At 45.6% G+C, this 144,179-nt stretch overlaps 1 protein-coding gene across 1 annotated transcript; it reads right to left on the reverse strand.

Moving 5' to 3' along the window:
* Positions 1 to 27,638: 27,638 nt before the first annotated feature.
* Positions 27,639 to 89,403, reverse strand: PTCH1 (patched 1). The gene is made up of 24 exons (XM_080819324.1): positions 89,191 to 89,403; positions 87,336 to 87,528; positions 68,516 to 68,705; positions 65,351 to 65,420; positions 65,166 to 65,257; positions 63,585 to 63,783; positions 63,165 to 63,286; positions 62,211 to 62,358; positions 61,249 to 61,380; positions 60,689 to 60,844; positions 59,943 to 60,041; positions 59,288 to 59,413; positions 53,024 to 53,142; positions 51,968 to 52,370; positions 51,248 to 51,557; positions 46,470 to 46,612; positions 44,242 to 44,425; positions 42,534 to 42,814; positions 40,655 to 40,792; positions 37,675 to 37,817; positions 33,998 to 34,097; positions 33,229 to 33,483; positions 31,082 to 31,637; positions 27,639 to 30,551 (listed from the first exon to the last, which is right to left on the reverse strand). The coding sequence occupies exons 1-23, from the start codon at positions 89,386 to 89,388 to the stop codon at positions 31,083 to 31,085; spliced, it is 4,356 nt and encodes a 1,451-aa protein (XP_080675450.1). The 5' UTR covers positions 89,389 to 89,403; the 3' UTR covers positions 27,639 to 30,551; position 31,082.
* Between the last annotated feature and the right edge of the window lie 54,776 nt (positions 89,404 to 144,179).

The raw sequence follows: 144,179 nt of genomic DNA on the forward strand, positions 1-144,179 counted from the left end.
ATGTTAAATCTAAAAGGTACAGAAAAATGCCATGCTGCGGGAGGAAGCCCACTGTCACGGGAGAAGACAAGCCAGATCCATTTTGCCTGTATTGGATAAGATCATGTTTCTAGAAGCTGAGTGACAAAAACGGAGTGTTCCACGTGATGTTTGAATGGGCCAGATTTGGGAGCTCCATGTCAATTGTGTGCAGGAAGAAAGGCCCAAACTGCTAACCAGGGTTGCCCAGAGAACTGGTGGGCTATGAGTAGATGGGGTGGGGGGGGGAGAAGGGGGGAGGGGCAGGGGAGGAGCAGATAATTCTCCGCTTGGAGGGGAAAATTCTCCACCAGCTCATTCCCAGCTGAAAGCAGAAAGGGGACACACCCGGACACCCCCTCTAGTTCCCAAGGGAACCAGAGGCAGCCTGAGCTCTCCCCTCAGTGCCTCTTGGGTCATTGAATGCAGTGGCGTCTTCCCTGGGGCTGGAGTGAGAGCCCAGGCAGCAGCCCGCATGGGCTGCCGCCCCTTGAAAGGTTTGTCTGGTTGACTCCATCCTTCACTGCAGGCCCCAGGTGTCGTCATCCTCTCTGAGCCAGGCCAAGCCCATTTTCCCTGACCCTGCATAGGGTATTCAGAGCAAAGTGGATGACTGGGAATGGGAGAGAATGTTCCTTGAGCCCCTCCCTGCCACATGCCAGGCCTGTGCTAAATCCTTTCTGGCAATTCTCTCATTTATCCTAATTTTGCACAGTAGGACACGAAGGCTCAGGGACAGTAAGTAATGTGCAGAAGTCAGGTGTCACAAGAGGATGGTAGCCTGGCTCTGTCTGAGTCACAGCTTCGGGAACCCAGAAAACGGCTTGGGCCCAGAAAAGCACCAGCCCTGGGCCTTTAGGAAGTAAGTCAAAGCTTCAGGTATCATGCTTTCATTTCCACGCTGAGAGGGATGATGTTCTTGGGCCTAAAACCCTTACGTGCCAGGAGAATCTTATCTTCAGCATGAAGGGAGGGCCCAGAGGCTGAATTTCAACTTTGTTCCAGGTTGGCATCCCAGCAAGCTGGCTTTGAGGGATTTCCAAGTCGGAGTTCTGTTGGGGAGTGCGCTCAGGATCTAAGTCCACGGAGGGGATCCTCTAGGCAGGACTGGGCAGAGGGAGAAGCTGAGCCGCCAGGCAGTCTCAGCAAAGGCCTCAGCCTACCCCCAGCAGCTCTGGAGCTGAAGGGGCTCTCAGAGGGCTGAGCTTTCGTACCCCTGGCCCACCACTCATCAGATGAAAGCTGTTCCTGGGAAGGCGTGTGAACTGGGGAAAAGTGTCTCTTCTGAGCCAAAGGCAAATCACAGGAAAGGATTCCCTTAGAGCTGTTGGCAGCCAAGCCTCAGTAGAGCTGAGGGAACCAGGGGCTCCCCTGAGGGGTAATGACTGTGGGTAACGCACCCACCGCACAGCTGTATAAAAACTGAAATCAACAGGCCCCAGACAGGATGTGTGGACCGAGACCAACAAACAGGGTAGTTAAAGCATCTGGTCTTCACATATTAACATTTCTGAAATCAGGGTGCATTCATGCCAAAGCAGGCTTGCCAATCCTTCTCCCAACCATGCCTGCCCCAAAGCTGTTATTAAGTTGGTAGTGGGAGTTAGAATAGGTGATCTTAGAATCGAGGAAATACTGTATTTGATTTACTGGCTGCTGGGGGGTAAAGGGATCTTCCAGTCTGTAAACTGCCTAAGCAGAGGGAATCCTTGCATCGCTTGCAGCCCGGTGGTAAGGGCTGCTCTTGCTCTTTGCCACGGAGCTGCTTTCCCCCTTTTTTTGTTCGTTTATGTTTTTAGCTTGAACCTCTGAAACAAGTAAACAAATAAATGAATACAGATAAATTGCAGTGTCTGTTGTGTGTGCCTGCAGGGCCTCTTGAACTAATAGACTACCTTAGTAAATGGCTTCGGATGTTTTTTTTCAAATTACTCTAAAAACCTCCCTAGGAGGTTGAGAACTCTGTTATTGGAAAAGGCCAATGTTAAAATACAATTTAAAGTCCACAGCAATTTTTAGGTAATTATTATTTTATTGTTACAGTACATTTATAATATTTATAAATAGAAGTAGTATTCAAGAGATTGTGCCAAAGCACAGGGTTCTCTGCTTTCTTCATGCTCCATTCCTGTCCTATGAGCAACTACTTTCAACTTTTTCAGTCTTTTTCATCCTGGCACTTACATGCCCATAATTCTAAGTATTGTGTGTACCCTGACCTCTTTTCATTCACCCATTTTATCTACTCACTTGATATTACTGTAGAGGATCCATCCCCTCAGCCTTCCCTCCTCTGTCCCCCAATATAATTACGTCACAAATTTTAGAATTGGTTAATATTTAGTATTTACATTTTTTTTAAAGATTTGATTTATTTATTTGACAGAGAGAGATTACAAGTAGGCAGAGAGGCAGGCAGAGAGAGAGGGGAAAGCAGGCTCCCTACTGAGAAGAGATCCTGACGCTTAACCGACGGAGCCACCTAGTATCTACATTATTATGGTTATATAAATATTGTTCTCAGCTGAGTATTATAGAGTACTCTGATCACAGTACCTTCCTTACTTTTCTTTTTTCAGTTAATGATTGCCTTTCTTTTTCTTTTCCTTAGTTTTCTTTCCCATACCTTTTAATAACCTGTCAGTACAACTTTCTACCCACAGTCCTCAGGCTTCCTTGTGAAGCCTTCTTCTGTTATTTAGTTAGAGACTTACTTAGAGACTTCCTCCTGCAGACCTCCATTCTCCCTCCTTCTGGGCCTATGACACATGACACAGCTCTTATCCTGACACGTCTTTTCTGTCATCCTTGGACTTGCCATGCCTTTCTCTGGGATTGTATTATCTAGTTCCTAGATCTTATATCTTCTCAAGGGAGGAATGGAAAAGGGGTGGGACAAAGAACAGATATATACACACACAAGCACGCATGTGTTTGTATACATGCATGTACATATATCATCTGTTAAGTTTATTGTGGTACCATTTGTATTCAGTAAAAAGCACAGATCTTAACTGTATAGCTCAGTGAATGAATGAATATCCCTGAGTAACGTATAAAAAATTTCTATCCCCCAGAAAGTCCCTTGTGCTTCGTCCTAGATAATTCCACCCCATACTCTGAAAGCAACCACTGATCTGATTTCAATCACAATAAATTAGACTTATTTTGCTAATTTGAGAACTTCATATAAAAATAGTTCTGGAAATCTGGCTTCTTTCACTCTGCGTAATATTTTTGAGATTCATCCCTGTTGTTATGTGGTTTGTTCATTTTGATTGCCAGAACAACTATACAGATGACCTTGAACAACATGGAATTTAGTGACACTGCTCCCCATCCCCACCCTGTGCAATCAGAAATCCACATATAATTTTGACTCCCCCACAACGTAACCACTAATAGCCTGCTGTTGATCAGAAGTCTTACTGATAACGTACACAGTCAATGAACACATCCTGGGAGGATAAGCCTCCCCGACAGTGGAGGGGGCATGAAAATTTTTAAAAATTGAGCAGAAGGAACCGAGATTTCTCATGTACTCCTTGCCTTCACACATGCAAAGGTCCCCATAAACAACTTCCCCCACCAGAGTGGGGGGGAATTTTGTTACAATTGATGAACTTGCATAGATACATATTTTGGGTTTGAATTTGCTTCCCTACACACCATGTTTCTTCCAGCAATTGCATTAATGGACTTAGTGAATACCTTACGCATCTTTGTGTTTTTGACAAAGGAGCTCACTCCAGGAAGAAGTAAGGCAATGGAAAAATGAAAATAAGTTTCACTTCCCACATATGCATTTGACTTTGCAACAAAGAAGCCAATTAAAGGTTAGGTGTGTTACCAACAACACCTTGTGAAGTTGGCATGTTGTCTTATGGGATATATTATATACTTGGAATCAATTACCAATAGTGTGTTTTCTCCCATTGCCAGAATTAATGAGTTGAAGAGGGCATGACACCTCTCTTTATTGGATTTACCATCTACTTAAAAATTTTTCCTTATTACCACTTGCAAAGTTTGTTTATTGGCTCTGTTATTTTAGGGTCTATTGATTTAGGATCTTAGTATCCAAGAAAGGAATGTTCCTAATGGGCACACAATCAGTGAATTAGAAGCTGTGCCTTTCCTCTTGATTATTTGAGGCTCCTCATACCACTAAGTAATCAAGAAAAAGTTGGACTAAGCATTGGCTAGGTTGATTTATTCTGCTTCTCCAGGAGCATAGGGCTTATGTCATATAACAGGACTAGGGAAGAGTATGAGTGAAACTCAGAGGACCCAGGTAATGGTTTGACCATGCTCAATGGTAAAAAATTAGTGGAAGACCACAGCAACCCTGTGCAGTGAGACAAAGGGCTCAAATTTCTGTTAATAAAGATTTGGGCCAGTCCATTGGATAAATAACCCTGAAAATAAGCCCCCAATTAAAAGGGAACATAGAATGAGTAGTGGAATATTTAAATTAAAAATTGACACAACTGAAATGAGAAATATATACACCATAATCATGGAAGAAATTTAAAAACATGTCTCTCGGTAGCCGAAAAAAAAAAATCATGATACAGAAGATTTGAGCAAAGGGGCACCTGGCTGGCTCAGTCAGTAGAGCATGCAACTCTTTTTTTTTTTTTTTTAAAGATTTTATTTATTTATTTGACAGACAGAGATCACAAGCAGGCAGAGAGGCCGGGAGAGAAGCAGGCTCCCTGCTGAGCAGAGAGCCTGATGCAGGGCTAGAGCCTGATGCGGGGCTCGATCCTGATGCAGGGCTCGATCCTGATGCAGGGCTCCATCGCAGGATCCTGGGATCATGACCTGAGCCAAAGGCAGAGGCTTTAACCCACTGAGCCACCCAGGCACCCCAAGCATGCAACTCTTGATTTCAGGATTGTAAGTTTGAATCCCACATTCGGTGTAGAGACTGCTTAAAAATAAAATCTTAAAAAAAAAAGAAGATTTAAGCATGACTGACAAATTCAACCTAAATTATACATAGAACATGTCTCCAGAAACTACAGAGTACGCAGTCTTTTCAAGCAAACTGGGGACATATAAAAATTGACAATCTAATAGGCAAAAGTAAGTCTCAGTAAATTTTACAGAGGAATGTTCTCTGACTGCCATGAAAGTATGTTAGAAACTGCTCGCTAAATCTAAATGCCTAATTAAAAGAAAACATTTTTCTTTGGTTGGAAATGAGCACAAAGACACCTAAATATATTGAGTCAAATAAGAGATTATAATGGAAATGAGAAAATATTTAGGCTGAACAAAAATAATACATATTAAAACATATGGAACATAAAACATATAAAAATAGAAAAAAGTCTAAAACCAAACAATTAAAGTATATAGCTCATGAATTCAAAAAAGAACAGCAGAATAAACATGAAGAGGATTGCAAGAAGAAAGCCGTAAACATAGGAGCAGAAGGTACTGAAATACAAAACAAACATATAAAATGAGGACCAATAAGGTCAAAGTTGGTTTTTTAAAAAGATTAATAATTGAGAAATTCCTGGGATGACTGATCAAGAAAAAAAGATAGAAGACACAAATAAATCCAAATCAGGAATTTTATGAAGAGACATCTATATAGATGTTGTAGACATTAAAAAGACTATAAGAGAATATTATGAAAAACTTCATGTTAATACATTTGAAAATTACAAGGTGGAAACACTTCTAGGAAAAAATATAACATGAAGTTTGATTTTAAAAACAGAAAAAATAGATTGTTCTAGAATAGTGCTGTTCAAGAGAAATATAATTTGAGCCAAAACTGTGAGCCATGTGTTTAATTTGAAATATTCTAGTAGGCACATTTAAAAAAGTAAAAAGAAACAAGCATGAGTAATTTTAATAATGTATTTTATTTAACCTTATATTCAAAATATTGTCATTTCAACATGTAATCAATATAACAATTATTAACAAATATTTTCATTCTTCTTTGGTACTAAGTCTTTTGTACTTAAGTTGTGCTTTAAGACTTAAAGCCCATCTCAATTTGAACTAGCCACATTTCGAGGACTAATGTGGCTAGTGGCTACTATATTGAACAATGCAGATTTAGACCAAGGTTAGAGAAACTGCTAGACCAGATATCAAGATTTTATTTATTTATTAAGTAGGCTCCAGACCCAGCATGGAGCTCAACTTGGGGCTTGAACTCATGACTCTGAGATCAAGGCCTGAGCTGAGATAAGAGCTAGACACTTAACTGACTGAACCACCTAGGCACCCCTTAATTTTATTTATTTGCTTTTTGTAATGTAGTAATTAAGACAGTGTAAATTTTGTGCAGATCTAGACAAATACACCAAGGGCTGTTTTATTAATATCAGGAAATGCATATTAACACCAGATTTCCAGAAATGGAAATTTCTGATAATACCAAATGTTGGTAAGAATATGGAGCAATGTTTTATTTATTTGCCTGGGATGCACTTATTTATATGATCAATTTACTTTTAAAAATATTTATTATTATGGAAGCAACAGTGAAGAAAATTAGAAAATGGAAACAAGCAAACCAAACCAAAACTAATCCAAATCCTGTTTCTAGTACCTAGAGATCACCAGTACGACACTTGTGTGTGTCTGTGTGTGTGTGAATTTTGGAGGGAAGGTGAGAAAGTCTTGCTTTTCAGAAGCCTCAGAGATGCCATGGTTTGCTGAAAATATTTAAACAGTCAAGAAGGCTGGAAAGGTCTGAACTTAAATCTTTACATTTGTCAAGAAGGGTTATCTGAAATGGAATATGTAAACAATGGGAATCTAGAGGCTAAAAGATCAGAATTTTTAATACTGCATTATAATGCTTATTGATTTTCATAAAGACAATAATTTTTTTTGGTAGTTCATGGGCAACTTTTTGTATATAATTGTTCTATTTTCAAAAATAACATTTAGAAAATATTAAAAACATGCAGAATATAAAAATCTCTCCAACTCCCATAAATGTATCATTTTGGTATGTTTCCTGGTATGTTTAAAATAAATTTGATTATGTGGTTTTGAAAAAAGTAATATACATGCACTGAAAAAAAAGTATAGAAACTATACAGAAGTATTAAAAAAAATCATCCATAATCTCAAAGCCAGTGGATCCCTTCCAGCTTTAATCATCTTGCTTCTTTATAAACTTTTTAATACAAGCCAAGCAAAGCAGCTTTGAGGCTGCACATTTAAGATGAGGGGTAGTGAAGCATTTCTCCACTTCAATGAAACTAGGAAATCGAATGGGGTCTCCCTCACCCAGTCGGGCGAAGGAAGCTGGAGCCACATAATAAGGTTCTGCCGCGGCATGTATAATTAAGGGGGTATGTTGGTAAATGTATCATGAGCAAAAAAAAAAAAGTCACAAGATCTAAGGAGCCGAGCGTGATGGATTGCTTCCGAGCAGGTTGTTTACCAGAGTGGCCTGTATCTTCTGCAAGACAAGCTCTGCAAAGAAAATCACATTGTTGAGGATCCAAAGGGTGTATTTAGATGGACACAGACATTTAAAAACCTCTTGGATGGACGTCTGAGTGGTGCTGCCCTCTTTCAGTTTCAGAATTTCCACCTGGGAACTTACTTTGCCAACCAAACTACCCTAGGTCCGGTTAGCTTGCAGTCTATTTTTTTTCCCTATGGTCACCCTGGCCTAACATCTTTAAACCATTGCCATTTTTCTCCATGTGTATTTACCTTTTCCCACCAAAACAACATATTACAGTCTACAAAAGTTCTTTAAGATAAAATTCAAATTCTGTCAGTTTCTGTGCTTGGTGGTAAGATGTTCCATTTTAAGTCAGTTAGAAAAGTGAATTTTTCTCCAGGTCTATAAAACTGTGGTTATGCCTGTATCAGAACAAAGGAAGGAAAGTGAACTTGGATCATTAACCATCGTAGTGACATATCTCAAAACGGCAAGTTGATTCAGTATCTGAATAAAAATATAAAGATACAGAAAGAATACATAGGAGCAGACAATAAACTGGATTTTCAAATTTTTATTCAATTCCTTGAGTATTATATAGACATGATAAGTGTCCAGAATTAAAATCAAAATTGGAGGCAGCAAGGCAGCAAGGAACTGAGCATCCAGCTCTCCCAGGTCAGGGTCTATGTCAGAGGCATGTCATCTTCCTACCATCCTGAGATCAGTTCCTGGAGCTTGTGCTCAAAATATGTTTGTTGATGGACTGACTGAATGAATGAGTGAATTAGAGTGTGAGCGTGTGGAGTTGTAGCCTCTCCTGTAGATTGTGTGTTGTAGCCCATGTGTTTGCCGAGTCATTGAGATTATGACTGTGTGGGCGCTCAAAAATACAACCAAAAAACCTTTTAAAATATAAAATCAGCAGATCAACAACTTTACTCATGGATCCGTGCTAGAGACTATAAACACGAAGATGGGTAAATCTTCACGTGGGGAACATGCTGGATTGAGATTCAATGACAAATGAATATTAAATGCATTTGTGAATACTGAGAGCCATAGGAAGAGCGAACAGCTTTTAACTGAAGATCTGCTGATTCCCAACCCCAAAATTAAAAATAGCTTTAAATGCTTCTTCTTACGAAAACAGAGAAGAGACTCTTAACTATAGGAAACAAACTGAGGATTGCTGCAGGGGAGGAGGGCTGGGGATGGGGCAACTGGCTGATGGGCATTAAGGAGAGCACTTGAGTTAATGAGCACTGGGTGTTGTATGCAACTGATGAATCATTAAATTCTACCTCTGAAACTAATAATAGAGTATATGTATATACTTCATTAGATTTAACTTAATATAGATTGAATTTAAATAAAATTAGATTGAATTTAAATAAAAAATAAATAATAAATTCAACACATGCACACAAAATTCTTATTACTGTTTTTTAAAGATTTATTTATTTATTTATTTATTTGACAGAGAGACAGAGAGTGCACATGAGTGGGGGGAGGGGCAGAGAGGGAGAGGGAGGGAGAGAAGCAGACTCTATGATGAGTATGGAGCCCCGTGCAGGAGCCCTGAGATCGTGACCTGAGCCAAAACCGAGAGTTGGGTACTTAACCGACAGAGCCACCCAGGAGCCCCTAAATTCTTCTAATTTTGTTGTAATTCACTCCTTCTCCCTGTATCACTGCCAACAAAGGCCAAGTATATCTGCCTAATTGGTTAGTATATGTTGGGGTCAGACTAACATCATGAGTAGCTGGATGAGACTTGACCTGAAGTTTTGATTGGATCAATTTTTAAGCCCCACTGACCCAGAAATGTAGGGATGATGTCTACCACTCACACATTAAACATTCTGCCTGAGTATTAAAATCATGCTTTACTGGGATACCAGGGTGGCTCAGCTGGTTAAGTGCCTAACTCTTGGTTTCAGCTCAGATCACGATCTCAGGGTCGTAAGACTGAGCCTCATGTCAGGCTCTGCACTTAGCAGGGAGTCTGCTTCTCTTCTTTGCCTTCTCCCTGTGCTTTTCTCCCACTCGTGTGCACATACTCTCCCTCTAAAATCAATCAATCAATCAATCAATCAATCAATCAATTTTAAAAATAAATCATCCTTTGCTTACTGGAGCACATAGATTTAGTCTAACAGGCTAAGCTCACCTGAAGTGAGGTAAAGTGAAAAGCTCACATCCTATATCAACAGAACATTAAAAGAGTCAATGAATTTGGTAATGTTAAGTCAAGCCAGAAGTGTGTTCATGTCTGGGAGGTAATGATGGCTGCCTGAATCCAAATCTCTCTCTTTCTATCCTTATACATCTATTTCCTAAAACATAAAACACCAAAGAGTGCAAATAAAACCATGCATGACCCACACCCTCAGCATTACTAGTACACAGAGAATTCCATGACCTTCAAATTACCTGTAAACAAGGAAATAAATGCCAAGTTCCACTGCAGCAGATGTTGAAAGCAGAGAGAGGGAGACTTATGTGACCCATAAAAAATAAGAGAGGGAAGAGAAAGATGCAGATGAAGCATGGGCAGAATCACTCCAGAAGAGTCCAACCAACAGGAGGTGTCAAGATAATAAACACATGTCTGGGACTTTGTAATTCAAAGCACCAGCGACAGGAAAGGAGGCTTAAGATAATCAGCACCAGAAGAGGCATCCTTGAAGAAGCATTGCTGCTTCCATGGAAAAATCAAATAGAGAAGGGGTTGTTGCCCCTGAAGATGTTGCCAAGAAGGACAAGAAGGAAATAAGAGGGGGAAGTTAAAGATCATGCAAAAATAAAAGAGAAACAAGGTGTTCAGGAGACATAATGGCCCACAAAGACCAACAGTATCTCTTCCCAACTCTGTGTTCAGTGACATCCCATCGGTAGCTTGAAATCCACCATGGAGGGAGGATATGTACCACAGCTACGATTCAGCCTACTTTTCCCTTGGAGATCTGGTTGCTAAGGATTTATCAGCACACCATTGGACCAACCAGTTCTCTCCCCCTGCTAACACAACTGTCAACATCATCTATCAAAGAAACTGTACTTTAGTAAGCTGGCGGAAGAAGGTACTCTTTAGCTAGGAACACTATCCACAAGATAGCTAGAAACTGAAAGATCAAGATGACTTCTTATAAGACCTCTGTAAAAAGAAAGCGAACATGTTAATGGTCACATTTGCACTGATAAAAATTCTCCTCCCAAAACCCATTAACAAAGCAGAAGAAAACTTAACAGAACTCTCTAAACTGAATTAAGTATCCTAAAGCAAATATATGGAAATAGATTTTTTTATTTCATAAATTTTAAAAAACCCCAAAGAATAGCAATGGTTGTAAAACAAGAAGAAATGCAACATGAAATTGATTGAGAGATATTAAAAGAAAAAGACATAATTATCTGATAAATTAAGAACAAATTAAAAGTCCCAAAGGAGAATAAATTTCAATAGAACTGTAATAAGGGGTATCAAAAAAGAGTAGACAAGCAATCAAGAGAATTAAAATGAGATACAGAAGTTAAAAAGATCTAAGAGAAAGTGGTTAAAATGGAAGGCAGATGACAAAGGTCCAACACATGAATAATGTAGTCTCTGAAGAAGCAAACAAAACATTGGAATGGAACTAGTGTTTAAATTTTTCATCCAAAAATTTCATCCTGGAAATTAAAGGACATTTCAGTCTACATATAGAACTACAGGGTAACTTTGAAAATTGACATGAGACAATTATCCCCAAGACATATCTTAGTAAAACCATTAGACTTTAAGACCACAAAACAAACAAACAAACAAAAATAAAAACAAAAACAAAAGACATCCTCAGAGCCTCCTGGCAAAAAGGTCCACTAACTTCCAGGTCAGAAATCAGGCTGGGCATCAGCTTCTCATGAACCACATAGGAAGTAAAGCAACAGTGAAGTAGCATTTTCATGATCTTCAGGAAAGAAAGTGCTAGTCAAGGATTTTATACCCACCTCAGCTATCCAAACCATGAAATACTGTGCCCTTCCTGAAGAGTACAGGAGAGAATGAACTTCATCCAACTAAGTAATAACAGAGGAAATTTTAGCAAAATAACCAATGGTGAACACGTAATATAGTCAATTGCTGAGCTAAGAGTAAAGCAAGGAAGCAAACATGGGTGGAAAACACATAAATATTGTATGTTCTCATAATGTAGAAAGGAAAGATCCAAAAATGTGAGGAGACAGGATAAAGGCAGGGAGAGCAGAATATAATCATTGCCTATTGTAGTAAGTGAGTGTCAGAAGATACCACAGATGGGTCAGATAATAAGAAGATAAATACAAAAAGAAGGACTTATGGAAACTATACAATATATAAAAACAAAGATAATAACTAGAACCTAAAATTTTTAAATACCAAATAAAACCATTTAAAATTAATATACATGATAGATTTAGTAGAGAAAGAAGGGTATCGAATACAGTATAATATTCACTGTAATTATAACATACAAACTATGACAGAGTTGAGACCAAACATTGGTCATCTTGTTAAATGTGAATAGGTTTCACTTGCCTCTATGTGAAAAGATCTTCAAATTGGCTGATGTAAAAAACCCAACTCTATGCTATGATCAAAAAGACATACCTAAAACAGTGAATCAAGCAGACTAAAAATAAAGAGATGGGCAAAGATTTACCAGGCTAAGGACACAATAAGAATTCAAGGATCATATATAAAAAATACAAATATAAATATCATATAGTATAAATATATATAGATATAAATATCATATATATGAAATATAAATATAAATATAAATATAATTTTGATATAAAACAAAGTAGAATTAAAACCAAAAAGCATTAAACAAGATAAAGAAAGAAAGACACAGTAAAGTTAAAACCCTAACTCACGAAGAATTGGAACCTGTTGGGGCACCTGGGTGGCTCAGTGGCTTAAAGCCTCTGCCTTCGGCTCAGGTCATGATTCCAGGGTCTTGGGATCGAGCCCCGCATCGGGCTCTCTGCACAGCAGGGAGCCTGCTTCCTCCTCTCTCTGTGCCTGACTCTCTGCCTACTTGTGATCAGTCTGTCAAATAAATAAATAAAATCTAAAAAAAAAAAAGAATTGGAACCTGTACTGGAGGGGAAAATGCTATAAAGAAAATTATCTGGATAAAACTGTCAAGTTTGGCATATGGACTGTAGTTTAGATTAATAGTGTCATATCAAAGTCAAACTTGTTAAATAAGAGAATAACCTTGCTCTTAGGGAATTCACAGAATTATTAAGTAGTAAAGGTACATGATGTATGCAACTCATGCCTAGTAAAAAAAAGTAGTGAACATGGGTAAAGGAAAATGAGAGCTCTTTTTATTATTTTTGAAACTTTTTGTTAAAATTGAAATCATTTTTTTAAAAAGGTAATTTGTGGGGACACCTGGGTGGCTCAGTCGGTTAAGCGGCTTTGGTTGGAAATGATGATAAAGACACGTAAATATATTGAGTCAAATAAGAAATTATAATGGAGGGGCGCCTGGGCGGCTCAGTCAGTGAATCAGACTCAGATTCACCTGAGTCTGCCTTTGGCTCAGGTCATGATCTCAGAGTCCTGGGATTGAGCCCGGCATCGAGGCTCCCTGCAGGGAGCCTGCTTCTCCCTCTGCCTGCTCTGCCTGCCATTCCCTGTGCTTGTGCTTGCTCTATGTCTCTTTCTTACTCACTCACTCTGTCAAATGAATAAATAAAATCTTTAAAACATAAAAAATAAAAATTAAAATTTTTTAAAAAGGTAATTTTTGCATTTTGCATTGGTTATTATGCATTGGGTAAAACTCATCCGAAGATCCATTTGAGATTTACGCATTCCTCTGTATGTAAATTTTACCTAAAAAATTCCACAAACCATAAAAAAATGTTAAATTCCAATTAATAGGTGCACACTGAGGTGCTCCAGGGGGAAATACACCGTCAGTGACTTCCAAATCCTTGCAGAATAAGATGGCCTGTTGGACACGTGAGGGGGATGGATGGACGGTTTCACATGTGATAAAAGCGAATAGAGTAAAGTGTTCACCATGGAATGTAGGTCGTGAGTATTCGGTTCTTTCAACTGTTTCCGTGTGTTTGAAAGCGTTCATAACAAAATGGAAGGGAGAAAAGATAAGTCAGTAGTGTGATGTTGTAGACTTTATCAATAACTAGAGGGCTGACTAGATTTTCCACTTTCCGGCACTTTCTTTGTTTACTTGGCTTCTGTCAGCCTTTGCCATCCCGGTCTGGTCAAACAAAGTCTTGGAAACCTCAGGACCGCCACCACCGGCTGTGTCTCACCTGGGTCTGCTGTACTGCGGATGGGCAAGTTGGTTCACCTACAGAACTGGGCCCCACAGATCTAGCTGATTTTCCTTTTTCTCTAGCTTGAGATAAATCAGGCCAAGGCTCTTCATACTCTGAATTTTGTTTCCTTTAAAACACACACGCACACACCCCCACCTGTCTTCGCCTGGGTGAGGCCAAGCTAGTTCTTGCTGCATGGAAGTCTGGTTCTGGTTTATTTTTTAGGGTTAAGAAAAAAGGCCATTAAAATTCTCTCTGATGGTTGCGTCGGCCCCTGTGGGGGGAGGGGAGAGACGGGAGCCAAGGGAAGAAATGTCCTGGTAAGCACAAGCCCCCTTAAAAATTTTCCCTTTCTTTCTTTTTGTTTTTCCTTTTTTCCCTCTTGAAGCGGCTCTCCCTGGAGTCAAAGCATTTTACAAAAACAAACCACTCCAAAGCTTTCAAGTCCAGGGAAAGCTCAAGCAAAGTTAATTAACATGAAGGTTCTCACAAAAGTTAATTAACATGAAGGGACTCACAAAAGCTGTCTGTTGGCATCTGCTCGCCTCCCATGTGCAGCGGTCCTTTGTCTGATGGCAGGCCCCAGCCCGGCCCTGCCCCACAGCATCTCCCAGGGGCCAGGCTGCCTTCGCTTCTCCCAGAACACATCCGAAGCCTTCACGACGTTCTAGGAGGCTCTTTGCTTCCGGGAGGCTCCGTGGCTGCTTGCACGCCGTCCCTGAAGAAAGCTAGTTTTCAAAATGCGAGTTTCAAAAGGGAAAGGAGGAAAGCAGGGTTGGGCTGAAATCTCTCGTCATCAGAGGACAGCTGTTTCTCACAGAGTAATGAACACAATAAAATATAGAATCACCAGAGACAACGCTCTACTCAAACAACATAGTATAATGAACAATGAAAAATGCAGCACATTAAGTGAGAGCGTAATTAGGAAATAATATTACATTGATATCAATAAGTAATATTGAAAACTATTTGTAAGAACCACATCACGAAAACGTACACCCCCTCTGACTTTACCTCTGCTCTATGAAAGCTACTTTCCTCCTGAAAGAGGAATTTAAGGTAGCTAATTTTTTCGTAATCTGCAGTTTAATTGATCAAGAGATCACGAAGTTTTTTCAGTGTCAGTAAACATGTAGTTTCTGCAGTCCCACGAGTACTTTTCTGATCTTGCAGAAAATCAAATTGTCACGAATAAATATGCACAAAGGTCTTGCCACATCACGTATCAGGCCTCCACACAGCCAAATATATGTGTGCGGGATTTACTGAACAAACCACGTGAAACAAGCTTATTTCTCTTGAACAAAGAAAGGCTTACTGTGGGGATTCCCCCCCAGAAAGCAGTTGTACAGTTGTGCCAGAAAAATCCATCAGTTTGGATTTATGGAGTTATGTGTCATTGACTAGAACTTTGATATTGGCGATGTTGGCTCGGAATGCTGATTTGGTTCTCTCTAGAGACTTTAAAATGTCTATTTCAGAGTTCCTAATGGTTACAAATCTTTCTTCATTCATGAACTGCCCACGGGGAACCGTCACAGTTCTTTGCTTATCCAGAAGCTGGTCTCGGTGTGTTCACTGGGATTTATTTAGGACTTTTGGGGTGCAGGACTGATGTGACCAGGACGCAAATAGAAGATTCAAGGAAGACTTGATTTTCATGGCAGATATTTCCTTTTGAGGTTGCCAGTTTTGTTTTTTCAGTTTTCGTTTTGTTTTGATTTTTGTTTGATTTTGCAAATGCTTCTTATAATTCCAAGTATCACTAAGACCGCAGGGTTTAACTGCCGGGTGACTGCTTGGCTAGCTTGCATAAATAGAAGATTCTGAAGTGACTGGCTCCGGAAGAGGAGACAGTGCCACACACTGAAGCCTTCCCAGTGCTTGAGGCCATGGGAACAGGTAGAAACACAGTGGCTTGCTTTTATTAGCTCCCGTATATAGGGGAGCTCCGGTTTTAGGTGCAAATTTAGGTAGTAGAGACCAGAAATGTTTCTAGACAAGTCCCAGACAGAAAAAAGTCCCAAATCTGAAAAAAAGAAAGAAAGAACATTCTGGACCACAGGAAGTGTACTGTGCGGTTTGAGAGCCTGTCGTGGATTTGAATACTGGCTTTGCTCCCTCACGGCTGGAGGACGTTGTATATTACTGTGGTGGATTGATGCTCTTCTTACCTCTCAGAGGTGAGGAACTAAATGCATTTCCCGACTCCCTTGCAGCCAGGAGTTAGGATCTGACAAATCACCTCCCGGCCACCCAGTGTAGTCAGAGAAGGTGGAAAGGAGAGAGGAGTCTGGGGACATATTGTGTTGCTTCTGGTGTTTCTCTTAGTTATGGTGGCTTGGTTCAGGAACTGTCAAGAAACTTTCCAGTGTCACTGTTGGCTTCTTGATCTTAAAAGAGGCAGAAACCCTCCTGGTAGTCTGCTTCTGTGGCTTTGGCATTACTCCTCAAAACCCAGCCCCCACTTTTTTTCTCCAGCCTTCTCGGTAATTCTGTTATTGTATTCAATTGTTTGGTACCTTGTGGTCACTCTCTTTTTGCTTAAGCCAGCAAGAATGGATTCTGTTCTTCATTGCGGAGTCAACAGAGTTGATTATGTTCTTTATGGTAGCTTCTGAAGATCTCCTTGGCTGTGCTCAACGATAGTGCCCAGCGTTCTCCTTCATTAGTTTCTGGTTAGGGTTATTTTCCTTTGAGAACTGGGGGGTTGGAAGGGAAGCAGTGGCCATTTTATAAGAAGGTGCGTGCACCTAACCCAGTATTTCATCAAACCCTAACACGAACATGCTATGAAGGAATATTACAGCTGTGATTAAAATACCTGGTCAATCACATTTAAATTGACCAAAACGGAGATGATCATGGGTGGGCCTGACCCATCAGTTGGAAGATCTCCAACAGAGGTTTCAAGCTTTCCTTGAGTTAAAAGATTCTCTTCCTTTAGGTCATGGCTCTGGAGTTCCAGCCTGATCATCATCTTCCCTTCCTGTCTGCCCTAAGGAGGGCCTTGGACTTGCTTAATCAGCCCCCACAACTGCATAAGCCAGTTTGTTGTCATAAATCTGTCTATCTATCATCTATCTGGCATTTCTTTTATTGACTCTGCTTCCCTTGTTGGGCCCTAGCTGATGGACTCTCTGAGCCTCGGTGGGATTAGTTGCGTGGTGGGACTTGATGTCTCATTCCAGGCTTGCTCGAAGGGTTACATAAGGAAGTGAATGTGAAGTCAGTACCTGCAGAGATGTCAACTCAGAGACAGATGTCAAATATCTCTGCTCCCATCTAGCCCTGGACATTTATGCACGGGTGCCAATAGCTCTGGCGGATAGGTAATCTCAAAAACTGGTCCTGTCTCCCACAAAAATATCAAAATGACCCTGCCAGTTCATAGTGATGCTTCCTGCTCCTGAATTTCTAGGTTCTGCTTAGGTGTTCCTGAAGCTTACCCCCATTTGCCATTTAGCATCCTTTAACCATCTGACACAGAGCACTATGCATCATTTACTGCCTCCCAGCTCCCACCAAGTTACCCCAGATTAGGCATATGCTGGTTAGATTGACTCCAACTCAGATTCTATCCTAAGCTACATAATATTCTTTGCAAGTAAAATACCTACATGATTAGGATCAAAGGACCCATTTTTGTCTTCCTTTTCTCAGCTCACCCCCAAGAGCAGGTGATGATGGGAAAGGACGGGGGTACAGATAAAGCCATGGCTACTCTGAGACCAAATGTGGTATCTCTTTAGTATGGAAGACTTGGCAGCTCAGGGTTTAGGTTATTCCTTAGGATGGTCATTTGTTTGTTTTTGTTATTATTTGTATTTGCAGGTGGGAAACGCTCCCAATATTCCTGGATGTCTCTCTCCTTGAATAATTAAACATAGATTTCCCACACGGACTCAGCAATACCCAAGAGAAATGAAAAAAGTATGTCCATACAATAATTGGTACATGAATGTTGATAGCAGCGCTATTCATTATTACCAGAAGGCGGAAATGACCCAAATGTCCATCAATGGGCCAATGATGAACAAGATGTGCTGTAGCCATCAGTGGAATATTATTTGACCCTAAATGGAGTGAAGTGCTGATTCATGCTACAGCCTGGGTGAACCTGGAAAACATTACACTAAGTGAGAGAAGCCAGTCACAAAAGACCATGTACTATGTAAGTTCATTCGTATGAAGTGTCCAAAACAGAGCAGAAAATAGGTTAGTGGTCGCTTGGGGCTGAGGTAGGTGGGGAGGATAGGGAATTAACTGTGAAAAAGGAGATGAAAATGTGCTAAAATTGACTGTGGTGATGGTTGCACAAGTCTGTGACTGTACTAAAAACTACTGAATTGTACACTTTGAATAGGTGAATTGTATGGTATGTGAATTATATCCCAATATCACTTTTAAACGAAAACAGAGAGTAGGGATAAAATTAAGTGAGCATACTCTTATTTTTGATGACTTTTATGTTTAAGCCAGCAAATACACATGCTTCAGGTACACCTTGTCCCATCCCCAGGTTCTTGATTCTTCTCCTAATTTAAATGCCTATCAACTGATTAGCCCCCACCCAACTCATTTGCCATCACCTTAAGTTCCCTAGCCAATGAATGTTCACAGCCATATTTGTTATCTTTTCTACTATCTTGGAATTTGCAGTACTGCCCAATTCTGCTGCCTCTTTAACTGCTCCTTGTTTCTCCCTTCATGGGTTCCTTTTCTTCTTTTTGTCCCCTAAGTTCCATCCTCCCTCCTTTCCACCTCCACTCTCTCCTGGCAGGTGCTCCTCAACTATGCTTTTTATTCTGACGCTTCCCAGATGGATGTCGGTCTGGACCTCTGGGAGCATCTCCTCACGTGTTAAAGCACCATCGGTCCAGAATTGCCTCCGCCCTGTCCCAGACTGCACCTGTTCCTCTGCCCTCCCTCATTTCAACTGCAGGCATCCCTGTCCTCACAGCCGCACACTCAACCAGGAAACCTGGCTGTGGTGAAGGCTGGGCTGCTCCCGCCAAAAGGGGACTCAGCGTTCTTCCCAGCTGTGGGGGTGTTGGTGGCTGAGAGCTCAGCTCAGTCTCTCTTTGGGAGTTACACTTGGTGGAGGAAACATGTCTGGCCTGATATCCTGCCCCTTTCCTGGTGGCAGCATGAATCCTCTGACTGGTCAATGTAAGAGTGTAGAACTCTATAGCCTCCTTGCTCTAATTTGATCCAACTTGGAAAGGCTAACTCAGCCCCCACAGGACCAGCAACATGGCAGTTCAACTTTTCCCTCTGCCCAGCACTGCTTCTTCTACTGTCCTATAGGTGTTAACCCTGGCAGTGCTCCACAGTGAACGTTCTACACATCTTCTTCTCAGAGTCTGCTTCTCATGGAATCTAACCTGCAACACCATCAATCACCTTTGATTTCCTCAATCTCTTCTCCTCTCAGTGAAAATCCAAAGCCTGTTCATGTCCCGTGAATCTGTGGCTCCTTTATCAAGCCCAATGCCACGCTAAATTTAGGTCAATCAGGACAAAACAAAAACCCGCCTCCAATTGGCCAGAAAACAAGAATTTCAGAACTGAAAATTTTGAGAATGGGTTGGCTTTAGGTACAGCTTGATCCAGGGTTCAAATGATGTAAGCAGTTTATACTTCATCTTCTTCTTTCCTTGGCCCCGCCTTTTGCGCTATTGGCTCCTTTCTCATAAAAGCTCTCTACTCCTCCAGTCACACGGAGGCTGCACATTTCTCATTGGAAAGCAAATCCTACCAAAGCACATCTACTCTTAGATGTTTCACATGGAGCTTCAGAACATCAAAGAGATTCTGATTGGTTCATGTTCCCAACCTTGAACTAATAACTGTGGCCAGGAAATGATGCTCTTATTGGACAGTCTGAGTCACATGACCAACCTTGAAGCCTGGACCACTCTACCTAAAGCAGATATACTGAGAGTTGAGAAAAGGGTATCTTCCTCCAGAAGAAACTTTGGCTGGGAACCCAGGCCGTGAATGGATGTTGGGAAACACAAGCAATAGGTTGCTGCTGTAATTGCATTTGACAGCCACTGCAACAGCCTATGTTCTTCCTGCTTCAAGGTTCTATTTCTGTACCTCTCATCCATCCTTCAGAGCTCTAAAACACAGGCACAACCAGGTATCTGTTTAACAGTCTTCAAGAGGGCAAATGGATAAGGCCATTGTCAGTAGGCTAGCTTTCAAGGTCACCTTTATCCCTACATGGGCCCTTTCTAAAGTTCTGGAAGCTTAACAATCACCTGCAGAGGAGGTGCCTGGGTGGCTCAGTCAGTTAAGTGTCTGTGTTTCTACCTTCACTGAGGTCATGATCTCAGAGTGGTGGGATGCAGCCCTGCATGGGGCTTCCTGCTCAGTGGGGATTCTGTGTCTCCCTCTCTGTCTGCCCCTCTTTCCACTCGTGCTTTCTCTCTCTCAAATAAATAAGTAAAATCTTAAAAAAAAAAAAAATCACCTGGAGATCAGCATTTCGCTGGCTCAGTCGGAAGAGTATGACCACTGATCCTGAGTTTGAGCCCCATGTTGGTGTAGAGATTGTTTAAATAAATAAAACAAAAAAGAAAAAGAAAAAAAAAAAGGTAAAGAATCACCCGGAGAACTTATTAAAACAGATTCCTGGGCCTCAAACCCAGAGATTATGATTTGGTAGGGCTGGAGGTGGGGGAGCCTGTGAGTTTACATTTCTAGCAATTTCCTGGGTCATGTTGAAGCCACCAGTCCTAGGACCACACTCTGAGAACCATAGTTCTTGGGCGGCATCTGCTCCAACATAATAGACCTCACATTTTCTAGACACACCCTAAATTTCTTATCTTCTGGGACTTAACTCAGTCTCTTTCTTTTATTGGTAATGCCCTACCCACAGTCTCTACCTACTGAAATCCTATCCTCAAAGGCCAAATTCAAATGCCATCTCCTTCATGACATCTTTCCTGATTTAATCATCCCTTTAAGTCCCATTTTGCTTGAATTACTCTTTAAAAAAAAAACAATTCATCATATTCTATATTATATTTAGTTGTACATCTATCTTCATTTATCTAACATATTTTTTTTTTAAATATTTTATTTTTTATTTATTTGACAGACAGAGATCACAAGTAGGCAGAGAGGCAGGCAGAGGAAGAGGAGGAAGCAGGCTCCCTGCTGAGCAGAGAGCCCGATGTGGGGCTGGATCCCAGGACCATGAGATCATGACCTGAGCCGAAGGCAGAGGCTTTAACCCACTGAGCCACCCAGGCGCCCCTAACATATTTCTTTTTAAGATATAAAAAAAATTTGTCGACTTTTTTGGTTTGTTTTTAAAATTTATTTATTTAAGCAATCTCTACACCCAACGTGGGGCTCAAATTCCTGACCCTGAGATCAAGAGCCACATGCACGATCTTACCAACTGAGCCAGCCAGGCACCCTGCTTTTTTGTTTTATTTTGAATAATTATAGAAATGGTGAAATGCTTGAAAAAATAGGAGAAAATAAACACACATACAAAAGTCAACTTTGGGACAATCGGGGGGATTTGAATATGAATTGGGTATTATGCGACATAAAGGAATTATTGTCAGTTTGGTTTGGTGTCATAAAGCAGGGTGGTTAGGGTACCAGAGGGGGAGAGAGGGAAGGAGGGGGTTGGGTAAAATGGGTGGGGTGGGCGGGATGGGCATTCCGTTATGGGATGCATAAGTCACAGGGATGAAAGGCACAGCCCAGGGAATATAGTCGATGAGGTTGTAATAGCATTGTACGGTGACAGATGGGAGCCACACTTGTGGTGAGCCCTGCGGAATGTATAGACTTGTCAAATGGCTCTTTCGTACACCTGAAACTAATGTAACATGCTGTGTCAACTAAACTTCGTAATGAAGTATCTGTCGGTGGAATGGGATGATGTCTGGGATTTATGTTCAAAGACCCCAGCAAGCAAGGAGAAATTGGAGCACAGACAAAACAGAACTGGGAAAAGTTACCAATTGTTGGAACTGGATACATGGGGTTTCATTACTCTATACTCTATGTGTGTGCTTGAAATTTTGCTATAATAAAAAGCAAAGTAAAACAAAACAAAATGCACCTGTATGTGTCATTATATTTATATATATATTTGTAGGGAAATAGAAAGAATTAGATTTTAAGGTTCTTCGCATCAGGGACTCTGGTCTTGTTATTCTTTTCGTCCTGCCCAGAATCGGGAATGGTGCCTGGATCCAGATAGGGCTCTATGCTCAGTAACCAGCTGTGATGGGAATGCACAGAAGAGGCAAACAGTAGCATAGAGTTCCAGTAGTTAGTGCTTAAGGCTGGTGGGTCAGAAATCGTGACTCTCATTACAGTTTCTAGCAGATCTTGTAACCTTCTAGTGTTCTCATCTGTAAAGTGGGAGAAATTAGAGTAGGTACTTTGTAGGGTTTATTCACTTAACAAATGCTGTACTTAACTGCGTGCTATGTTCCAGGTACGGTTCTAGGTTTTGGGGAATACAGTAGTAAATACCATAGCCAAACATCCTTGTCTTCAAAAAGCTAACATTCTACTAGGGTGAGATAGACCATAAACTAATCAGTTGGCTAAGTTTAGAGGATGTTAGAAAACACTAAATGCTATGGAGAGACTTAGGCAGAAGAGGGAGATAGGGGTGCTGGGATGGGGGTGCGGATTGTATTTGCGGTTTTGAAGTGGGGGAGGGGCAGGTAGCCTCCCCCGCTCCAGAGGCGGCCTTTCAACAAAGACCTGAATTCGGTGAGGGAGTGAGCCTGTGTCCATCTGGGAGACAAAATGTGCAGTCCTCGTGGAGGGAAGAATTAAGCACAAATGTCCTGAGGGAAACCACTGCCTGGTGTGTTTGAGAAATAACAAGAATTAGCCCATCTGTACAGGGGCCAGAGTGTGTACATGAGTTAATGCAGAGACATCATATTCTAAGGCGTGGCAAGCTTTTTCCGTAAATGGCCACACAGAAAATATTTCAGGCTTTGTGGCCATATGGTGTCTGTCACAACAGCATAGATCTGCCCCTGTGGCATGAAAGCAGCCTCAGACCATACAAAAAAGTGAGCATGTACATGTCGGGGTTCCAATAAAACTTTATTTACAAAAACAAGTCCTTGGTCTGGATTTTTAGTTTGCCAGCTCTTTCTCTCAATACATTCTCTCCCTTGAAGATTTTGGAAAATAAATGGAAGAGAGCGGGAAAAGCTAACACGTAAGACAAAGGAACCCTTCCTCTATTCTCTGTCTTCCCCTTTGGTGTCAGATCAGCACTGTCTCCGGAAATTACTCTGGTGTGGGGCGAGGGAGTCCTGTCCTGGCCTCAACTTCCCCGAACCACTTCTTCCTCAGGCTTTGCCCTTGTCTCCTCTTTCTTACCTCCCCAGGGTCATTCCTCTGATCTCTGCTAGTGCTCCTGCTACCTGGGGCGGCGCTGCAGCCGTAGCCTCCGGGCTCTGGAGCGGCTTCCCCTTGGCCTTGATGCTGAGTCTGCCTTGACTATGTAAGGGAGCCTGGACAAGCCTCCTCAGGTGAAAGAGAACAAACGAGAGAGGAGGAACTTCGGAAGGGGTCACAGTGGACAGGTCGGGACTTATGACACAGGTGGGTGTGTCTGGGCAAGCGCGAGCATGCCCGATGGTGTTCTGTGGTCCCAGGTGGATGGCGGCCGTGTCCTCCGCCTTGGAAGGATCGTTCACAAATTCAGCCATCCTCCCTCGCTTGCTCGTTGAAAATGCCACCTTAATTGTGTGTGCCTTATGATTACGAGCCATTAGAGACCATTAGTGAATGAACTATGAGATTTCAATCGTGAAATGCAAACTCTCTTGTGAAATGCAAACCTAGCTTCACATATTAATTGCTTCTAATTAAGGAGGAACATTTTAGCCAATTAGCTTTTGGAATTTAAGTGTAATCAGAAGGATAATTCAGAGATTTGCTAATTGCTTCCTCCACTGCGGCCGTTTGCCTTTAGTGCAGATATATATGCTGTGTACCTGGTTGTGGAACCACGCCACAGCTGAGGGGCCCAGGAGCCCTGCTGCACATCAGTGGTGGAGAGGGCAGGCACCCCTACCTTTGAAATTAACATGTAAAACACGTGGCGTGGTGGCGGTGAGGGGAAGGGAGGTGATAAGGGAATAAGACCATCAGACTGCATTAGATTCGGGTCCTAAGTCTGACTTGACTCTGGAAGTTGCTGGCCAATGTTGAGAATGTCATAGCACGTCCCCAACCTTTCTGCGTCTAAGATGGCCAAGGCCTGGGACAGCTTTGGTCTTCCATGATTCTGGACAAATCTGTATGATTCATCATGACCTTCCATGATTCCATGTAAGGTGGGAGCTGAGTAAGAAAAGAAAAATCATCCATCCAATGGAAGATCCCAGGGTGCTTATTGATGTTTTGGGCCCAATAGAAGTATTATGGACTGGCAATGGCTCTCGCAGCCCGTGGATGTTTTGTCTCTTGGCATTCTTATTCCATTCTTTTTTTCATGCCTCTTCCTCAGTTGAATGGTCTTTTCCTAGTTTTGGTGGCAATTGGGCTATTTTCACGGTATCGGCCTCCTTCTCTAGACATCTGAGCACGTGCCCTGTGACAGAGAGCAGTTTTCTCTCTCAGCCCTCAGCGGACCGCCTCCTGCTTTTCTCCCTTCCTGCCCCATCTTGCTTCTCCTCTTGCCGCAAAAGAGCCTCTCACCAGGAGTCTACCTACTGCTGCCGCTGATTGAAATTTGTAATTACAAAGATTATCCTTTTGGCATCTTCATGTGGGCTTAAGGCTGCAATCCTCACCAGTCAGAACTTGCTCATCAATGTCTCCTCCATCTACGTGATTTTTCTCTTTATAAAAATAAAACCGGTTCTTGTCCACCACCCCCTTTTCCACGAGAATACAAGCTGTTGTCCATTGTGTATGAAGATGCTGCTGTTGACAGAGGTATTTTCTGGGTTTGCTTTCGTGTGAACTCTTCTCTGGGTTTAGTTTTTGCCTCAGTGAGACCTAATATCACACTCCAGTGCCCTTGGTCTTAGGTCCTGGATAGGACACCAATGAACGAAGAGAACGAAGAGAACTCCAGGAAAAAGGAATGTAAAGGGGTTCAGTTGACTCTGAGGAAGATGAGGCTGTGTCTGCCTGTTCGAGTGACACTGCTCCCTGGGGTGTGTCTCATTGTCAGGACAAAGTCTCCCTCTCGGTCGAAAGGCCCCATTCTCTTGGCCCCAAGAAAGGGAATTCCTAAAGGGTAGGTGGGAATCAAAGATCACCAAAACACCCTGCCACGTAGAACGTCACACCTGATTTGGCCAGGCCAAGCTTGATTTGGATCATCTCTACTGCTCCCTTCTTTATGTACAGAGAGCCCCAGGTCCCTCTGCTTTCCTGAGTTCTACCGAGTTCCTAAGATCAGAAAGTTCCTTCAAGATCCCTAAGATGGCAGTTGTCATTTCCTGGCAGGGAGCCTTCACAGAAAATGGCATCCACCACGCTCTCCATTGCGACAATGTGAACCATGAAGCAGATTTGTGTTAGAGGCGTATTCTCATTAGGCACAACCTTCATTAAAAGCGATTAAAACTTGGCAGATGTTCTTTCTGGATGATTAATAGGCCATCTCCACTTCTCCTTTTGGGAGGTCAGTTGCCAGTTACCAAAAATGAAACACCTGCCTTCACATCGACGCGGCTGCTGCCCGAAATTTAGCAGCGTGCAGCATTCCCAAAGCTGTTAAATATGCCCATCGTGCCAAAAATAATGGGGCCTTGTGTTTACCTAAGTCCTGAATAAATATGGTGGATTTTGGGACACAAATCTGATTAAAAACTTCTCCCCAGGCCAACATGAAAAACTAAATTAGCTTACTTAGTTAGGTATATGTAATTTATAAAGAATATAAAATTGGATGGCGACAAACGGTCATTTTGGTGGTGTAAAACTCTTCTAAAAGAAAGCGCCTCTCAATCTGAATTCCAATTAATGCAATTAATATTTTCCATGCTGTTTCAGGGGGCACCTATTCCCCATGACCAAGTGAGTGTTACATGTGAAGTTCACCACCGAAGGGTTTTAGGAACAGACTGTAGATTAGACCAGGAGAGAGGAGGATGAGGTTTTAAGACATGAAACCCCACTTAACACTTGATGACTATGGTGTTCAGATGAAGCATCCATTAAGGAGGACATTGTATTACCTGAGCATCCTATTCAGTGTGGGGTCCACAGAGGTTCCCTCTGGGCCAAACCTCATCACAACCATCACTGCTTTTGACCTTCAGAAGTATGCAAAGGACACATATTATCTTTAGTTTATATACAGATTAGGATACGGAAGCTCCAAGGTTTCAAGGGACTGGTCCAAGTCAGAGCGGGTCTCCTGTAGCCCTCTCAGCGGGAAGGTCGGACAGGGGTCTGGCCTGGAGTGACCATCCCCTCCTGCTTCTGAGGTCAGAAGCTCACGCCCTCCACTGGGATCCTGCCCCACAGCAGTGGCAGAGCCCTGAAAAGGAATTCCTCTCTCTGGGCTCCCAGACACAAATGTTGTTGACAGGTCTCCACTCTTTCCCCTGGAGGAACATGTGTTTTTTGTGGAAAGACCAAACAGAGGAGTCGGCATCTCTACGTTGTTTCCAGATCTGGCCTGCACTGGTCAAATTATAGAGCTGTGGTCACATGCAGCAGGAAGGGGTTTAGGGATCGTCGCTGCTGGTGCATCAGAACTACCAGGACAGCTGGTAAACGCACCGATTCCTGGGCCTCACTCCCAGGAGTCTGACTCAGTAGGTCTGGGGTGGCCCTGAAGATTCTGCTGTTCTAGAAAGCTGCTGAAGCACGCCAGTGCTGCCAATCCATGAACCATACCTGAGGATCATTGGCCTACGATAACCCTATCTTAAAATGGGTCAGCGAACTCTATCTCAAGGGCCAGTTAGTAAATCATCTTAGGCACCATGGGCTGTATTCAACTCTGCCACTAGCTGGAAAGCGGCCACAATCTGTATGTCACTGCTCGTGTCCATCTTGTGAGAAAACTTGACAAGAACAGGAGGCCTGTGGACTGCAGTTTGCTGACCCCTCACCGGTGTTTGGAACAATTTGGGTCTCGAGTTCTTCCCCACCACTCCTTGCTTTCTGGTGGGTATGATATTCCTGGTCTTATTTTTTCTCCACGGCTATAAAATGAGATATAATCGAATCATGAACACCCGGAAAAAGCCATTCTGTATCAGGTTCAACCAGTCCCGTGTTGTCAGCTACCCTGAGTTAAGTACGGTGCCTTCCTCTATTTGGATAATTGTCACATTTGTCTTGATCCGTGTTTCCTCTAATTATTAGGCATCACATAAAAAAAAAAAGAAGAATGTTAAGAGGACAGAGGGGATCATTTTGAATGGTATTTAGGAACTTTCTTGGTGTCAGAAAATAAAATCCTAGAGTTCTTATATTAAGAATGCTTCTGTGAGAAAGAACAAGAAAAGATTCTTCAGCAAGGTTCCTAAGACAACAACAACGAAGTTTTTGGTGGCCTGACATGCTAACCGCCTTTGTAAAACATTCTGTTAATGGAATTAAAAAAACATTCTATGACTAGGGGTGCCTGGGTGGCTCAGTGAAGGGTCCAACTCTTGCTTTCCACTCAAGTCATGATCTCAGGGTCCTGGGGTTGAGCCCCACATTGGGCTCCACACTCAGTGTGGAGTCCGCTTTTCCCTCTCCCTCTGTTCCTCCCCCTGTTTGCACGTGTACACACACACACAAACACACACTCTCTCTCTCTCTCTCACTTTCAAATAACAAATAAATAAAATCTTCAAAAAAATTCTATGAACGAAGACATAACCAACAAGTTATATTATTTTTTATTCATGTTAGAATTTCTATCAGTGTTTGAACATTAATATTTAGAGAGTTTGTACATTTTTGCCTTCCAAGGTTTAAAATGAGAACCACACTAGGTCACAAATGGTAACTAATACACATTTCACAATTGCATGAATATTTACTCGATCTCTCACTCTCTTAACACTGTTAAACATTTTCTTTTCCTTGCTGTACTTTACAATGAAAAGTGTGCCCCACTCATGTCTCAGCAAAGTTCCAGACATTATGGATTCATCACATATAAATTCTTTAAAAATATACTTCTGTCAAAAGACTTGATGACTACTATGTACACTACAAAAATAAATTTTCATATAAATAAATTATATGGCATACTTTTATCTTTGTAATTGAAATGACACAAACCCATTTCTGCCAAAACTGGCAGACAATGAGACCCAGTTTGAATATTTATTTCCTTTAAACTCCTTACACTAACACCTACCATGAGTCTTTAATGAAAATGTTATATACTCTGAACTATTTAACATTAGTAAGCACTCTATACAAATAAAAATTCTGTTCAAAAGTAAAACATAGCTGTAATAGTGTTTCCAATAGAAATAAAATCCCTGCATTTTTTTGTTATAAACTGGCATGACAAATACTGTAGGAAAACATTCTTATGATACAAAATTATAAATATCAGCAAAGATTTAAAAAAAATTAAAACATCCAAATGAACAAACAAGACAGACAAAATAAAACTATTTTTAAAAAAAGAGAGAGAGAGAGAGAAATTCTGGCCGCCTGCCTGCCCCCAGGTTCTCCCTTTGCCAAAGTGACTATGGGAGAAAGTTCTACACCGTGCAGAAAGCGGGGCCGTGTGAGCTCTCATGCACCACACAAGCTGGGCTCAGGAAAGGAGCAAGGAGGGCGTGCCACGAGCCAGAGAGAAGCAGATCTCAGAATTCTGCACCATCTCTCTCTTGAACGCAGGACATAAGTTTTCTGAGCAGAGCTGGGTATTAGGTGGACAGACAGTGTGGCCGACAGAGTCACTGGACAGTAGACGCGGGCCCCCCGGGGCCCCTGGCACGTGAACACACACACCTGGTGGCCACAGGGGGCTTCCAATGAGTATCTTACAGTTTTGTGGCAAGGTTTTGGGTCTGAGGTCATTATGCTGCTGGGTACTACCGGGAGCCCATTGCCTTCTGACTGAGTTTTTCTGTGGTGAACAGGAGGGCACTGTGGGAGCTGCCACTTGCGTGCTCCCACAGAGCTGCATCTGGGTACTGACCACCTCCCTGACACACACCTCAGAGCAAGATGATAGAAGCAAGACAGAAGCAGATCTTTAAAAATCACACCTGGTTGAGAGACCTGCCTCCAGACATGTTCTTCAGTGGGGTGTATGGAACGAACATCTCCCTGCTCTTGGATCAACGTCCTGTCGAGGGAACACTAATGAGGCTGAGAGGAGGGACACGGTCTGTTGAGGGCGCGTGGGCCCATAACGGGAATATTCACACGCTGAGAAGGATCCTTCGGAAGCTCCTACCCTGCAGAACTTCTGACTCCACATCACCACACTGGAGGCTCACTATTTATTTTTCAAGAAGATACAAACAGACCCAGAAAGTCCCAGCCAACTGTGCAATTTAGGAAGAAGGGGGAGTTTAAATTGTAGGGACTCAAAACATCACCTCTGGGTTGACTGTGGCGAAAAACCAGAATCAACAGGTTTTTCTACTCATAGCGGGGTCATGGTCTCTGAAAGATTTCCAATCTGCCCTTACGTTTTTGAGGGTGCGTGTATGTGTATGTGCGTGTGCATGTGTGTGTGTCACGAGAGGTACCATGAAGGCTGCATAGTCTAGAGTATATGTTCACGCCAGCTGAGGCGCACCACTGAGTGTGTTCTATAATAACGCTTTAATACGGATGAAGGTGAGCGGATGTTAGCTCTAAACCCTGAGGTTCCCCGTCCACCACAACGATCCATGCAATTCCTGCCTCCTCTGAGGCAGGAATTGGGAGAGTCTGGATAGCAGCCAATGATCGCAAGAGAGCCCTGGGCCTGAAGGGAGTCCGGCGAAAGGGTAAGGCGACATTCAGGGCTAGCTTTCCACCAGCACCAAACAATAAAGACATCCTGACTCTTCCAGCTCAACTAGGGCAGAGCCCACTGAGGGTTACAAGACAGTGAAAAGAAACAAAAAGAGAAAAAAAAATAAAATCACAGTACAGTACATTGGGAAACCACACACATGTTCACACACACACACACACACACACACACACACACACAGCCAAACGGAACCACATCCCACTACACCTGGAGAAGCCACCGGGGTCAGCGTACCTTCTTCATATCTGCTCATTAAACAACAAAATTATCACGCATAGCGTGTTTGAAAGTTAACAGTAACATTTCATACTACCACAGGGTTGTGATATGCAAATTTAAAATATTTTAAACAGAAACCTTTACAAAATAATCCTATTACATAAGCAATATTTGCATAGAATTATACAGGTAAATTATACAATATTTAAGCAGCAGCAACATATGCTGAAATTTAAGACTAAGTTAGGCTTGTTTGTGGCACAGAGACCCATGCACAAATCGGGAGGGGCCCCGCGGTGGCCTCCCCACCGCCCACTCTGGGGGCGGGGGTGGAGAGAGCCCAGATCGCACTACTGTACATCCATTCCTTCGTATATTACATATGTGTACACCTCTTAAATATTTATAGAACTATTTCACAAAATAATACAATCGGTTACAGTAACTCGGAACTGCTCTCCCGGAGCGCACGCCTGTGGGACTCTAAGCGGTTCTCTTCAAGCAGTTCGGGGGTAGAGGGGGTTGGAGGGGTAGGGGGCTTCCAATCTTTGGCCTCTGCTTCAGATTTTACTCACCCTTGAAAAGAAAAAAAAAATTAGTCAAATGAAGCCACGGGTGTATGAGTTTGTACTTAGAAAGCACCAAATCAAGGAAACCGGTCAATGGCACTAGAAATCAGGATGGGGGTGCTGGGTGAGCGCAGCAATGGCTCCTCGGGGTGGGTCATGAGCCCTTCCCCAATGTTAGGGTTAGGGTTCACCGAGCCGTGTATCAATCACACCTGTCATGGGGCTTTACAGAGATCGAAAGACAGGTGGAAGCCAGCTAGCATCCCCATGAACTTGCACTAATTCTCAACAGCTCCACAGCAAGGGAGGGACCCAGTTTGGGACTGGACCGGTTCCCCAAGGATGACAGAGCTTGGATGTGGTGGAGATCAGGGGTCACCGGTGTTTGGTTTGGGCCACACCAATGCCCAGGGGCTCCTGGAGGGGGTGGCCTGAGAAGCCCCAAGGAGCTCTGCTCTCGGTAACCCCCGCACGTCCCTCCACTGCTGCCGAGGGGCAGCGACTCGTGGGCCAACACCCCCCCCACTCCGCATGTACCTCAGTTGGAGCTGCTGCCCCGGGGCCTCTCCTCACATTCCACGTCCTGCAGTTCTATGACTTCCACCTTGGAATCCCTCCTCTCGGACCGGACATTAAAAGGCACGTGGGGGTCCTCAAACAGCCCGTACTCAGTCTCGGGGTAGTCCCCATAGCCCGGGCACAGTCCCCCTCGGGGGTTCCACGTGGAGCCGGGCCCGGGGGCGGGCGGGGGGTGCACGGCCACAGTCACCGACGCTGAGGCCGTCACAGTGGTGATGGGCTGGCAGTAGCTGGGCGCCGAGCTGCCCATGGCAGTGAACGCTGGGTGCCGAGGGTTGTTCGAACGGGCTCCCCGGGGGCCCGCACGGTCCCTATTGCTAGGGCCAGAATGCCCGTCAGTAGAAATTTCGAAAGCGTCTCTGCGCGGTCTGTAGGGGGGTGGCCGCAGGCCTTCTCTAGGGGGTTCCCTCCGGGGCTGCTGGCCTGGTCGTCCAGGAGGCAAAGGCTCTGTGTCCAGGGGGGGCTGCTGGCGAGGGTTTGAGGGTGGGTGATGTCTCGCTTCAGGATGGACCACCTGCAGAGGGCAAGGGCAGGTTAAAACAGGCAGGACGCCAGCCCCGGGCGGGGCGTCGCCCCTCACTGCGCCCCGCCTTCTCTCCTTGGCTCAGGCTCCCACTGGCCACCCACACACAGCTCTTTACCAAGTGCTCAGTCAACCCCACAAATGGCTGGGAGAGGCCCCCGGGGAGCCAGCGGGGCCTTCCACCCACAAAAGAAAAACTTGTTCTTTTAGAACCTCCCCGACGTGGCAGAGGAGGGCCTTATTTGGAGCCTAGGTCTAGGCTTTCTCTAGTGCAGCTGGCTGGGCACACATGGCTGTGGCCCCTAAATGCAGGGCTGTGGTCACAGAGTCCCGGCGCTGCCTCCCTCCCACCGTTTGCGCCCCACCCTGCGCTGTAGGTCCAATCCCAAGCTTCTCCTCTTGGAAAACTGCTAAGCATCTGGCTCTGGCTCACCCCAACGCTGCATGCTGGCAGAATGTCTATGCCTACACCGTTGACTATGGCAGCCACTAGGAACACAGGGCTCTTTGCCCTTAACTGAACACAAATTCCAAATGTGGTTCCTTCGTTGCACCAGCCACATTTCAAGGGCTGAACACCACATGTGATCAGTGGCTACTATAGGGGCGAGCACAGAGGGAGCATTTCCATCATCGCGGAAAGTTCTACGGGGCAGCGCTGCTCTGTCCGGTTGTTAGGAATCTGGTTTCTAGGTCTCTATACAAAGCGTGGAGCAACACAGTGGCCACATCAATCAAAAGGACCGTGACCAACTTCAAAGTCGTTCAGCTTGTACCTATTTTTAGGCTCCTGCTGAACAAAACCAGATTCACACTGCAGCTCAGCAGGCATCGTCACGGGGGGTAAGAGGAGGAAAATTTAGGTTATTTGGTTGGCCTCTCTCTCTTTCATGCGAGGGCTGCTCTGGCCTGGGACTGGAATACCCATTTCCTGGAGGGACAGCAGGAGGCCCTCAGTTGGAGCAACACCTTCCTCGGGTTTTGTGTACCATGCTCTAGGCGTGGGGGTGCTGAGCACTTCCCAGGGAGCAGAGAGAGTGCAGGACATGGCTGGGGCTCTCGGAGTCTTTGAGAAGGGGCCTCCGGGCTGCTCATGGCTTTCCTAAAGGCTAAACTTCCCACTTCTAGTAAAGTCTTAGACATCAACAATTGAAATCATTTTGTACTGGGGCATTTAAATGTAACAGAAGTGGGAGGGGAAAAAAAAAATCACTGTTGGCAATAAAAATACCACTACGTTTTAAAAAAAGTATTATTCTAAAATGACGTGCAGCTTAAAAAAAACAAAAAAAAGCAGCAGCAGGAAGGCAGGCTTTCCCTCTGGGCCTCAAGCTCCAAGTGTGCTTCGCCTGAGTAAGATACATGCCAACGCTGCTCAAAGCTGGGGATACTGGCCCCCGCCCTTTGCAATCCATAGGACACCCAAACACAAGGAACTAATGTTTTTATAGTTTCAGATGCAAATATTGGCAATTTCATATGATTCTACATAATCTCTACTTTATTTTAAAATCCTATCTGTCTGGGATTTGCTGCTCATAGGAGATAGGGGCTACCCCCTCAACCCCTCAGGGTGACTTACAGTGGAGCGGGCAAAGACAGGGTTTTCTGTGGCTTCCACGATCACTTGGTGGGCAGGGCCTCCGGTGCCCTGCTGGGCCTCGTAGTGCCGAAGCTCTTCGCTGATGCCCGACACCGTCGTCTGAGAACTGTACTCCGAATCAGAGGAATCAGACCCATTGTTTGCATGACCGGAGGGCACGGCAAAGCGGACCACACTGGGGGGCGGCTCAGGGGAAGGGGTAGGCAGTCGGTTCAGCCCGTTGGCTGGAGACACCTGTTTAAGGAGATTCCATATCAGAAGAGTTATCATCCATTTACTGCTGGTCACACTCAGAGTGCAAAGCACTGTACGGCTCAGTGGTCTCTGTACCCGTCCCCCTATGGGCCCGGCCTCTCCCGCGGCCCTGTGCTCACCTCCCCCACTCTGTCCCTGGACAGCTGGGGCCCAAGATCCGGCCTCTGCTCTTACGCTTTGGAAAAGGGAGGCTGTGCCTTTTTTACTTATTTTCAAGCTCACATATTCATCTTGGGTGTTAACTGCTTCATGGATACAGAACTACAAGACTCAGACTGCCAATCACTTGGTTTAGGACACTGAAACAAAACAAGTACGACATCCCCCCAACTATTACGTTGAAGAGAAAAAAAGCCATAGTCATGGAAATGTTTACTGAAAAAGCACATAGTAATGCTGAGATACCTAAATATCTAAATTCACAGGGACCCTGGGACAAACAGCTTTCAGGTGGCCTTAGGGGTGTACGTTATAGCCTGGTATGATTACTGACCTCGGGGTACGGTCCGAAGAAGGACAGAAGGACTGGGAGCAAAACCAGCCCATTGAGAACACCCAAGATTGTTAGGATTGCCAGGACAGCAAAGAAATACCTTGAAGATAAAAGGGAAACAGGAACATTCACTGTGGCAAAAGTAAATGAAGTCAGGCTTCACATGCCCAAATATTACGTAGTACATCAAAACCCAAAATTAACTAAGCCCACACGGTTGCAAAGGCTGTTACAAAACTGTGGTTCAAATTCAGCATGAGATTAGGTTTTTTCCTTTTTTGCTTTTTTTTTTTTTACCTTGTGACTCTCGAGGACTACATTCCACAACCCAAAGTGTTAGTTCGTGAAGGGACGAGAGAAAAATTAGTTTGTTAATTTGCTGAAATCTCCTGGCATGTAATGTTATTTATGAATGTGTTACACAAACACAAAAATATGGAATGTGAGCTGAATGGCTGAGCAGATTGGAAGCACAAACACAATGCAGAGGGGCCCCGTCCGTGAAAACCCAGCAGAAGCAAACAAATGAAGTGAAGGCTGTAGAATTTAAACAATTTAGCTCAGGAGGAAAAGCAGCCCACTTCTGCAGGCAGCTAATCCACTGTGAAATGCTTCTGCATCTTAGAGCAGAATCTCTAATTAAGTCTCCAGCGTATCAGGTAAGGCTTTCCCTGGGCTTTCATTAATCACAACTTTCTGCCGAGAATTCTGTGAGTTCCAGTTTTACCAAACGGCTCCGATTGCAACCTTTTTAGAACACAAGAACCAGCTTTCTGCAAAAGAAAGCGCTGCCCATTCTGTGGTTGCTGGGGCATTTGCGGGGGAGGGCGGTCCACAATGAGGGGGCTGCTCTGTGGGCCAATCTTTTGTTGAACAATTTAGCATCTCTGAATACTCTTGTTTTGCGTCAGCCAATTCAAACATAAAGGCCGCAGCACCATGAAGAAGAGGAGAGTGCGCAAGTGGCCCTGCTTTCCCACCATTGAGGGCTAAGGTCTGGGATCCTTCATGAATACCAAGGTAAACCTGTCAGCTCGGGAGAGCGGCTGGCCGAGGCTGCGCCCAGCTGGAGGGAGCGGGCTCCACGCTAGTGTACGTTTTCTGGAACTAACAGTGTCTAGGGCAGCTCTGCTGGAAGGAGGCTGTGGTGGGGGAGAGCTCAGGATGTTCCGGGAAGAGGGAGGGCAAGATATCTATCTGTTAATGGTCCTCTTGATCATAAAACAGAACAGGCACCCAACTTTGCCATGACTCTATATGTTTCGACATTAGATGAAAGGAGCGAGAATCCCTATAAAAATACAAATACCTCGCAGCTATTGTAAACACTAGAAACTTCTGAGCTGCATTAGTAAAAAGTAAGCCGCCAATGTCTTGCTCTAATGTAAACTGCTGGAACTTCAGGCTGAAGCATAGATCAGCGGCAGCATTACAACATTTGCATCCCATCCATCTAACTGTAGCATAAACAGACCAATTAGATTTCTGACGGCTTAGCGTATACAATGTCTGCTCATGCAGTTGACCTCAGTGAGGGCTTTATCAGGTTAATCCATCCAGTTCTAGAAAACGGGAAGCCCTTTTAAAGTGCTTGAAACAAGAACCCTGATATCTCTGGGAGAGAACAGGGAGCCAGGGGTTAGATGAGAGCCAGGACTCTGCCCTCCATCCTGGTGCCCAGTTGGTTGCTGGGATTCTGGCAAAGATCCCTTCTGTGGCTCACTGGGCATCCCCACAAGGCTGAGTGCAATCCTGAGATCCCATCCTGCCCAGAGCTTCCCATGCTTCTGAGATGCCTGTGAACTCTCTCCCCTCTGCAGACTGTAAGCCACACGGAGGGGGACAGGGTCCACGTTACTCGCTGCTGTGTACAATGGCGCTTATGAGGTGCTTGGTACACTGTGTCCAGGGAGAAGTCACGCAAAAGAGACTCTCCTTGACACAGGGGTTTTGTGCCGTAAAGAAACATCTATTAATGCCTGAATATGGGTAAGCTAAGGAAATAAAGGAAAAGCCAAAGTCAAGTTAAGAGTTGAAAATAAAACTCTGGCCAAAAGCTTGATCTAATTTAGGCATACATCTACCTGGTATTGGCAAACAAGAATGTACTAATTGGCTTGTGAGCTGATTAACAGTGTTGTGCTGAGAAGACCAGCAGCATGGGTATCACCTGGGAGCTGGCTGGAAATGCAAACTTGGCTCCACAGCCTCCCTGCCCCCAGCGAAATCCGAGCCGCGTCTGCAGAGCCTCGGGTGAATCATAAGCACGTTGCGGTCTGAGTTCGGGTCCGCACTGTGATCATGGGCCCACCTCTCCATTGGCATGCACTGACTACTCCGAGGGAATGCTCGGTCTCCTTTGGGGAAGGCTTAGTCTCTGCTGCCCAACTGCCCAGTGGGGTAGGCCACAGACCCACAGGATCCTGATCTGGCTTCTGCAACAAGGAACTTGGACTGAAACTCAAAACCCTCTTCTTTTCACTTGAAAATGAGAGACCTATCACAGGCCCACACAGCGAGAAAGCCTGTTTAGATTCTCCCTCCAGATTCCTGAAGCATCCCAACCCAGACAGTCATGTCTCCTGTTCAGTTCTGCTTTAGCACGGTTCTAATCCCGGACTGTCTTCCTATGGATGGCTCTGGCCTTGCCTGTCCACGGAGCAGCAGCGTTCCACCCAGGAGCAGCTATTTCCCAAAACCATGGGGGCCATTGGGAGCAGAGAAGGGTCTTTCCTACAGAAGGCAAATTTGTTCTCCTTTTCTACGTCACGAACTCATACTCTTCATAAAGACCCCAGAAACTGATTGCCTGGGGATCCAAAAAGAAGGATCCAAACTAGGTCTGGATTTCTGATATTTGACACTGAAGTTACACATTTACCACTCCCTAGATCTTACTTAGAACTTGAATGTGAAGTCTGGGCATGCTACCTTTGCTTCTTTTTTTTTTTTTTTTTTTTTGATTTTTTTTTTTTATTTATTTATTTGACAGACAGAGATCACAAGTAGGCAGAGAGGCAGGCAGAGAGAGAGGGAAGCAGGCTCCCCGCTGAGCAGAGAGCCCGATGCGGGGCTCGATCCCAGGACTCTGGGATCATGACCTGAGCTGAAGGCAGAGGCTTTAACCCACTGAGTCACCCAGGCGCCCCTACCTTTGCTTCTTAGAAGAAGAAAATGTAGGTGATAATTTTAGGTACTTGTAAATTTTCTTTTCTATCATTTTGAAAGAACAGTAAAGGTCAAACTCTGTCAGTGGAGGGGAACCAAGGTCAGAATTGGGGGGTACTGGGCGGTCCCCTGGCTTCACACTGTGGAACTCTGCTGCTTGTCACACTCTCCATCTCTCCTCCCCAAGATGTTCCCTAAGACGGCTCTAGAAGAGAGCTTGTCCTTCTACCTCCCCGCAGGTCTCTGAGTTAAGAAACTCAGCAGAAGAGAAGTCATGGACTACAGTGATTGTTTCACAGTGTATTCGTAGGGCACAACATTGTGTTGTATACCTTAAAAAATATATGATTTTTACTTGTCAGTTACACCTCAATACATCTGGGGGAGAAAGAGTAGAGTCATAATGAGGACATGCTGCTATCCACAGGACACAGAAAGGAATATGCAACGGAGATCGTAAAGATGATAGGGATTCTTGGAAATTAAGAACCGTTTCCCCTCCTGCTTACCTGACGATGAAATCGAACTCCGATCCTGCAAGCATCAGCACTCCCAGCAGAGTGGAAACAGCGCCGTCCAGGACGGGTGCGAACATGTGCTCTAGGGCGAGCACGGCCCTGCGGTTCTTATCGCCAATGGCCGTTAGAAAGGCCTGTGCAAGGAGAAGATGCAGGATGAGCAGGTTCCCGGACTGAGTGCGGTCCGTGGGCAGCTCTGTCCAACACGCTACGAGCTGTCTTACTCGGTCTGTGCAGACCTTCTCACACCTTCCTTTCTAGCTCCTGGAATATTTAAACTGGGGTGCTCAAGTACTAAATCTGGGCTTATGCTACAGTGGCCTCCTCGTGATACTGTGTCATGTTTGGCGTTGATACAAATCTTGAACCACCACCAAAAAAGACAGAAAGCATATTTACTTTAAATTAAAAACCAAACCCAAACTATACAAACAAAAGCAAAATGTCCCTTTCTTTTCACTGTTGCTCCCTGGGGGTTTCCTCCCCAACCCATGCGATCTCACAGCTTCCGCATGGGAGGCCCGCGGTGTGAAGATGATAGCATCCTTCCTGACTTTGTGGGAGGTCAAGATCTTTCTTCCAAGTGGGCTTAGCTGAGGGGCATGTGCAACTTGGTGCGCAGGCTGACTGATGCAGGGTTCAAACTAATGGGTCTGTTGTACCTCTAAGCACCACGGAAGTCTCACAAGAAAAAATACAGGACTCGAAATTCACATGGGACCTGTTCTAACTCCGTGTGGTCATATCACCCCCTCCTTCACTTCCCAAAGCTCTGCTAGGTGATGAATACTACCGATGCCAATGGCAACATTACAGAGTAAGCCCCAGCGTATTGGACTGTTGGCTTGACGGGGTGACCATTTTGATGGGAGTCAGTTCCTATCATACTCTGCCTGACCCTTCGGGGGGGCCCCGACAGGAGCTGGCACAAGTCCTTTCTCTGCCTGAAAGGGATATGCTTTCTCTGCAGACCAAAGCTCCTGAAAACCAAGGCCTATCACACATTGGGTGCACTCCTATTCCTAGTGTTGCTTCTGGAAGAACACTAAGGTTGTTCTCTAGAACAGATGAAGAAAGAAAAGCATACAAAAATGTGCTATGAGTTCCTGTACTTATCTCTAAAGTACATTTTCTCTAAAAAATGCACATGCTTTCCCAGGGTGGGGAAGGGTGTCGGGTCAACAGAATTGCATCTTTGTCTTGGGAGGAAAACAACAAGACAGTCTGGAACCATGTTACTTTGTGCCATACTTGGGCCATGAGGCTGTAAGAGCTAAGTAGGGTTTTATCATCTCACACCCAACTTACACTGTGGGAACAGTGAACTGACAGGAACCCACTGATTCCTTGAAGAGAGCTCTTCACCAATGTTATTCCATCATTGTATAAAGCTTGAAAGAGCAGTACCTGCCTGCCTTCAATAGACCTTCACATAGAGGCCGGGTAAGAACAGCACATCCTGCATGTGATGGTCTTGTGATGAAGGTGTGGGCTACAAGCATTTAGCAGGGGTGACTGCTCACAAAGCCAAGCTGCCTCTTCAGCCTCCTTAAATTCTTGGAATTAAACCTTCCACAGGCGGTGGAAGCATTCCTTAATTGCTTAGCCAGCACTGGTGTGTGCATTTACGTTCATGTCACCGCATGTGTAAGGCCCACGGTGCCACCATGGGTTGCACTTCTCATTTCCACTGTAAAAACCTGTTCTAGAACATTCTTGTTTGCCATGCCAGCTATCCCCCCCCCCCCAAAACTGGTTTTTCTTCGCATCAGAATAAAATGACCAGGTGGATTCTTAACTCATGTCAAGTTTTCTCCTTTTTGAAGAAATGATATTAAGAATTAATTATGTTCTAAGCTGTAGACTGGTGGGCTCTTCCTTTTAAAAAATACCCTCTCCCTCCTCCTGGCTCAATGGAGGAAAAGAATTTTGACAGGTTCAAAATCCAGAGAATACTGCTTCTATATTATCAGCTTTTTGTTGAAAATGGGACAACCTCAACAAAACATTCCTTTTGGAACCCAGAAGTTTACAGTCTCTAAACTGCATGAGAAGGCCCCTGAAAGACTCCTCGCGGAGAAACCAGGAAGGCACAAGACAGAGCCTATATGTAAATCCACGCATGTGCAGACATGCATATGCCGTGTGCTAAGCCCCAGGAAAATCAACGCTAGTAACCAAAAAGGTAAGGCTAAAAGTATTTTGGCCCAGGCTCAGTGCTAGGTCTCCTACCTAGGGCATTCCAAACATCAGTATTTCTTCAGTCAATAGATGTTTATTGAGTGCCTAACAATAACCCCAAAGACTGAGGCTATAAGCACGAGTGTGGACAGAACGTACATGACACACGGCTTGGAGGTTTTGGAATAAATTCCTGATAAATGTACACGATGGGCTTGTCTCTGGGTTTAAAGACTCCTCCTGATGTTTAACTTCCTCCAACAAACTGTGCACAGGACTGGACATAGAGAAGAGAGTGGAACATTCTGTTGAGAGCAACCGTGGTCCTCTGACTTTTTCTTCTCTCATGAATTTGGAGGCAGGAGGTTGAAGGAGCTGGGTGGGCTTAGCAGGAAGAACAAGTTCCTCTGCCCCACTGGCTCTGTCCTCGGCTGCTGGCGGGCCCCACCATGTCTGTGAGTGTGGTCTCACTTGATCTCTGCTGTAGAACTGTGCTTTTACAAACTGCGGGCGCATTTGTGTGCTCACACATGTTCATAGCATCTAACTTAGGAACAAGGTTGACAACTTACAGACCTGTCATGACACTAAGGTCACCAAATAAGCACCATCCTTCCTGGTCCCCTGCTGACCCCAAGAGGGAAGCCTCCTCACTAAGGCCCATAGTAGTAGTACGTGTGTTCCTTGGTGTTGGAGAAAAACAAAAAAGGTCCCTGACCTGGAGACTACCAAAGCTAAAGGAACAGATGTTGCCTTTCCATCAAGTTATCCAGGAAGAGGTCTCCCATACCAGAGCAACGTGAACGGTGAACTCCACTCCAATGCCGACGGAAGCGATCAGGATGACCACGGGCACGGCGCTCAGCTTGATCCCAATGAGGCCCATCATGCCAAAGAGCTCGACCGTCATCAGAGCCAGGACTGTCACCTTTAGGAAGATGCAGGGGATAAGTGGATGGGCACAAACACTCCAAGTGCTGACAGCAGGGAGGGGGGTCCCTCCAGATCAAGAGTAGAGAAAACACCTGGGACCCAAATATAATGAGCACGCTGACTCGCTTTCACTCTAGGCACCTCTCTTTACTTTCTAATTCCCCACGTCGCTGCTGAGAAGGGAGACTCTGGGACAATTTGGGGATAGCTGCTTTGGGCCAGCAGCCTGTTTAAGGACTACAGAAAGGCAAAGCTTAGTATTACTACCACAAGCTGTTTTTCCAATATATCTGTTCTAGAAAGCAAAAAATACAATAAAAAAAAAAATTCACAACTAATCCATTTGAGTCATCTAAGAATTACACAAACACGGACTGGTCACTAGGTACAAATTTAATATACTTTCAACCAAGGTATTTCCTTCTGTTTTGATATTAATCATCAGAAACTGTCCTTGAATATACAACAGAATGGAAACTTGCAGAGTTTTTGGTTGCCCTGCCTCCATCCCAAGGAAAGCAGATAGGACGGGTGAATAAAAGTTCTTTCTTTGACGTAAAGGCAGCTCTGCTTTTGTTTGGAGAGCTCAAGGGTTAAGAGAGGATGCGGAGCGAGAAAGGGGACTTCTGGTCAGCTGACACGGGTCAGGTTACAGGCGCCTTCACTTTGAAGAAGTGAGAAGTAAGACGGGGGAACAGAGCAGACAGCTCAACCCAAGGAAAAGCTCCTATTTGCCTTCCGTCGGCCTTGTAAACATTTGCGCAGAGATGGAAAGAAAATCTGCAAGGTAGCCTATGGAGTTTCTTGGGCCAAAGGGGAGAAAACACAAATGAAACAGTAAACTTCCCACAGATGGAAGAGAAGGAGTGAATGAGCTTTCTGGATCGGGGGTGGGGCAGTGGACAGCGGTGACAGGGAAGGACGAGTCCAGAAACAGTTCCCTTTGCTTTCTTTTAAGAAGCTAATGAAAGATGGACGACATCAGTGACTTAAGTACCATGAAAACCCCTACAGACTAAACATTTACCTTTTAACATACCTGCTGCACAGACGTATGGTGCAGAAATGAGACCTGGTCTCTGTTTTTATAATTGTGGCATTTTGAAGGCTATACCACAGTTCGTGGAATTTAAACACTGCCATGATTTTATTAGACTCCACATGAAACTTACTTCAGATCTGGGAGTATTATACTTGGAAAAAGGATGCCAAAAACTTGGCTAGTAATACTGGTTCATCAATGTCCTTCAAGCTTTAAAACACACACAACACACAAAACCATCTCAAAAACCATTTTACCCATAGACCACTATCCTAACTTCTCCAATTACCTCCCCCACCCCTTTTCTAGAAGAATCTTCTCTATGTTAGGTCTGGGATGTAGTCACAAAAGGACCCTTTAAGTTAAAAAAAAAAAAATTAGTTACACTTGTATTTAATAAATGCTCAGAGTGTTTGTGTTTAATAAATGCTCAGAGCGGTTATAGAACGTGTTTTAAAACTTTCCTGTCTTTACACAGACAGTTGAAAGCTGTAGGACAAGGGACACAAGATGAAGGCCATTAATGGCTCTACCTGGCCATGAACCTCGCCACCTCCCGCAGTATAAATATAGCAAGGGTGATGCAATCTATACCCTCCTCCAGAGGCCCAGACATAAACACAGCTTCCCGGCTGCAGCGAGAGCTAGGCCGGAAGGAATCTGACTTCCACGAGAACCCTGCGAATGAACTCACAATGATCCCAGCCGTCCAGGGGTTCAGGAGGAAGACAGCACACACCAGGAACGTGCAGGCCAGCACCACGCTGATGGACAGCAGGAGCCAGTGGCGGAGGCCGATGTACTGCTCCCAGAAGAGGAAGGGGTAGCCGTTGGGATAGCTGGAGAGCCCCAGGCTCGTGTAGTTGTTGCAGATGGTTCTGACCTTTTCAATGGCTTCCACGAAGTCTGAGGTGTCCCGCAAGCCGTTGAGGTAGAAAGGGAACTGAGCGTATTCGATGGGCTCTGCTGCCGGGACTGGACAGGGAGACAGCGGGAAGAGGCCACAGCTGAAGGCTCAGGGCAATGGGACAGAGGCGGAGGGGAGTGACCTGGGTTCCAGGGAGCCACCACACACCCCAGGGCCGGCCCTCCCAGACCCACACCCTGCTGCTCTGGGATGACCAGAGAAGGGACTCTGCCACCAAGTCCCCTGACTGTGCTTCTTTCAACGTGGAGCACAAACTGTACTGGGACAGCCTTCGGGTCTTTACAATCTTAATCTCTGCTTTAAAAGAGTTTTAAGCAATGATCAACATTTGATTTTTTTCTGGTGGGGGAGGGGAGCAACCTGGGTCCTGTGTATTTATTTAAACTTTGATTTTAATCTTCTAGAAGCAGTCACTTTTGTGATGGGTCTAAACAAGAATTCAACAGCGGGAGCATTTTTTGTTTGACTGACACAAGGGAAAATACTAAGTTCAAACTGTTTTACTCAATCACTTACCAGAACAAAATAACTCAAAAGTCATGCTTTCCTGCGAAAAACGCTTAACTTTCTTATCCTTTTAGTGATCTAACACACTTAAACCTTCCATGCTTCTTTTTTAATGCAATGCTAAGTCTTCAGCAGCAGGGGAAGAAATCCTTACACAACAAGCATTTAGTTACTGCCGTTGTGTGTTCCAGACCCTTTGGGGTCATTCAGTTGACTTGCTAAACATGATTTGCCCTATTATAATCTCAACTATAAATTTTCATTAAGACAAGCCTTGGCTGCTTGCCACAAGGCTCTGGGGTTTAGATACAGAGAAGCACAACCCACTTCCTCTCCGGCCACGTTTGCAAAGGGACCCGTCTTCTTTGTCACGTCCTTCCTCGGCCTCCTCTCCAAGGTGGAAGCTACTAATATCTCTAACATCAATGCAAATTAAATCCATACCGGACTACCTTTCAAAGTCAGGTCTGAGAGGGGAAAGGAGGAGGACGCTGCTGTATACAGGCTATTCTGCTCGGGTTTAAACAGCTTTGACAGAGTACAGGTGCTTGGTGGCTTATAGGAATGACCCAACTTGCCAGAAATTCCTTCAACACCAGAGTTGACAAAGCTAAGATAAACATATAATCCCCAGCGATAAAACTCTGCAATAGTAAAATAACACTCGACCTGGAGGCGTCCCCAGCTTTCACATGGAACAGCTGGCATGAAAGAGAGCTGCTTGGTGGGCGTCCTAGGGTGAAAGCTACAAGCGGAGATTAGGGACTCTCATTTCCCAACGTGATAGAGCACGGGTTGTATTCCATTACACATCCTCATCTGTCTCCCAGAGTTTTCAACTCAAAGAAATACATTGTTCTGTTTACACTTTTGAACCCTGGGTAGCGTCAGCAGACGAGGGCCACGGCCGAGCTGGGGAGAACAGGGCGAGGCCCCACGTGGCGGGCCCCCATGGAGGGCTACTTACTTCTGAGTCTGGTTTCGGGCATGTAGTCGGCTTTGTCGTGCACCCACTCGGGACGGTGAGGCCGGATGTTGGCCTGGGAGGCGGCGTACGCCACAGGATCGTTGCTGACCCAAGCAGTCAGGTAGATGTAGAAAGCACTGGGGTTGATGATGCCGTCTGCGTCCACCAGGCGCCGTTTGGTCAACTGCAAAATGGGAAGAAGAGGGTCCTTCAGAATGGGGCCGGGGAAACACACTCCTGTCTGGAGGTGGAAGGAAAAGCAGAGCCCTACACCAGCGTCTGCAACACAGCCGAGGATGCCCCCTCTTTGAACATACAAGAAATTCCTGTCAGAACACCTTTGGTTTCTTTCAAAATGCACTTATCAAAGGATGCCATAATCGGTGTGTTTGTAACGCACACACAGTTCCGCAGATGGTCCGGGGATTGACTGAACCAATTAAATCTGAATGCTAAAAGACTGTCTGCAGCCAAGGCAGAGAATGAACAATCTGGAGAAACATATTTATAGGAGGGGAAGGGGGTAAAAAAAACCTGGCAAGAATCCCCATACACGTCTGTGTGCAGTTAACCTCTGCTGCTAACACTGAAGGAAATGCCACCCAGTAAATGGAGGAGAGCTATAAAAATAAAACAACATCTGTATAAATTTTGCTAACACTAGCCTCCTATGACCTGTGTATTCACAAAATGCCCATCGCCAGAGAGTGGAAGCGATTGGTGCATAGCCACGGTCCTCTGGGTACCCCGATTTCGGAGAGAGGTGGTCCCACTCCGCACAGCCCATCCCAGGCCACGGAATACTACGCTCCCTCCATCTAAAGTAGGTCTTGGGGGCTCTGCTTAGGTGCAAACACTGTGAGACACACACACATACACACACACACACATGCACATCCACACACACTCATCCACAGAAATATATTTTTCCTGTTTACTTTAGATTCAGGCCTGACTCCAGTGCTTTTGGCCTTCTCAATAAAATGAGAAACACCAGTGACAGCAGTTAGTAGAGAAAGAGTAAAGGAAGAAAGAGTCGAGTGACAAAACGAAATTTCAGGGTCTGGATTCAATGAATCCCCAGGATATGGAGCAACTGCACGTCTTCAAGCCGTCTCTGGAACTACAGAGCACAGCTCGTGGCCTCCGTGCATGCAGCGCGCTTTTCTCCCTCCCAGGCGCAGGAAGTGATATCCGGGGGCCGGGCCCAATCCCATTTGTTCCACGGTGTCCCTGGTCCCCGAGGCCCGGCCCAGCCACTGCGCATCCCCGTGCTATCTCTCCCACAGGCTCCTCTGCCCACATCCTTGTCAAACCTGACAGCCTGCTGCACGGGGCCATAAAGCACCAAGTTCACACTCCATAATAACTCTGAACAATGTACTTTGTAAATCTGTCGCCTTTAATGCCAACAAAAAAGGGGAGACAATAAACAGAGCTGCTGGGAAGATCATGAGCGTGACGGTTTTCTGCCTGAGGGGGAAGCAAGTAAGCTACGAGAGCCGAGAGCCGGTAGTAGTGTTGGACTCTGAAGGGTCCAAACACGCTTCCCAGACATGCCTGAGGAATCAAAAGGGATAGGCTGGAATCTGAGCATCACAGCGAAGATGCAAGTGCAGTCGGAGATTATGATCACGGGAAAGAAACAGCTCTTATTACCCAGGGGAGTGAGCAGAATGGCAAGGACACTCAGGTTCCAAGGACTGGCATTTCTGTTTGCCCCACTCATGACAGAGCCGTCTGTCTGTCCTTCTTCTCCACCTGCTGGGCCAGGGTGACCCCAAGGAATCGAAGGCAACCAAACCTCCCATCCTTCTAGTAACCTCTCTGGTCTCCTAGCTCATCCATCCACCCTAAATTCTGCTCATTCAAATGTCCGTTACCATCCTTCCAAGTTTGAACAGAGTCAACACCAACATGGTAATGAGTACTGGAATTCAAAAGAGAACAGTACAACCCAGCATTTCTAGTATCTGAGAGAGCCTGCCCTGCCCCAAGGGTTCTTGGGGGGAACAAAGGCCCCACGTGGTGATCCACATGTCCCCACTCGACAGGGGAGCAGACTGAGGCACTCAGTTAGCTGAAGGGATGAAGTGAATCAGAGCCAACTCAATATTCTCCCAGCCCTTGGTGCCTCGGGTCTCCAGAGGGTACAGGCTGGGCGGGTAGGTGTTCTCTGCTCAATGACGCCGTGGGAGCTTCCAGGGTGTAGAGGGTGGGGAGAGTACCTGGCTGATGTCGATGGGTTTATCACGGCTGCCAGTCTGCACCAGGAGTTTGTAGGCAAGGACCCCATCATCCGATCCATTTTTGTAATTGTTTGGCATGATTTTCCCAGTTTCCCAGTCACTGTCAAATGCATCCTGAAGTCCTAGAAAAGGCAAATGTATACAATGTATTAAGATTCCTCACCATTATGATCCAGGCCATAACTGGGTGGGCTGAGGACAAGGAGCTGGTATCAACCTTAAGCAGTCTGTGTGCTACCTGTTTTCTAGTTCAAGTTCAAGTGATACCCTTAGATTTTTCATGAATGAACTTCAGGTTGCTAATAATCACTGCTTCAAAGGTGGAAGAAGGGAATACTTGTTTCTAGGAAACAAATATACATGTTTTACCTTTACACAGAAAAGAATCCCCCTCTTCTCTCCCCAAGGCCATTCCAAAGGCAAGGAAGGGAGAGAGCTTGGGGGAGCGGGCGGGCTGGGTGAGGAGGAAGACACACTGTCTCATCAGGCAGTTCACACCGCCGTCAGGTGCTAAAGCCGTGGGTTCTTCAGTACAACCAGAAATCCCACTCAGAGGGGGAAACGCGCCTTCGAACTCCCAACTTCAAACAGCAACTCAGCTGCTTCTCCAGCCCAGGGTGAGTGAACACGATCCTGTCAATTTGTTCCATCTGTTCGACTTGTGGAGCTAATACAAGCTGTGGGATCGGCTGCCAGGTTGTGTAAAGATCACAGCCAACACCTATTCACTCTCCACTGTTCCTCTTTGCCACCCTTCCTCAGAGAGGGGGTGTGCAGGAGGGTGAGGGGAGGGGTCTCGTGAGCGCCTGTGTGTGCAGGGAAATGCCTCACGGGGTAAATTTGGATCAGATTGAGAACAGGAAGCCACAGGCCAATACAAGGGGGCTCTGTGAGAACAGATGACAAACCGCAAGCACAGGGAGGGGAAGGAAAGGGCTTTCTGGGTGTGGGGGATGGGCAAGCCCACCAGCCCACCACACACAGCTGCGCTTGGCCTCTGTAATCAAAACCATCATTACAGACCTGATGGTTTGGCTACAGCTGTAAAGAGATAAGCGTGCTGGAAGAGAAAACAGGGCCCTGGTGACCCGGCCTTAGGGGCTGAGTGATCCCGTGTGCACACACTCTCCCCTGACTCCCCCACCTCCTTTCCGCGGCCCTGCTCCCCGCCCTCCCCAATTCCCTCCCAAGTAGAATCCCAAGCCCCAGCAGCTCAGGAAACCACATCTTTTGGAACAGGCTACATTCGCATAGGTTAGACACGGCCAATAAGAAGGGAAAAGAGTTCATTTCATGACATGCCTTGAGTGACTTCAAAGACACCCCCCAATACTGGTCCCCTCAGTGCTTACAATAATTAAGCTCTGGGGGGGGTTTGAAGCAGGGGGAGAGGGAGCACAGGACCCTGTCTCTCTCTTTAAACCTTCCTGCCCACATTGCTGTGGGCATTGTTTTTACTCGAACAATGTGGGGATGAGGCCCGGAGGCTCCGTGCTGAAAGAAGGCCGCGTTTGGGGCGAGTGTGGAGGAGCAGTGGGCGGGAGGGACCACCGGCACAGACCGTGCTCCCGACTCTCACACAGACTGTTTTTCACAGCAAGGCATGCACACAACAAGCTGTACGGAACAGATGTGATTTTATTACCTAAATCCTTTTTTTTGTTTTTGAAAAAAAATAAACAGGAGAGGAAAAACAACCCCTCTTCCCTCCCCACTCCTCCAAAAGAGACCTGGTCTGTTTTCCCACCTTAATAGAATTTTCATCACTTCATGGCCTGTGTGGGACTTTAACCCTTTCCCTCTTGACCCGTCAATCCTAAGGAGCCACTCGTGCTCAGCGAGCATGGGGCCGTCCCAGCATTTTACAGTCATCGCCCTTCTTACAACTACCTCGTGAGACAGCCCTGTTAGCCTCATGGTTCCCGCTTTACAGATGAGGAAACTGAGGCACAGAAAGCAACGTGACCAAGGCCACTCAGCAGGGCTCCAGGGCAGGCTTGAACCATGGTTGCTCTAAATCACCTGAGCGCACAGAGGCGCTCAGAAAGTTCTCTGCTGAAGGCGTGAATACGGACAGCCAAGTTACCGTGTGCACCAATGCTGTCTAGTGGCAAACAGGGTTCCAAAAATGTGAGTGTAGTTTTAAGATATGTATGCACGAAGAATGTGGGGACACCCTAGAGTGAGCCAAAGGAAGAAAGATTGTATCTGGGTAGGTCAGCCCTGTGGGCGGCTCAGCTCAACTCATCACCGGCGCCACCAGGCTCCCGCACCATTTGCCATACTTGGAATACAAACACGAACGAGAAATAGTCATTGACCTTATGGAAGAGTGAAGTCCTTCTCATCAGATTATTTTATTTTCTGACTAATTACCAAAAAGCTCAAGGAACAATGAACCGGCCTAAGAGTACATGTACAACATAGGATTCTATACACAAAACGAGGGACACAGATTTGCCTCCGCTGCCCGTTGGCCAACATTTTATGCTCTAACACACGTACACTGTAGAAGAGATTTGTGACATTTTACCTACTTTACAGCAAAACGTGAACGTTTCAGCTAGAACTTTTCTCATTGTAAATTTTTTGCTAAATGTTATTTTCCAGGGAAAAGTTCTCAGCTACATATTCCAATTGTCAATTTCTCTTTGGTAGGGGACCCTAAGAAGGAAACATTAATTTAAATTTTATCTGGACAGTTCAGTGTGAAACACAAACACCAATGGCTCATGATACAGTGTGGTTTTTATCTGCAACTTCGCCTTACTGGCATGTGTGTTTCAAGATGACCTGGGGTATTGCCACTATGTATTTTTATGAGTTAACCACCACCCCCGACCCCCAAACTAGTGGGTTGTTGATAAAGACCAATAGCATGACATGGTTTTTAGTGATAATTCCACCAAAAACCAATGAGGTGTCCCAAGACTTAACAGCCACACAAATTGTTTTTGAACAATTCAAGGACAGCTGATTCCTTGCAGGAAGTGTTCAAAGACCCAGTCAACCCCTTGACAGGCCTGAAAACCGTCTAGGCAGCCCAACGGTCCCGTTATCTGGCCATTCTGTGTCCAGTGCTCTCTGGGGCACCTCGTAAGAGTCATACGCAGAGTTCTAGAGCTGGCTGGGGCCCTGACTTGGGAGCACGAATGGGTCTTACTGGGTCTACGTGGGTGCTGTTCACTTAGCAATCAAAACAACATGATTCAACTGCACCTTTAAAAAAGTGCGGTTCTTGAGTCCAACTGCTTTAGGTCTTTAAAGGGATGAAAGCATAGGGATAATTTACAATACGCTATAAAAAGGGTAGCCCTCGCCACTGCCTGATGACAATACCCTCTGCCCTCTTCCCAAGCTCCGCCTAACATGCCATATTGAGCATCCAAAGGAATGGCTGAAGACACTGAAATCAATTCTACAATAACCCTCCTTTGCTCAGATATGGGCCCTGCTGCCGATCTCTTTGTCATTTGTGGCAAGCTATTTGCATGTCTTTGGCCAATGGGGGAAAAATGAAAAGCAGGGAATCTCTCAACTGTCTGGTCCTGTTTGGACTCATTATCTGAAGGACACAGCCTCCCAAACTACTGGAAAAAAATAAGACTTGGAACAAATTCACATTAATCTCGGGAGCATGTTAAAAAAATAACATTAACGTCACATAGTTCTCTTTGCCTTCCTCAAAAGAAGAGGTCAAATCTGGTATACGTCTATGAACAAAATTCTAGCAACAGAACTCAAGGCCAGCAACTGTATTGAAGAATTTTCAGTCAGACTCAAGTTGTTTACCATTTCATGCAAACTCCCAGGGAAATTGGCTGCTTAATCTTTACCTACAAGTGTATTGACTTAAGACCAAAAAAGGCACTCGAATCTGTGTTTAAACAAGCCTAATTAAGTGGGAAATTAAGACAATCATTTGGATAACTTAAGCCAAAAAATGTTGGGGGCCATAATTATTTGGGTATTTCACTAAAAGCATTTTTGCCTGAATTGTGTGGATAATTATCTTGATTCCCCACTTCACTTTGCATGTGTCAACATGGAATAAATGAACAGATGTTCTTGGAATCACTGAATACATTCATATTCAGTCAGCAGTTAGGAGCAAATTTAAGCCTTTTTTTTTTTCCCCTCCAGTTGACTACTATTTCCTAGAAACGTTTCTAAGGACAAGGTAACAAGTTAAAAAAGGCATTTTAAAGCAGAATTTGATTATGAAATACTGTGAGATGTGATTGAGCACTGATAAGTTTATTTCATATGCCAAGTCAAAAGATGGTCAAAATATGGAATGTTACATTATATTCACAAAAGATGCAAAATTTACCGGTGTAAGTAAAGTCATAATTTGTCAATACGTCAGTCTAGAAATTCCATTGACGCTCTGATTTCACTTGATCATCAAACTAACCACCATCCAAAAAAAGAGCACTAGAAGCATCCAGCTCCCCATTTTATAATATATTTTCCCATTTCCTAATGTGCACCCATAAATTCTTAACAGAAGTTCCCGAGTCCCCCATCTGAATTGTTTGCATCATTTTATAGGTAAAAGCCAGATTTGGGAGGCTGTCCCAGAAACACTCTATATAAGAATTTTAAGCAACACTTAGAAGTCAATGAAACATGTCAGTGTTACATTATAATCTAAGGCTTTAATAGTGAACAAAGGGAACTTGTGGAAGCTGAACATACCAAAGACTGAAGGGTGAAAGTTTACAAACGGCGCACAGCCTCTAGCAGCACCTCACCTTGGAGCCAGTCTCTGAAGTAGTGCAGCCACATTTTGGGAAGCTGTTTATTTTCTTCCAACATGACATACTTCACATTGCTGAAACTCTTGTGAAGGTCGTAAAGTAAGTGCTGGATATTCGGGTAGTCTGCTTTCTGGGTGACTATATACATGTTGTAGAAAGAAAAGTATTTGAATTGTGCAGCAATAAAGTCATATTCTCTGGTTTCCCGAGGCACAATGTCTGTAAGGTCCAGCCCATCGCGCACTCGGGTGGTCCCATAAAGGCTGACCCCCAGCAAGCCCAGGAAAAGGAAGATCACCACGACCTGTAACACAGTAAGAGGCACAAGATCAGACCCAGAGGACAGGACCAACTGTCCCTTGACAAAAGGAAGCTGTTTGGTTCAGACCTCACTTTTACCCCCACAACGGCCCTGATGAAGCATGTAGGGGTCATTCTCCAGAGAGAAAAAGAATTATAGTAATCACATTTTAAAAGAAGCTCATGAAAAATAAAATGTTTACAATTGTTGATCTAAATTCACAGAAGCATTTGCTACATAGAGATTCACTACTGTAGAAGTTGAGCTCATTAAAATGGCCCCACATGCTAAATGGACTGACTTTTTAGGAGGCCTGAATACATCACACCCAAAGAAGCAACCTGATGAATTCTAAAGGAGACTGTTTTGTTATTTCTTGAAGACAGGAAGAATCTCCTGTTTTGGTAGATTACCTTGGCTTTTGGTTTCAAGAGGAAAGGAGCATAATGTTTCTCGGCAAAAGATGAAAGTGTCCACTTGGTGCAGGGGGGCTCAAGGCAGTGGAGGCTGGAGTCGGAGAACTGGGAGAGAAGGTCCCTCGTGGAGCTGGTGCTCTCGGGGCTCTGGCAGCTGAGGGTATCCTGGGTCATGGTGACAGGCTGCACGGAGATCTCGGAGCGTGGCTCGGCAGTGGTATAGTACACGTGAGTGTGGGGGTCGTACTCTGTGCGGAGCTGCACTGTGGACTGCATGGTGATCTGGGTTTCATGGGTGAAGCTGTGGCTGCTGTAGGGCGGCGGGGGGCTGTAGCGGGTGTTATCGTGAGTCTCCGTGTAGGCCTGAGGTTCAACCTGAATCACTCTGCTGACGCAGGGGCTAAGAGGGGAAAACATGTTGCAATGGTACAACTAGAACAGGGATACAGTGCTTTCATTTTTGCCAATGACTGACAGTATCCATTTTACATAGTTCTAATTTAGAAGAAACATATAATACTGCTGAGCTCCGCAAACACCACCTGATTTAACCATATGGACATAGACACTAGTAAGTCAAAGGAGGCCAAATGGATGGCCAATTCTGAATGTGACTGGCAAAATCAGGTTGCACGCTGATGAGCCCCTTTCAAAGTGCAATTCCTAAAAAACATACAACCCCTCCCTTCAAAACCCCACAACACCCCAAAGGCTGTATTTTTTTCTGGATGGCTGGTTTTCAAGCCTTTGTTCTGCCTGAATCAATAGAGATACGACACACTCCCAATAATCAGTCAAAGTGATCCAGAATAGAAATAGCGAGCTTGTGGATCACAACCCCAGAGCTGTGAGTCTTTAGTCAGGGAGGGGAGAGCCTCAGTGAGGCGATATCCCCAACAGAGCATCCTCTGTCCATCATCTCCTCTGTCTCCATCACATCGGTACAAGCCCAGTAAACTACACTTTCTTCCAAGTCAACAGATGAAAAGAGTTCTCTAACCCTACCACTCTGTACCCAACAAATAAAGGCCACAGCAGCTCATGAAATTGTACCTTGTAAAACAGCAGAAAATATCCAATCTCCTGTCCTCACGTCGATACAAATCCATGCTGAGAATCGCAGGAAATATTAGCAGAACCATAGCAAAATTGAATACCACTACTACAGCCGCCTGGAAGCAGGGGGAAAAGAAAAAGTAGAGGTCACCAGTATGTCTCCTCCCAGTCAGAGGACTGCTCTAAAAATAAAAGAAGTTTTCAACAACATCCTTTCAATTCTCTACTGAAGTGTTTAAACTTGAAATAGATGTTGGAGTTTCTCATCATTTTGCTTCTCTTCCATCACGAAGAGACCATTTGAGAGGAACCGGCCCTGTCATTCTGATCCTTTCCATCTCTTAGAATTTCATGAACCCATGATGTACAAACACAGGAACAAAATGAGTCTTGCTCACAACCTAACCAAACCAAATCTACAAAGGCAGAATATGGAATATACTTGAGATGTTTTAATTGAAAACAAACATTCTCCTTTCAGAATATTTCTAAGAGTTTCACGCAACTCTGATTTTATACTCAGAGTATTTATACGTCAAGTGGATTGGGTATATCAAAATGTCACCTTTAAAACATGAAATAAAATTTCAAACACGTCCCCTGAGGTTTTTAATAGGCACATTCCAAATAGCCTCGGGAGTAGCCTGTGGGGTGTGCGAGCACAGTAACATGAAAGGTCAAGGAGAGTGAGGCAGAAAGAAATTCCTGTGTGTGATTATAGTATGCAGAATAAATAAGTACAGATTCGAAAGTCACTCCATAACCTAGAATAAACACGGGGCTAGATTCTGTAGTGCTTTGGCAAATCTCCTGCTGACCTAGTAAAAATTACACAATTGGGCTGTTAATAGGGGAAAGTCAACAGAGGACAGTTGAAAGGGCTCTCCCATTCAGACAGGAATGGAAAGAAGCGGCACACACACACACACAAAATCCAACTGGAATGCTAAATAACCAAGAAATCATCAGAAATTTTTTTGAAAATTAAAAAGTCTCAGGAAGTTTTCCAAAGAACTCAGTTCTAAAATGTCCTCCAACTGGGTAAATGTCTCGGGGGGTGGGGGTGGGGGAAAGAAAACCTGCTTATAAGAGATACCCAACAGAATGAGAAGAGAACTTTGCAAAGGGCTTCTGATAATAATTGTGAATTTATGCTCAAGGAGAAAGATCAAGGATGAGGTCCAGAAAGGTGCCTTTCAATAATTAATTCCCTGTCAAGTCTACAAAACCAAAAAATCATCAAGAGTCTTGTTCTAAAAATTACCTAACTCCTCTCTTCTTAGTCTGCTTTGAAATTCCTCACCAGCTTGAAGTATTTGAAACCTGCGAACTTAACCGCTCTAATGAATGGTCTTTAAAGGCCTGCTGGATTGACTTAATAGGAAAATCACTATTTTGACTAGAGGATTCATCTTAGAGACAAACACTTTAAAAAGGAAAGCGAGGACATGGTGCTGCGAATTGGAGACACAGAGAGAAATAAGACAAGGACTGACCTACCAAAAACTACAATCCAGGCTAAGAAATGTAGTAATAGGGTGCCTGGGTGGCTCAGTCATTAAGCATCTGCCTTTGGCTCAGGTCACGATCCCAGGGTCCTGGGATCGAACCCTGCATTGGGCTCCCTGTCAGTGGGGATCCTGCTTCTCCCTCTCCCACTCTCTCTGCTTATGTTCCCTCTCTGGCTGTGTGTCTCTCTCTGTCAAATAAATAAATAAAATCTTAAAAAAATATATAGCAATAAAAGCTTGCAAAGGGTTCCAGAGCAGCTCAGAGAGGGAGGAGTTCCCAGGTAGGGGTATGCGTGGGGCATGTGGGGGCAAGGGGCAGAGGGTGGTCAAGGGAGGTTCTCAGGGAGGTGTAGAAGACAAAACAGGTATTTGGTGGGGCCCAGGAGGAAGGATGTGCCACGTGGAGGAATTCCACAAGCTGTGTCTAAGAGGGAGACCCAGAATTCTGTTGTGGGCAGAGAAAGGACAAAGGGGGAGTCATGGGAGACCAGGTAGTTAATACACAATTCACTCAATCCCCATGGCAACCAGGACTGCCATAATCAGGTACTGTTGACACTAGCACCTGACAGAGACTCCACAGTGCAAAGGATGGTCACCGGTCTGTGGTTACTGAGTAAATCAAATTTAGACACAGGCTTGGTATTGAAGCCCTCAGCCTGACTGAGATCTGGGACTTCTTGTCACCTGGTCACCTCCTGTGGGGATGGACACAGGCTGGGCTGGGTCTCCTGACCAAGCCGACCAGAGGGATGCTGGCAGGGATGGGTCTGATTCTCAAGAAGATTCTTCAGGAAAAGTCAATCCTGGAGATGGAATCCTTTCAGCTTTTCTTTCTATGATAAGCATGTTTAGAGTTTGGGGGTGGAATGCAACAGAACACTCCCGGGCATCTCACTCTGGACAAAAGTTCCTGAGGCTGCAGAACCCAAGCGGCCCAGGTGCTCTGGCAGGAACAACACCAAGGCTTCCACGGTGGCTGGGGACACCTCTGCTACCAGCTTTATCCCCCGGAGGAATCTGTGGAGGACATGAAGAACCCCCAAACTCTGAAGAGTAGCGTCCTGTCTGCACTCGCTGTCAAGTGGCATGTTGCATACATAGGGAGGACATATCTGGACAGGAAAACAGCACAACTTCCACGTCCCATTCAAGTGCACCCAAATGGTAATGACCAGCAGGCAGCAAGGACTTCTCAGCAAGGGAGAAGTGTCACTGCTGGGGCAAAGGGGAGTCTAAGACATTGTAAGAAAAGATGAGAAGATGATGGGGATGATTTGCACTGTCAATCAATTCAAATCACTGTGCTTGAAGGAAATGTCCCTGCCTCCTCTGTTCCCCCGACCTGTGGCAGAACACCCACCGGCGCCCTGCTGAGACCCTTGCAGAGCAGAGACAAACTGACCCTGCCCAGAGGGCCCTCATCTAGAACTCCTCACTGTGTGGAACAATACAGTGTTCTGTTCTGGGAGTTTCCATTGAAGAACAAATTCCATTCAGGTACCAGCAAAGCCCCAGTGCAGGGCACTGGTACCCAAAGAATTCGACGGTGTCATTGCTTTCTGGTATAGAGGTGGCATTTGGACAGATGGATGGAGATTGGTAAGGAAGTCTAAGACAGTTTCTTTGGGAAAAAATAATTCTATTTATTTTGGTAAAGTTAGACAATTGTGAAAGTTCCAAAAAGACAAATCCTAAATTAATATGGATTTATTACTGGACAGAACCACTGTAATCTCTTTTGAGGCTTAATCTATAGTATCCTGAGAACACAAATGCAAATGGATACCTGGAGGCACAACTTAACCCAATTCACTAAAAGAAAGAGAAGCTATATCACGATCAACTTTGAATGTCAATATATTTAAAAGGAAACCAGTGTAAATTTCTGATGGCTACAGCAAAAATCACAGCGCATTCACTCTCTTTTCTTCTTACATTTTCTTTTTCTTTCCTTTTCCTTATTTATTTCTTTTTCGTTTGTTTTTTTTTGACAGAGAATGAGCCAGTAATATGAGAAGCCAGTCATTAATACATGAGGACTCCTGGAAGGCCTCAGTTTTCCAAAGTGGTACCCCAGGGGCTTGGAATAGAAACACAAAACTCACAGTACTCATTGCATCTCGGTAAGGTGATTGCTTACCTTGGGAGAACGTTAGTGTACTGGATTTTCTAAAAGGCGTAAGGGAAACTCATGTAGCTTTTCAGACCACCACACCATAGGGTATCATTAAAGGACAGTATGCCTTGATGAATCATCAGTGTACTGAGAGAGGAGAGGACAAAATGAGAGAGAGACACACACAAGAAGAAATGAAGGAGCGTGAGGCGGAGCAGAAATAAAGAGCAGCGAGAAAAAGGCGAGCGGAAAAGGCGAGAGGTGGGAGAGGGTCTCACTGTCACAGGAGGGGGACAATTCCCAACACCGGCAGGTGAAGGCAGTAAGATCAGGAGACTGCAGACGGGCGTGCGGATGCCCGTGCAGAAAGGCATTCTAGAAAGGTAACTGTCCCAACACTTAAGCGGGCACCTTTCAGTTGTCTTCCACATCACTGAGCAGTTAGGCAGCTAGATGTATTTTCATTTTCTTGTTCAGATTTAACTTTATCCATTAATTCACTTACTACTTCTACTTTTAGATATTTATAATAAGCCCTTTATTATTTTCTTTTCTTTTTTTTTTTTTTTAGTATTTTTCTTTCGGGGGTGATGGTTGCAGTAATTGGTCCAAAAATCTTTTCTCGTGTTCTGTCTTACACTAAGTATTAAGTAAGTCTAATGTCCCAGACAGAGCAGGATCGTTAGCTCCTCAGGTCTTAATTAGCCATCGCTGAAACGAAATTCAAATATGAAGACTACGAAAGAGCGAAGAGTGTGGACAAAAGCATAAAGAGAAACCAAACTTATGATTTGTCAGTTTCTCTTCCTGGTCACAGGAAATCACCCTTCTGGTGATTAACAAGAGTAAAGCAGTAGGAAGAAGCTGGGTATAACAACAGCTTAAAAAGTGACCCCAACGGGCGCCTGGGTGGCTCTGTTGGATAAGCGACCCCAGCTCTTGATTTTTGGCTCAGGTGACGATGTCAGGATTGTGAAATCGGGCTCCGCGCTGAATGTGGAGGCTGCTCTCTCTTTCCCTCTCCCTCTGCCCCTCTTTACTAAAAAAAAAAAAAAAAAGGTGACACTGAAAGTATTTTCCCTTAAAAACCTGGCCATCTCATAAATTATCATCATACTGATAGATGATATCATACTGATAGAGAATAAGGGGGGAAAGCCACTGCTCCTCTCTTGGAAAACAGTTGAAACTTTAAAGTGTGAATTTAATTCACAAAACTTCGGTAACATCTTTGTGATACTAAAACCTGAAACCATTTGGGGCTTAGGAGGACCCCATCCCAAACTGGTCAGTTAGCGTTCTTCCTCCACTGTGCTGACCGGTGTCAGGATTCCTCAGAGTTTCGAGCAGCCGCAGAGCCCTGCCAGCACTCCAGACCAAGCACAGAATGGACCAGAGCTGTGTCCCCAGCCTAGGGAGCTCTCCATTCTTACCGTTCGTATAAGCTGGCTCTCTGCGCCAAAGAAATATCTCGGTGGCCTCTAGGTGTAGAAGGGCCTGGTTTGGGAAGAGAGGGCAGAACAATGCAGGAGCCACACTGCTCTGCAGAAGGAGGGCGGAGGCATTTTGACTTTTCCTTGCAGCCTGAGAGGAGAGTAGGAGACCAAAAGAAGAGAGAGGGCTGGAAGAGGGAAGGGAAGGCGAAGAGGCGGGGAAGGGAAGAGGCGGCGAGTGCGGGCCCACCGACAAACCCCTACAGGCAGAGGATGGCCCCTACATTTGGACGGTGGGAGCTAGTCCAGCAGACCCTCGAACAACACGGGTTTGAACCGCAGGGGTCCACTTCGAGGCTGTTTCCAGTAAACACACTGCAGCATTCGGATGTATTTTTCTCTTCCTTAGGATTTTCTTAATAACGTTTCCCCCTAGCTTATTTTGTTGTAAGAAAACTGATGGATTAGCCATGTGTTAATTGATTATGTTATCAGTAAGGCTTCCGGTCAACAGCCGCTATTAGTTAAATTTCAGGGGAGCTCAAAGTTACAAGAAGATCTGACTGTGTGGGAGGGGCGTCAGCACCCCCAAGCCCCATGTTGTTCAAGGGTCAACCGTACACAATTCTAAGTGATCGCCCGGCTTGGTCTATACTGCAGCCTCTTCCTCTTGGTCAGGAAAATCTGCTCTGTACAACTGCCTTGTGTTGGGGCTGCTTTAGGGAAACAGATAGGGTGGGTGGCGCTTTGGGGCTGAGGCAGCCAGCAGGGAAGCCCAGCGGGTACTGGCAGCAGGGACGGCCACACGCTGGCCACACTGTGGATGAAACCAGAAGACTTCTGGCTGTCCGGAACAGGGGGGCTTCTCAGCACCCTATACAGAGTGGCCCTCGTATTGTTTTAGTCTCACTATACAGTGAAGGACCACTCCCTAAGGCAGCAGGTCCTGGGGCTACCCAGGCCCCATGCGTCTGGGCTCTAGGACTGAAAGAAGGGGAAGAGCCCTGGGATGTATTTTAGAGGGAGTGTCAGGCTTGTTGCATCAGGAAGCTTCTATCAGAAGAGCCCCAGATGCGGACACACTACGTGGATTCCGGCAGCGGTACCGGAAGCACGTTAGAGGGGGAGGGGAGACAGGCTGCTCGGCCTCCGTGCGGTGCTCGCCACATGTTTCAGCACCTGGAGGGTGCAAACTCACCTGGAGGGAGAAGGCTCGCAGGGCGGGGATGGGGATGAGTGCGGCCATAAAGAAGGCGGTGACGTTGCTGATGGAGGTGAGGGCCACGCTGGCTCCTGTGCGCTTGAGGCACTCTCCAGTCCTGTCCTGAGGACGAGAAACCACAGTGCTGAGAGCTGCGCAGTGCGGGGTCCCCTCATGCCACAGGTTGGGGCGACAGTTCAAATTCATGACACAGGGAGACAACACATAGTTTATCATGCTGATGTCAGGGTGGAAGAAAGGGTTATCTCTGCCCACCCCTGACATTGGCATCGAAAATGCTTTCAGGACTACCTATACAGTCCTGTGCCATTCCCCACTACCGCATCCAAAGCAAAGAGCTGCGAGACAATCACTGAAGTCAATTTTTAAGATTTAAAAGGGGTGTGTTGGAAGAGGAGGGGGGGTGGGGACAAAGTGACCCAAAAACCCCCACAAAAAATCTAGAAAAGCAAATATGGGCTTTGAAATAGGTGTTCTGCAATTCTTCTCATCTCTTTCACCCATTTAGAGGCAGTAACATGTCACTGACTTGGTCTACTAGGCCAGATTAAAAAAAATTAAAGGACAAATACTCAAGAACGGAGGTGATTTTGGCTGGCTCCAAAGCTTTCTTCTTTTGTTTTTCTATTACCTCAAAAGGGATTCTTTTATTCTGTCCTGTTTCACTAAATGCATGTGCCAGAAGGAAAACGTCATCCACGCCAACGCCAAGAGCAAGAAACGGCAAAACCTGCAGTGAACACAAAGGGCAGTGCGTTAGATACATGAAGTCCAATTCGGTTCCTTCTAGGGCCATGGGGAACATTGTCCCCAGCAGCTACCCTAAGGACAGCTTACAGCAGCTCATGGTGAAGAACCTAGTTCCCAGGTTAAAATCCCCTGGATCTAGCCCTTTGGCTCACAGGAGGTCTTATCCATTTCTATTTTTAAGGCCTACTATTTTTTTTTTTAAGCTAATAAATGAGAAGGAAGCTAACCCATCAGAAGCAGTGGTTCTCAGAACACAATCCCTGGATGGGCATCATGGAGAACAGGTAATTAGAAACTCCGGGGGCGGGGCCCAGCAGTTGGAGATGTCACCAGCCCTTCACATGACTCTACCATGCACTTGAGTCTGAGAACCATGGCTCTAATGAATGACCTTCACTGTGCTGATAAGTGAAGCTTCTCTACCACCACCAAGTCCCCGCAGAACTTCCACCCAGTGCCAAGGGCTCCGCTCATGAGATAGCAACCCCCCGCCTCCCGGGAAGTGTGGCATCTTGGTAGTAAAGGTTGGAGGACCCTGTAGGTGACATGGACACGTAGGAGGCTACTGGGCCAAGCCTGGGGAGGGCTATTTGTCGACAAACAGTGGACGGATGGCTCCTTTAGTACCTGAGTTGTTGCAGCGTTAAAGGAAATCCCGATCAATGAGCACAGGCCCAATCCTGCAGCCACTGACAGTGCAACCAACAGGACGCCAGCCAGCCCCACGGCACCCTGGGACTTGGAGCAGTCCCAGCGCAGCATGGTTAAACAGGCATAGGCAAGCTACGAGCAGAACAAAGGGGTGGGGGGCAGGTGAAGGAATGAGGAGGGGGAGACAGGGAGGGGGAGACACAAAACAAAAGCCAAACATTAGAATGTGTAAGAATTCTAATGTTTTCCCCCACCCATCACCCCAAATCAAAAGGTAGAACTTATTAAATCCAACAACAACAATTTACACTACAGACATCACACGAAATGATACAAGTCAAAGATGGGCAAACCGCAAATGGGAGAAAATGCTTTACACGACCACTTTTGAAATCAAAGCCGAGCTCTCTCTGTCTTGGATGCACGTGTGTGTTAAGAGCAGTTAAAAAGCAGGGGCAGTCATGGAAGAGATCAAACCCAAAAACTAAACCAGCTCTCCCCCCGTGCTCCCCCAGGAGAACTGAACTGACTGTTACCATCAGTAGGTAGCCACTGGCCACTCGGATGACACTGACATCAGAGAAGGACTTCAGGATGTCGTCCAGGGTCGTTGTGGTAAAGGAAAGCACCTTCTGAGTGGAGTTCGGAGCAACACTTTGATGAACCACCTGTGGTCACGACATAAAGTCCCAAACAGAATGGAAGTGTCAGTGAGCTTCAAGAGCAAAGACCTTGGAGGACATGTCCCCTCCACTCAAGCCTCACTTTTTTCTGATGCACTAAAAAGAGTTCTACATGATTCAGGTTTGAACTTGGGACTGACGTGAAACGACCCTGGTCCCGCCCGGGACAATGAAGGCCCCTGACGATCAGTTGGGAATGTGGTGAGCCGGTGCCCGATGCCTACAGTACCTCTAGGTCCCGTGCACCTGAGGCCACCCTTCTCCTCTCCGCGGCTCTACAACAGACCTGTGGTCCCATCGGCTCCCCCCAATCCAAAACAACTCGTTCTTGTGGCCACTCCTCCCCCCTTCATTCGCTGGCCACTTTTAAAAGGTCACATGCAGCTCAGCAGAGGTCACTGCTTGGGAAACAAAGGCCAGCTCCTGTCACATGACCTAACCAAGGGGGACTGCAGCTGTGAACAGATTCTATGCTTTGGTAATGTTTTCCAGACACTTTTTCTTGCTAACCCAGTGTTTTTTTAAACACTGTTACGCCTTCGCTCTGGAGTTCACAATTGGTTACTCAAAACGTCTTAGGTGTCCCAATTAGAATTAGCCATCACCCACACAGGAAGGTTTTCCATATCTAGGAAAGGAAAGTTTTCACTCCACCAGGTCCCCAAAATGACGATTTGTTTTGAAAACAGATTCTAGTGAAACAAACAAACAAACAAACAAAAAAACCTATTTTAAAACATGGCAACAACTAAGCACAGAGTAACCGAGGGGTTTGTACCCGATTCAAAGGTGGGTGTCGGAATGCGCTGATTTACCTCCACGTATGTCCTCTGCCAAGCCTCCAGGATGGCTGCTGCCTTGTCCTCATTCCAGTTGATGTGCGAGACATACTCGTACCCCTTGAAGTGCTCGTACATTTGCTTGGGAGTCATTAACTGAAACATGGTCTGCAAGGCGTGGGCACTGTGACAAGGAGGCAAAGACACGACATCAGCATTCCCAGGAAGCTGTCCTCGCTGCTTAAACTCCTGAACGCACGCCCCCCCCGACTCGCGGCCCTCTCTCCTACGCGAGCACGTGTTTCCGTTAAACGGGACCTGGATGGCGATTTTATTTAATAGATGGATGTACCATATTAAAGGTGTAACCTTACAAACCTTTTACAGATATACCCCAAAATTCAATTAATAAGCAATTTCCTTTCTCAGTTTCTAGTCAGTGAGACAGGAAGGGTAGGGGAGCAGATAGCTTGACCAGATACGCTGGGCTCAGCAGTGTGCGCTCGCCTGTGCAGAAATCCCAGCCGACAGCCCTCCCCAGGGAGAGATCTCAGATGGAGAGCCTGACGCTTGACCCAAGGGAGTCCGCGAGTGCCCAGAGGAGGACTCTTGTTCAGCCGTCGGCCGTCGGCCAGTCTGTGACAGAACTTAGCTCCTACTGCTCCTCCTTACTCGCTGTGACCGCTGTCGCCCGCCTGCCTTACACTTGCCCCCATTTTCTACGTAATAGATCTTCTACAAACCTACAGTCACTAACTATGGTCCCGATGAAAACAACAAATCTCCGCTTGAAAAATTCCCCACAAGGTGGTTTTTCAAGCTGGTCTGGTCCACTAGTATTTCCTAATATTCTATTACACCAGACGGCTAGCTAGGATAACAGTTAGGTATTAGTACAAATACACTTGCAGATGTCAGGAGGGAAGTGGTTTCTGAGGAAAGGACAAAAAAAATAGATGGCTTGGATTTTTCCTCCATGTGCTGGATTACCTGACAAGCTTCCCAGTGCTATTCTTGACTGTGCCACCCACAATCAGTTCCTCCTGCCAGTGCATATACTTTCTGGATAATCCATGACATCCACCGTTCAAAACAAGGGCCACATCAAGAGGCTAAAATAAAAAGACAGCCACATAATTACGGGAATTAGCAGGCAGGTCACATGCCTTGTTAAAATCCAGTGCATTAAGGGCCTGTTTGTTTCAGAGAGAACATTAATAACAAGGCTAATGAGAGGCATACGGCAAATCTTGCAGCAAAATTTAGCGCTATAAACAAACTTAGCTCCATAGACAAAAAAGGTCGTTGAAAATCAAATCTTAAAAATGAAAATAAATAGGACTAGGCATGGGGGGAAGACAGCAAGCTTTGCTCTCGGTCCCCGGGAGCAGAATCAACGACTGTACTCACTTTGGTTGCGTTCTTGTTGGGGGCTGTGGCCGGGCAGTCTGGATCAGCCGGGTTGAGGCAGGGCCGGTCCATATATCCATGACCAACTTTGGCCTTATTCAGCATTTCCTCCCAGCTGTCCACTTGATAGTTTATTTTCTTTAACTCTTCCAGGAATTCCAAAGGGTCAAAGTTTGTCCACTGCAAAGGAGGCTTACCTCTGTGAAAGAAATTAGAAGGCGAGACCATGAAAAGAGGCTTTTCCAAGCCTATGAGCCTGTGCAGATCGTGTATACTGCGTCCGGGCTGCACGAGGCTCTCTGGGAGTGCTGCAACGTGGGGACCCTGGCATGGAAAACAAGTGCTCCTTTCCCAGGGGTCTGTATGCAAACCCGGTCAGGAAAATAACTCATGAATGGAAACGGCAAGCAGGGAGCTTGTACATTAACGAAGAGATCAAAGACTTGTTACTGGCTGATGTGTCCCCTTTAACACCTGAAATCAAAATCTGCCTAAGGGTGCTTCTAAGCAGAAGACTGAAATCCAAGAATAAGGGTTGGGGGTGGTGGGGCAGTGGCGGGGGGAGAAGAGGGAATCATGATGTCAAATTAGCACTTGCCAGCCTTATAAATGCTTTGTAAATGTCATCAATCAAAATATTTGATCTCCATTACCTTCAATAATCCTGTACTTATGAGCTCTCTCTGACAGCCTGGCAGTGGACCCCGAAAGCCCCCTGCTGCCTCTGCCATCACCACCATCAAGGCCACTTCCCCCCACACTCACTTTTGAATCTGTGCTGTTGACAGACCAGAAAGGCTTTTGGCTGCCTGTTATGTGGTTCAAACCACACTGTAGCTGCTTAACCAGGCTGAAGTCATTATTCAGAATCTCCCAACCAGAAAACACAAAACCCCTTATTTCCCATCTAAAACTGTACACTGAAGGTCAGGGTATGGCCACTGCAAATTGCTTTTGCAGATATGCGTAAGCTAGGATAGAAACAATAACCCAAGCACGAACTCTTGCATAATTAACTGAAAATGTCTACACTGATTAACAATTATTCCTTAAATGATGCGGAGTATATAATATCCAACTGGTAACCCGTGAGGCATCTCCTACCACGGATTTCCCCCTTCAATGTCATTAATGTGATCCAAAGAAAGGTTAGTGTTTTACTCTGCAGGAGGATCTTGAACTTTAACTCAATATATTTAATTCTGACATGTACGCTCTAATACATTCTCTTTCCTTAGAAAATAACTCAAACCTATGGCAGTGCCTGGTTAGCAAAACTGCAAACACTTAGAGTTAAAAATCATACATACTCTGAAAGAATTTGCATTTTATTTGCATATAAATAGGTTGGTAAAAGTGAATGAAATTTAATGGTGCCTTCAGAATTTTTTTTTGAAAAGAGGAAAAACATTCTGCTGACGTCCCCTCTCCCCCAACTATTCACTCAAAAAATGCCCGTGGAATTTCAATGATTTTATTTCTTGTTCAAAAATGAAATAGAATAAACAATGATCCAGTAACATCCGAAACATTCTAAAGTTTAGAAATCACAGACATCAGAAAATAAGATCACATACTTACAGTAAGTATGCTGTCCCAGATTGTAACTTTGCCCCTTCCCAGAAGCAGTCCAAAGGTGTAATAATTAAACAAGGGTAAAGATATTCTATTATCTGTCAAAGTTAAAAAGAACAGGCCACACGTTAGGCTAACACATACCACTGAGGAATTTTTGAGAATTTCTTGCCAAAAAAAGGAAAATATACCTGATCCATGTAACCTGTTTCTGTGATAAGTTCTCCGGATTTGTAACACAAGTGTTCCAATTTCCACTGTCTAGTGAAACAGAAAGCAGAGACAAACATTCTCACTGTAATAACCTCAGGAAATCAGTGCAAAATCGGAACTACAGAACATATAGAAAGAACTGTAATTTCGATCACTTTTAAGTATCTGTCAAAAGGAGCACAACTTTTGCCAAGACTCAACAGGATTGCTTTAATGAATAGATAATACTCAATTGTCATTAACATGTGGATGTTTATGTAAATGAATGCTACCAAAGTACTTGAAAGGTCTTGTTTTCTTAAGTATCCTCCCAATAATCTTATTTACGCTATTAATCTGCTTTTTCCTACATACATTACAATTTCAGGGAAGATTAATTCAGAGTTGAATTATCACATATTTAAAATAAGTGCAGACTAATTAGTAAGATTTCTAATACATTAACATATATTCAGGTGGGAAAATATTACTGACTTTTTTTTTTTTTTTTTTTACTGGCAGTTAATGTCCTTATTAACAGGTAGTGTTCAAAATGAATTCTCCTGCTCTTAACCATGAATGCTGTAAACAACACTGCCAGGTGGCCAGATTTCCTACTTTCCAGCCTTTTATTCTGGTTCTATAGACATGACATTAAATATACCGATCCACAATTACCTTATTATCTTTCACCTATCTCTTATTCTGTCATCTCTACAAAAATGCTCTGTAAGCCCATGCCTTTCCAAGTGTATCAGGGAGATAAACTTGCCTTGAAAAAAGAGTAAATTTTAAAGGGGTAGGGATGGCAAAACCAGAAGAAAAAAACGTTTTTAAGTCTCTCTAAACTACTCTATTTTATTGGTCTCCTCTTTTTTTTTGTATTGGTCACCCAAAGGAACGTTCTGGACTTAGCCCACTTCCCTATGGAACCTTCACATCTATCCTGCAAGGTCCCCAACGAAATGCCACCCCTTCCCACTAGGCTGTTTCTGCCCAGTGCTACTGAAAATCACCCCTTTCTCTTGAACTCCAGGGCACTGCTGGTCCGATCTGCTTCATACCTGGAGCACCTGGGCTGGGGAGTGCTTGTGCTTGGCTTTGGATGTACCCATCTACACTGATGTCTTCCCTCTTTCTAACTAGACCATCAGCTCCTGAGTAAAGGGCTCAAGTTATTCATCCATCCTTCCATCCACCCACCCACCTACTGATGCATCTGTGTATATGCTCATTCTGAATTCCACACGGCATCAACATAGACTATCTGGCCTGAGGAGGTCCTCAATATCACTTGGTCAGTGAACTCACTTCCTTGAGAAGGGCATGGCTATGCATTAGAGAAACCCCTAGGGGGTCGGGTCTTGAAGCCAGAAGAAAGCATTTGAAACCTGGCTCTAATGTTTAATAATTTTAAGACCTTGGACAAATGCTCTAATTGATCTACTTCCTGGTTTTCTTGCCTAAAAAATGAGATGGGTTGAACTAGGTGTTCTTTAAAGCTCATTGCAATGCATACATGTTCTCTGGTTCCATCACACACAAAGAGTGTAATTTTATTGTACAGATACCCACATCTTCTCCTTAAGTGTGTAAGTGACAAGTCCCTTCAAGATAGGGTCCCCCTATGTTAAAAATGGGTCAGCATGCTTGCAGTGGCCCTAGAATGCCCATTTCCACGTTCTTTACAGGGCCTCTCCTTACAAACTTTGCAAAACTGCATTGGGTAGTTGCTTCCTCTACAGAATGGGAGGGATGTGCTGATAGAGCAGGGTGTGCTCACTAGTCAAGTTTGCCTGACCAAAGTGCCCTTTCATCCACTACACATATCTCATTTTGTTCTCAGAACCCCCTGAGGATAGTAGACCACATGTGATCAGTAATTTACAGATGAGGCAACAAGAACATGTGACTCATGCTGGATGCTAGGGCTCGGTCTCCAGCTACATGGGTCTTAGCCAATCCAGTTGAGCCCATGGAGAGTGGAGGTTACCACAGCAGGGACAAGTCCAGATTTTCCTTTTATGCTTTCCCTTCATTCTCCCTGGCCACTGAGTATGTCTACAGGGCCACTTACTCACCTCTCCTGTGAAAAACTATACTATCAGCCACTCAGTTAAAAGGTGTTTCAAAGGAGTGCCTGGGTGGCTCAGTTGGTTAGGCATCCGACTCTTGGTTTTGGCTCAAGTCATGATCTCATGTGTTGTGGGATCGAGCCCTGTCAGGCTCCAAGCTCAGTGTAGAGTCTGCTTGGGATTCTGCCTCTCCCTCTCCCTCTTCCTCTGCCTCTACCCCCACTAGTGCTCTCTCTCTAAAATAAATAAAAAAATAAAATCTTAAAAAAAAAAAGAGGTGCTTAAAAGCCTTGGTGAGGGACAGGATAAGCTTAGGTAAATTCCAACTCACTGGTCCCCTGAAAAGAGGGTTTAGTGATAGTCTTCTCAATAGCTCAGGGAGAAGACCCAGTTCAAATTCACAATCTAGGTAGTTAGTCAATCAATAAAATCCAAGTGCCCACCCTGATCTAAACACTGGGGTGCAAGGACGGACGAGAGATGTGGTCCCTGCCCTGAATAACTCACTGTTTCAGTAGAGAAGAAAAAGGACTGTCAGTTTTGATCCAGAAGTCTTTGTATGTTTTTACTATACCCACAGCATTGTTAAATTAGCTAAGAAGCTAAAGGATAATATTTTGTGAAGCAGTATATGACTCCTGTCAGTAAGAATTCACCAGAGTGGCTCAACCTGTTAGACACTTTGTAACACATACTAACTGCCAATAACTGTGGGGAGTACAAAGTAACCAGAAGTAAGTTCTTACTTTTTCTTTCCCCATTCTTTTAAAGTCGACTAAAGGCAATTCCTTTAGTCGTAACAGTAACTTCTCCAAAAATATCTTAAGCAATGACATGTCTTCAAAATGGGTATATAGCCCCACAAACAACTGCTTGAAGGATCAGATTCATTTTGGGTATATAGGGTCTAGATACTTACTGAAAATACATTAACATGTATTTGATTTATCACCAAACTCTAGAAACAAAAATCAAGATTTTTTTTTTTAAAGAATCACTTCATTAGAAAACTATCTGAACTAACACTCTAAGCATATTTCCAGGGCAAGGTAACTTACTAAAACCAGCAGCTTCTTCCCACCAGCTTACCTGTTATACATATATACATGGACTCGGCTGGCCTGGAGGGCTGAGTCCAGGTGTTGTCGGAGGGCTTCCGGGGTCAGGACATTAGCACCATCTTCTTTCGGGGTCTGAATCATGAGTTGAGGATTAAACATAGCCTCTTCTCCAATCTTCTGGCGAGTATAATTTAATTCACGACTTACTCGTCCGCCAACTGACAAACATGTACAGGCTTCAATTAGAACAGCAACATCCCCACAAATTCATGTTCTGTTATCTCACTAGAGGTGCAGGATACATGATAAATGATCTCTGGTCATGAACACCTATGGCAGATGTTTGGGGGCGGGGGTGGGTAACATTCACCATTATTATTATTGGCGATGTTCATTTCACCATTAAAAATCTTAAAAAATATTCACTAAACCCATGAACAACCGTCCTGCCCATTGCATATGCAAACTTAATGCATACGTGTTTGTGCACCTCCTAACTAATACACCATATGTGTGGAGGGGGAGGGGGAAGGACAACTTGAGACACCTTTTCCCTGCAGTCCAGACCAAACACCCCTGTTACAATTTCTTTCACTTGTGTAAACAATGTGCCCCTGCAGCCCAGTTCAAGATAAATGGCTTCAATTTACACTCTTCTCCTAAATAATCTAGCAAAAGAAACAAGGAAAGGTGGCAAATGTGTGTTCAGCACAAAACGTGCCAGGAGAAGAAAAATAATGTGATTCACATCAGCTGGACTTGAGAGGAACCAAATGTCTCTGCCGTGGCCCGGACGGCCAGTGTCTGGGTCCTGGCTCCACCAGACTCACCTGGAAACAAAGGTCCCAGGTTCTGAGTGGCCTGGAAGCAGGCAGCCTGTGTTCCAGAAGCTCCCCATGTGATTCTGAACCTGCTGCAGAGGCCAGAACCCCAGCCCCAGGACCAACTGGCTCTCCAGCAGGCCGGCCACAGTGGGGCAAGCCACAGGCCAGGGTAGCAAGGTATGAGGCACACTGTTACAGCAAACTGCCTTTTTGCCTTCTTTTCTAGGTCCTGCATTATATTTTAATTACGGTTTTAGAACAGGCCAAGTGCAGAATGCTACCACCTGGCTGGGAGGTATGGGGGGAAGGGAGTTTCACTTCCCAACAGGGTAAGTGTGCGGGGATACTGAACGAGAGTGCTCTTGGAGAGGAGGGTGCTTTGACCCAATAGGGCCACAGGGAAGGGGTTGTTCAGGAACGGGCCAGGAGGGCAGCAGAGAGAGAATCCTAGAACAGCATCCCTGACCTTTTCCCCCTTCCCTACACACACACTCCAAGGCCAGCTGATGAATCTGAGCAGTGAGTCTGAATAGTTCCTGAAGTCACTGGTAAGTTGCATGTTTACTCAAAAACAGGCCTTCAGCAGCAGTGTAGAAAGACCCTTCAACAATCATCCTAAGCTTTCCCACGAGGAGGAATCCTTTTTCTTCAAATTTAGTATTCAAGGACATAAACATTTGGTTTGGGCAAGTAAGTAAGTACTGGGAACAGCGGGTTGTTTAGCTCTCTTGGCATATTTTATAAACAAGGGGGCAGGCTAAAAAAGCAAATAATGCCCTCATTAGGAAAGCTAGTCCAGATTCACAGACTGGCAGGATCATCTGTGCAGGTCCATGCAGATGGTCAAGGCCACTGAGGACTACTGTGAGGTGAGGCAGAACATACTGTGGGGTGTGTCAAAGAGGAGGAGAACGGTGGGGGGCCGACATGGGGGAGAGAGGAGGGGCAGAGGGGGTAAATTATCAATCAGTTACAGAACCTATTAACCCTCCTGGGGCAGAAAACGTTGACAGATGCCCTGGGGAATTGCGAGGACCCTGCCACCATTCTGAAGTTAAAGAAAGACCACATAGGAAAACATAAGAAACTTGCAACAAAGGATAAATTTACAAGAAGTCCCAGGCCTTTTCAGGATGCTCTTCTAAAGCTGCCTGCAGGCAGGGTCTGGCTCCTTCTGGCAGGAATCACAATGCATTATTTCAACCAATTAACTAGTGAACTGAATTAGACTCAATCCACATTCTCTGGAGATAAAAAGGCTGTTTGAGGCTAAAAAGCCAATTATTAGTCCAGAGGTCACTTCTGAAAAGCTACAGAGCTCCAAGCCAAGGAGCTCCAAATAGCCTTTTGGGGGGGAAAAAAGCTGAACTCCTTCCCCTTTTTTGGCTATATGACATCAATGCCCCACACCTATAAATCATAAATATTTCTACCAGCTCCTCAAGCATTGGCATAGCATATGATCCCTTGTTCTGCTTGCAAAGTCCTGCTTCCTTTTATCTTTCCTGAACCTTAAGACTTCAGGTAAATTAAAACCATGAGGTACAAACAAAAGAGTAACAACAAAGTGGGACCATAGACAAACCCCCCACCCTCCTCTTCCCTGCCTAAGGGCAGCTGCCTGTGCCTATAACAGAAAAAGGTGAAGCCCCAAAAGAAGAGTGCATACAAAAATAAAGATCACATCAAGGTTCATGCTCCTGGAAAGAACTTTCTACGTGCTTTCAGACCAATCTTACAATAGGTCAATTATTTTATTACGGGGGTGTCAGAAAGGATGCTATTTGCTATAAGATACAAAATGTACTTCATAGGCTTTATAGGGTCACTTTTTAGATGGTTTAAGATAGACATTTTAAATAAATGGGAATATTTTAATAAAGGTGTGTGTCTGTCATGTCTCTGGAATTGAAAATCTTTTTGTTTGTTCATCTCTGTGCTCTAGGGATAAATTTAGTATTTTACCAACAAGACAACCGGTTTCCACCAAGACCAGACTATCACCGTGGGTAGACAGAGCAGCTAGAGATGAAAGACCCTGAATCTGAAGTGTCTTCAACCACCTAAGCTGTATCCCACTTTTGAGTACTGTTAAATTCAATTTCTTTTGAATTGAATACTACACGGCCATATTTTATTTTATATTTCATCTTATATTTAACCAAATATGAACGTCTTTGCAAAATTATTCAGTCTCACTGACATCCACTTTCCTTGACAGATAGCCGTACCACAGTTCATTCACCCGACGAGCAGATGAAGACGCCCACTGTGCACTCAACAGTGGGGTGCTACGGTGGGTGAGGACAGCGTGTTCTCAGCTCCAAATGGCTCGCTGGCCAGTGAAGCACAGGGCTGACAGACAGACACATCAACAAGCTAACCTCACGGCAGGACAAGTGCCACGGCAGCAATCAAGGTGGCGATGCCACGCGAGTCACAGGGTGGCAGGGAAGGGGAAAGACCACTTCAAATGGAGTGGCCTGGGGAAGATCTAAATGGAAGGAACATTCAGCCTGACTTTGAAGGGCTGGGGGAACAGTGCCTGGGTAGAGGAACCAGCCCCCCTTTTGGCTTGCAGCAGGAAGAAGAAGGATGCCGGTGTGGCTGGAACGCGGTGAGACTATAATTATGTCATTCACTTGGTTGCGCTGGTAGACTTAGCTCCTTCTCGGGTGTACCTGTGTCATAAACTGCGCGGCATTCATATGCTCTTACATCAGTATTCACCCAAGGGGCTCTGGAACGAGCTACCAGAAACAGAAACCTCTCTGGACAGAGTGATTTCACGGACTCACCAGACTTCTGCTATCCTAGCAAAAGCCTAGCCTAAATCACAGCTGAGTGACAGCCCCGAGCTGTTCCTGATCTAGCCCATCTTCCCCATCCAGTGTTGGTGTGAAGCTCCACTGGCCAGGAAGCCCCTTTCAAATGAACCCCTTTCAAATGGCTAAAATCCCAGGTGCAGTCTGGGAAATGGTTTCTGACTACTGAGCAGAAGGAGCCATAATTCTCAGTATTGGTGATGTAGATATGGGTACATACTGACAGCTAGGAGGTTTATGGAGAATATTTACCCATTTCCCTTTGGGGAGGTTTATTGCGATTTCTTAATTTTTCTGCACGGAGCCAGTACAATTAAAGACTTCCACGTGACAAGAGGGTAAAAATACGAGGGCTACTTGGTAGGGATCTGAATGAAAAACAAGCCCAATGCAAAAATAACATGCATATTCCTCATAGTCTGAAGTCCTCTTATACTCTTTTCCTTCTCCCAAACGCAACAACTTTTAACAATAAAATAAACAACCAAACTCTTTGAACGAGATCCCGGGACACAAAATAGCCTTTCAAATTTGTGTATGTTTTCCATTTGCAAAGCCATTTCACATGCATTCTTTACCTATTTATAAATATTTTGCATGATGCTGCTTCCCCACTGAGCTGGGGCAAGCTGGACTGGACAGTCAGGTGATGAGAACCAGGATGAGAAGGGCTGGGTTCTGAGTCGAAGCTTTGCAACAAATTCCCGACACAGCTGGGCCTCAGTAACCTTCTCTGTGAAATGGGATGAAAATACTACTACTAACCTCATAATGTGGTGTGGTATTAACAATGCGTGAGAAATGTCCCAAACCCTTAACCAGGAGCTGAGCAGGCATCCACTCATCTGGTCACTTACTCATTTATCACAGGCCATGGAGCATCGCCCTTATTTTACAGAAGAGGAAAAGTCGCTGCAGTGTGGGGGACTTGCCCAAGCTCACCCAGCTGACAGGAGGTGGAAACAACCCTCAACCGGGCATCCAACTTCCCTGAGAGAACCTTGTGGCTCCTTAGCACTTGTTGAGGACACAACTCTAAGAGAGCCAAATTCCATACACCAGACCATACCACGGTCACAGCTAGAGGTTTTAGAATGCTCCAAAGTATTACAAGGGACAAACAATTGGTATTTTTTAATTTAAAGGACAACGTTGTCTCCCAGAGTGTTTCCTGCCACCGAGAAGATAGCTTTTCCAGTAGAGCCCCATGGGATGGGTGGCTGCCAATAGGCCCCCATTTTCCTTCTAGTCCCCGGGGGGGCCTGTCTTAGAGGGGGGCAGAGATATAAGGGCATACAGAAAGCAAGCCATCTTATGCCTCTTTACCTGCAAATTCTCTAGAAATCTGAGGCTTAAACCAATTCTTCGAAAGAGGTGGGGTAAAACCTCTTTGCATATCACTTGTACAAAGAAGTTCTCGTTCAAACTCTGCTGATCCTTTCCTCCTGAAATCAAACTATTATGGCTTTCCAAGGTGAAGAAGGGCCAGCTCAGGTGGGAAACCACTCCACCCAGGGATCCATACCTCAGGGCCAATGCTATTCCAATCCATGGCCAACGACGAGAGATGCTGCCCTGCCTCGTACCATTCCTCAGCACAGCCTCTGTGCAGAGCTTAATAAACGCCTGTGGCACTCATGCTAAAAGCTTTTAGCAAAATCTTATTGTGATCCACATAAAGATGATCTGAGGGACCAAACGAAGTGCTGTTCCCAGTAAATTCCAAGTCCTTTCAGGGAGGCACTGCCCGCCGCCCACTTACCTCGGCACACCAGGCACATGCGCACACCCGGCGTGTCAGAGGAATGAATGAATGAACAGCCTCAATACAGAGCCTTGGGAACAGGCAGTCATCTGTGTAAGATATTAATTCTTCCCAAAGCCTCAAAAAGTCAATCAGTCAAAACAAATGACCCTTTCAGCCTGAAAAGTACCCACTCAGAGTCCAATTAGGAAAATGGGGTCTGTGTATATGCAAGCTGAGCATTTGCATTTGATTAATCCCATGAATTCTCTAACAGCCTCTAGAGAGAGATTTTTTTTCTTCCCCTTTAGTTACTTCAGGTCCTTCTTTCAATGTTGCGATTAGTTATTGTGAGGGTGAAAAACTACAAATCTCCAAAAGGGTGTAACTGCAAAATTATTAGCACCAGCTCATTTTCTAAATTGAAAAAAATGAAGATTCAGTAATTTGGGCAATTGGCTGAAAACTCCTGAGCTGTGAGTTTTAGTCACTCTTCCAGCCATCTCTTTTATTCATGACTAGCCAACTGCTGCTTAAGCTTCTGGGCTGTTTTTCTCCTCGTGGGATTGTGCCCTTGGGTGTTGCCATGGGAAAATGCTAGAATCAGATAGCCCAAAGAGAATTTGCCTTCATGAAGTGAGCCCAGTGAGTGAAAACCACGAAAACAAGACAAGAGCAGGACACATCCCCACACCTCCCCAGGGGCAGCCTGGGGCAGGAGGGGAGGAGGGGAGGGCCGAGGGGGGTGGTAAGGAGGGCGGAACTCAGTAGAAGGGGTAGTGGGCCTGAGCATGCGCCCCCACCACAAGCCCCCATACCAGCTGTTTGTGGTGCCATCTGTTACCGCCCAGGCTGCTTCTCTGAATGGCTTTCCCTGAAGCTGCCCGCTCACCCTGTCGGACACGATCAGGTCAGCCCAGCACTGTATCCACCCCAGACCTGCCGCCTGCCACAGCTCCCCCCACCTGGTATTCTCTCTCTCCAGGGCCACCAGCTCCCAAGATGACACTGCGTCTGTTGGGAGACCCATTCTTCCCCAGTCCCTTGCTGCTGTGGCAAATGAGGGCTGCAGTCAACCCCACCAAAGCCAGGCCACGTGAAGTCGCAGCTGCAGACTCAAGGCCGTCCCTGGCGTCCTGCTGGACCTAACAGAATGGAGCCCTGCTCTGTCCCTAGCTATGTGCTTGCCCACTGTGAACTGCCCCAGGCCCTACGGTGATGTCACCTGAATGCTCAAGTCCACAAGCAAGTTGATGCAAACCCAAGTTCTTTCTTTCTGCAAGAGCCGCAAGCCTGGGAGAGGCAGAGGGAGAGCCGCTCAGTCAGGGGCAGTGCTGGCCCCAGAAGCAGAACCCGCGACATTAGTGCGGGTGTGATCAAGTCCTACGTTCTTAGTTAAGGCCTCCTAAAGTCTTCATAAAAAAACAAAAACAATAAACACCACACAACCCAACCACTACAACAAAAGCCAAGTGCTTGCATGGTGGCGGGGCTCTCTACCCCAGCATTCAGGCCGCTGAGTAACATTAACCCCAGCTCCCTTCTCCCAGCTTCTGCAGGGCTGACATCACCTTTGTGCTCTGGACAGTCTTCTTGCCGTTATCCAGCCTGGGCCTCCTCCTGGAGCTGCACAGGGGTGAAAACAATGAGAGACCCCACCTCCACAGGCAGGCTGGGGCCAAGGAACATCATGCCGGCCTGCTTTATCTCCCACACCCTCACCGGGCGACCCTCGGGGGATTCTGTTGCCATCAGGATTAGCTGGATTAGGGGTTGATGCATAAGGACCCCCTGGGGCTGGGAGGAAGTTTCATCACCAGGTCAGCGTGGTGTGAACTCTGTTCTGTCACCACCACCACTCCTTACAGCCACCAACTGAAAAAGGGGAGGAGACAGCAGGAGAAGCGCTTGGAGTGCAAAATGCATGACCTCGGCACAGCTATAAATTCCCCCATCATGCATTTCCAAGGGCGTGGGCCATTTAAGACGGTCCTCCTTTCAAGCAGGAGCCCTACCGAAATGGGTCTGACAGTGGCGGTGAGCGGAGTGGTAAGCCGAGCTGCCCCAGAAACACAACACAAAGAAACTTCTAGTCCTTTGCTAAAACCAGTCAAGCAATTTGGGAAAAGAGCTGCCCTGTTGGAATCTTATATCATAGTCCTATCCCATGCGGGGGCAGGGGGGCAGGGGGTCCCATTTATTTGAAGGAAAACAATGGGGGGCAGGAGTGGAGGGTGGACAGTAAGAGGTCGGCCTAAGCCAGAGGACCTACTCTTAACTCCTTTTCAAAATTCAGTGACTGAAACTTTTCCTCCCAAGAAATCACTTGGCCCTTTTACCTACCCAAACCTGCATCCTGGCTGTTGCTCATGTGCTCCCTGCACAAAGCAAACACAATTTATAGAGAAAGCAGTGGGATTTCTGCAAGGGTGTGCGAGGGTGTGTGTGTGTTTTATAGAACAGTCCCTCTTGCACAGAACTGGGCTGTTCCATCAAAGCCGTATCTGTTATATTTCTGTCTTTCTCTTCTGTTTGGCGTATTCACCAACAAGAGAAAAGGAGGTAAGCTTTGGCGGCCCTGACCTGCAGCTGGAACACAATACTTTCGCACAGCCCTGCCGACCCCTGACATAAATTTTACACCGCAGCTGGCATTTACACACTCAGCATTACCATATGTATGGCTGCTCGGTGCTAATTATGCTAATCACCTGTCTAACTCGCTGCTGCGAAAAATGGTTGTATTTAGCACTCCAGTGCCTACCAATGCAGCTTACTGTGTGGCTGAAATGTACATTCAGACGGCCCTGAATGGCAAGATTTTTCCACGTTGCTGGCTACATTCAGGCCTCAGAAAAATTTATTCAAGTCAACTGGTTTCGGTCCGCAACAAAAAAGTTACGAGAAAAAAGTGAGTGTGTTCTTGCCCTAACATTCTGGATCTGCTTGCAAGCAAAATGATAAATCAATTGGTGTGGGAAACAAAAAGGGAGAGAGATTTCTTTTGGGAGCCATGTGAAACTGTAGCCTATTTAAAAAAAAAAAAAAAGAAAAAAAAGAAAAAGAAAAAAAGGGTCATCCTATTCCCCAAATCTCTAGAAAGAGCAGTTAATAGATATTTAGCCCTAATCCCAATTCTCTCAAATTGCAGGCTTTGTTTGCAATTAAGCAAGGTATTAAACATGTGCAATTTTTTTTTCTGGATCATGTGTGGACTAAAATGATGGCATCATATTTATTGTTTCTAAACTTCCTGCAACGATGCAAGAAATGCATGGGGAAAAAATCAGGTAAGAGGAAAGAAATAATTTCTTAGGCAGCAAGGGAAAATTCTTTTGTTATACTTAGAAAACTTCTATTTAAAAAGACACTGTGTCTATTTTGTGAAGTTTTCTGGTTTCTCCCCTAAAAGGAGCAAAGAAAATCAGGGAATGGGGGTGGGGAAATGGGAGAATTCAAAACAGAAAAACAAAAGTGCTGGGGGAGAGTCAAGAAGCCTACATTCTCCTTAATCTCCAAAAATTCCCATTTTTACCATCACTGTTTCTAAAAGCAATGTTCTCAGAGCACTCTGTAGTATGGATTTCTAAAATCGGGATAATATTATTGCAGGTTGTTTAAACAATTCCCTAAGTTCAAACTGAAACCCCATTTCCTCCTAACTCACAAAATACCTTCATATTAATGTTTAAAACCCCTCAATTTAGTCAATCTAAGGACTGCTTAGTACTAGATTATTTGGACGTACAGATAATGTCTAGGCAGTCCAATTTCCTCAAATCGCCGGCAGCACTATAAAAACACGTTTGACTGGAGGGGCGGCCCAAAGCTCTTACCTTCCAAGGATCATCATTAGTAGATGTTTTACTGAAATCTAGAAACTGGGAGCCAACTGGAAGGCTATTTATTTATAACATATCTTACAATACATTTGTATATCTATATAGATATAACATATCTATATAATATACCTATAATATATCTTGGGCTGGCCCCCAGCGCTACCACACGTCTAGGCAGCTCTGTGCCCTCGCTTAGGTGTACACACAGAAGGGACACGGACTGAGCAGGTTTTCTCAGACCCAGGAGAGCGTGGTGGGAGAAGCTGCTCCCTCCTTTTGCTTCACCCACCTTGCCGTGTAACTCACAGCAGATGAAAAGGGTGATGCTCACAGATACTACTGGGAAAACAACAGCTTGGTTCCTATCGGCCCTTCCCCATCCTGTTAAACATTTTATCAATTTATCTGACCCAGTGAGGCAACATGATCCAAGCCACATCTTGCTCTCTTTGGCATCCCAATTCAAGTGGCTTTTGTTTGCCAATAAAAAGTATTAATTCCTCTAGGTTTTTGTAGTTCCAAATCTTGACTGTGCCGGCAAAAGCCCAAACACCATGACCACTACCGGACCGCTGTAGAGCCCACGGCATACCTCTCGGCCCCTCCCAGTCTCTGGCTCTTCTTTAATAGGAGCGGACCACCCTGCCTCATGGCACAGAGCAGTGTTTACATTGCAGTACTTGACTGTGTAATACATCTGGCATTTTTGGGCAGGATTCCTGAGCTAGGGGCCAGAAGCCCTTAAGCAATGATTTAAGGGGAAAAAAATCGTGCGCATTGACTTCACAAAGCCCACTTCTAGTTCCTTTTGCTTACTTTTGTACACGTTTCATCAGTAACTGAAAACTCTTTAGGTTGATAAACTGGGGAAACTGATTCTTTTCATTTATCGTAACGACGATCAAGCTTGTGTGGTGGTACAGAGACTTACTTCTCACTAGCCTCACCTCACCACACCTCACCAGTGGTATTGTGGGACCCACAAGCTGTGTGGACGATTTGGGCCAACTCACACCTGGGTTTCTAGAAATAAGGTCCTACCTCCACATGATAAAACTCTCCAACAACAAACTTGTCATTCATTCGCAGGTACCCGACTGCCCGCCAACAACAGTTTCCCTAACACATAGTTTTTCCAACTATGCTATAAACCCAAATACAACAAAATTGTTATAGTCTTGAAGGGACTGGGGACAGAATGCATCTTCCCCAAATCTTTCTCTACAACAGTCAAGAGGTTTCTCAATGGCAGCATTCTACTGTTTTGGAAGGTGGAATTATTCGTGTTAAACCTAAAGATACACACAAGTAGAAAAATAGGTATTACCATATAAAGGAAAAAAAAAAACAAACCCCTAAATCCAGTTTAAGGGAAACAAATCCAATAGGTTTTATCATGAAGGACCCAAATTCAGAGTTTGGGAGCGGAGAACAAGTAAAAAAAGTGCTTATATCTTGATGACCCTGATGATAGCTGTGTGGTCAAGGAGGGTTTCCACTAAGAAAATCCCAAGGAGTTTCCTCCTTATGAACTACTGGAAGCATCTTCATGAGCAAAACCATCTGCTCTCTGGGACCTCTCATATGGATGGTCCATCTAATGTGGCAGAGTCAGCCAAAATTTGAATAAGGAACTCTGTGCTCTTTGGTGTTCCTTTTGCCTTTGGTGGGCGTTCCATGCAGGGAGAACCTGAAGTATGGTGCCTGGGTTAGAATGTCTTGGTTTACATTTTACTTAGCATCTCAAGGAATGCTAAAGGGCCCAGTTCTTCTGTATTTCACACAACACATTAAACACAGGGGAATGAGACGAATTTCACACTCCATCTGTCGGTGAATTCTAAGGCACCTCAAAAGTCCAAAAAAATGCCATGGCTCTTCAACAGGGGAAGTGCATCTTCTGCTGACAAGACCCCATCAAAGAGTAAGGTCGGGTAACCAACCCTTACTAAGATAAGAACGCCAAGGATGCAAACAGCAGCTTTGCATGTGGTATCTCCCACAGCTGGTTTGAAATAATACATTTTCTAATTCCCTCCTGTCAGTTTGTGATTAACCAGATTTACTACCATTTCAGATTTCACACTAGTAACTCCAGAGATCCACTGGGAGGAAATGATTAGGGCAGTTTAGGAGTAGGTGGTGGGAAAGAAGGATGAGAGAGAGGAAGAAGAGGTTCTGCGAGCCAGTGAGGGGCAAAGGAAATAGTATTAGGATCACACAGGTCTGGTGATTATTTAGGGGTGTCTTTTTTCAAAATAGTATCAAACTAGCGCTGAGTTAAAATACTACACTTCTGCAAAACAGCCTCTATTAAATATGGTCTCCTGTAAAATACTTTTCAAATATTTCCGTATTTGTTTTCAAACCTCAAAAGACCTTTAAAATCAAGCCCCCTCCATCTTCCCTACCTCCCACCCCCATAAAATAGACTACTCTTCTGGGTCTAAAACTGGGCAGACAGCTGGCATGAAGCTGGGGCGGGGAGGGGGCAAATGGTAAACCACGAAAGGAGCCCCTTCCGCTGCACAGTTGTGACCACCACCACCCCTCCACCCCATACACACACACATACACACCAGGAGAAGAGGGGCAGACAAGTTACAGCTTGGCCTGAGTGGACAGAGCTCTGGGGGTCACGGGGAGGTCAGCTTTGAAGGAGAAATCCCAATGAAATATAAACACAGCATTGTGGAAACCAGACAAATCTCCCATAGCTTGTCCAGCCAGCGTTAATCTCGCCATCAGCTGTGGTGCATAATCCAAACAAATGGATCCGGCGGCTCGTACATCTGGAAGCTGTCATCTTCTGGAGCCTCCAAGCGGCAGTCCGTGTATTTGATACAGCCCGTCGCCCAACCTCACTTCGACACTCCTTCAGAGGGTCAAGAATGGTGGGCAGCAAAGAGACCTGGGGGATTCGGAGTGTCAGGTGCCCTGGGAAGAAGGCACCTGAGGCTGTTTGGTATTTTCAAGCAATTATTGTCGGGTGTTGATTTTTCAGTCATTTTTCTTCAAATATGAAGAAAACCACAACTCCTTGCACCTGCATGTGGGCACCCACTATTGCAATCTAACCTGATAAACATCTTAATTTTTCAAAGTGCACAGCGGACCAAGGAGAAGAAAGAAGCTGCATTTCAGCAGGTCTTTCTATCCCTTGTGAAATGCCCCCAAACTGACAGCCCCAGAGAGCAGAAACTGGGGGATAATTTTGAAAAGGGGAGGTAAAGTTAGAACCCACTGGGCCCATACAGGCTCAAGGCCTCAGCCCCTTACCGTGTGCCTTTGGCTCTGCTGCGGAAGGGCACGGGGCGGGGGGGGGGGAGGTTTGTGACGGGAGCATCTGGAGGAGACCTAGACCACGGAAGAGCCAATGCACTGCACGGGCTTCCAAACGGAGCTCTTGTTTCAATGTGAACTAAGTCCAGTGGTGTCTTTTCCTGCTTTTTATAAAGTCACGTTCATGCTAAACCTTCACCTTACTGTTCTTGAAATGCAACGAGGTCTGCCTTCAAAATTAAATTACCCAAAGGAAGAAAATATTCGAATATACAGCTTTTTCTTTCTTCCATGGCTTGCCCCTCTATCTCTCTGTCAACTTGTCATGCTGGGTTTTTGTTTTTGTTTTTTTTAAATGGACACTTAATGTAATTCTAAGAAAACAAACTTAAATTATTAGAATAAAAAAAAATAGTTACCATTAGTTACCTAGGCCAGTAAATATGGAGGTGGGAAGGGGGCATTACCTTAAAGAAAATTCTTTTGCCCTTATGGCAGTGCCTTTGCTGTCACAATTCCATCGTAATAAAAGCCTTCCCTCTGCACAGCATGGATCTTCCAATTGGAATCTATTATCGAAACCAGGGCTTCTCAATTGGAGTGATTTTGTACATTCTCTCCCCCCTCAATTTGGCAATGACTAGAAACATCTTTAGTTGTCACAACTGGGAAGTTGCTACTGGCATCTAGTGGGTAGAGTTCAGGGTTGCTGCTAAACATCTTACGAGGCACAGGGCAACCCCCATAACAGAATTATCCAGCAAAATGCCCATAGTTAGAAAACTTGCTCTAAACGGAAAGAAAGGATAGTGAAGTTCATGTATTCCTACAACTGCCTGAGTTCAAGAATGCTGAAGGCATCATACTAGCAAGGAACAAACTTGAGAACACTTATAAACATCAAGCAGGCATTAAAAACATTTTTTAAAAATTTTCTTAAAAAAACAAACAAAAAAAAAGTCAAAACTTGCGTCCTCTTCCCTTGCTAGCCCTCCAGAGATGTTAATAACCAAACACAAGGCAATATAGATTCATTTCAAGGCTATTATTGCCCTTTGCAGTAAAAGAAGCCAGGGGCTGGGCAAAGCTTGAGGGGAAAAAAATGCTCAAAGAGATAAATGAACATTCTGTCACTGGAGAGCTGTCACAACAAACTTGTGTCTGAGACAGGGCTGGAGTGGGGGGGGGTAGATATTAAACGGGACAGGAGGATAAATGTGTTAAGCAAAAAGAAAAAGCCAACCAAGAAAGGGCAAGATTACCAAGTTATTTCCGTTCTGTGCTCAGAAGGGTGAAATCACGCCAGGTGAAGCACGCCAGTAGCAGGGAGGGCCCTAGAGGCCAGATATGCCAGTACAGAGAATGAAACAGGCAAAGAAGGGCTAAGAGGGAGAGCTAGCAGCCACTCACCCAAATGGCCTGCACACACCAGCGACCTTCCTGCCACGCAGCTCAGCCTTCCAGGCCTCTGGGCTCCCCACCCGCGACCTGAAGTTCCAACCAGAGGCAAGTACTTGGGAGTTCTTCTGGAGGCCACAGCCCAGTCCGCTGAGCCTTGCTCCTGGAATGCCACAGCACCCTCAACTCTCCAACCCCTGGTGCCTGGCTCAGTCCCTCCCTATCCAGGCTGTCCTGGAAGGTGTTCCTGCCATCCTGAGTCTGGTCTGTGTGCCCCCTGCTGGGTGGAAGTCCTCTGAGAGCACAGACTGTGGTCTTTCACCAACACCTCTCTGGAACTATGTGCAGTGCCTGGCACAGAGCAGACACAGAGAGCGTGAGCTGAAGGGATATTTTTGTATTTAAGGAACAATTAGTCTCTCCCTGACCTTGCCGCCACTGGCATATGTTTCAGTAACAGCAGATGTCCACTACATCATTCCACATACTCTCTTCCTGAACCTCATGACTCCAGTCACAAGTGAGCTACATTTGATATCTTTGACTTGCAAATACTATAACCCTCAGACCTGAGCTAGTACCCAATGCATGTTGAGTTTCTTAAAAGAAACCGGTTGCTGTTGCAGTGATCGCAGCTATCACTGTATGAACATTTTGACAACAGAGTCAAAGAATTCTTATCACCAATGTGATAAAAAAATGTAAGAGAATCTTCCTTTCTCTAGCTTATATTGGTCTGCACAGTGTGTCCAACGTATTCAAATTGCCTTTATAAAGCCACATTTCCCCAGCATGTCGAAGCTGAAAGTCAAATCAATGATACAGCCTATCAAGTGGACCCCTTTAATTTGCTGGGTATATTAAAAAGATAATTATTTTGGCAAATACAAGGACATATGTAGTAAGTTTGCATGGATACACAAATAGTGGAGATAAACACAGTTGAACAACACAGGTTGGAACTGTGCAGGTCCACTCATATGCAGATTTTCTTCAATAAATACAGTATGTAGTACTGTAAATACATGTCTTCTTCCTCCTGATTTTTGCAATAATGTTTTCTTTTCTTCAACTAACTCTATTCTAAGAATACAGCATGTGATACACGTAACATACAAAATATGTGTTAATCGACTACTTATGTTATCAGTAAGGCTTCCAGTCAACATAGACTATTAGTAGTTAGGGTTTTGGAGAGTCAAAAGATACACATGGATTTTCAACTGTGCAGGGGTCAGCACCCCAAACGCCCCACACCGTTCAAGAGTCAACTGGTATATACATGTATTTATGTAGAGATATGTAGATATACACATTTCCAGTTGCCTTTGTCTATTTATCTATGTAGTGTGTGTTGCATGTCTTTAAAAAAAAAAAAAATCACAGGGTAAATAAACACTTTCCCAAACTGTCCCTCAGCATTCCTCTCTCCTTAAAATCTCCTATGGTTTCTCAGTCTGTTCCTTTTTACCTAGGGAAATAGGCAATCTCTATACATTTGGTTTCTTTAGTGTAGCAAGCACTCTTGTTCATGCTCAGAACATTTATAGTCTCCCTTAAAAAAAAACATCTAACAAGCTTCTTTGCTGATAGTGATGAAGAATTTATCAGAGATTAAAGCACAATTAACCTGTATTCCAAGTTGCTACTCAGAGCAGGAAATTCCAACTCCTGAAAACAAATGCTTACACTACCTATTGTTGATATGAACACCAACCTCACTACACATCATAAACAAGAACTCCTCACTTGTTACCTCTTCTTTGAACTTAAGTTAAAAATATAAAATGGGGGGCGCCTGGGTGGCTCAGTGGGTTAAAGCCTCTGCCTTCGGCTCAGGTCATGATCCCAGGGTCCTGGGATGGAGCCCTGTATCGGGCTCTCTGCTTAGCGGGGGGCCTGCTTCCTCCTCTCTCTCTCTGCCTGCCTCTCTACCTACTTGTGATCTGTCAAATAAATAAATAAAATCTTTAAAAAAATTATACAATGGTATGGTGGCCTCAGGGGAAACCCTGGTTGAGTTTACTTGTATTTATGAAACTATTGCTTCTTCTACATGGGAAGAGTCTAGCTAGAGCCCAGTGAATGAATATGAATGAATGAATGACAAATCAAGAGACCAAGTAGACGTCAGGCATTAGAAGGCAAAGTGGACATTTTTGTAAAATTGAATAATGAATCAGTTACTATAAGTAAACACATCACATATACTATTATGTCATAAAAATAAGGAAAGGAAAAGTGAATTGGGGGAAATCGGAGGAGGAGATGAACCATGAGAGACTGTAGACTCTGAGAAACAAACTGAGGCTTTTGGAAGGGAGGGGGGTGGTGGGATGGGTGAGCCTGGTGGTGGGTATTAAGGAGGGCCTGGATTGCATGAAGCACTGGGTGTGGTACATAAACAATCTTGGAACACTGAAAATAAAATTAAATTAAAAAAAATAAAATAAAAAAATAAGTATAATAGTAGATAGCTACTTTATTGAATTGTAAGGCATGTGCAAATAGGTAATAAACAGTAATGATAGTTGAGCAGCAAGTGATAGTATTAAGTAAATAACATTCAGTTAAATAACATTTGGTTAAAGAACCCGTGAGCCACGCTGAAATTACCAAAACAGAAATGGGAAGAAAAATAACTGAGGCCCAAAGTTGGCAAAATGACACCTGTCTGAGGTGTCACTCCTTCATACTCTCACTAAACGAGAGCCCAGGTGAGACTGCCACTTCCTTCCAGGACTTGAAACGAATTATCTCATGCAGAAACACAGTTGCTTCTAGAAATACACAATGTTAAGAAAACAAATCACATTATTTCTCTTTACACTTGGGTCTACTGAAAAAATCTTGCTCAAAACAGCAAAAAATTATCTTCTGTCATCACCACTGATACTAACAAATGTGCTGGTCTGAGTGGTGTAAAGTGAACAGACAGAGCTGGGAAGCCCGGCAGCTCATCCCTTGCTCTCCCCTAGAATCTACAGTGGCTCCCCACAGTCTAGCCAATCACATCATTTCCTAATTACAGCGCTATTGTCCTGGGCACACCTGCGTCATAGCATCCTATTCCCACCACACCAGGAGCCTCCACTCAGCTGGGGCCTTTGTTTGACTCCCTATCCCAGCTCCTGCCCAGACATCCCTCCGTCCTCCTCCCTCTCCAGGTCATCCTAATTTACCTCACCACTTCCATGGAAGCTTTTTTTCCCATTTGACTTTCATGGCGCATGTCAACTGTAAGCTCAAGTTTACTGCAAGCCCACTGAACTCCAGTATTTCTAATTGCGTGTGTTTGTGCACAAGGAGTGTCTCACAGACTTCAGCGATCCTTACAGTAACTAGCACAGTGCTAGGGAATGATAGGTACTCAGTAAACTTGGTGCTAAGGTATCACAGGTGCTCAATAAAACTCTTACCTACCAAAGACACAGAAGTGCTCAACTGAGGTAAATTACCCCATGGATTCAATCCAAGGAATAGTTTGTATTAATTACCAACCTACTTCAGGCAAGAATGTTTTCTGGTCTTAATTATTTGGACTATTATTTTAATTGTCACTTCTCAATTAAAGACTCCACCATATGCTTGCAAAACAGTGAGAGCTGAATTTTCACAAACAAGGTAAACTTAACCAAATATTCTCCAAGGTTAGCTTTCCAATAGCATTCTGAAAGGGATCACTGACGTCATCACACATAAAACTCTTAGGCTTCCAAATTTTGTGTTCGGTAGCTCTCACTAGGAATGCTCCAGATTCTCTGGTTTGAAATGTCTACATAATTACCTCAATCCTTCCTTCCCATCTCATTTTAAGAGATATCCAAAAGCAGTATGTAGGGGTTAAAATGTTTCCAGATAGCAAGACTGTTACTTTCCAGAAAAAGAATTAAAAACAAAAACAAAAACAAAAAACAAAAAATCCGTATCACCAAAAGAATGTAAAATGTTTCCGTCGCGAGGGGCAAGGGGGATCTATTTTAAATTTACAACTGCTTAAAAAACAAAAAAAGGCTTCAAGAACCCCCAAATTAAGGAATGTTGGATAAAAGACTGGCAGAGCCCCTTGGAGAGCTCCTGTGTGGCCCCTCCCTCCAAACCCGAGTTCTTAAAACACATTTCTTCTTTCAGCCTGCAAAACGCAGCCCTGCCCCGAAATCATTCCATTTAAAAAGCCCCCACCCTCGAGGAAACATTAATCTACTTTGCAAACATGCGTTCCAGTCTATGCTTTGCTGTTTTTTTTTTCCAATTCCTTTCCTCCCCACCCCCACTTTTTTTTTTTTTTTTGTACCTTGAGACAAATGTTTTTTTCCCCCAGAGTTGAAAGCTGTCCAAAAACAGGACCACACACGCCGCCGCCTCCGCAGGCCCGCGCTGCGCCCGCCCCCCGCCCTCCCGGCGCGGCGGCCGCGGCCGCCGGGGGCGCGCACACTCCTTCCAGCCGGAGGGGTGGCCTCTCTCTGCCCCCCCCTTCTTTCTCTTTGGACGAGGTGGGTGGGGGTGGGGGAGGGAAGGACGCCGAGGACGAGCGCCAGGAGCCGAGAGGCCTTCCCCCAGCAGCGTCTCGGGCGCAGCAGAGGCGAGCGGCGGCGGCGGCAGGCCCCGGGGACCCCCGGGCGCGCGGAGTGGTCCGGCCCGCGGAGGGGCCCCGCGCCCCCGCCGGCCCGCCCTCGCCACTCTCTCCCACAACACCTAGCAAAGCGCAGCGCCCCGAGTAGATTACAGCGCGGCCTTTGTCGGGCGGGCCTGGCTCCCGGCCAGGCGCCCAAACAATAAACAATTCCCCCTGGTGCGGGCAGGGGGTTCTCGCTCGCCACAGAAAGGCTCTAGGTGTATGCTGGCAAATATCTTTATCAGTTGGAAGGAGGAAGGGAAAGGGGCCCGGGCTGGGGGGACGAGAGGGCGCCGCGGCGGGCGCTGGGTCTCTTACCTTCCACCCACAGCTCCTCCACGTTGGTCTCGAGATTAGCTGCCTTTAATCCCACAGCGAAGGCCCCAAATATGAGGAGGCCCACAACCAAGAACTTGCCGCAGTTTTTTTGAATGTAACAACCCAGTTTAAATAAGAGTCTCTGAAACTTCGCTCTCAGCCACAGCGGCGCTTTCCGGCCAGTAGCTTTCCCCTGAGGATGAAGCAGAAGGGAGGAGTGAGCGCCGGGGAGTCGCGGCCCGCGCGCCCACGCCCGCTTGCGCGCACCCGCCCGCGGATCCCGCGACAGCCGTGGGGAGGAGGGGGTGCCCTCGGGCCTGGATCCCAGGCCTGCCCGGGGTAACGCGAGCGGCGTGGGGAGGCCTGGCCGTAAATCAAAGTCGGGATGCAGCGTGGGAGCTGCACCTTGGCGACAGCAGGGGCGCCCCCACGCACGACCCGCGTAGCCTCCCCGAAGGTGTCTTGGGGGCGCTGGGGAGAAGGGCTGCAAGAACAGAGGGAAGGGGAAGCCAAGGCAAACAGGAGAGAAGTCACTCAACAGAGGCAATCTTCACACGGGAGCTGGGAAGGGAGGGGCTGCGGAATCTCTGCGTTGGAGCCCACCATTTAAGAACCAGCAAACCACGGGTCGCTTCCCCGCAAGTCGAAGGCCATCCCTCACCCCTCTCTGGGTGCCCGGGCAGGGAAGGGGGCTGGGGGACGAGCTCGCTCTGTGAACAATGTATTGCGGGCTCCGCGACCCTGACCCCCGCCCGGCGTGGTAGTAAGTGGGGATCCACGTGGTGAGCGCCGCCGCCGGAGCTCACTCGCGACCCATTTCCAAAGCGTTGGGAGACGCTGTGTGAGCTGAATTAGGAAGTGGGGCAGCCATCTGTAACTTACGACAATATTTGTGATCGGAAGAGGGCGGCCACATGGATCTTTCCCTCCTCTCCCTTCCCATCTGGTTAAACGTAAAAAGTAGCCAAGTGCACAGGGGAAGGGCCCAGGCCGGCGCAGGCGGGGGTCCTGGCTGGGCTGTGGCTGCTCCCGGCGGCGGCGTTTCCCCGGCGCTGGCCGCTGCCCCGGCGGGCCCCCGTCTGGGTGCTCGCCTTCCCCGGATTCCACACATTTCAGCGAGCCTCGTAAACACAATGAACCCGGCCGCTTGGCAGACCGGCACCGCGGATTTAAGGTGGCAATTTGTTTACAACTTTCCCTTTCCCCCCAGGCTCTGAGAAGAGGTGGCTCAAAAACTAAAAAGGAAGACGGGAGATGCCCTCTTCCAAGGATAATTTTTAAGGGGGCCGAGATTTCATGCTCAACAAAAGCAAAACCCGCTGCCAAAAAAGGAAACCACCTTTATTTCGGCTCCCTCCCCCCCTCCTCTCTCCGCCTCCCTCCACTCCGCCTCCCCCTCCAAGATGTTAAGAAATGTGGCAGCATTACAGGGGTTTAGGTTGCAAATAGGGGCAGGGGCGCGGGAGCAGGGGTCTCGGGTTGGGGGCACTGGGCAGTGCCGCGCTGTGGCCGCCCTCGAGGTGGTCCACTGTGGACCGCTTTCCAGTGCTCCGGAAAAGGCATGCCGGGGAGGGCGCGTACACACGCGTACACACACACACACACACACACACACACACACACCCTCCACCCCCTGCGGACCTCAGACAGCCCTTTCCTCCGAGGACCGGAGGGAGGGTTTGAATTTTTCAATCCCCACTTGTCTGCCTCTTTTCCTGGAGAGGTGTGTGTGAGTGCTAGCGTGCGTGCGTGCGCGCGTGCGTGTGTGTGTGTGTGTGTATGTGTGTGGCGGGGGTGATCCCAAAGAGGAAGAGGAGGGAAGAGTGGGAGGAGAGGAGAAGAGTCTGAAATGCACCTTGGAAATCTGCTCCAGAGCGAAGGCGGCGTCGCAGTAGCTGGGCCGGTGCAGATAGTCCCGGTCCAGCGCGGCGTTGCGGCGCAGCCCCCCGGTCCGTCTGCGCCTCCCGCCGCCAGCCGGCCGACCCGGGGCCCCGCTGCAGCTGCCGCCGCCGCCGCGGTCCTGGGGCTCGGCGGCGTTACCAGCCGAGGCCATGTTGCCGCCGCCGCCGCCGCCGCCGCCGCCGCGGGAACCGAGGCTTCCCGGGCGGCCCGGCGCGCTGCTGCCGCCGCTGCGGGCTCCCGGCGCGCCCGGGCGCTCGGCTGGCGAGGACGCTGCTGGCCGCCGGCAGTTCGGGCTGGGGCTCCGGTTGACAGACCTGCTGCTGTTGCTGCTGCTGCCGCTGCTGCTGCTGCTCACACGGCGGGCGCTGCTGCCGCTGCGGCCGCAGCCGCTGCCGGGGAGTCAGACCCTGCGCCTTCCATTGCCACATTGCGCGTGGGTCCCGAGGTCTCTGCGGCCGCCGCTGCCCACATCCAGTTCTCGGGAGGGCGAGAGCCGGCGCGCGGGGCCAGCCTGTCCTTCGGACGCTCGCGCGGCGCTCCTCGAGATCCCCAACTCCCCCTACCCGCCCCCCGCCCCGCGCCGCGACCCCTTCACTGCAGAAAGCTCCAGCAAATCCCCGCCGCTCCCGCCGGCCTCGCCGGCTCCCTCGGCGCCTCCCGGGTCGCTCGAGCGGCCGCGGAGGGTAAGCGCAGAGCCACCGCCGCTGGGTCCGTGGGTGCCCGGTGGGTCTCAGCGCTGCCGGGCCGGGGCAGCCGCCGCCGCCGCTCCTCTCGCGGCGGCTGCTGCTGGCGGTGGCGGCTCCTGAAGCTGCTGCTCGGGCTGCTCGGGCTCTGGCTGCTGGGTTCGCGGTGGCTGTTCGGTCCCGGACTCTGCTTTCTTGTGCTCCTCGCCGACCCGCTGGACCATTCTGCCCCAGTGCAGCGCGCCTCACTCGCTCCCGGGACTTGGGGACTCCGCTCTGTGTGTGTGCAGCGGGCAGCGGCCGCAGCAGCTCCTTGATTCAATAGATGAGATGGAAGAAGAAAAAAAAGAACTCTCTCCATTTGGAGAAAGAGGAGGAGGAGGGGAGGGGGTGGAGGGGGAGAGACCGAGCGAAAGAGAAAAAGGCTGGAGCTCCCGCCCCCGGGGCTGTCAGATGGCTTGGGTTTCTGCGACGCGATTGGCTCGCGGAGGGCAGAAATTACTCAGCAAACATGACTATTATTAGCTGCTTAGCAACAGCTCACCAAAGTAGAGAGACCACCCAGGTAGGCAACCCCAGTGTGTGCATCCCCGGCTTCGGGGGGAGCCTCCGAGAGCGCCAACCTTCTCGCATGCAATACTTCCATTAAGGAATGCTCCCCCCTCCCTTTTCTTTCTTATTCTTTTTCTTTTCAACAGTGTCTTCTTTTTGTAAGACGCCTTTTGCGCGCGCACACACACTCACACACACACATACATCCACGAGCATTTGCCTCGCGATAGACACGGGGGGGAAATGTAATATTTTTTTAAGCGCTTAAACAATTTCTGAAATTCCTCAAAGAAAACCCTTTCAGAGGCACCTTGGCCTCAAGCTGCAGCAAATACTGGGAGGTCCGGCTTGAATTCCCAGGCCTGCACCAATAATGACAGGGTGGTGGATAGGGCGGCAGTGTGTGCCAGATTTTTTTTTTTTTCTCCTCTCTTTTCTTTTCTAACTAAAGAGAAGACTTAGGCTCTCGCAGGGAACAACGCCTCGCATTAAGATAAACAAAATGGAAAGTTAAAGAGGAGAGTAAGGACGTTGGGAAAAGCCACCCTTTCTTAAAATCCTCCCCCCACCCCACCCCAAAACCCAAGGCAGCACAGTCCCCGTTTGAAGGAGTCAGTTTTTTAAAAACGTGGAATCCAGACACCGAAGCAATCTTGTGGAGGCAGAGGCGTTTTTATTTGAATCTTTAATGTGACATATGTAAAAGAGAAACAACAGAATCCTTTTAACAACCAGGAGCAACGGAATTGTTTCATTGAGAAAGAGAAAAAAGTTTCCCTGACTATTCGGGGTTCATTTGGACTCCCCCTTTTCTTACCCGCATGTCCTTGCTTAAATTATTTAAAGTCCGTTTTAAACGTTTCCCCCCCCCAAAACTGGTACGCATCCTGTTATATTTAATAATAGCGTGACGTTGGGGAGAATAAAGGCTTTGATGTTGGATTCATTCGAAACAAATTGTGCGCTGATTGCGAGGACTTGTCAGTACACTGCGGCCAGTGTCACCGAGACATCCCGGGGATTCGCTTCCCGTTGGGGAAGAAAACACGCGACCCTCTGAAGTGGATCCTGGGGCCGGAGACAAATTAAACTACCTACATAGTTCCGCTTTTTATTAAAACATGTAATTTTTGAAGAGCGTAATTTGTTTTTTTTGTTTGCAAGTTATGAAATCCTCCCTGAGATAGGGACCAGACCCACAAACTCTCGGTTCTGCTTCATTTTACTATTTTTCCCTTTCTTTTTTCAAAACGTGGTTGAACTGCAGAGGGGGACCCGCGCAGCTAGAAGCCGACTGCAGCCGTGAAATGGGGCAGTGTGGCTTTAAGATGCACACGGTGTGTGTTCATTGAAAAAAAAGAAGAAAGAAAGGAAAGGAAAGAAAGAAACCCAGATGGAGGGAAAGGGGGAGGAGCGGGGGGAGAAGGCGGAGTCCACGCGACCACGTGACCCAGGGCCCGGCCGGGGCTGCGCGCGCTGGGCTGCCGGGAGGCCTAAGCGCGCGCGCGTGCGTCCGCCTGCGCGCGCACCCGAGCTCCGGGACTCCCAGCGCGGCCCAGGCGGAGCAGGTAGGGAAGTCGGTGCGCTTGGCTCACGCTGGGTGGACTCCAAGTCTCCAGCGCGGCCTCCCGGGAGCCCAGACAAGGCTCGCGCCCCGCCGGCGCGGACGGACGTGCCGGACGCGCCGTAGTACATTCCTGAAGGCGGTCCGGCCCCCTTACGTTGCCCAATGTCCGCGCGGCCTCCCCGCGGCCGGCCAATGGCCGAGCGCACGGGTCCCTTCCCCTTCAGCGGCCGGGTGTCCGCGACCCCGGCCCGGAGGCGACTGCAGCGGGGCGCGCAGGCCACCGGGGCAGCCCACGCGGCTCTCTCGGGGGGCTGGTCGGCAGCCCTCCCCGCCCTCTTCCTTCCTCTTCGGCGGTTCCCCCTCCGTCCTTCTTTCCCTCTCCCCTCTCTCCTTCCTCTTTCACCCCTTTCTCTTTCCTTTCTCTCCAGCCTCACCACCTTCCTTCTAGCTTTTTCTCTCTCCTGGTTTCGTGGGAGGCCCTGTCTCCCGAATTCCAAACCAGCGGAACGTGTGCGGTACCCCGGGCGGGGTAGGGTGTCCCGTAGGATAGAGACAAAGACAGCAGAAGTGTCTGAGGGTGTTTAAGTGATCAGGAGGAGGACCGGAGTACCGGGCCAGCGCGGAAATTCAAAACTCAAAACTCCGAAGGAGCACGTGATTGTGTGCGCCGCTCTGGGAGGGCTGTTAAAATCCAGAAGCGAAGGCAAGCACCGTGCAATTAAAATGACACATTAATAAATAACATCGCAGGAGGATGGGGCTTGACACGTAGCAAGTTTAATCTTGAAGCGATATCCTGATTTTTATTATGTTTGCTAAAGAACATAAAGTAGGAAAGGAGATCTATTCCAACTTTTCTTACTGAGTGGTTCTGCAGACGTTTCAAGTCAAACTATTACATGCTTGCCGCTGGAAATTATTTTTTAGAGAGTTGGGGGTTGTACCCCTAGTTTTACCTGTCAGTCTGTTTGTATTTACATCGTGCTGTATATAGCAAGATAATCATGTTAGTCATAGGTTGCTACGTTTGTCTCTTCAAATTCCTTTACAGCATTTTAGACCAAAACATTAGTTGTGCCTCCCAGTCTTTTATTTACAGCAATTTCAGTTTAGCTGCTTGGATTATGGAATTCTAAAATGAAATTATAGGCTGTGTACTCATCATGGTTCCTTATTACTCTCTGCACGCAGCTGCATATCCTGTTGTGCTGACTGCTGCTACGTGTGCACCATTTCAGGGGCAAAGCCTCTTCCACTCGGGCTCATTTCCCTTAGTTTGACTTAATTCCTAAACGTTTTGAACATTGATCTCCCGGGTTCTCAGCGCCCTCAGCCTCCTCACCCGCTGTTTGATAGGTTAACTTTTCAGCATCTCAGACAATAGTCCCGGCCTGTAAATTCTACCGATCGGTTCCAGGACGCAGTCCCCAGCCTGGGCTCTAACAAGCGCTATCTTAATCTCCCCACCCCCACCCGCCGCTTCCCCTGTGGTCTGCTTTTTTCATACACACAGATGAATTACTTTGAGGATCTAATTGGCCTTGTTTCTGTAACGTTTTAAGAAAGGGAAGAGGAGCCAGTGTAAAAGCCTGCTCGACTTGGGTGGTCAGGGCTGAGGCTGCCCCCAATTTGCCTCATTGCTGATGCATGCGAGTGCGACATTCCCAGCGATAATGTTGTTCCTAATCAATCTGCCCTTATTTACATTTGTAAGCGTTGTCGGCTTTAATATGCATGCCCTGTGCAGGGCACCGCTGCGCCACACCGGGTTTGTTAACTTCAACTAACTATAAGAATGCTCCAGACCTGAGATGAGGCTGGCTGGAGGAGCCAGGCCTGTGAAGGTGTCTGCTGGAAAGACAGTCCCTTTACTGGCATGTCTGCAGCGTGGCTCCCCTCCTGAGAGTTACCAAATAAGCGAGAACTGGGGCCCTTTTCAACCAGTAGGAGTTGCTGGCCCTCTCTGGAGAAACCCTTGAGTGTTCTGTTTCCCCTTTCCAAGTAGAGGGGAATGCATCATCTCAATGCATCACTTGTCACTTAGGTCTTCCCACCATGCTCCAAGACTTCATAGGACTCTGTAGTTTTCAAATTTCCTTAAACTTTTAAAATATGAATATGAAAAATATTTCCCCTTCTCTGCTCCAATACTTAAAATATCTGTGGCCACACCACACACATCTCAAAAATGACATCCGATTATCCGAGTGATAACATTGAAATGAAACATCTGCCCTTTGTATTTGGACATTCCAATGATAAGCAATTGTGGGAGCTGGACTTGGTTGACTAATGAGAAACCATTGTGAGATTTAACTTTTCACTGGTTTCTCAGATCCAGCTAAATGGATCTTTAAAATCTAGTGTAATTTAGCTACTTTTTGCAAAGTAGAAATGAATAAACAGGTAAATGTATTCTGGTATATTGACCTTTGGGCATTGTTATAATTTTGCTTGAGTTTAATATTCTTTTCTACAAATGCAAAGAATTGCAAAGGTTACATTAAGTCCCACAGTGTGCCTGTTGAGTGTGCCTGGGATGGGGAGAGGAACTGGGGATTTGATGTAATAGTCTATTTCTGGGTGGGGAGCCCAGGATAGAGGATGTGAGTGATGGGCCAGAGCCTGAGCGATTGAAAGCAGGTACTTTGGATAAGGAGTCTAGACTTAGTTCCAGCCAGTATGCCACCATCCACCACATTTTCTTGGCTCTCTAAGAATGCCTTATTATTTTCTCATTGGCAGCTTTTGTATTTACTTAAAAGGTGATGGTAGAAAATGAGTCTAAAAGGTTTCGGGGGGAGGGGGGAAAAAAGATTGAGCAGCCACAGAATTAGAAACCCCTGAGCTTGACTCCCCTCCCCTTTCCCTTCTACCTTCTGTTTCCTCCCCCTATTCCCTCCTCCCCAGGACTGGAGGAAAGGGAACAGCTCTAGCCAACTTGTCAAAATAATGCTGCTAATTACCCCTGATCTCCTTTAATGGGAAGCTGCTCCCAATTCCACAATGGAGTAAATGAGGGGTCTACAGCACAAACTCAGGAGCACTGGCATTTTTTGAGCCTGCAGTGAGCTTGGGATGGGGGCAGAGGGTGGCAGAGGAGAGATGTCCTGAGAAGGTCCCAGGAATCTCCACATTTATTACTCCAGGTTCAAATACTAGCTTCAAAAGGGGAATTAGACTTTATGCGGTGCCAAAGCTTTTGGTCACCAACTACAGAGAAAATGTTTAGAGCCTAGAGTGAACTTGAAAGAAAACATAGCATTGATCCTTGTACCGATTTCCCCCCTTCTCAAATATCTTCTTAGCCACATTACTCCAGTGGATAGAGATGTAGTCTAGAAAGACCCAGACTCTGAACATTTTTTTTTTCTCCATCTCTTTCTTGCCTCATCTCTATCTCTCCATCTAATATATCTATATCAAGCTTTGCATTTGGCAGAAGGCACACCATTCATTTCAGTGATCTCTGCCATTGGGTCTTGCATGAAAAAGAAGCTGAGCAACATGATCCCTTTGACCCACTGCTGGAGCAACAAATTTATTAGAGATATAGGCATGAGAAATGAAAGGGAAGTAAAACAATTCCAGCTTATTGTGTGTCTTTCTTTCATACTGCTAATCCGGTTTACACATCACGCCTACATGTCTCAATAGGGCTTTATACACTGTGGCAGAGGCGGGAGAAAATAAAAGGTGTGTGTGTGAGAGAGAGAGGGAGAGAGGAGAGGAATGAGGATAAAAACAGGAAAGACAGATATTTTAATCCATATTGATTTGCTTCATCAGTTTTTCTATCTGTAGAAAGTTGAAGACAATTTGTAAAAACAGTCTTTTCCCCCCCACAAAATAAATCCAAATGGTGTGAACCCCTGTTGAAATAGCTTATTAGATTAGGACTAGATTATAACCAGAAACTAGATACACTTCTCACAGTGAGTTCGAAATGAAGCTAATACCCCAAATTGAGAATGGGCCTATTGGTGTCCACCTTAATTCAACATTTTTATATAAAAGATCTTGGACTCAAAGGCATTTTACACCCTTGTGGAAGAAAGCTGGGTGACAGCTGGAACACACACAAACTCACAATTGAAAGCCCCTTGTTTTACAACATGGGGGCACAGTGCACCTGAGGCAACGATTTATCCTGAGGTACCAACCAGAAATAATAAGTTACAGTAACAAAGGATGACACCAAAAAGCATTGTCTTTCTTTGTGAAGGCAATTAATTGCATGTTGAACTACTGGCAGAGAAAAAAAAATTGAACACAAAGAATGCTGAAAAAGGACTATTGTAGTTTAAGACCTCAGTTACACAATTATTAAATATTTAGGGCCGCCCATTGTGGGTCTTTATTATTTATGTCTGGTTCTTTTAGATTTCCCCTCCCCAGGGAGGAAGGAGGGGTAAAAATGAAGAAGACAGTCTTCTCTCCCAGGTCTAGGAAAAGAGAGGTCTCCCTGGGTGTCTTCCACAGACAACAATCCATATGGTTCTTCTTAGGTGTTGGAAACTGAGATCTGAAAACTTTGGACTGATTGCTCATCCACACACTAGGAGTCATTGTTAACACGGACTAAAATATCTGGAGGCATAGCATGTCATCCCAGAGGTACAGTCTCTGGAAGTCCTGTGGGCCCCGGGTTGGCATCGGGTCTAAAGGGGTCTGAGTCAGCCCGCCCCACCTCAGGGCTCCCCTGAGGCCACACTCAGCACCAGCTAGCCGCCGACCTCTTTAATGGGTGGCAGGCACCAGAAGGCTTGATGTACCGTGGGCGCAAGCGCCAACACGTACCTCTCTCCCACCCGTGGCCCCTTCCTGAACTCAGAAAAGCACCCCTGGCCTTTTTTCCCACCAACGGCGGCGGGGGCGGGGGGCGGGGGGCATGTGTGTCCTCCGGTTTCTAGGGTGCTGCTCGGCTAGCCCCGGGTGTCGCCCTGAGGCGTGCGGGTGCGGGAGCGTGCACCCGTGGCCTCCAGCAGGTCTCCACGAGCGCCACCGAGACGAGAGGGCTGGCTCCGGTGCGCGCGCGCCCTCGGCCCCCACCCTCCCCCCAGCGCTGTCACTCTCCGCACCAGCCCTTCCGACCCAGCTCTGCCTCCGCTGGCGAGTCGGGAGCCACCAGCAGGCTGAGGGGCGGAAGCCAAGGTGGCGACCCTTTCAAGCGTGAAAATGGGATCCCAGGCGACCCCCTCCGTGAGAACTCCCCCCGGAGCCGTTCCCCGGCCCGACCCGCCGCGGTCGGCCCCCTCCCCGCCCCGCGGGGCCGGCCTCGGGGGGCGGGGGCCCGCGGCGAGCGAGCGAGCGAGCGCGGAGACGCGGGCCGGCGCTCCCGCGCCCCGGCGGCGCAGCCCACCCAGTCCCGCGGCCCCGGCGCGCCCGCCCCTCCCGCCGGACCCTCCGTCCGTCGCGCGGGGCGCCCAGCCTCGCAAACCCCGCAGCCCCGGGGCGCACGCGGCGCGAGGGCGAGGCGGCGGCGGCCGCGCCGGCTGCACTCACCATAGCGGGCCGTCAAGCCCTGCCCGGAGCGCGGGTGCCGATGGCGCGGACGCTGGGCTTGGGTTTCACATCAATTCCTTTTTTGCCCTCGCCCCCCTCTCCTGGTGCTCCGCTCCTCCGTCTTCTCCCCGTCTTCCCTCGTCTCCCCCTAGCCTTGTCGCTGCGGGTCTCTTTGTCTTCCCTGTCGTCGTCTTTTTCTCCGTCTTCGTCTTCGTCTTCTCCTCCTCCTCCTCCGTCTTTACAAAAGGAACGGAAAGTGTAAAAACCCCGGCGCGCTGGGCCGCCGGAGGCTTTCGGCGGAGTGCAGCGCGGACTCACAATTACAAGCCTGTTTCTATTAAGCAGTTCCATGGCCCTCGGCGTGGGTGGTCTGCCGCGCCATAGGCAGGACCTGTCAGGGTCACGTGACAGATCCGAAAACTTTACCCCTTTACAATAAACTCAAGGAAAGCAAAGTAAACTCGAGGAACGTGCTATCAGCACAGCCCTCCTGGGTAAACAGGCGCTCCCCTCCCCGCCTTCCTGGGAGGCGCCCAGCCGCGCGAGCTCTGGCGAGCCCCGCTCGCCCCCTCCCCGCCCCCCGCGGTACTGTCTGCGGGGGGCCGCCGGGCGGGGGGTCTCGGCTCGCCACCTCGCCTTCCCCACCTTGCGGTCTCCCACCACCGCCCCCCACCCAGCCCCACGTTCTTTGCTAACATTGAGCTGCTTGCCCGAACCCGGGGGCGGGGGTTGCTAGGGGAGCAGGGAAGCGCACTGCAGCATCCCCAGCGCTCAGGGAAATGCGGGGAGCCCAGAGCGCTGCCCAACACCACCACCTTGCCTGTCCTCAATTCTCAAAGCCCTTTCCTGCTCACATTCCCACGGAAGCCCTGAGAAGCTGGGAGCATTCTGGTTGACAGGCCCACAGGCTGACAGGGAGGCAGGGAGCCAGGGAAGCCGGGCCGATAACAAGAGCCTCCCTGGGGAAACGTTCAGTGCACCAAGATGTATGTGGATTCGCGTCTTTTCTGTCTGAGGTCCCTGGGAAGCTGCTGCTTCTGAAGAGACCAAGGTGGAGTCCCTTGGAAACCAAGATTGGTAGCTGGCTGAGGAATTACTAATTGATATTTGTTTTTTTTCCCTTCCAGTGACTGTGGTTTTTGGGGTATGCCACCCAAATGCTCCCACCCACGCTGCCTTCCCAAACGAGGCAAAGCTTGGGTGATGGGGTTAGACGGAAGTGCCTCCGTGCCGAAGGGCTCTCAGCCTCTTGCCCTAAATGGAAAAGCCCTACTCTGGAGAGACCCTGCCACAGTGTTTAACATTTCATCTGCTCAACCCTGCAGGGTAGACTTGTGTTTCACACACAGCTGCAAGGTGCTATTTTAAATGGTCCACATTATGAATATAGATGAATTACAGATGAGGGGAGGGTAAGATAATTTATTGAAAATATAAAGAGTTAACTAGCTGGTCTTTTAGGTAAAGCCAGCCTTTCCTCATGTCGTTCTGGGCTGACAGTGTTAGTAAAACACACACACACACACAACCTAGGAGTCACAATTTGTCTCCCTCCCCACCAAAGATGATATACCATTCTTTAATTGGGTTATTTGAGTTTCCAGAGGGCATATGTTTGACATGCATTAAGTAATTAAGCATTGGAATGCTGGGCAGCCCTGTGAATTAGGTTGGACAAGAAAGTCATTTCATACCAATTGACTTTAGTAAAAAATGGTCTCAAATGGGTATTATCCATTTATCCAAGCTGAGCATGGATTCTAAGAGTCATAATAATTGGGAAAACAAACCCACCGTTTCTTTTAAGAAACGCTACATTTTGGGGCACCTGGGTGGCTCAGTGGGTTAAGCCTCTGCCTTCGGCTCAGGTCATGATCTCAGGGTCCTGGGATCGAGCCCCCGCATGGGGCTGTCTGCTCAGCAGAGAGCCTGCTTCCCCCTCTCTCTGCCTACTTGTGATCTCTGTCTGTCAAATAAATAAATGAAATCTTAAAAAAAAAAAAAAAGGAAAAGAAACGCCACATTTTGGTGTCATATCAAAGACTTTATTCATACCTTGGTATAAACTTGGGTGGGGTGAGAAAGAGGAAGATAAAAATACATCTCAAAATGGAGTAGTCTAGACTATGAAAGAGAAAGGGGGGGGGTAAGAAAGAAGAGAAACAGCTTAGCAAAGGACATTTAAATGGCCCACAATATCAAGTCGATAGGTATGCTAATTTTGCAAAGAAATTCCAGCAGACCTGTGGAATTTGCTTTTACTAATTAAAATGACACCCCCCACCCCAACATCCCCTTCCTGTACCCTCTGAAAGCAAGCTTGGCTACAGGCTTCTTGGGTACCCTGCCAAGGTTGATAATCAGAGATAGATCCACCTTTAGTGGGGCCTGAGGCTTATGTAGTTTGGGATTGGGGGAGGAAGGTGATGTGCTTCTTTAGGAACTCAAAATTACAAGCCCAAAATCAGTACTTGGCTTTGGAAGGGGTCTGTTCAGGATAGAGGCCTGAAGTCCTGTGAGCTTCCTGTCCCCCTTTATAGTGCGGAACAGGGAGATTACAGAGCTCCCCAGATTTTGTGGTCTTGCATCCATTAGTTAAGACTGAATGTGTTGATATTATGTCCTATTTCAGTCAAATGCTTTAAAACTGGGAGCAAAGACAGCTTGATTTGAGTGCAAGTAGTTGGAGTTGGCCTGTGGAGATATAAAGCATCAAGGAGAACACCTTTGGTGTTGGAACCTAAAAGGTCATCAGTAAGGAGGGGAACTCACTGGAAATCCTTTCTCCCAGGAGCAGCCTGCCCTTTTCCTTCCTCTGAAATCAGTTTTTGAAAATAACCTCTCTTCTGTCTACTCTTAGATGCTAGAAACCTTAAATCATCAAGTCTGAGATATGTGTTCTGCAGGGCCCAGAGCCCCATGTGTCGTTACCTTCTGGCATTTCTCTGAGACTCCCCACCGGGGCAGGCTCTTTCTCATTAAATAGCTGCCTCCGTTCGCCCTTCTGAAGTTGCTTATGCCCCATCCCTTCCTGCAAAACCAGCTATGGCGCTGCTCAGTCTGATAACCCACTTGGCGTGGAGGTGTCAGTGACTGACAAGGCTTCCAGGCAACAGAGCTCAGCTCTAGCCTGTGAGTCTGATAAGCCAATTGACATCAAGGTGTTAATGGCTGACCAGGGCTACCTAGGCAGCATTTTTGCAGGCTAACTTGGACTTGTGGAACCAAACCCCGAGGAATAATTCTGAAGTTGGAGATTTCAGGGCATTAGGCAGGACCTGATGGAGCCATTAGGGACATATCAAAAGAGGGGACAAGAGAGGGACTTTTTGAAACAGGTCTGAAGCAAATCGCATGGGTGTAACCAAGTCCATGGCGGGGCAGGGTCATCCCTTGGCTCTGCTCGTCTTTGTGAGTATCTGTTGCTACTTGAGAAACAGTTGTTACCCTTGTTGCGCACGTACACACAGAAGCACGCGCATGCACATGGACACAGTTTTCATTCTGCGTCCCCCTCTTCCCTGGCTCCTGCCAAACACTTCCACTCAATCCCTCTCTCAGAGCAACCTCCAGCAACTGGAATCCTTCACATGAATAACTGAGGGTTCAGAGGAAACATTTGTCCACATCTAAGAAGCCATCCATTGCTCTTGTACACACTCATCTTGGGTGCATCCGTCCTTTGATCTTGGATCAGACGGATCGAGCTCTCATAAAATGCAGTTTGCTCAGTGTTGGGATTCCAATTCTAAAATGATCACCCACCTTCACCTCCTGCCTCCTTCCTGTGAGGAAGATACCCCCAGCCAAACCAACTTGGAGAATTAGGGCTTTGAAGACTGGAGGGGTAGGGAATATTTAAAGGTGGTTGGTTGGAATTAGGAGGCCGGGTGAGCAACTGAGTAGCAGTGCTGAGATACACTGAAACAGTCAAAGGAGAGCTGTCTGAAGCAAAGAGGTAAAGCAGGATTGCAGCACGGAAAAATCTTAACAAACAGCTTGGGAACAGAAGGGGTGGGGTGAGATCTGGAAAGTCTGAAACTGAAGGCTCCAAGGGACCCCATTGCTGAATGGGGAGGCGCACAGAGGCACTGGCGTATCCAGAGATGGGACAGCAATCTCAGGACAAGAAGAAACAGGAAGAGAAAGATACCAGTGGAACCCATACCTCAAAAAATGAAACTTAAAGCAAGTTGCTTACTCTTGGCAACGGATGTCCACGTAGGACTTCTGATGACAGTCCCCTATGTGGAAGGTCCACAGGGGACAAGCCTTGCCCATGATGAATGTGGTAAGAAAGGAAATGCCAAAGAGTTGTAAACCGTGGGAGGCAGGTGTGGGCAGGCAGGCCAATGGGGACGGGAACAGTGACAGTGACGGTATGGGGCCAGGGCCAGGAGAAATAAACAGCTTATCACAATCAAGCAGGTCAGAAAAGTTACCACAAGGTTCTAATTGTACCTAGGAAGGCTAACAAACATAGTCAATGGAGTCAATGTTAAAAAACAGCCTCTGCCTGACCCAAAATGCTGTTTTACAGAATTGGCATTCTTGCCACTCAGAATTCCTCATTTGTCTTGATTGAGATGGGTGGGAAGAGGCACAGACCGGAACGCGCTTACCTGTGCTACCTGACCGAAACTCCGGAGGGGTGAGCCAGGATTCATGTTCATGCTGTGAGTGAGAGCAGTGTGAGAAGCAAAGGCTCCGTGTGGGTGAGATGTCAGGGGGAAGGTTTGAGGTGGGAAGGGTGAAACATCCTTGAGCCTTGTCACTATACTGTGTTCTGGGGGCTACTCGGCCACTCGAGTGGGACTGTTGGTAGGTCTGAAGACCCCTCACATATACAGAGAGTTCCGCTCCTTGTGTTTGTGAGGAAGACCTCTCTGAGGAGCATGGGCCTGGAGAGATCCTGGCAGCCCCATGGGGAGGGCCCTGGGGCCAGGGGCACCTTCTCCTGCAACTATGCCCAGTCCTTGATAGAGGCCTATGTTTTTGGGAGTGGGGAGTAGAGACCCGGGTCTGCCTGCCCTGCCATCTGACGCCTTCCCCTCCGTACCTGGATTAGCTTGCTGGAGTTGCCATAACCAAGTACCATAGACTGGGGACTTCAACAACAAATTTATTTCCTCATAGTCCTGGAGGCTAGAAGTCCAAGACCAATGTCTTATCAGGATTAGTTTCTTCTGGGGCCTCTCTCTCTCTTCTTGTGTCATTACATGATCTTACCTCTGTGTGTGTCTGTGCCCACATTTCCTCTTCTGGAAAAGATCCCAGTCATATTGGATTGGGGCCTACCATATGACTGCATTTTCATTTAATTGCCTCTTTTAAGACCTTAACACCAACAGTCGCATTCTGGGGTACTGGGGGTTAGAGCTTCAAGGTAAGAATTAGGGCATGGTATACAGTACAGCCCCCTAAAAACACCCAGACGTTGAAAGGAGCTGGCATGGATCTGAAGGACAGGTTCCTGCGACATTCAGAGGAAGGAGTGGGATGGACAGGACCTGGGTGCTTCTTGGCTTCTGGTGCTAGGAGGACCTGACCTGCCACCTCTCAGGAACACCTCCGCAAATCTGACACGGGTGACACATTTCCTAGGAATGCTGGTGGTCTAAGAAAATGGCTTTAGGCACCCAGCAGAACTTTAATCCCCCCACAAAGAATGAGCCCTGCTAGGCTAATTATAAATCTGTCTTCTTTATTTATTGCAGCGAGTTCCTTCAGGCAATGGTTTCCAAGGCTGGCTGCTCATCAGAATCACCTGGGGAGTTTAAAAACAAAAATGAAGAAACAAAAATAGAGTCTTTGCTCCCATCCCAGAGCTATAGAATCAGAATCTCAGCCCTGGGGAACTGACATTTTTTCAAAAGAATTTCCTTAGAACACATGTAGTAAAATGCCACTGGTAGGATCCCGGTTGGGTATTGACTGTAAAATCTTTCCAACTTTGCTGAATGTTTGAAGTTTTTCATAATAAAATGTCAGTGAGAAAATAAAGGGCTACCTTGGCGATCCTGATATGCAACTAGCTTGGAAGAATTAAGAGACGGTTAATTTACAAATATGTTAACATTCTCCTCTCTAATGGTACTTGTCACATTGCATTATTGCTGTTGATTCATCAGGTAAAAGATTTGCGAGCTCCCACGACATGCAGTCTTCTGGGTGCTGGGGAACGGGGAATGAAAAAACCACCTTCCTTAAAAACACCGTGAAATACTATTTCATATCCAGCAGGTTGGCGAAATTTAAAAGTCTGACCAAGCAAGTGTGAACAGGACTGAAACAATGGGAACTCTGGGGCACCATTGGTTGGAGTGCAGGCTGGAAGATTGCTTTTGGAAAGTAATTTGGCATTGCCTAGAGATTTGAATCCCACTCCTGGATATATGTCTAAGAGAAAGATGGCGCCCCTGAGGGGCATTCAAGAACATCACCATTTGTAATGGTATAAAATGGACACAACTAAAATGTCCATCAAAGCAGGTGCTTGGGTGGCTCAGTTGGTTAAACGACTGCCTTCGGCTCAGGTCATGATCCTGGAGTCCTGGGATCGAGCCGCACATCAGGCTCCCTGCTCAGCAGGGAGTCTGCTTCTCCTGCTGACCTCTCTCCTCTCATGCTCTCTCTCTCATTCTCTCTCTCTGAAAGAAATAAATAAAATCTTTAAAAAAATAAAAATAAAAAACAAAATGTCCATCAAAGTAGCAAAGATAAACTGTGGAGAATTCATATAATGGAATTCTACCAAGAAGTGAAAATAAATGGGGGCCTTAGCTACCTTATAGCAACAAGGATGAATCCTGCAAACATCTTGGGTGAAATATCTGGGTCAGGAACAAGTCTCATAAAAGTGCATACGTAAATTCCCTTTATGCAAAGGGCAAAACCAGGTACTACTTAGAAAAGCAAGAGCATGACAAACCCACTCAGGGAAGCAATTACTTCTGGGGAGAGCAGGAGGCAAAGGGATTGGAAAGTCAAAAATAATTCATTCTGGAGCACTGGGCTGGCTCAGTCAGTAGAGTATGTGACTCTTGATCTCAGGGTTGTGAGTTCAAGCCCCACGTGGGGTATGGAGGCTACTTAAATAATAATTCGTTTTATTGTTGTTCTTGAAAATGTACATACAGGTGACAAACACCCTTTTGAATGTATGATCTATTTCATAATAAAACATTTTTTAAAAAGACACCATCATAGTCCTAGACAGACTCCTGGTCTAGCAGGGTATGAAAAAGAACAAATGACAGGTACGGGAACAGAGGGAGTATGAGCCCAAGCCCTTCTCCTGGAAGGGCAGAGTGTGGGGAGGGGGCTGCTGAGGAAGGGAAGAGGGGCTGCAGATGAGAACAAAGAAAGACAGAAAGGCCATTCTCCTGGAAGGGGGAGGAGGAGACCCAGAGGCACCCCCAGGGCAAATCCTGTCCTTGGAAGCCCCTACTTCCAGACCCCAGCTCCGCTAAACTCTATGCTACCACCTTCGTGTTTCCCTGTATCAACACGACACCCTAGGGACAGACTAGAAACCCCGAGTAATCTTTTCCAAGGGAATGAGGCTGTCTGAGCTGAACGTCGGGGCAATGTGTGAATTCGATGGCACTTCATGGGCCCAAACCTGGGTTTTAAAAAAAATCAGTCTTTCCATGGATCATCTTACAATGACATTTCAGTTGTTCTTCATGTGTAGGGCAGTATTATTCATTTACTACAAACACTAGGAGGAGTTATAAATGTAAAAGTAAAAATCCATAATATGGCAACCTTAACTCTCTGCCCTTGTGGATTTGCGTGTGATAGGATGTTTTATTATAAAGTCAGTTAACTATGGGTGAAGTGACAGTCTGCTTAAGAAACATTCAGTTACAAACAAGTGTTGGCCTAGAGGAAGCCGAGAAGCCAGCTTAAGAAGCGCAGCTCGTTATTTGCTTATACAGGCGAACACTTCTGTTTAACCGTCGTGATTTGAAATAGGCTACCAGCCCGCCCTCCACAGAGTGGCCCACTCAGTTCTATGCCCCCCGCCTTCTGCAGGCATATAATTCTATCTGGCCTCATCATTCATTTCTTGATACCCCCTCTGCTGGTGTTTCCAGTGCTTTCTAACTTTTTATGACGTGATACGTGGAAAGAATGATAATATTGGTATAACACAATGGACTAACCTGGAGGGGATTTGAAAGAAATTACCTGTGGGGAATTTGGAAATTTTACATCTTTTTCTATTATAAAATTATAACAAATGTAAGTAAAATAGGTAGATAAATAAATAAATAGGCAGGGAAAATAGGTCTGAAAATAGGTCTGAAATTTGTGTGAAATTTCCAAATGAAACCTTTTCAAGTATTTGATTGAGAAAACTGAACTGCCTTCCAGTTTTTTTTCTGTCAGCTTTTATATCTAAAATGACTCTGAGGAAAAGTCTCAGAGTAAGATGTGAATAATAATCTCTTCAAGATGTTTAACCAATGATCTCTTGAAATTCTTTCGGGGTGCCATGATTTGAAACTTTGTATGAGTGGTTGATAGAAATTTAAAAACGTTTTTTAAGCATGCAAAATTTACACCTGTTGAAATGGAAATCAAAAGCACAGTGAGGTATCTTCCTCATACATGGTAGGATGGCTGTTATCAAGAAGGCAAGACATAACAAGTACTGGGGAGGATGATGTGGAGAAAATGGAACCCTCTCGCACTGTTGGTGGGAATGCAGACTGGTAGAGCCACTCTGGAAAACAGTGTGGAGCTTCCTCAGAAAATGAAAGATAGGAATACCATGAAATCCAGTGATCCTACTTGTAGGTTTATATGCAATGAAATCACTGTCTTGAAGAGATATCTGTGCTACTCGCATGTTCATTACAGCATTATTTACAATAACCAAAGTATGGAAACGAACTAAATGTTTATTAATGGATGAATGGATCAAGAAAATGTGGTGTGTGTGTATCTATACATATACACACATAAACAATGGAGTATTATTCAGCTTTTAAAAAGAAGGAAATCTTGCCATTTGGGACAACATGGATGGATCTTGAGGGCATTATGCTAAATAAAATAGCCAGACAGAAAAGAAAGACAGAAACTGCATAGTAGCGCTTATCTGTGGAAACTAAAATAAATAAATAAATAAATAAATGAATGAAAGTGGGACTCCCAGAAACAGAGGAGGTGGTTACCAGGGGCTGGTGGGTGGGAATAATAGGGAGAGGCTGGTAAAAGGATACAAACTTTCAGTTAAAAGATGAATAGGTCTGAGGATCTAATGTATAACATAGTGACTACAGTGGATAACACTGGATTGTGTAAGTGAAATTTGCTGAGAGAGTAGAATTTACATGTTCTCTCTCACACAGAGAAGGTAAATATGTGAGGTGGTGGATGTTAATTAGCTTGATGGGAGTTATCTTTACAGTATATTCCTATATCAAATCATCACATTACATACCTTAAATATGTTACCCTTTTATTTGTCAATAAAGTTGAAAGACAAAAATTACATCTGTTGAAATTATACTCAAAGAATCTAACAAATTCCTTGGACAGATTTCCTTTTTTTTTTTTGCTTTGATGAATATCATACTGAAATGTCATATGATAATGTAAATGGATTTCTAATTTCCTATGTGTGTTTTTTTTCCTAGGGCTGTCATAACAAAATACCACATAGAAGATGGCTTAAAATAACAGAAATTTATTCTCTCACAATTCTGGAGACTAGAAATCTGAAATTAAGATCTTGGCAGAGTTGTTTCCTTCCACAAGCTCTGAAGGAGAATCTGTTCCAGGGCCCTCTCCCAGCTTCTACTGATGGCCAGCAATCTGTGGCATTCCTTTGCCTGTAGATGTGCCCTTCCAGTCTCTGTCACCATTTCACATGACATCCTCCCTGTGTGTCTGTCTCTGTGTCCGTTGTCTTCTTATAAGGATACCAGTCCTTGGACTAGGGGCCCACTCTGTTCCAGTATGACCTCATCTGAACTAATTACATCTGTAATGACCCTATTTCCAAATAAGGTCACATTCTGAGGTACTGGGGATTAGGACTTCAACATCTCTTTCTTGAGGGACACCATTCAACCCATAACATCATGGAACTTTTGAAGCTCTAATTTGCAGAATATGCCCCTATGGTTAAGAGCAGTCCCCCCGAGTCAACTCAAACACCATTAAAATAGCGCACCAGCTGCAAAAAGGAGAGACGCATTCAATATCACGAAGACAGAGATTTAGGATTCCTGGAGTCTGTTTTCTGTCTTATACCCTCAACACCAACGAGCTACAAGTGAAACATGACCCTGCCCCAGGCAACTCATGGAACCTTCTTCAAGGTGTGCCACTGCAGCCGGCCCCTGCCATGGGCCCTGTCACGATGGAGCAGCAAGTGCTGGAGGCCAATGGGGACCCCAGTGGTCTAATCCCACTTCACTCCACTCCAGGAGTTCCAGCTCAGGCAGCTTTGTGGCTGGAGACAATGTTCTGGGCTTCAGCCTTCTTGGCCAGCAGGGCTATGCTGAGTGAGGACTGACAGGTTGTTACCTTGAAGCATTTCTGACAGACCTTGGTGACACGTTCATGCATGCAACACAGCATGTAGTGGAAAAGTTCTCTTCTCCTGCCTTGGCCTCTGTCTGGTTTCTACTTCTCTGACTGTTCCCTTCTCTGACTGTTCCTCCCCAGCTTCCCTTGCTGGTTCCTGTTCTTCCGTCCACTCCCAAAAGGTTAAAGTTCCCAGGGCCCGTGGCTGGCCTCAGTTCCTTTCGCAGCTTCCTCTTTTACTCCTGTAGGTGGGACAGTGAGCCCACTGGCACCCCAATCCCCCCTCAGCCATTTACCCTGAATGTCAGACTCTACATCCGGCTGCCTCCTGGACGTGGATGCTTCCCAGGTGCCTAGAACTGAACATGTTCTGCCCACCTCCTCCAGCTGAATTCTTTGTCTCCAAACCTGCTCTTCTGACTCAGTTAATGGCTCTTCCATTAACAAGTGGTCCAGCCAGAAATTGCCTTTGATGATTCCCTTTCCTTTATCCAAAGGAGTTTACCAACACCATGTCCACATTCCTTGGTGTGGTTTATAAGATCCCTGGTGAATCGGTCAGTTGCCTTCCTCTCCAGCTGTATCTCTACACCCTGCTGCTCTTCCTGAGCCAAACAGAGTTATGTGTGGTTTTCTGATTTTTTTCACTTTCCTCTGCTTCTGCCTTTCCCTCTCTCTCCTTCCTATACCTTCTACCTGTACATACATCCTTGAAAGTGCAACTCAGATGTCCCTTCTGCCGTGTGCACAGAGATGACATCAACTCTGCATAAGGGGTCAGAAACTAATTTACAAATAAGTTTTTAATGTTTTAATAATTTAATGTTTTAAATGTCTCTGGCATTATTGGTCATTTTGCAGTTAAAGGATTAGCCATTAGTATAATTATCAATGATTTTGGTATTAAAGTCTAGAGAAGTGGTCCTCAGAGTAGAGTGTCTGGATCAGCAGCATCAACATCCCCTGGACATTTGTTAGAAATGCACATTCTCAGGCCCCACCTCGGACCCTCTGAATCAGAAACTCTGGGGCTGGGGCCCAGCAATGTGTGTTTTTAACAAGTCCTCCAAGTGATGCTGATGCCTGCTAAGACTTGAGGGCCAATATCTAGACGTGGCCTAAAGGGAAAGGAAAGAGGCCTGGGGAACTTGGTCATTGTAGGTAGCTACATGGGGCTGTCCTTGGCCGTGATCTGCCCCTCTCTCCTGTCTCTTTCCCAGGTTCAGCGCTCATCTTACTGACTCATCCCAGTATTCCAAGATTGGTTGCTTACCTAGCAAAGAAGACTATAAAATGCTCCCCAAATGGACAGAAGGTGTCTCAGTATCAGAGAGTGGGTGTTTACAGCCCAGACTCTTCATCTCCCTTTCTTCTTCATCTCACAGCTCGGGCTCTCCTGGTTTTGAGGTATTGGCCTCCAGTTGGATCAGCTGTTTTCCTGACTTCTCATCAAACTGGCCGGTACCATATGGCTGCTTCCCAAGAATATGAAACACCACGTCACCCAAACCGCCCCGTTTTCCCACCTCCAGACTAGTCACAGGTGTCTGATTCTCCGTCATCCTCCTTCTCTTCCCATAAAGGACTGAGCAACAGATTCTCGAGACAGGGCCTGGGTTCATGCTTATGTTCTAACTTGCTTTTCAAGCTTGCTTCTCCTAATCATAAGGAAAGTCAGATAATTTAGCAAAAAAGGAATCAAGAGCACAGAAATAGGGGCACTTGGGTGGCTCAGACTGTTAAGTGTCTGCCTTCAGCTCAGGTCATGATCCCAGAGTCCTGGGATCAAGCCCCTCATCGGGCTCCCAGCTCAGTGGGAAGCCTGCTTCTCCCCCCTGCCCCCCTGCTTGTGTTCCCTCTCTTGCTGTGTCTCTCTCTGTCAAATAAATAAACAAAAATTGTTTAAGATTTTATTTATTTATTTGACACAGAGACCATGCATGACCCGAGCGGAAGGTAGAGGCTTAACCCACTGAGCCACCCAGGCACCCCAAATAAATAAAGTCCTAAAAAAAAAGGAACACAGAACAAATTCTTGAAAATATGAAAGTTTAATTTCTGGCAAAGGCGATAACTGACTTTGGTGGGAAAGACTTAATGTGAAATGTGATGGTGCTGACCCAAGGGGCTATCTCCTGGAAGAAAATATAGTTGAGTCCCTATCTCAAGCATTTGCAAAAATGAATTCTAGACAGAGCGTTTACATGTAAAAAGGAAAACAATAAAAATAATATAATTTAGGGGACATAAAACATGACCTAGGGACTTAAGAAAGCCTTTTAACAGAAGTAGGAAATTCAGTCTGTAAGAGAAAAGAAAGACATACTTTAACCCAAAAAAGTAAATGTTTTTTTAAAGGGCAAGAAGCACTGATCTTTTTTTTTTTTTTTTTTAAGATTTTATTTATTTGTTTGACAAGGAGACAGTACTAGCAGGGGGAGCGGCAGGCAGATGGAGAGGGAGAAGCAGGCTCCCTGCTCAGCAGGGAGCAGGATCCCAGGACATCGAAATTACTTCCCCAGGGGAAGGCAGGTGCTTCACCGACTGAGTCACCCAGGCACCCCCAAACATTTTTAAATGGTAAAAAATACAATAAACTAAGGGGCGCCTGGGTGGCTCAGTCAGTTAAGTGTCTGCCTTCAGCTCAGGTCATGATCTGAGGGCTCCCTGCTCACACTCATTGTCTTCCCTCGCAGGAACCTTTGGCCCCAGGCTCTCAGGGACTATTATAATAGTCTTCACCCTGGTTCCTGTGCAGGAGAACGAAGTCCCATCCCTAAGGCCCAGTTCTTTTCAACCAAGCCCTAGGCCAGGAATCTTCAGTAGGTCCCCAGCACTTACTGAATAAAGGGTGAGTACCTAGCCTGGCTGCCAGCACCTTCCCATCAATGTCCTGCTTTCTTACCTGTGCTCATGCCCAGAAATCAGTAATCACTGCCTGGGTGTCATGCCACAGCCTATAAGTTAAAACAGAACTCTAGGACTTCCTGGGGCTTTCTCAGAGTAAAGGACAAAGGAGCTGGAGTAGGTCATGCGATGGTAGCTTCTCCCCAGATTGTTAGGCATTGGAAGTGTGTGCAAATTTCACTTTCTGGTTTCTGCATTCCTGCAAAGTGTCTCCTCATAGGAAAGAAATTTCCCATATTAGCACGTAAAACCTTGCAACGGTTTTGCAGACAATTTTAAAAACAATTAGGCTCAAAGATATTTAAACACTTTTTGAAAATCTTCCTTTTTAGAATTGTGGTAAAATACACATTAAATAAAATTCACCATTTTAGCCATTTTTAAGTATTTGGTTCAGTGGCATAAAGCACATTCACACTGATGGGCATGAAGCACATTCACACACACCATCCATCCCCAGAGCTCTGTTTCTCTTATGAAACAGAAACTCTGTGCCCATGAAACACTAACTCCCCATTCCCCTTTCTTCCAAGTTCGCAGTAACCACCATTCTACTGCTTGGCTCTACAAATCTGGCTACTCTGTATGTATCTCATCTAGAAGCAGTCATACAGCATATGTTCTTTTATGACTGGCCTATTTCACGTAATAATATTAATATAATATCCTCAAGGTTCATCCATGGGGTAGCCTCTGATAATTTCATTCCTTTATAAGGTTGAACAGTAGTCCATTATATGGATTTGCCACATTTCGTGGATCCATGCATCCATCGATGGACGCTTGGGGTGCTTCTGCCTTTTGGCTATTGCTAATCACACTTCTATGAGCATAGGTGTGCAAATATCTCTTTGTAAGCTCAAAGATTTTATGTGTTCACCCATGTTAGTTTGGGTCAGGCCAGTGTTTTCCGGTGACAGCTCCTCCATAATAAAGCTAATTTTAGAATATAGATTCGACTCAATCTACATATTGGAAGGAGCTCTGTCTACTTCAAACACGTAGATGACTTTACGATTAGAGAGCCTTCACAACGTTGAACTAGTCAAGTCTTTATTTTGCCTACTTTCCCAGAAACAACTTTGGTAAAAAGTTTATGCCACTTCGTGAATATTAGGATTCCAAAAATTACACAGGTTCAAAAGAATAAGTGAGATGGCATGGAATCGGGATTCACTTGAGGAAAAATTAAGACACTGACAAGACACAATAAGGTCGTGGGAGGCAAAATACTGGCTCCCCAAGAGACTTTGCTGATATAATTAAGTTAAGGCCTTGAAATGGGGATTTTATCCTGGGTTTTTTGAGTGAGTGGGTCCAACGCAGAGTCTTTAAAGCAGAAGAGGGGGACAGGAGAAGAGGTCGAACGCCGTCTGAGAGGAACCGCGGCTGCCCTCGCTGGCTTTGACGGAGAAAGGGGCCATAAGTCAAGAATCACAGGCAGCCTCTAGGATCTGGAAAAGGCAAGTAAGCAGATTTTCCCGAGTTCACAGAAAGAAACACAAACCTGGTGACTCCTTGATGTTTGCCCAGTGAGACCCGCCATTAGACTTCTAATCTGAGCAGTAAGATAATACGTGTGTGTGGCTTTAAGCCACTAAGTGTGTAGTTGAAAATCTCAGAGCCAGTTTTGAAGCCCGAGAGTGGAGGATTCTATGTCAGTTCAGGTCAAACAGGAGAGTGGCAGGATGGAGCAGAAGTGTCTGCTGCGGTGGAGTGACAGCACGTGGACCTCATGTTTGCCACTGCTTTCCGGCCTCACCATTCACCCTCTCTTTCAATCCTTTCACTTCCTTCGTTGCTTTCCACAGAGCTCCCTGTAACAAAAGCGGAAGCAAAGCTCTATCTGGTCCGATGCAAGCCCCAGGAACGTTAGGAACCATTCCAAAGGCAGCTGCCACGGACACTCCATGATGGTTTGTGGCGGGTCACTCTGATGACCCCAAGAGTGGGTGCCAGCCGTGTTCATGTGCTCTTCTGGTTTCCAGCTGCTAGAATCCACATCTCTGTGTGTGATATTGCACTGGGGCACATTTGGGCTTTGCCCCCAGTTCCTTGCCCAAGAGCTTCTAGAACGCTTGGAATTTCCTGAGTGATAACGGTGAGAAGAATGTTTATAATAAGCCCTTCTCAACCACACCTGAGTTTATGCCAATGAGGTGACTCTTCGTGGGCCCCCAGAGAGCTTTAGGATGCGGGCTGGTTGTCAGAGGAACCAACCATGTGATCAGAGGGGTGGAAGTTTCAGACCACCCCACTCTACCATCGTCACTTGTATCAGTAGTGTTTTACCATCTCTGGGGAGAGGAGAGAGGCTGTGGATTGAGTTCAATCACCAATGGCCAGTGATTTAATCCATCTTGTCTTCCATAAAACCCCTAGGAGCTGGGGTTCGGGAAGCTTCTGGATTGGTGAATATATCCATGTGCCAATTCCATGGGAATAGAAACTCCTGCACTTGAGACTCTTCTGGACCTTTCCCTATGTACCTCTTCACCTGGCTGTTCATTTGCATCCTTTGTAATATGCTAGAAATAGTAAGGAAAGCAGCTTTCTGAGTTCCGAGGATAGGGCTGAGGATAGGGCTGTAGGAACCCCACACAGGGGTGTGTTCATAGACAGTCTTATGGGAGTGAGGGTCTATGCTAATTCTGGGCAATTAGTGTCAAGATTGAATTAACTTGTAGGACACCCAGTTGGTGTCCACAGAAAATCAGAGAACTGCTTGGTGTCAGAAGTGTTGCGAGTAGAAGCAGATCCTAGTACTGTGCCTGAAGATTCTTCTCCCTCCCGAAAGCCAAATCCATACTGCCTCAACAGTACCCAGGAATCAACCCCCACCCACACCCCCACTCCTGTAGCAGCTCAAAGCCAAGTCTAACTGTTATAGACGGACTCCCAGATGTTAGTGCTGTGATACCTGACTCCCTTGGCTTGGGTTGGATAATTCTGAGGCTTGTGTTTTGTGCCCAGTTTCCCTGAAACGTTAAGCTTCATTCTCCCATCACCCAACCACCCACCCAAGAAATAAACTCCCCATCTCAAAACCTTAACTCAATTACATGGGCAAAGTCTCTTTTTTCCAGGTAATGTAACATATTCGCAAAATCACAGAATTAGGATGTTGGATGACTTTGGGGGGGGGGGCTAGTATTTTGCCTCCTACAACCTACCCCCCTCGATAGTGTTTTATCAGTGTTTTAATTTTTCCTAAATGGAATCCCACTTCCACGCCACTTATTCTTTCTAATCCGTGTAACTCTCTAACAGTCATGAAGCTGGATCTTCTGTTTCTCTGTTCCTGCTTTCTCAACAGGCTATGTATTTCCAAATATTCAGTACTTAAAAAGAAGAAATACATGTTCATGATAAAAAGCCAAGCAGCCTGAAGGGTATATATACAGAATGGAGAGAAGTGTCCTTGTTCTACTCTTGACCTCCAATCCTCCAGATCCTCTCCAGAGGCAGGTGTCATTTTAGGATTTTGTTTCTCCCTTAAGATTTTCTTAAATAATTAAGCCTGTATACATATCAAACCACCACTCTATTTTCTACTTCAAAAAATTTTTAAAATATTCCTTTCCATATCAATATACATGGTTTTTAATTTTTTGCATTATCCTGTATCTGCCAGACTTGAAGATAGGGAATTCCTGTGTCTCTAGGTCTGAGATAAGCTGCAATTTTACCCTCACCCCTTTTAAAAAACAGTGAGTCTCTTATTTCTAGCATCTTTTTAGCACAACCTAGTGTTTTCATTACCACATCTGTGCTAAAATGAGCAGGTGATACAGTTTGGCCAACAGGAGTCATGATCTAAGATGTCAACATGGACAATGACAATGCTAATTCCTTGCCATTTTCCTCTCAGCGCCAACTCTTCACGCCCATTTATTTTTTCCGATAGAGTTTTTATGAGTCAGGAGTTATTATTACACGTGAAACCTATCTCATTTATCTCACAATTACAGCTGTTCCATTGTTTTAAGGAGGAGAACGTTTTAGGAGAGAAAGGGCATGGACCACAGTGCCTTTGAGTGGGTCTTCAGAGGAGTGTGTCTCTAAAGGAAGCCCACTGTGGCTGAGGGAAAAGGAGATGGTGGTTGTTGAAAGGAGGGGACAATACAGGAACCTCAACACCCCCATCACTGTGTTTACAAAACAACCACTCCTGAGGCCACGTTTTGGTGGTTTCCTCTCAGGGGTAGCTTGTTCTTTCATGCTATTGTAAATTGGCCTTTTTACAACGTCTATGTTAAAAGAACAAGAAACCGGGGCGCCCGGGTGGCTCAGTGGGTTAAGTGTCTGACTCTTGGTTTCTGCTCAGGTTATGATCTTGGGGTCCTGGAATCAAGCCCTCACGGGCTCTGCACTTAGCACAGAGTCCGTGTGTCCCTCTCCCTCTGCTCCTCCCCCTGCTCTTTCTCTCTCGATCTCTCCTTAAAAAAAAAAAAAAAGAAGAAAGAAAAGAAAAGGAACAAGAAACCAAATTCCCTCTAGAAGAGGTGATCTCAGGGGACTCCTTATCAGCTGGAATATGGAAGACCCTCTTGTTTCATGATCTAATTTGATTTTCAAGTTGTTCCAAAGCCTTTCTGCAGCAACACTCCTTGTAATTAATTGTTGCAGACAGTGGAGTCAGCTCACACTTTTTTTTTTTTTTCTTTTTTTAATCTCTGGAGAATGCAAACCCTGGCAGAAACTTTGCATGATAGAGAAAGTTAACAGTATGGGGCAGAACCGAAGATTTGTTGTGTCAGTTGAGCTCCTAGCTCCTCAATCTCCTGAACATGTGATCCTGCATTTGTTACAGTGATCTCTTTAGTTGTCTTTTAATAGTTTTGTAGTTTTAAAAAGGATTATGGGGCCAATGATTATTTTTTTTTAGTAGTGGGCTTTCCATAGAGTTAGGGAGATTCTTTGAACAATAATAAAAGAAAAAGTGAGGATTCTGAGAAGTTAGAACTTTTAAATAATTCAGGTTTTTTCCAAAACAAAATAAAAATGCTATCACTTTAATGTATAAATGCATAGGAAGTTATTACCATACGTTCTCAGAAGGATGGGAATTTGGTTGGTTCTAACTCACTTTGAGTATACACAGCAAGTTCCATCAAATAAACCCCTTTATTACTGTAACGGTCTATTCAAGGGAAGTTATTTTAGGTAGGTAGATTTTTCTCTGTTGGAGGGGAAAGTCTCTGAAAATAATTTCATGGTCTAGATCAATGCCCTGATGGGTCCAATTTTGTGTCGTGATCAGAGACTGAGGGATAGCAAGCTTTTATGATGTGATTCATTGTACAATTACCAGCTATTTCAGGAAATTCCTTCCCGACTTCAGATAACAGTTACTTTGTGCCCGGAGCACTGGGACGAGCCCCTTATAATTGTGTTCAAGCTCGGCTGGTTCAGGCACTGCCTTTAGTCACACATCGCGGAGATTCATTAGACCTTCTTTCTCACCGAGCACTTGGCCACACGGAATGTTCATTTGGAAGTTTCAGTGAAAGGCCCATAGAGCTCCGCTCTCCTGCACAACGTTGTCCTGTATTTGGTCAACTGACTGTTGAATAATTGGCACAGCTCTCGATGCCAATGTGAAAGAACCAGGAAAGGCAGAGAGTGCAAGGGCCCGGCAGTTGGGAAGGCCACGCTGGTCTTGCGTGAATTCCACTGTGTGTGGAATGGGCAGTATGTATGTATTTATTGAGCGCAGGGCTAGTCCCTCCAGTATAGGGTGGCGCTTCAGAACTTAGACTCTGGAGCTGTGCATTAGTGCATGACCTTGGGGACGTTAACTACCCTCTCTCTTTAGTTGTAAAATCATCCTGATAATATCTACCTCCCAGGGCTGTGATGAGTTGGGAATTGAAATCATACATGTAAAGGTCTCTGCCCAGAGCAAGCACTCAGGTGATGGGAATTATTTCTGTGCAGTCCATCAGCATGACAGATGCTCCTGGGGTGCTGGCCATATCCTGGTCCCCACCACTGCAGCCCCTGCCGATCCAACTTCCAGCTGTGGGTAGCAGCATTTCTGTGCCCCAGGGCTTTTCTCTAGCGGCCAGATCCGCTCTGTGGCCCAGGCTGGAGGAGCTGAGGAATGAACTCTGGAAGGAGCCTTCAGGTAAGGTTTGACTGGCGTATACATACCCCAGATCTCCCGCCTGTGACTGAAAGAAATCGGAATCCGGAACCTTCCACGGCTCTGGAACTCCCCGGTGGGTCTGAGTCTCAGTAATCCCTGGGGATGGCTTTTGTGAGGATGAACCTTTTGTTGGTTGTCTTCCCCTCCCTTCTTCCTACTGCATTCCCCCACTTTTCAGTCCCGAACAAGCTCCTTGCACCCAGATCCTTCCTCAGAGTCGCTTCTGGGGCAACATACATTAAGACATTCCCTTTGAACACGAGGAAAGGATTTTCATTGTTAATGTTGGACTCAGTCGTGCCTATTTATACGGGTCCAGGTCCCGAAATTCCTACAAGGAATCTTTTTTGCCGGCAGGATTTGAGGCCTTTTAACCAACTGAGTCATAAATGGTTTTTTTCTTAATCTGTACAATTGATCTAAAGGGCAGCTCTCCAGGAGCTGCTGCAGCTAAAAGACTAACCGTCTCTCCCGGATTTGCTTCTCCCGCTGCAGTAATTCCTGTTGCTGGAGTTGCCATTCTTTCTGCCTTTCAACAGAGGTGTCTGTTGTCACGCAGATTCAATCCCAGAAGGTGACACAAAAACATCACAGCTCTCTCTTTGATTACATGGAGCATCCTTTTTTGAGGCAGACAAGAATAATAATACCTCTACACATTGGTGATTCCACCTCCGGATGCTGTTTTGAACTGAATGCTTCCTAGATATTTTTGCAAAAGGAGGAAACGCTTAATGAAAGTTTTGAAGCTGGCTGTTATTTATTCCAGGACCATTTATGGCTAGTGGGTGGTGAGCACGGAGGCCTGAGCCCTGGTCATAAAAAGATCAGGGAGTCCTGCTCCCACCACAGTTGAGGAAACGACCCTGTGAAACACTGACTAAAAACACAGGTCTGAGTTCTTTAAACTATTTTTACAAAGCTTGCCTAACACTTTTGAAATTCTATAATATTTAATCAGCAATATCCTGATTAACTTTCCATAAAATTATATGGGTTGTTCAAAGTGACCTTTGAAAACCATTTTTGTTTTATTTTTATTTCAGTATTTATTTACGTTGAAGATTTTTCTCTATTTATTTGAGAGAGAGAGAGGAGTGGGAGGGGCAGGGGGGAGGGAGATAGAATCTCAGGCGGACCCCGAACTGAGTGCAGAGGCTGACCTGGGACTGATCTCACCACCCTGACTTGATGACCTGAGCTGAGATCAAGAATCAGACACCTAACCAACTGAGCCACCCAGGTGCCCCTTATTTTTATTTTAAAAAGTGCCCACGTTATATGTTACGTGAAGGATGGGATGAAATGGCTTTTGATTTGCCATTTCTAGTTGATTCCTTCTGTTTAGAAGGGGCGCCTGGGTGGCTCAGTTGGTTTAGTGTCCAACTCTTGATTTCAGCTCAGGTCATGATCTCAGAGTTGAGAGATTGAGCCCATCTAGGGCTCTGCGCTCAGTGCGGAGTCTGCTTTGGATTCTCTCTCCCTTGCCCTCTGCCGCTCCACCCTCTCCGTCCGCCCCCACGTGTGTGCTCTCTCTCTCTTTCAAAAAAAAAAAAGTGTCTAGGGAGAGGGACTCTGATATTCTTACATGAGCGTTGTACTAGTTTTTCATTTCACCTTGAAGAGTTTTATCAGATGAATCAGCAATAAAGAAATATTCTGTCAAGGGTTATGTGTGAACATAGCTTGTATAATAATGACTGAGGTAGTAGCAAGAGCCTGTGGAACTTATGTTTTGGGAAATATTTTTGGCTAATAATTCTCAACCCTTCCAAATATCCAAAATAGGTATTTTTAGAGAAAAATGCACACACCTGCTTGTACATGCATTTATTACTTCAGCAGGTATTTTCTGAGTACCTACTATGTGCAGAGCACAGGTCTAAGAGCTGGGGGTATAATGTTGATCCAAAACTAGATATGAAACTCAGGGTCCAAGAAACAGATACCATTTAATGAAACAAATGAGTGTATAATTACATAATGAAGAAGATGTATAGTTATAAAGTGAAACGTGTTCTGAGGAATAGCTATATAGTTCCATGAAATCACCTAATAGTGGGATCTGACCAAAGGTGAGGAAGAAATATTGTGCTGAGATATGAAGGATGAGTGGGGTTAACAAGGTCAAATGGGTTAGGTTACAGAGTGGGGGCTAAGAATGTTCCAGATAGAGGGAATAGCGAGTGCAAAGATCCTGAGATAGGAGGGAGTCAGCATAATTTGGATCTGGAGGCTAGTCTGAGCCAGAGCAAACAATGGACAGTGGGTCAGATGAAACTAGAGAGAGAGGCTGAGGCCATGTTCTGAAGATTTTCTAGGTCATTTAAGGAGGTCTATCCTTATCCTGTGAGCCTTGGGAAGCCAATGAAGGGCTTCAAATAAGAGAGAAATGTGATCAGGCTTGTCTTTTGAGAAAACGAAGATATTCAGATTGCCATCAAATGTACTAAGGTGGGAGTGAGGGAAGGTCAGAGAGGATAATGGGAGGGATGGATTCTTAGTAGGGTACAGTGGAAGTCCAGGGGGAGACATGGCAGTTCCTTGGAGGAGGGTAGTGTGATGGGGAGAGAAAGTGACTAGGTTCCACAGGTAGGTAGAATGTGAAGTTGATAGCACTTGGGAATAGCATAGCTGTGAAAAGCAAGAGAGAGGGAGGTGTCAGAGATGGCGCCTAGTTTTCTGACTTGTTTTTCTGCATGGAGGGTGGTGCCATTCACTAGGATTTGGGGGAAGATCATAAATTCACTCTTTAACATAAAAATTTTGAAGTGCCTTTGGGTCCACTAAACAGAGTTGTTGAGTTGCAGTAGTATATAGATCTGGAGACCAAACTGTTCATTTTTATTATTACATAATTCATTCTTACCAAGTTTAAAAAATTAAATAAAATATGCCGAGTTTGTGTTTGCAAGGGCATGTGTGTTTCCCATCCATTTATATTATCCACTTTAACTCACAAAAATCAGTTGAAAATACACAGAATGGAGTTTTCTCCCCACCATAAAAGATTCAAAAAACGTTCTTCTTATGCTTTCTTACTCTGGAGATAATTACATGAAGGTAAGTCCTGGAATTGTGATGTGTAATTTTAACTGGCAATTCTTTTGTAATTTCTACTGAACTTGAAATACAGAGAGTTAGTGTTGGTGTTGGCAGTGAAAGTAGTGGAAATGCCCAACGATGATCTGTTTCGATGTGCCCCTCTGACCACTTCTTATTCTACGTCTCTACCTGGACAGTTCTCTCACTCCCATGAACTTCCTGCTCTTCACCTAATAGTTACTTACAGTGTACCCTGGTCCAGGGGCGGGATGTACAGCAGTGAATAAAACACATAAAAACAAACAAAAATCCACACCTTTATAATGCTTGAATATGGAAATGACTCCCAAGTCCAAGTTCAGCTCTGACTTCTCTTCGGAGATTTAGACACATTACACACAACAATTGCCAGGAACCTTTAAATTCAAGATACCTGATGAAAATCAAACTCCTTATCTTTTTTGTTTTGTATCTGCTCTCTTGAATTCTCTGTCGGTCCAACAGTAAGTTCATCCATCCTTCCCCTCCGCCCCCAACCCGTTGCCCAATCCATTGACCTGGGAACCATCCTTAAATCCTTAATTTCTCCCTGTCCTTTAAATTCCTTTTCCATGCAGCTGCCAGAATGACTGGTCTAAGAGCAGATCTGGCTGTGACCCTCTTTAATGACTCTAAGCTCCTTAAGGTGCCATTCAAAGCCCTTGGTGGTTGTCTTCCACCCACCTCTCCAGTTCACCTCCTCCGGCCCTGTCCTTTCTTTCAAATACAACAAGGAGGAGGGGCCTGTGGTCACCAATGCCAAACCCTGACGGTCGTTCCCTGGATTCTTCATGCATCTCCTGCTGCTCATCCTCTAAGACTAGGCTCACGTGCCATTTCTTCCATGATTGCTTATCTCGCCCTCTAACTCCCTCCCTAGGACCAGGCAGATGGTCTCCAAGGCGTCATGCCAGCGCTCCTTTACGTGCTGTCTTGGAATTTCCTGCCTTGCATTGAGGTTCCCTGTTTCCTCGTGCTTTGAAAGTAAGAACTGTGTCTTAGTCGATGAGTGTGGCCTCAGCGCCTGGCCCAGTATCTGGCCCACAGAGGGCCAACAATCAAGGTGTTGGACTTGTTGCTGAATGTGTGTTAGAAGTCTTTTCTATTGGGGAAATTTCCAGAACATGACGTGTGGTTTTTCTTTTCATGGAAGTACTAGGATAACATAGAAGGAGCCCTTTAATCTAAACTATTCTTGAAAGAGATGGGGAAATAGGACTCTCCACAGGAGAAAGCTCTTGTCTGCGGCTAAAAAAGAAAAAAAAGGGCGAGACCATGAAAATGCTGTGGTACCTAGAAGTCTCAATATGCTGTTGTTTTTCTTTAAAAGAAAATTGACTTTTACAAATGTCTCAAATGTAATAACAGCAAAAGATATATGGAGCAAGGGAGTCACTGATTATTTTACATTCTGGAAGCTTCGGCTTACAGACAGGCTAACGCTGTGTTGAATTTGGCGTCCTCTCTTGACAAAGATATGTACACAATTGATTCTATCACCTAGTTCTTTCCTGTCTTCAAGTTATTTTCCTACAACAAAGGATGGAAAATATTCACAACTCAGAACATATGTATATTTGGAATAGTTGGTCCTTTTTTTTTTTCTCCTCTGAAAAAATGTACTTTGATCTTCAGTGTACCACATGAAGGTCCTTTGAATGTACTACCTAATGGGCAAAATAAACAAGCCAAGAGCTGCTGTAACCTAAGATGTTTGCCTTGAGAACTATTGGTCTTTCTGTCAGTCTGTCAGCCTGCCTGTTTTGTGTGTGAGACTCTCCATTTTGACTGCCGGTGTTCTGTGTAAGTACCTTCGAGGTTTTCTTTTAATATCTAAACACGAGCTTCTCCTGTTCTTGGCAACTGCTGTAGAATTTTTTCATCACATAGCGAGGGTGAAATTTCTCTGTTTCTTACTCAGCTTTGCTTGCTAAGGCTCTTAAACAGCTAAAGAAGACCTCACCAGCGTACAAAGGATGATTTTTTAATCTCTTAATTGATTTAGTAAAAAAAAAAAAAATCCCCAAATTGCACATTCATTTGGTGAAAATGGAAACATTCAAGGTGTAGTGGATGCTGTAGTGTGTGACCCAGATTCTGACTTCAAGACAGGGCACTCACTCTCCAAGCTGCCAGGAAAAGTGGCTGATAACAGCTCATAGCCAAGTCCCCCTTTGGGAGTTGACATCAGCCTAAGAAGACTGCCTGAGCCAGCTTCCTGGCTGCCCCACATACAGCAGAGTCCCGGAAATTTTCCCCAGGAAATCCAACCCAAGATGTAGGAATTCAACAATGAAGCAGTTCAGGGAAAAGACTGCTGTATTAGCCAGAGTCTTCAGAGAAATATTATCAATAGGAGAAATACATATATATCCTAATATATAGATCATATGATAAGTATCCCAATATATTTGATATATATCCTTAAAAATACCATATAATATATATCCTTACATATGTAAATAGTGTTTATTCTTATATATCTCCTATTGGTTTTGTTTCTCTGGAGAATATACAGTTGACATTTGAAGAACATAGGCTTGAACTGGGCAGGTCCCCTAATATGTGGATTTTTAAAAAAAAATAGTCCTGATAAATACAGTACTGAAAATACAGTACTCTATTGTATTTTCTCTTCCTTCTGATTTTCCTAATAATATTTTCTTTTCTCTAGCTTACTTTATTGTAAGAATATAGTATATAATACATATAATATATAAAATATGTGTTAATCAACTGTTTATGTTATTAGTAAGGTTTTTGGTCAGCAGGCTATCAACAGTTAAGTTTTGAGGGAGTCAAAAGTTATACCCAGTTTTTTGACTGAGCAGGCAGTGAGTAACCCTAACCACATGTTGTTCAAGGTCAATTGTGTATATACATGTAATGTATATATAAGAAAATATACATGTAATGTATTACATACATTTTATATTTTTTATATATATATGATAAATCAATCTCTGTCTGTAGAGCTTGTTAGCTATTTATCATCTATATAAATTCCATGCCTGGAGTAGAGGATGGCTCAGTGGGGACCAGGAAGAATGCTAGTGTGTACAGGATTTCTTTGAGGGGCATTTGACATGTCCTAAAATTAGATTGTGATGATCTAATTCAGTGTATCTTTGAATCAGTTTAAGTGTCGTGTCAAACACAAGTGCCTTTTTCAGCTTAGATTTTTGGAATGTTTGGGTACAAACATGGCCTTGGAGATGATCTGGTAGCTTTCGGACTGGAGACAGACCACTGATTGAGAAAGCAGCAACTCTGTTGATTGGCTGAGAAGAGAGCACTGGAGACTGAAGAGTCCATAGTTTTAAGACTGTCCATTCACAAAAGGACTTCTTCTTCTTTATTTTTATTTTTTTTTTAATTTTTATTTATTTGAGAGAGAGAGACAGAGACAGAGATAGTGAGAGAGAGCCCAAGCTGGGAGGAGGGGGAGAAGTAGACTCCCTACTGAGCAGGGAGCCCAAAGAGAGGTTCCATCCCAGGTCCCTGATCACGACCTGAAGCCACCCAGACACCCCCACAAAGGCACTTCTAACTCTTAATTTTCTCCAGCTCATTCACTTCTCTTTGTAGGTACATAGGGTGGAGGTAGAAGAAGTCTTGCTGGGACAGCCACATAGCATGGTGAATAACACACAGCCTGTTCTAGGTTAGGAATATGCTGTTTTTGCTTTATTCCATTTCCCAGTATCCTTTTAGGCCAAACATTTGAGCCATTTTTGGTCCTCTTAGCTGTAACAGCGTTTTGGACCACTGTGTTCAGGGAGTAATCTACTATAACAAATATTTATTGAGCACCTACTGTGTGCTAGGTACTGTTCTAGGTGCTGTGGATTTGTGCTGAACCAATTTGACAATGAATTATAGAGTCAACATTTGCTTACCCTAAAACCATGTACTGAGCACCCACTGTTTTTCGTGGATTGTACTAGGCTCCAACTAGTGATGAAAACTCAAGAACAAAATTGCAAGTATAGAAATTCATGTTTTAATGGATCATGGAGTCAAATAAACCCAGGTAGGCAATCCAAACTTCCACCTCTTACAAGTTGTGTGACTATGGGAAAAATCATGGAAGCCAAGAAACTTCAGTGTTCTCAGCTGTAGAAGGGACAGAGAGAGTGGAGGAATCACCTGTGTTATATCTCGTAAAATTTTATTGAGAAAACATATTTCACTAAACACCCAGCTCAATGCTCGTCCTCACTAAGAACAAATAATAGTTCCTTTCTGATTTTTAGCTCACTCCCATGGATTTGGATTATGGTATAAGTAGAAAGCCATTTTATCTATCTATCTATCTATCTATCTATTACCTATCTAATTACCTACCAACTTATCTATTATTGTAAGGGTCTAACACAATTCTTTTATTTATTTTTATTGAAGTATAATTAACATACAGTGTTATATTAGTTTCAGGTATACAACACAACGATTCAACAATTCCATACATGGCTCAGTGTTCATCCTCTGGGACGTCTGGGGGAGTGGGGCCCCACTGGGTCAGTGTCCGACTCTGACTCTTGATCTCAGCTCAGGTCTTGATCTCAAAGTCGTGAGTTTTAAATGTTCTGAGATTCCACAGTGCAATATCCAGGTTTAAAGATCATGCTAAGCCCTCCTAAGAATGCAAGTATAACAGAGACAGAAAACAAACAAAGCTCGTAAGTTACTGGGCTGCGTCAGAAGAACACTGAACCAGAAGCTGAGTAGCAGGCTGTCTCTCGGTGCTGACCCCGTTAACTACTTCTGCGACCTTGGGTGCAATTTGGGACATTTCCAGGACACAGATTTTCTCACCTATAAATGAGGAAGTTAAATTATGAGTTATTGAAATGGCTTTCTGCATTAAAGGCACAAATTTACTTTATTTACAAGATAAGTAAGTCATGGAGATGAAAAGTACAGCATAGAGAATACAGTCACTAAGACTGTAGTGGTGGTGTTTGGTGACAGAGGGTGACTATGCTTTTTTTTTTTAACGAAACACAACCACTGCATTTGTGCAGAAGGAGATGGAAAGCAAAATCGGAAAAGTGTGTATTCACAGCGGGTCTTGAAGCTGGCCTGGCGGCAGGCAGGAGCCAGGCTGAGATGATCGTGTGAAGGGAGTGCTTAAAACACAGTAAGAAGAACCTCGTTATTATCTCTGGGCCATGGCCCATCCCCAGGGAGAGGTGGATTTGCTTGTCCCATGAGAGCATCAGACCCTGGAGGAGAACCTGGGTCTTGGGGCGCTTCCCCCACTGCTCTTTTGGCTACTCGTGTTCCTCCACCTGAGTTGCACACCAGGATCCCCCGGGGACCTATTAAAACAAAAAACCCCAATGCCTTGGCACCAATCCAACTCCATTAAATCAGAACCTCTGAGGGAGGGGCCTGGCTTTTAATATTTTTAAAAGAAGTTCCCAGGTGGGGCGCCTGGGCGGCTCAGTCAGTTAAGCATCAGCCTTTGGCTCAGGCCATGATCCCAGGGTCCTGGGATGGAGCCCCACATGGAATCCCACATTGGTCTCCCTGCTCAGTGGGGAGTCTGTTTCTCCACCCGCCTCTACCCCTCCTACCCCCACCCCCATGCTGTCTCTCTTTCTCACAAATAATTAAATAAAATCTTTAAAAAAAGAAAAAAAACCAAAAACAGAAGTTCCCAGGTGATTCTAAAGTGCAGCCAGGGTCCCAGACTGCTGTGCCATACCCCGCCACCGTTTCCCCGGTGCCAGCTTCCTCTTTAATCCTCTCCCATGACTTCGTGAGCCTTCACCTAACTCTTTGCTTTCCAGCTCCTGGCTCCTTACTGTTTCTGAATGGCTGCAACCTTGTTCTCCCCCTGCTTCCTACATGCGTGCAATTGAATTCTTACTGTGTGCAATTACTCCATACTGGACATTTCACTTGTCTTGGCAGCCCCCTCTGGCTGCATCCTTGCTTCTCCCTGGTGGTGGAGGCCATAACATCCACCATTGATTGTGGGCTCCGGCTAACTCTAGAAGTGCCCATTCCAGGAGTTCAACTGTGGCTCCCAAAAAGATCTGTCATATTTGGGAACGTGACCTTGTTTGTAAAGAGTCGTTGTAGATACAATTAAGTGAAGGTTCCCCAGAGGCAATCATCCTGGGTGTCGGTTGGGCCTCAAGTCCAAAAAGTGACCCTAATAAGAGATATCTAGGGAGAAGGAGAAGGCACTGTGAAGCCAGAGGCCAAGAATGGGACCACAGAGTGAGGAACGTCCAGATCTACTGGAAGCTGGAAGAGGCAAGGAAGGACTCTCCCCATGAGTCTTTGAAGGGGAGCATTACCCTACTGATACCTTGATTTCAGACCTCTAGCTTCCCGAAGATGGGAGAACACATCTTGCTCATTTCAACCCACTTGGTTTGTGGCATTGGTTACAGTAGCCTGAAGACACTCCCAGAAGTGCTTTCTCCATACCCTGTTTGTGCTTGTTTGTGCCTGTGACAGACAACCATCCAATTCAACATGCTTCCTTTGGACTCACCAAATTTTGCTTTTTATTCTTATTAAGTCCGGAAAGTTCTGGGGTGTCCACAAGACAAAGCACCTCTTTTCTTCTCTCCCTTCCAGCCTTCTCTCTATCCAGACTGAACAGCACCCACCAAGGACCACCTCAGAATGGCCACATCCCGGCATCTTCCATATCATGATTCCTTTAAAACAAACAGAATTTATGCCTGGCTGTTGTACACAGTTGCAACAATTTCGGAGTATAGTTTTGCCTTCTCCTGCTGGTTTCCTCCATCTACCTTCCCACACTCACCTACGGTGGCCACGGATAACCAAGGGCAGTACAGTGACGATCTTCCAGCCCTCTTTCCCAGGCAGATATTTTGTAAGCGATAACTGACAGGAAACAGAAGCTCTGGGGATGCCAGGCTGGCTCAGTCGGTAGAATGTGTGACCCTTGGTCTCGGGGTTGGGAGTATGAGCCCCATGTTGGGTGTGGAAATAACTTAAAAATAAAATCTTAAAAAGAAAGAAAAAAAAGAAACAGAATACACTTGCTGAAGCAGGCAGGGGTGGGTGCTTAGAGCCCACTGATCACTTCTCTGAGGATCTGTCTGAAGAATGTTCAGGATACAAGGAACAAAGGTCATTTGGAAACCATTGGCTGTAAAGGGCCAAGTTCCGAACCAAGGTAAGGCAAAATTAAGGAGATGCTTACTTTCAGGGCTATGCATACCTTGAATCTTCAGGTTGAGTGGAGAAGACCCCATCAATGGCAGAGGAGGGGGTCCCAGATCTCTCTGTTTGTGGCTTCTGGGTGTTTCAGAAGGAAGAAGAAGCTGCAAAACTTATTTCTGGCTACATACATCAGTCCCACTGTGCTTGAAAACCTCCAATGTCTTCCCATTTCATCTACAGTGAAAGCCAAAGCTCTTGGTGGCCCCACACAGTCTGCTCTCCACACTGTCCCTGACATGATTCCTCTCTGATCCCAGCTCCTGGTCACTGGCCCTAGCACTTACCTGACTCCAGTCACATTGCCTTCCTGCCTTTTCCATCAACACACCAAGTGTGCTCTACCTCAGGGCCTTTGCACTTGTTGCTCTCTCTGTGTGTGCAATTTTTTTTCAGGGATCCAGAAGACTCGCTCCCTTACTTCCTCCAGATGTCTGCTCAGATGCCACCAGATCAGAAAGGCCTTCCCTCACTATTTTATGGGAACAGTTCTGGCCAACCCCACCACGCATTGTCCCCCGACACCGCTTCCATTTCCTGTGTAGCACTGATCGCCCGCTGACTTCGTAAATTCGGACGGCCAGACTGCCACAGGTTTTGTGAGAAATGGTACAAAAACAAACCAGATGCTTTCTCCCGATGATTTCATTGAGCGCTGGCCGCTGAGTGCAGGATCTGCTCTGTTGATTTTGGTTCCCATACGAAAAGCCCCAGAGGTGTCTTTTGGAAATGGGGTGTAGGGAACCCACACATCCCTGAAAGCACTGGTTCATGTGTTTGTGAACTCTCCATTCCAAGGTGCTAATTGTGTATCTGTAGGCTGCCTTTTCCTCTTTGGCTTCCAGGAAGTTTGGGGCCAAATTTGAGACAGAACTATAACAAAACTCTATGGGACTTGAATGTCTCAGTCTCTGGTTGGGATTTTCCAGACTTATTTACATTGTCCCAATGCTGGTTATTTGTTCCTGTTTGGTTATACTCTATTGTTCGTTCTTTCTGCAATCCAGGGATGAGGCGGGAGAGAAGTTCGTGAATTATCGAGGGCACAGATGATGCACCCGTGTGAAGAGCAGGTGGGCCTCTGGCCAGCAGGTACCGCTGGAAATGTAGCATTACCCAGGATGGAGAGGAAAAACATGGTAGCACAGTTAAGTCTTGAGGTCAGGGTTTTGCTCACATAGTCCTTAAACGTAATATAACACAAATAATGTGGACCCGTAAACTTACAGAGTCTCTGAGCTAGAAGAAGTTGCTGGTAAATCCAAATACTTCCTTGTAGAAATAAGGAAACTGAAGACCAAGCAATTTGCGTAAGGCCCCAAACTATTTATTGGCAGAAATGAGAAAAGAATCCTTTTCTCTCTCCTCCTGGCCCAAAGCTTTTTCCATGATACCACCCACAAAGCTGCAGTTCTTCCCATTTTGTGTATTAAATTTTTTCACTTGAGATCCTTGGAAAATGTGTTAAGAGGTTATGCCTGCATGCATATAATACTTTTTCCTCCAAAGACTTTCCAAACTCAATAAAGTCATGGCAGCAGAGTGCCCCCTGATCATTTTCCTCAAAGCCCACCCTGATTTTAATGCTCCAGCTTAGGAACAAACTCTTTCCAGCAGCCTCCCTTTGCGAATGGGCTCGGAGCTGGGAGGGGAGGTTGAAACACAGAAGGCGCTCCTCCAGCTGGTGGGAACCGATCGGGTCAACAATAGAGCTCTGGGACCTGGGGGGCTGGTGATCGGTGGTGGGTGGATGCCAGGTGGCAGGTGGGATCATCAGAGTAGGGGGTTTGGGGGGAAAGCTGCCAGCTCGGGCCAGGAAAGGAAAAATAAGGATTCCAGGTGAGTCCCAAACATATCTGGTTTCAGTCAACATTGGAGGAATCCTACGTGTAGTTTCTCAAAAAATCATAGAACCCAAGAGGGGTTGAGGAGTTGGCTAAAAAGAGAGAAAGGGAAGACTCCTCGCATTAAGTATCACAAGTGTCCAAGGAACTGAAACGCAACCCAACCAAACCCAACCCAGCACAGGCTTCTTTGGCAGGCAGCATTAGTAAGGGATTAGGACCTAACTTTAAGAGGCAAGTTGTTCTGATGAATGGGTATATTTGGCTAGTTTTGGCTGAGTGGTTTTCAGTGGTGACTTCAGCCTAGTCTCCAGGTACCATGGCTTCTTGTTTACCAGTCAGACAGGCACAGAGCTCTGTGGATTAGGGCAGGGGCGAGTGGTTGGGGGGCACCTGGAAGGAGCCTGGGGTCCAGGAGCTGCTGCCCAGAGAGAAAGCTCTGCAAACTTTTGTTAGAAAGGCAAGGGGACAGTGGGTCTGCTCATTCTGTGCTCCTGCATTTTGTGAGTGCGTCTCCCTAGAAAACCAGTCTTTTTCTGCAGTGCACGCTTGCACTGCACACGACGAGCACTTAGGGATTTCATGGCACCACAGAGACTGGGCCTGATTTTCTCTATCACACATTGCAAGATAATGGCCCTTGGCCCATGATAAATAAGCAAAATGATCCCAATGACAATCAGATAGCCTCTATTTTAAAAGCTAAGAGAGTGATCCATGTAGTTTAGAAACTACACGATGGTCAGTTCCCTCATGAGACACACAGCTGTGACCTTAGAGACTGCAGTGCGATTCTGAGCTTCTCCCTCGCTTTGTTTCCAAGTTTACTTAAACTGTTGCTGGGTTGCCAGTGGTCTTTGTATCTCTGTCCCCGACCAATGGGCTCCATGCCTGGATCAAAGGAGCTCTAGAAGGCACGGCCCTGAAGCCCCCAGCTCATCATGTCAAGGCAGTAAGTTGGGAATCTGGGGAAGCTTTCTAACTGTCCCTTAAAATGCTTCCCAGCTATGAGGTTGTCAGTCTTTATTCCCCCAAGCCTGGCCTGAGGACTACCTGCATTAGAATCTCTCGAGTTCTTTGTTAAAAATGTAGCTTCGTGGGCCTGACTTATACCCGTTGAATCAGTCTCTCTGGGACTTGGGCTCAAGAATTGGTATTTTCAATAAGTGATTCTTATGTATTTTTAAAAAAATAGTTCGATATTAACCCTAAAGCAAACATGCATGTAGCTATCACCTTGGTCAAGAAATAGAACTTTATCAACCATGCAGAGACCTCCTCACGCCCCCACAGCTCCCCAAAGGTAACTAGGATCCGGATTTTGTGATGATCTGTATTTTGCTCTTTCTTAGGATCGGTGATTTCATGTTTAGGGATACCTTTTAGCATGTATCCTCAAACACCGTACTTTAATTTTGTCTGTTTTGTTTGTTTGTTTTGAGTTCTATATGAATGGAGTCATACACATTGTAGCTTGGGCAATGGATTTTTTTCCCCGCCTCGCCATTATGTTTATGAAACTCATCTGTGTTGCTGCCTGTGGTTGTAGTTGTGTTATATCGCATAAGCTCTAAACCATAATTTATGTATCTAGCCTACTGTCGGTGGGCACTGGGTGGTTTCCGGTTTAGGACTGTTATGAATGATGCTGCTCTCAACATTCTTTTTTTTTTTTTTTCAAGATTTTATTTATTTATTTGACACAGAGATCCCACATAGAGAGGCAGGCAGAGAGAGAGGGAGAAGCAGGCTCCCTGCCGACCTGATGCGGGGCTCGATGCCAGGACCCCAAGACCACGACCCGAGCTGAAGGCAGAGCTTAACCCACTGAGTCACCCAGATGCCCCTGCTCTCAACATTCTTGCATATGTTTCTATTGGTTATACAGTAAGAGTGGATTGCTGGGTATGCTTATCTATAACGTTAGTAGATAATGCAAACTGCTTTACAAAGTGGTTATTGCAAGTTCAATTGCAAGAACCTTTATCTATACTTATACATATTTTTTCTTTTATTATTTTATTTTATTTATTTGACAGAGAGAGACACAGCGAGAGAGGGAACACAGCAGAGGGAGTGGGAGACGGAGAAGCAGGCTCCCTGCGGAGCAGTGAGCCGGATGTGGGGCTCGATCCCAGGACCCTGGGATCACGACCCGAGCCGAAGGCAGACGCTCAACGACCGAGCCACCCAGGCGCCCCATACTCATACATATTTTTAAAGATTTTATTTATTTACTTGAGAGACAATGAAAGTGAGAGGGAGAGGGAGAAGCAGACTCGCCCTGAGCAAAGAGCCCAATGAAAGGCTTGATCCCAGGACCCTGAGATGGTGACCTGAGCCAAAGGCAGACACTTAACCCACTGAGTCACCCAGCACCCCAAGAAACTTTATCTATATTTTTGCTGAGTGGAAAGTGGAAACAACCACAGTGAGCTTTATATGTAATTCATTGTTATTTCCTTCCCCCAGTTTATAGAGGTACTGGCGGGATTTGTTTTCAACCAGAGTTTTGTTGATTTAATTCCCCCTTTGTTGCTTATTGCGGACTCCTTCTGAATTAGTATCCCAAGCAACTTTTTGATCTGTCCAGAAATGAAAATGGATATACACAAGAACCTGCTATGTGCCAGGCACAGTGTTAGGTTCTAGGAACACAATGGTGAACAAAATAGGTGAACACAATGGTGAACAAAATAGGTGAACACAATGGTGAACAAAACTCTGTCTTTGAGAAGCTTTGAGTCTAGTGGGGAAGTGACATAAACCAGAGAAGAGAGGAGAAGATATATAATTACAAACTTTGAGACAGTCTGCACAAAAAGAACCAGTGCCGGAAGAGTAGGAGGGCTGGGGGTGGGACGTACCATGTAGGCCTGTGGGTATGGGGAGGGAGTGGGAGAGAGCCTGGCTTGAAAAGTGGCAGTTAGCTCAGAGCTGAGTAAATCCTACGAAGAGTCAGTGAAGGACATTCCAGCAGATAAGATGTTCTCTTGTGTGGGCTCTGAGAAAAAAAGGAGGTTGGCCTGTAAGGAATTGGAAGGGGCACATAATGGAGCGTGGTGGAGGGTATGTGAGATGAGGCCGGCAGGGTGGGCAGGCCCCTGGCATGGCGTGTCAACGTGGCTTGGCCTGCTGCCCCGTTGAAACGTTGGCTCTGGCTACTACACAGAGAATAGCTTGTCAGAGGCCAGGCATGGAAGCAGGCAGGCAGGCCAGTCAGGAGGCTACTGCAGAGACCGGGCCAGAGATGATGTTCAGCTGGACTCCGACGTTGCCAGGAGGCTTGGAAAGATGTGGATGAATTTAAGAAACATGTTGGAGTTGGAATGGAGAAGTCTGGTGATGGATCATCTCTGAGAAGAGAGGAAACAAGGGTGAAGAATGTAATTCCCAGGTTTCTGGCTTTAGTACCTGCACAAGAGGAATTGTCCTGGACTAAGAATGGGGACATCTTTTTTATGGACATCAGATTCCTGTTATAGTGCTCAAGACCTACTCTATCCCCATCCTCTTGACATTTTTCTATACTCAGTCTCAAAATAAAAGAGATCTAGTTTTGGTTAACCAACTTTCTTTTACCCTCTTCCATCATTATTTCTTATTGACTGAGTAGTTATTTGTATGCTTGTTGTGTCCAGAGTTTCTCAGTCATGGTTTTCATGTGTGAATTAGTGAATGAGTTTTGTGTATAAGTCAACCTCCAGATTTAAAATAAAGGTAGGCTTCCCTGACAGGGAAACCAGATCTAGACCTAGTTCTCGGAACAAAAGCAATTGCTTAAAAATTTACTTTTTTTTTTTTTTAAGGGGAATAGTTAAGAAACATGGAAAACTTATGTTAAAACCTAATAAAAAAAAGGTCTGAACGGAGAGATGTAAAAGAAATGACAGAAAAAAAACCCCCTCAAACTCTTCACTAACGAATTGGACTACACGACATTTTCCATTCAAATTTCTTTTTCTTAAAAGAATTTTAGCTATTTTGAGGCCATTTGAAGTGGGCCTCCTGTATAAAACATAGGATATATTTAATTTCTTCAATATGAGCTCCTTTGAACATAAAGATATCACAAGTGTTTTTAGGGGAGAGTTTGTAAGGAAATTCTGAACTTTTCAGGCTGGCCTATCTAGTGTATTTAAAAAATTTGGTTCAGGTTCCTTAGCTGGACCATCAGAGTCGTCCTTTGGGACCTGGAGTCTTAGCTGGTCATTTGGAAGCACTGGAGAAGAGAGAAAAATATGAACGGATTGTGTGGCCATCTACCTGCGGCTCATCGCATGTAACCATGAAGAGGTCAGATTTACTTAATGGCGAACAACAGAACCCACTCAGCTAGTTTCAGCAGAGTTAGTACAGAATTTCCAGGAGGACCAGGGAGTTAAGCTTGGGTACTATATAGGAACAAGAAACCAGAAGAAGCATCAATCCCACAAGGAGACTTTTTTAGCAGAAACCTCACAGCCCCCACTGCCAGCTAACCAGACCCCATGTTGCTGGGATCACAGAGAAGCCCTTGGCCTCTAGCAGAACAAACACCTCCATATCTCCATGCTTGCTGCAGATCCCATGTCCCTCACTCCGTGCTGCCTTCCATCACTCTTTGCTGCTTTCCAAGTCTCTCATGGATGCATCTGTTTGGTATAATCTAGAACGCTTGCTTACTCCCTGAAGAATGCAGACAATAATCGGTTCCAACTGGAGAGCAACAAGTGCTTCTTAAGGGAGTCTGGAAGGACAGATCTCCCCCTTTTGGCCTCTTCAGATCAGGGATGTATACCAGACAGTATTGGAGGTGTTGTTTGAAATAATATGCAGTATCTGCCACAGACAATGAACAAAATCACCAAAAGAAACGATCTTCTCAAATCGCTGGTCTCCTTCTCCCAGCACCAATTCCACTCAGAAGATAACATTTACCTGGGTCTTGCCTCCATTTCCCAAACACGTCCTTGCAGGCATTCCCTCGGTCAGCACGAGCTCAGCGTCACTCTGACAGAGCACGTGGGGACGCGTCCATGCACAACCAGGAGACTCGGACAACCCGACCCCTACTTTCCGTGAAAGGCCCCTGGACACCAAACAGTCAAGCAGTTTTTTTTTTTTTGTTTTTTTTTTTACGTCCATGGTCTTGCTCCTCCCTGACTTCGGTTAGGTATTTCAATTTAGGTCAGATCATGGACCAGAGGGCATTTCTCATTTTTAGAGTGTAATTCTGGAGTTTACTCTAAGATATATAAAACGTTAGGTGTAATGGAGATAGTTATTTGCAGTGATGCTACTATAATTTTAAAAGTCGTGCTTTCCCCATTGACTGCAACTTCCCCAATATGTTTCAAATAATTAAATTTTAAAGAAAAAGGGATAACATAAAATGTGGACGGTGGCCACAATGCTCGCTGTCTTGTTTCGTGGTATAGTGGTGGAGACAAAGGGGTTTTAAAAACTTCTTGGGACTTTCTGTTTTCCAGTTCTGCAGGTAAGGAGCTTGGAACCACCACTCTGTCCTCACAGCAGGTAGGAACGTGAACACATGGAAAAAAATCAACAACTCCTCCTCCTCCTCCTCTTCTTCTTCTTCTTCTTCTTCTTCTTCTTCTTCTTCTTCTTCTTCTTCTTTCTTCTTCTCCTTCTTCTTCTCCTTCTTCTTCTTCTTCTTCTTCTTCTTCTTCTTCTTCTTCTTCTTCTTCTTCTTCTTCTTCTTCTTCTTCTTCTTCTTTTTCCCCCAAAGATTTTATTTATTTGTCAGAAAGAGAGCACAATGGGACGCCTGTGCCTTGGTCGGTTAAGCGTCTGTCATGATTCTAAGCTCCTGGGATCAAGTCCTGCATCAGGCTCTTTGCTTAATGGGGAGTCTGCTTCTCCCTCTGTCTGTTGTTCTCCCTGCTTGTGCATGCTCTCTCTCTCTCTGACAAACAAACAAATAAAAAAGAAGGTGACATTAAAAAAAAAAAAGAAAGAAAGAGCACAAGCAAGGGGAACTACAGGAAGAGAAGTGAGGACACAGGGTGAACCACTGCCCCAGGTCTGAGGAGACAGGTGAATATAGGAGGTCACGGCTCACCAGCACAGAGCTGAGCAGAAGCCGTGTGAGAACCAGTGCCACATGGGAGAACAGCAAATGTGACTGATACATGGTGGGAAGCTCAGTGTAGACAAGTCTAAGAGTCCAAAACTCTCCAGAGAGACTCTTCACACTTTTGTGAGATTTACCCGCACGAGCTTGACTAGGTCCTCACAGTAAACACCAAATATCCGGGGTGAGGGTGGGGGGGAATTCCCTTGTCTGGCAGGGGAGGAGAGAAGGAACCATTTTGAAATGTGCCAGGGCCCTTAGCTCTTCTAAACAAGGCCTGCTGTCAGGGGAGATTACTTTACTAGAGCCTAACCTGGGAAAGGAAATACCCAACTCCAGCCCACCTGAGCCATCCTGTCTTACCTAAGAAGAAAAAAAACTGAGCCACACGTGAAGTCCAGGGGCATCTCCATGTACAGTCCAGTTCTCCCCCCATACCTCACTACCGCGTTACTAAAGGCCTATTTACAGCAGTCCCTTGTACCCAGTACCTCACCTCCGGCTATCAGGAATAAATTACAAGGCATACGAAAAGGTTAAAAAAGAACAGTTTGAAGAAATGGTGCAAGCGTCAGTACCAGACGTGGCAGGGATATTGGAATTCTCCAGCTGGGAATTTAAAACAATTATTCTGAGGGCTCTAATGAATGAAGTAGACAGCATGTAAGAACAGAGGAAGCAGAGAGATGGAAATCCTTAGAAACAACAACAACAAAAACAAGTCAGAGATTAAAAACACCGTGACGGGAATGAAAAATTCTTGGATCCAAGATGGTGGTTGCGGTCCCAGACCCTTGTGTTGGAGACCCCAGTGCTGCTGCTGTGGGTGTGGTGATTTAAAGCAGTACTAGCATCCCCTCGTGAGATAGGAAGAGAACAGCACTATGTGGACAAGGATTGATTTCAACTGGAGTTCAACCAAGAAAGGTCTTGATGGCTGAAAATATAAATACTCCCATGACCTCCTCAAGGATGAGCCTGATGTCTGGTTTGACAATATCATCATATACCCCAATACTGCCCCAGAAATTGCATTCCGTGCAGTAGATGGCACAACAGCAAATGTCTAATTGATCACTTCAAGCTTTTGAACCAGGAACCTGATCAAGTTTATTGGCTCATCTCATGGCTCTGGGCCTGGGCCCTTGGTTAGCAGTCAAAATCCTGGATCTGATTTAGAAGCATGAAGAAGGGGGTGCCTGGGTGGCCCAGATGGTCAAGAGGCTGCCTTTGGCTCAGGTCATGATCCCAGGGTCCTGGGATCAAGTCCTATATTGGGATCCCTGCTCAGTGGGGAGTCTGCTCCTCCCTCTCCCTCTGCTGCTCCCACTGCTTGTGCTCTCTTGCTCTCTCTGTCAAATAAATAAATAAAGTCTTAAAAAAAAAAAAAGCAGCATGAAGAAGGATAAGACCAGTGAAGATCCAAGCTATTGAGAAAGAGAAGAGAGACCTTTGGTAGCCTTGGTACTGACTTCCTAGGTCTTATTCGTGGTTTAGCTTCTAATAAGACCTGAGCTCTGACACACCCCCTCCCACCCTAACCCAGTTTCCCTGAAGAGTTACAGCAGGCACTGATGCAAAAACCAGATTTGCTGCTGGGTTTCACATTGGGGTGTCCATGGAGGAAGCAGATAGGACCGGGCCCATCGAAAACAATAAAGTGACTTATAGCCTCTCCTTGCTTAGGGGAGTGGAGAATTCTGGAGATAGGTGGTAGTTGAAAGTTAATAGAGAGCCTTTTTGGCTTTGGGAAATAAACTGCTGATAAAAGCTACTTACCAGTTCTTGTTTTTTTTTTTTTTTTTTTTAAAAGATTTTATTTATTTATTTGGCAGAGAGAGTGAGAGCAGAAGCAGGTGAAATGGCAGTTAGAGAGAGAGGGAGAAGCAGACTCCCACTGAGTCCCCCATGTGGGGCTTGATCCCAGACTCCAAGATCATGTCCTGAGCTGAAGGCAGATGCTCAACAGACTGAGCCACCCAGATGCCACAAAAAGCGGCTTACCAGTTTAAAAAAAAAAAAAAAAAAAAAAAAAAGGAATTGGAGGAGGAAGAGGAAGAAGAGAATCCTTAGCAAATTATTAATAAAATTGTGGCTCTCTGGTATGTAGTTGGTGTGTTCTCTCCCTAATAAAAAGTCATAGAAATAAGCCAGGGAGAACTTAGGAAAGCCAACATATCATATATTTTTGTTGGAGAAAGTCATTTATTTATTCACTACCTCTTAGAATGTGTTTGATTTTAAAGTCTGCATTTTTAAGACGGGCTTTCATATTGGTGCAAAGGGAGAAAACGTCAACTCTTCTAAAAACCTATTCCAGCAGAAACTCTGAATTTCTACACCATTTTTAGAAAAGCAGATGTGCTTAATCTGCCACAAATGATTCTTCATAAGCCATTCCAGGCTCCTCTGGTCTGATTTTCCTGTTTTAGAATCCAGCACAAAATGGAATCAGGTGGTTCTTTGGACCCCAGACCCAGAGGTGCTCTCAGGCTGGCTCAGGTAGATGAGGGGTGTTGAGCCCCCCATGTCAGCAAAGGAGCCAGGCTCTCTGGAGGTGACATAGGGGATCTGGGGTACACCTGGGGCTCCTTCCCTCATGTAGTGTTGCTCCCGAGAGTGCCGGCATCTTCTCAGGAATGTTCCACCTTCTCCTGGGCTTGGCCTCTCTCTAGGCCTCTCCTACTTCTACTGGTGTCTCCTTGTTCCTCTTTTGTTTATTAACCGGCCCTTCTCCGTTCTGCTCATGTTGTTTTCTTCTTCAGTATGCGGCTTCTTTGTAATTTCAGCGTGCTCATGGCCTCTTGTGGCTTCTCCTGTATTTCATGTGTCTCCACTTTCTGCATTCAGCTTGGGTCCTCTCTTTTCTCAAGTAAAGTTTGCGAGAGTGAGAGTGCCCATTGGCCCAGCTCATTCTCACTTGGCTGGCCCGGGCAGTGGCTCCACCTCGGTCTCATCATGTGGGCGGCTGGGAGCGGGCCTGTGATTGAACACATGGTTCCTAGGTCTTTGGAGAGAGTGGGGCCCGTGTGAGCCCTGGACTCTGGGATTCCTGAACTCACTATTTATTGTTTTTAAGCTGAATCCATAATACTCCATGGATCATCTTTGTGATAGAAAGGAAAACCAGACAGCAAGCGCTATTTTCCCAACCTAGTTGTAAAGGAAGCAAATGGTAAGGTTAGAAATATTGATTGCCTTATTCTTGATTCCTGGAGAATTTGGGATAAAATCAGTCTCTTTACTGGGCTTCAGTCTAGTTCCAAGAATTCACCTTCTTCCATGTTCATCGGGTCAAACTCAAAGTGTAGGTCTGTTGACCTTCTCCTGGGCGCCACAAGTCCTCTGTTGGAAGAGGCTGGAACACTTCCCCCTCCACGTGTCACCTTGGCACTTTCCTATTGTGTTGACCCAGCTGAGGACACTGCATTGGAAACTCCCTGAGATTGGGCTGGGGGAATCTTGACCTACGAGTGTCTGCAAAGGGAGAGTATGGCAGGTACCTCATATCATTTAGGTTTTAGGTATCTTCATCTGTCTGTGGCTCACTCCTGAGATGCGCAGTCACTTGATGCTGTTTCTTCTTTGTGAGCATTTGCTTTCCCCAGTGTCTCCTAACCTTGTCCTGCCCTTTTGTTGCTGTCAAAGTCCCCTCCGCCAGCCTGACACATAGTTTTTTCATTGAGGGAGCAATGAGCCTGCTACGTTCAGCCCAGCAGAGAGAACCTGTTATGGGGTATATGACAGGACAGGGAGGAACTTTTATGAGACAAGCATGAGCTTTCATCTCTGCTTACCTTCTAAGCTTCTCCCCTACATTCCCACCTCCTGCTCCCCCTGAACTACTTGCGTTACTGGTTACCTGCCGTGTCACTTGCTCCTGAGTTCCGTCTGGGACATGTTCTCATTCTACTTGCCTTTTTCACTCTTAGCTGTTGCTTCTTCCGAGCAGCCTGTTCTGATTCCCCTCTCTCCGGGACAGGCCTGAATTCTCTGCCAGCGACAGCCACGTGCTCCTGAAGCACCCAGTACATTTCCTCTTCGCTGTCATTGATGCTCATTCCCTGGAGCGAGGACTCCTGGAGCTCTGTATCCCCAGGGTTTGGTGCTTGGAAAATGCTCAGTAACCCTTGAGAATGGTGGAGGGTTTGAGTGGAATCTTCTCATTCATTCTGGATTTGGGGTGATATTATGCACTCTGGTAGGAAACACTTGTGCTTCTTTAATAACAATAGCCAGAATTTCTAGAACGACACATTATATCCTCAGTGCCCCATTAAGTGCTAACATGTATCACAGGTTCTTATCTCTGTCACTCTTTTCATTCTGTGAGGTAAATACTATTTTTAACTCCATTCTACAGACTGGGAAATCCGGGCTTGGAGAGGGGAAAGGAAAGGCCCAAACCACCCAGCAGGTGCATGGCCAAGGAGGAGTAGGAACCCGACCCCAACCGTCTCTGCACGCTCTGACTTCTGCTGCCATCAAGCCCTGGGCCTCCTCCACTCAGCTTTGGGGTTAGGGGCCCACAACAGACTTGCGATGAAGCTCTTGGTATCTTGGAAGTCCCTTTGGTTTCCACTAGTAACCTTGAAAGTGTCTTCAGCTTACACAAACAAACAAACAAACAAACAAATAAACAAAAACAGCAGGGTGTCCTGCCAACTGAGGTGTGGTATTTTTTTTTTAAAAAGTTGTAATTCTTATTAATTTCTTATTCCTCTCCTCTGTTTTTGGTTGCCTTTTGTTGCCTCCTTATGCAAGTAATACCAGAGTGTACTTCTCTTTCTCAGAGATTCAGATGAATTAGGAATACATGGAGAAAACTAGGAAAAGCCTTTTCATCACTGGCTTCTCCTCACTGGGATTCCATTTCCTTTTTCAGAGATGACCATTGTTAACAGTGTGGAGTGGATCCCTCAAGTCCCTTTTCTGTGCATTCACACACAGAGATGTGGCCATGGGGTAAAGTTCTCTTTCCACAGAAGGGGCGTGATGCTCTGTGCATGGTTTTGTCACTTGATATTTTTTTTTCCTGCTGGACGTTGTATGTTGGAGATCAATCTCACTGTATTTAAGAGCTCATAGTACTTGCCATCTTTTGACTCTTCCCTTAATGACGGAAATGTGGGGAGTTCCCAGGAAGATGGCAAATCACAGCTTGCTTCTTCTCTGAAAAAGTGTTTATTTATTTTGCTTTAAAAATGCTCAAGAAAAATGCTTGTTTTTTATTGGGCTTTACTGCTCCTTTCACACACTCATACAATCGGTGCCACTCACACTTTCTAGAATGTGGAATGCAGTCCACTTTGTTTTGGTAAAATTGGTGACTCACAATGTCTTCCCTCTAGCCTTTCCCCTCCCGGCTGAGAGAGGCCCAGTCTATTGTGCTCCTGGAAGTCACACAGGATGTTGTTACACTTGGCTACCCAGTGGCACAAAGGTCTCCGAAATTAGGCCCAGCCCTAGCTGAGCCCGTGTTCGTTTTTCAGATACCGACCATTGACTGGCACGGGGTTGCTACCTGCGCAATCAGGGCTTCCAGGTACGTGTGTGTAGATGTGTGGTGTGTATGGGTGGTGTGTGTAGTGTGTGTGTATGTGTGGGGTCTGTGGTATACGTGTACATGTGGTATGTGTGTAGGTATATGTGTGGTATGTATGGTATGTGTAGTGTATGTGGTATGTATATGGTCTGTGTAGTGTGTGTGGTGTGTGGTATGTATGTGTGGTATTGTGTAGTGTATGTATGTGTGCGTGGTGTGTGTGGATGTGTGGTGTGTGTGTGTGGTGTATATATATGTATGGTGTGTGTAGATAGAGTGTACATGTGTGGTGTGTATGTGTATGTGATATATGTGTGGTATGTGTAGTGTGTGTGGTACGTATGTGTGGTGCATGAAGTGAGTAGTATATATGTATGTGGTATGTATAGTGTATATATATGTATGTGGTATGTATGTGTAGTGTGTGTGATGTGTATGTGTGGTGTCTGTGTGTTCGGTATATGTGTGTGGTAAGTATGTGCATAGCATGAGTGTGTTGTGTGTGTGTAGTGTGCATGCGTAACATGTGTAGTGTGTGTGTGGTGTGTGTGTATGGTGTGTATGTGTGGTATGTATGTGCAGTGCATGTGTGGTGTATGTAGCATGTGTATATGTAGTATGTGTATGTAGAGTGGTGTGTGTGGTGTGTATGTGTGATGTATGTGTGTGGCATGTGTGTGGTGTGTATGTGTGGTGTGTGCAGTGTGTAGTATATATGTGTATGGTGTGTATAGTGTGTGTGCATGTGTGTGGTGTGTATGTGTAGCGTGTGTGGTGTGTGTATGTGTGGTGTGTGTAGTGTGTGTGGTGTGTGTATATGTGTGTGTGGTGTTTCTGTGTGGTGTGTGTGCGTGGACGTGGACAGCAGCCCCTCCTCCACAGGGGCACACTCCTGTGGGGGGCTGGCTCCAGGGGAAGGAGGTTACACAGGAGTGAAGCAATAGAGGGACGTTGCTCCAGACCCACTCCATTTCGTCACTCTTTTAACAATTATTTCCAAGTCAAGAAGTTAATGAATAAGTATTTCCCATTCTGTATAGCATGTTCTGTAAGGATAATAACACCGCCTAATGAATCTGCAGGATCTCCTTGTGAGAAAAGCTTGAGAAAAATATCTTGCTAAGAGGTACTGCTATGGAGAAAACACTAGGTAACACGTAGCTTGCAAATGAATTTTGGGAATTAATTTCATGCAAATCCTGACTTAAACATTTGGTTTCAAAGGCCTGTTGGCTGCCCTGTTTTCTGTGATCAGAGAGACACACACCATTGATGTAACAGCCCGATGTTGATCTTTTTTCTTAATTTGGTTCAGAGTTACAATTTTCTCTTCCATTAGCACCTAGAATTTTCCATTAGAAAATTTCCTTTCCACTGGTGTCCGGAGATGTCCAGACGCTTGTTCCATTAATATTTAGTGTCTGGAAACCACAGCTGAGTCCATGTCCTGCTGCAAGGCCGTTACTTAGAGCCGGCTCACCGCCTTGGGCTCTTAGGAGTCTAACTCTGAGATTCGATCCATTAGGACACCAGAGCGATCAAGCTTTTCATTGAAAAGCTATTGAGAATTGGACTTGGGAATTATAGTCACATAATTTTTAAACTTTCCTTTCCTCTCTCCTTCCTAACTTCAGGATACTGTTTCTTTTCCCCAAGTGTCGAAGTATTTCAAATTTTATGTATTGCTGCTTTTTCATTTCTTTAAACAATTTTTTTTCATATGACATAAGGAATTCACCTCATTGTTTTTAAGAAATTGTAGACACACATAATACAGAAGGTGAAAACCCCTCTCTCTCTCTCAGAGATGAGTTTGTTGTTCTTGGGTCTTACCTACTTTGGTTTCACTTTTCTCAGACAATGAAATTTGAAAATAACCCCTAAAAAATACAGAGGTGAATTCATGCATTGATTTAAATATTTATAACCCATAGTGCAAGTTTCTAGGGCGTGACTAGTTTCTGAGACAATTATCAAGAGGAAAAAATAGTGTACTGAGGTTAATTTCAGGGACCTTTCAGTAAAGAAGTACATAAGGTTTCTTTTATCCTTTGATTGAGGAGATCTGAATTCTTTATTCTATCTCCCTTTGGGGCTGGTAACTGCATGACAGTGGACAGCAGAAATCAGATGGAGGTGAAAGGAGCAGTATCGGCTTTTAGTCCTCAAAACACAGGGATCCTGGGAATCGCTTTAAATGCAGCTTCTGGGGGGAGGCTCCGTAGGACAGGACCCTGGCCGCAGAATTCCGCCGCCTGTGTGGAGGGTCTCTGCTGGACCCTAGGGCCACATGTAGACACGCAGAGTCGTCCGGGCCTTGGCTCTGCCTTCAGAGCTGACTCCCCACCTGCAAGCAGGTGGGCCTGTCTACTGACTCCCTGCTCCTGTCACCCAGCTTGCAAGCCAGAGCTTCTGGGTCAGGGCCTCCAGGGGCTTCTGGGGGATGAGAAGTCTTCTCTCCTGGAGGGTCCCAGGAGCAGGACAGGACAAGGCCCCTAGAGGCATGGTCTGGTTTATCAGCAGAGTCAGAAACAAGCAACTTCACCACTGAGGACCTGATAGCAATCTCTGATTCCTCCGGCTTGGCTGCGGGGCTGAGCGGGTAGCTCTTTCCTCCCAGAGCGCCTGCATTTTTTGAGGATGGAGTGAATGTTTGTGTTTTCATGAGGCCATGCGAAAGGAATGTGAATATTAGAAAAGAGCCCTATTTGTTAAAATGATAATTGCTCGAATGCTCTGGAGCCGTCCATATTCGCTCTTCTGTGGTCTCATGAAAGCCCGAGGAATAGGGCAACGTCTGACCCTGTTGACTTGGACTTGCCGAGGCCCTTCCAGATGATAGAAATCTGCTGTCATTTCAGTTATAATTTTCACTAATGACTTGGATTTCCCTTTGGCCACCAAATATTTCAAAGCAACTGGGTTTTTTTTGTAGCATCCAAGAGCTGGCTAGCCCCATGGCAGTTGCCCAGGCTAACGACGCGGGGTGAGCGTGTGAATAAAATAATAAACGAGTGTATAAATATGCATAATTTATTTGAATCAATATTCATGCCTGATTACACCGTGGGCCGTTTCAGATGTTTGAAAGCCAGGCCTGGCCGGCCCCCGCAGACACCCCTGCAGTAATTCCCTCAGGAAGTGAGCTCACCTCCCCTCCTGGAAGAGCGTTTATAAAATGCTTATGTTCCTCCTGGTGCCAACTCTGCAGGGTTGGGGTCAACTACGAGTTTCAATTACTCCTTCAAACTACTGAGCGAGTCCT

Source organism: Martes martes (genome assembly GCF_963455335.1).
Source record: "Martes martes genome assembly, chromosome: 12".
In the NCBI taxonomy this organism is placed as follows: Eukaryota; Metazoa; Chordata; class Mammalia; order Carnivora; family Mustelidae; genus Martes; species Martes martes.

Coding starts and splice junctions, on each gene's coding strand:
- PTCH1 (XM_080819324.1), bottom strand. CDS start 89,388: ATGGCCTCGGCTGGTAACGCCGCCGAGCCCCAGGACCGCGGCGGCGGC. Junction 65,421..68,515: donor CATGTATATATGTATAACAG/GTAAGCTGGTGG, acceptor CTGTTTCACTAG/ACAGTGGAAATTGGAACACT. Junction 42,815..44,241: donor GCCCGAAACCAGACTCAGAA/GTAAGTAGCCCT, acceptor CTCCCTGTCCAG/TCCCGGCAGCAGAGCCCATC.